The sequence below is a fragment of the Rousettus aegyptiacus genome, unplaced genomic scaffold, assembly GCF_014176215.1.
Source record: "Rousettus aegyptiacus isolate mRouAeg1 unplaced genomic scaffold, mRouAeg1.p scaffold_m13_p_2, whole genome shotgun sequence".
Taxonomy (NCBI): domain Eukaryota; kingdom Metazoa; phylum Chordata; class Mammalia; order Chiroptera; family Pteropodidae; genus Rousettus; species Rousettus aegyptiacus.
In genome coordinates this window covers 163,688,992-163,833,170 of record NW_023416295.1, presented here as the reverse complement: position 1 = coordinate 163,833,170, position 144,179 = coordinate 163,688,992, and the positions used below count along the sequence as shown (strand labels likewise).

General features: G+C 41.8%; 4 protein-coding genes and 1 pseudogene across 7 annotated transcripts; all 5 read right to left on the bottom strand.

Moving 5' to 3' along the window:
• Positions 1-33,561: 33,561 nt before the first annotated feature.
• LOC107501156 (thioredoxin reductase 1, cytoplasmic) lies at positions 33,562-90,859 on the bottom strand. 4 transcript variants are annotated; one of them, XM_036237379.1, is made up of 16 exons: positions 90,730-90,859; positions 89,090-89,199; positions 73,563-73,897; positions 71,905-72,027; positions 70,420-70,492; positions 68,209-68,328; positions 61,450-61,592; positions 60,913-61,028; positions 59,279-59,504; positions 56,796-56,888; positions 56,110-56,186; positions 54,721-54,877; positions 49,325-49,432; positions 47,057-47,152; positions 45,106-45,240; positions 33,562-35,469 (listed from the first exon to the last, which is right to left on the bottom strand). In XM_036237379.1, exons 3-16 carry the CDS (start codon positions 73,863-73,865, stop codon positions 35,407-35,409), a joined length of 1,833 nt encoding a protein of 610 aa, XP_036093272.1. In that variant the 5' UTR covers positions 73,866-73,897; positions 89,090-89,199; positions 90,730-90,859; the 3' UTR covers positions 33,562-35,406. The 4 variants fall into 4 exon arrangements, with proteins under 4 accessions (XP_036093272.1, XP_036093273.1, XP_036093274.1 ...); XM_036237380.1 differs by having other exon boundaries at positions 90,646-90,829; XM_036237381.1 differs by lacking the exon at positions 90,730-90,859 and adding an exon at positions 90,577-90,593.
• On the bottom strand, positions 72,132-73,394 carry LOC107501132 (10 kDa heat shock protein, mitochondrial-like). Its single transcript, XM_036237236.1, has 2 exons — positions 73,373-73,394; positions 72,132-72,638 (listed from the first exon to the last, which is right to left on the bottom strand). Exons 1-2 carry the CDS (start codon positions 73,392-73,394, stop codon positions 72,301-72,303), a joined length of 360 nt encoding a protein of 119 aa, XP_036093129.1. The 3' UTR covers positions 72,132-72,300.
• On the bottom strand, positions 78,720-80,268 carry EID3 (EP300 interacting inhibitor of differentiation 3). The gene has a single exon (XM_016127035.2). The coding sequence runs from the start codon at positions 80,114-80,116 to the stop codon at positions 78,995-78,997; it is 1,122 nt and encodes a 373-aa protein (XP_015982521.1). The 5' UTR covers positions 80,117-80,268; the 3' UTR covers positions 78,720-78,994.
• Positions 90,860-103,849: 12,990 nt separating the features above from the next.
• Positions 103,850-130,376, bottom strand: LOC107501138 (thioredoxin reductase 1, cytoplasmic-like). Its single transcript, XM_036235878.1, has 4 exons — positions 130,274-130,376; positions 112,135-112,307; positions 107,516-107,576; positions 103,850-104,004 (listed from the first exon to the last, which is right to left on the bottom strand). The coding sequence occupies exons 1-4, from the start codon at positions 130,362-130,364 to the stop codon at positions 103,850-103,852; spliced, it is 480 nt and encodes a 159-aa protein (XP_036091771.1). The 5' UTR covers positions 130,365-130,376.
• A 9,449-nt stretch (positions 130,377-139,825) lies between these two features.
• Positions 139,826-141,817, bottom strand: LOC107501137 (annotated as a pseudogene).
• Positions 141,818-144,179: the final 2,362 nt, after the last annotated feature.

Sequence of the window (144,179 nt, the reverse complement as noted above, 5' to 3'; positions counted from 1 at the left end):
GCTCAGAGGCCTTTGACAATGGGCCTTCCCCCTCCTGTCCCCTAAACCTGCTTTTTGTAAAGTACTGGTGGTGGTATAGATGATTTTAGTTGGATAATTAAACTGCCCTGGTTGCAAACTGACCTAAGCCAATATTGTCATCACAATGTCTTGGGCTCTTTTTGATAGGTATAAGAATTTTCCAGAACGTTTGAGGTGGACAAGGACTACCTACTTCTAGGCAACCTCACTCACTACTGGTTATACTAAAAGTGAGCATCAGACCGAAATTGACCACATTTTACATATATTTATTTATTAACAAGCATGCAGTTAACAAATGGTTTATACCACATGATTAAACTTGGTGAAGTTTCCAGCTCTCCAACTTTTTAGCTGATCTGCTCATGCGTTACAGGTTACATTTTCTTGAGGGTTAGACAACCACATTTCAGAGGCAGGATCCTGTGCCCCCTGAGCTGCTGTTAGGCAATGAGCTGGCCTCCGGCCACTGGCTGCACAGAGGCCCCATGCCTCGGGGTGTGTGACAAGCCCTGTTGGACGTGTACGCCCCGTTCACCCGAGCACAGAGAGGGTCTGAAAAGATTTCAGCCAATTTGCTAAACCCAAATATCACCTATTTTACAAAGAAAGCCCATTTCTAACTTAGGTTAGGTTGTTACCCACAAATTCCACCAGTAAAAACCCACTTTTGCTATTCTCTGTGCTAATGAATAAGACTCCTGGTGTTTACCAAAGATAAGGAAAACAAATTCTGAGGTGTAGCCCTCAGACCTAGCCCTGGAGTGTGGAGTCCTAACTGCCTTAGAGGGTCACGAACACACACATTTATATCACACCATATAGAACTAAGAATCTTAAAGTAGTAACAGACGTTATGATACTAAGGTGTTTCTTTTTTTATAACCTGAGGTCCATGCATGGAATTCAGGGGGCCCATGGTTTTGGGTGGGAAAAAATTACATCTTCATTTTCATTGACCTGGGTATTTGCAAACCTTGTAATGTTGTCACCAACAGAAGTCAGATACTTTCCTATCACATTACAGCTGCTAAAGACATCTCGAAATATCATTAATGCTCATTGCTTCTTCTAGATTATTAGATCCCCTGATCGTTAACTATATTATGGTATCACAATAATTTCTATATCACTGTTTCAAATATTAATATGTCATAAGTGTATTTTGTAATAGTCTGATAACTGTGTTCCAACAAAATTGGTTTCGTTTGTTATCCTATGTATTTTGTGTTATGCATTTATAGACATCAATCTAAGAAGGGGTCCATAGCACAAAAAAGAATTTCTGACATGTCTGAGAAGGCTTTTGGCCCACAGGCCAGGTCTTCAGAACATTGTTTTCCTCCTTAGCTTCTGGACTCAAAATTTGCAGTATGGTGTCTAAGATTCTGGTAACAAGCCACACCTGATATTCTAGTGGCTTAAAGTCATTCTGCCAAAATCATACCATCTGTTGTAGGTTGGGTTCCCTGGGAAGCAGACTCAGATGGAGATGTGCATGCAGGAAGTTTGCTGGCGAGTACCCTTGGGAGCAGGAACCTGCCCTGAAAGGGGAGGGGAGGAAGCAGGACTGGGCAGAGGGAACAGTCACCACAAAGGACTTAGACCCTTCCGGGGGGGAACTCTGCAGCTAGGCAGACTTGCCCCAACTTGGCGGGAGAGCTGAGCCTTTGTACCCCCACGTCTAACAGTCACTGGATGTAGCTGACCCCAGGGAAGGAGGCATGTCCCTGGGTGAGGCAGGGCTCTGCAGGGACCCAGTGATCAGCCATCAGCTACCCACACAACTGACGACTAGGGGAATAAACGCTTCGGTCCTGGAGGGGTTCCAGCCGGCGCAGCACGCGACATTCACCACGCCTACACCTACCAGTCACTCACCGACATGCGCTATCTCAAAACCTCGCGGCAGTTCTGCAAGGTCTGCTTAGCGCCCCCGCTCTAGGTCTCTCCCTGCTACGGCCATCGGCATCTCAGGGTGACCGCTCCCTTAATGTGAGACTTCAGGTTACATATCAGCTCTCCCAACTAGAAACAGCGAACCAAAGAGTTCCTCTATTTTCATTCAGGTTTCCCCTCAGAGCCTGCTCTTCTCTTTACCTTCCCTGTGTCTGATCAGAGCACAACCCTCGTTGGGTCCACACCCCTGGTCCCTTACTGTCACTCACTCACCCAGTCTGTGCCTCCCATCATCCTCCCCGTTCCCAAGGATTGCTCAGGAGCCTCTGGCAGGTACCAGGGCCCCATTCCCAACCCATCTTCCTCCTCTCCCCATCCCCACCAGCCGGAATGATACTCCTCGAGCTGAGCTGTGATCCCACCTGATTGTAGCACCCCATCACCGACCAGTCAGGCACCCATTCCCATCAGGAGCCCCCTACAGAACAGTCCCAATCTTCCTTACCAACCACCGTCTCCTGTACATACTCTACTCAGCTTCCAGCTAAACCGGGTGACTCATTTTATTCCCCACTTTTGCTCACGATCTTCCCTTTGCCAGAAATATTTTTCCTGCTGCTTGTCTCGCTCCATCTCTCATCCATGCATTCATTCAATTCAGTCAGGGACTATTTGCCAAGCACTTGTCATGTGCATAACACCACCGAGAACAGAGCAATGAGCAGGATGAACTGGGTTCTGCCTTTCAGGCCTTTACCTTCTACTGCAAAAGGAATAATGGGAGCAAATCCATCAACGTGGTAGTTGCAGATTCTGGCGAAACAGGTTGGTGCAGTTCTGCTGGCTTCCTGGCTATGTGCCCAGGACGAATTACAAATGTGCAAGATATGGAGCCCCTCGAGGTTTTGCTCATCCATTTGGTCCCGTGAGCCCTGAAAGCGTTGCTTTCTGCCTCCGGTGTGATGTGAAGAAAGCTTGAAAGGAAAAAGTGCTGGGAAAGTGCCATGTGGGACGGGAGGGGGTGCCAGCGGCCTGCCAGAAGTGTGGATGTCTGAGCAGAGGCTGGGGAGAAGCCTTATGTGTGTGTGTGGCGGGGGGGGGGGGGGGGGGGAGGCGCAGGAAAGAGCAATCCAAGTGGAGGGTCCAGTGGGCTGCAGGCCTTGGGGCAGGCCAGAACTGAGTGTGCTTAGAGGACACCAGGGAACTTTCAAGGCTGAGAAGAGCCAGGTAGAGGCCTGGTGTGAGGTGAGGCTGGAGGGAATGGTCAGGGTCCAGGCCTTCCTTACTCAAACTTCCTGAAAGTTCGGCCTGTGGATCAGCAGTGCCCCCTCGCCTGGCCCCACCCCAGGTCTACCGAACGAGAGTTTGCATTTTCATAAGATCCCCAGGTGATTCATCTGTACATTAAAGCTGTGTTTCTGGACTAGGTCACGTAGGTCCTCTTAGTCCCCGAAAAGGAATTTGAAATCCTTTCCCCCCCCCCCTCTCTTTCGGGTCAATGTTAAGTGCTTATGCTTCTGGGAAGCTTGTCCTGATCCCTGTAAGCTGATGGGAATCCCCATAAGGATGATGGATTTTACATCTTTTATAGATGACTAAAAGGTACTTGGCCCAGTTACTGAATCATAGGCTCCTTGAGATCAGGGAGTATGTCTTAGTCATTTTGTCATCTCCAAATCCTCTTGCAACATTCTTCTCATAGTGGGTAAATCATCAGGAAAATAAATAAATAAATAAAATGGGGAAAAAAAAACAACAACAGTACAATCATGCACTGGTTCACATCAGGCGAAGTGATGCCATATTAGACAGGACTCTGAATACTTTTAGGGTAAAGTAATGAAATCTAACTCTGCTGGCTTTAGCAAAAGTAAAAAAGAGATAGATTTATGATTTTCCATAGCTGAAAAGCACTGCAGAGAAGCTTCAGGCATGGCTGGATCCAAGCATTCAAACAATGTCATAAGGAGTCTGGTTCCCTCCATTGCTCTACTTTGCTTTCCATTACACTGGCTTCATTTTTAGGATCAAATCCAAATGTTGACAAATATGGTCTCCAGCAGTCCTAGACCTAAGAGTCTACCAGCAGCCTAGCAACCTAGAGGGAAGAAAATCCTCTTTCTTGATATTTACAGCTTTGGCCCTAAGCCTATCCTCTGGGTCAAGAAGTAAGACTTAATACCTCCTGGACCAAATAGACTGGAAGTCAGGGGGAGGTCTCTCACAGAAAGTCAAGGTGCTATTATCAGAAAAAAAAAGAAAAGAAAAGATATTGAGCAGGAGGAAAAGACATTTACTACAGCCATTATGAGACAGACCTGCTGTGCTATTGTTAAAAATCCGGATGTGCAAGAACATTTATTAACCTGGGGAAAAATTCATAGAGCCTTGCTAAATGAAAAAAGTAGGCTGCAAAACATTACAGTGAAAGAATACCATTCAGGGGTATGAAAATATATTCTTTATAGTGTCTATATGTCTAGAATTAAGGTAGTAAGGTAGTAAGGAATAGAAAGTAGTAAGGAATTTCGACCCTGGAGGATTGAATTTTTTTTCCTTTTTATATTTTTACAATTAGCAAATTTCTAGATTGAAAATGTACTGTGCTTGCTGTCATTACAAAATGTATTTAAAAATAAATGTATGTGTGATGGCTAATACGACGTGTCAGCGTGGCTGGGCCACAGTGCCCAAATACTTGGTCAGACATGATTCTCGATGTTTGTTTGGATGAAGTTAATATTTAAATTGTGGGCTTTGCGTAAAGCAGATTGCTCATCTTAATGAGAGTGAGCCTCATCCAACCAGTTGAAGGCCTTACCAGAACCAAACTTGACCTCCCCCAACCAGGAGGCAATTCTGCCAGCAGACCGACTGCCTTTGAACTCCAGCTGCATCTCTTCCCTGAGTCTCCAGCCTGCTGGCCCACCTGCAGATTCTGAACTTGCCAAACTTCCACAATCCTGTGAGCCAATTACTTGGAATAAAATCTCTCTCTAGGTAGGTGTGTATACACATCCTGTTGGTTCTGTTTCTCTGGAGAACACTGACGAACACAGTATGGTTCTTGCCTTCTATTCTTAACTCCCCATCAAAGAAAACAGCTGTCTTAGGATCAGGAAGCCTGTGTTTGAGCCCCAGGCTGCCTCTGCCCAGAGGTATGGTCTCAGGCAAATCCATTCACCTTCCCAAGCCTGGCATCCTCATCTCTAACATGGAGATGACCATTCTGGCCTTGATCTCAGGGTGTAGGGGAAAGAGCCAATGATATTACTAAGGTGATATTATTACCTTAGTATCCTTTCCTCAACACTCAGCTGCCAGTCCCTTACTTCTGAAGATTAAAACCTGCTGTGAATTTCTTTACCTTTGAAGTCGGCGCAAAAAAAACATAAAACAACACAATCTCCTGAGTGGGGAGACTTGCCTAGTCACTAATGAACAGATGAAAAGAAACGTCTGTTCTGTCTTCACACTTTTAACACCTTCAATGTCAATATGTTTGCCAATCTCATTACTAGCGTAGAGCAGGCTGATTGATTCGTATTTAAACCCAACCAGACTTTGGACCCCCCCCCCCCCCGCCTCTCGGCTCACCTCTCAGACTTTGTACTTCTCTGTGCACTGAACGTCAAATATGGCATCAAGCGAGAAACGCGCTTCAAACCCACGCTTTCTGAACTGCTGAACGGGACGCGCGAGTGCTGGAGATGAAATGGCCCTCTCCCCTGATTCCAGCTTGAGCTCATTGCAGACGCCCAGAAAAGAAGGGCTGTTTTTGTCCCAGACGCATGTCTCACTGAAGACACCAGCGGAGTTTCCCAAGGTCCCCAGAGCTGCCCTCAGCCTGCTCAAGTTCTTGCAGCATCAGAGATGCTCAAGGTGCGCCCCCCCCCCCCCCAGGGCGTGTCAGCACTGGGAAGTGACTGAGAATCAGTCTCTCTAACCCGGTAGCTCTCACACCTGTCAGACCTAGCAGCCCTTTCATAAAACAAAAGATTTGAATGTTTCCTTCACTGTGTCGCAATGATGCTTACCGATAGTTTTACTTCCCTGAACACATGATTTTGATTTTTTTTTTAAATCAATAGAATGTCCTATCCATAATATGAAGGAGGAATAAAAGAAAAGTGATCTAGAATAAAAATTAAAGTCATTTAGGATAAGATAACATCCAGGCTTTTAATTATTCAACAAATATTTACACGTGCCTCGCTCCAGGTGGTTCTGTAGGTGTTCAGTGGTGGACAAAACCGGCAGGAAGAGAGATATGAAATGTTGACGATGTGGGTTCGTGGGTTCATGGGTTCGGAGCTCAGGCAAGACCCCACTGGAAGTGCTAACGACCTGATCAGACACTTGCATCTCCTCGTGTTAATTAATTCAATAGGTACTGAATGTCGACCGTGGGGCAGGCACTGTTCTGGGAGATGGGAGAGCAGCAGTGAACAAACCCTGCCCCGGGGAAGTGCCCTTCCAGGCAGGGGCATAAGTTTGAATGAAAGAGAAATAAGGTCCTCGGGAGCCAGTCGGTATGGGAGCAGCGAAGGAGCTGGAGGGACGGTAGAGACACGAGGACAAAAGCGAGGCTCCCGATTTCCCGCAGAAAGTCTTTGCGCTTGGGCGGGAGGTAGAGAGAGAGTCGTGGGTCATTCCCAGGCCCGACCCTGGCCTAACTGGAGGACGAGAACGCTTCACTGGAGATGGCCAGAAATACATCCGCGTCCCAGAAGACAGCCCCAGGCTTCCCCCGCCTCCGGATCGTCAGAAACAGAGACGAAGCCCGGCTCCCCGGCATCTTCCCACCTCTCACCTCATTGATTTTGAGCTTGTGCTTCCCTGTCCTAGAAGGTTCTTTTTCCAGGCAGCCTCATGGACTCACTCCCTCACGTCACTGAATGTGTGCTCAGGACAGTCCTCAGAGGGGCCGACCCTGTCCACGGGGCCCAGGGCAGTCCCGCTGCACCTGCGCCAACCTCCCTGGCTCGCTGCTTCCCACCGGTCGCTCCTTGATGTAATGTCACATGTTTACAATGAGCCTGATTGTTTATTGACTGTCTCTCCTATTCGATCTGCATCCCATTAAGGCAGGGGCTGCATCCGTTTGATTCGCTGCAATGACTTCGGCAGCTAGGACAGTGCCTGGCACAGCGTGGCCCTCGATCAACGCGTTTCACTCATAATGTACAGCTAGAGAAGTGCCGGCCCAGCTCATACCGGCTTGTGAAAGTCTGTTGCCCGCATCTCGTCCCCAACGCATATTCCATGACATGGTGTTGGCATCTGCCATGATGGGAACATTTACACCATGGATTGGCCAGTGCTTATAGACCAGGACTTTCGCTGCCTGGAAAGTTGGCTGTTAAACATGAACCAGCACCTCCCTAAGCATAAATGAACATGTGCTTATGGAATACGTCTCTTTCGTTAAGAGAGGTGGTTCTCATACAATGCCAAGAAAAAGTATCTCATTTCAGGAACCCAGAGACAGACTGTTTCAATCCCAAGTTGTCTTCCTGTCACAGGCCTAACATCTGGGTGGGACCGTGCAAAGCCCAAATAGCTTTTATGTATTCCCTGTACACTACATTATTGATATTAATATGTAATTGCATTCTTAATGACACTTGAGCCATCTCTTCTAAGGGGAAACATTTTCTTTTTGTCCTAGTAATTAAAAAATGGCAAATTCTAGTCATCAAAATAGGAAAGTAGGGAAATAGTTGTGATAATTATGGCATTCTTCTCTTCAGAGAAAACGGCAATACTGCACGCAGTCGTTTTCAATAAATATAGAAAAATAAGTAATTATTGCTTGAGCTGTTCATTATGAATCTCTATTCCCAGTCTCACTCCTGTGAACACCACTCATTGTTTAAAATAATCATTTTGAAAGGGTAAGGGAACTCCTCATTTGATGGGCACCCCCTCCGACGGGGAGGCAACAAGCACATCGCTCAGCCTAGATAGTTAGTTGGTTGTTTCAGTGCGCGCCGTGAAAAACAAGTTTGAAAAGATTATCTTTTCCAACATGGAAAAAGCCAAAAAGAGCAAGAAAATGCGAGCGTGTCTGTGTACCAGCCAGGGTCAGAGTACCAGGCAGGCTCGGAGATCTAATTAGGAAATGTGCAGTGGGTGAACATCCCGGGAGGTTGACTTTGGGTCTGCTCAGCCCACAAGCGCTTCTTTCATGTCTAACCTTGACTGAACCATGTTTCTCAGAAAGCCCAGCCCTGATGGAAAACAAATTCCGCTGCATTCGAATGGAGCCATTAACGTCTCCCTTCTCAGGCCCTGAAACATTTATTTGCTTTAAAATACACACACTCATCTCAGTTTTACAGGGAGGCAGAGCCAGGGTTTAGCTCTGAGCGAGATTTATCTCTGCCACACTCTCCCCACTCCTGCAGGGACAATCTCCTCCTCCTGCAGGGCTGAGCTGCTGGGAGAGGAGAGAGGGGACAGGGGACAGGGTGCGAGGAGTCCCATGGGCCCCCCACTCCCCTTTAGCTTGTGGGAGGAACCTTGGCACCACCTTGGGGTGCTAACTCATGAGCAACCCCAAATCCTTGCTCCCTCCCAGGGCTCACTTTCTGATCTGAACAAGTCACGCTATCAGTGATTGGAGAAAGACTATCGGTGCAATGTTAGAGCTTTGTGTCCGGATCCTGGTTCCGGTATTTATGCAGGTCTCTCCCTCCCTAGGTCTTAGCTTCTTCTCCATTTGGGAGGGTAAGTTGGGCCCATAGTGCCCAACGGGGACACTCTTCCCTGTGGGATGTTTTCGGAGACCTGTGAAAGTATATTTGATGATCACAATGCCCAGGGTCACCACTGATATAAGTGGGCATTGGCAGGGACACTAGATGTCCTACTGTGCTCGGGACAGTCTTGCACAGTGAAGAATGTTGCCACATCCCATGTGACATTAAAGGCCCCCTGCCCATCCTGAACCTCTGTGATCTTTCTGGGTAACTTTGCTTCTCCAGACTTTCCTTATCTTTACCTGAGAAGTACTGTCCTCTGGGCTCAGGCCCATTTGGACAGTACAGGAGTCTATGAGAGTGATTAAAATAAAAACGTTCATTCCCAACAAATATTTCTTGAGTACCAACTATGTGACAGGTACAGGGCTGGGACCCAACACTGAGTCAGACATAGGTCTTATCTACATGGGATCCACTGTCCAGTGGACTCAGATCTGTAATCCTAGAAAGGACATTATGCCACCCAGATGATCAAGACCCAACCCCTATTTCCTAATTTCCCATTAGATGCCAGGCATGGAGCCACACTGGAAATTCCAGGAGGAATAAGACAGCTCCCCGTCCTTCGAGCTCAGAGTTAGCGAGGGTGATAAGCTAGTAAGCTAGTAAACAGTAAACCGGTCCTACGATGCTGCGTGATAAATCCTGTAAAGCAAGTTTGCTCACTGAGAGAGCTACCACTTATCACATACTTACTATGTGCCAGGCCTCGAGAGGTACTTTCCATACAATATGTCGTTTTAGCTTCACAACAACCTCATGAAGTAGGCCGGCACTTGTGTGTCACCATTGCGATTTTTGTCATTTCCGCCTCATACTTGTTTTAGTTGCTTGATATTTTTCTTTAATCAACTCACATGATAAAACCAACCCTTGTCCTAAGTAATAATAGCTCTGAAATCATAAAAGTAATGAGTTTCTTTTAGGTATATATGTATTTTTTTTTTCTAATACCTATAAAACAAATGTATAGCCAATCAAAATTTACAACTATTTGGATATCATCTAAATCATTTTTCCCAGCCACTTGGAAAAACTGGGGATGTGAGTCAGGGTAAGGAATGCTAGCTGCTACAGAAGCAACATGATCGGGGGCGATTTTTTTTTTTTTGCTCATGTCACAGTCGTGATGTAAGTGAGTAGGATGGACGACAGGAGTTCTCCACAGAGTCACTCAGGGACCCAGGCTTCTTGCATCTAAAGGTTCCATCATGCCCTGGAGTTTCAGGGCCTCCCCTGGATTCTCTGCATCCAGCTGGCAGGTGATGAAGGGAGAGCATCACATTCTATTGGTCAGAATTCATCCATGTGATCCCATCTAACAGAAGGGGATGCTGGGACATGTGGTTTTCCTATGGCCCAGGGAAAGGGAAAAACAGATTTAGTGAAGATCTAGCATTGTCCCTGCCACGCTGAGGTAGAATTGCCACTCTGGAAACACAGAGGTGAGCGGTTCCACTTTACAAATGAGGAAATGGTGACACAGAAAGTGCCCTGCCCCAGGTTACGGAAGTATTAAGAGGTAGAGTTTGGACTCAAGCCCAAGCCAGAGGCTGTGTTGTGCGCTCAGTGGTATTTGATCATTCCACTTAATACCATGACCACCACACACACACACACACACACGCACACACACACACACACACGCACACACACGCACACACACACACACGCACACACACACGCCGTTTCTCTTATTTTTCCTCATAGATCATCATCAAGTATTCTAGATTTTTTTCAGTTTTTAAAATCTTCTCTCTCCCTACCTTGGTATATAAACTCCATGAGGGCAGGGATTTTTTTTTAACCTGTTTTGTTTGCTGCTGCATTCTCCCTGCCTAGAGCAGCTCAAAAATATCATCGAATGAATGAGTATTAAAACACACAGAGATGTGTTCTCCTCTTTTAAAAGCCCAATACAATAGAAAACGCTTTATTCAAAAATGTGCAAAGATTCCAACTTCTATATACACACAGGTGTGGAGTCTGTAGGTTTTTCAAAGTGTTCTCGTTGTTTCCCTCGGCTCCCGAATGGGGCCAGTCACAGCTCTGACTCCCCGCTACACCCAAACCAGATGGGACTGAGAGAGGAAAAGGCCATTTCAGTCTCGAGATTCTAGGGTGGTCTCTAATTTTGCCTTGAAAACCACACTACTCGGGCCTCCTGGGCTAAAACTACAGGGAACATTCTGCCAAGGGAGCCCTCAGCTCTGAAGACCCTGCCGCCAACAGGCGCGCCATGGTCACAGGTGGACAGCAATGAAAGGCAGCCCAGGACAGAAGGAACCGGGTGTATTTTTCTGCTTAATGACCAATGGCCATGAGGCTCAAGGGACTCTTTGTAAAGTGGAGCTCCTCAAACTTTTCCACATTAGTATCCCTTAGGGCAAAAGAAAATGAACCCTCAACCTTGGGGGTTTGAGGGTCTAGTGTGTAAAGCTGGCCAGGTCAGCTTCATCTTCCTAAACTTCCTCTGGCTCAGCGAGCAAGAGGCCTGGGTCAGACAGTGAGCTTTGAGGGTCTCTGGTCTCAGTCTCTTTTTTGTCGTTGTTGTTGCCTCGGAAAAATACTTTTCAAAGGAAATTTTCCATGAACGACGATGACTGATTCTTTTGTTCCTGTTTTATCACATTTTGTCACCTGTAAATGAATTAAACCTCCAAAGATTCAGTCTCCACGATCAACTCTAGTCACTCATATCTCACATTTCATTGTCATTATATCAATCTTGTCATGTGCAGTAAAAGCACTAAAATAAAAAAAAAAAATTCACACAAATTCAGACTTAAAAAAAAATCTGCTCAATAAAGTAAACATGGGAGGTAGGTTTTACCATTAGGTCAAACACTGAATTCACATTTTTACCCTTTGTTTTAATGTCTTCTTAATCCTTCGTGAAGAAGATTAATTTAACCCTAATTCAATTCCTAAAAACTGGGACTGCCTTTTCCCCTGACAAAGCCAGCAAACACCTGTGTAAAAATCATCACTGAAAGTTACCCCCCATTTCAACGTAAAGCTATAGAAAAAGACGAGTAGCCAAACACCTTTCGTTTCTACTCTTTTCAACACTCCATAGAACACAGTAAGAAGCCATGATAAATTTTAATGTGAGGTGCTCCCATTAAAATGAGGGGGTGCCTGCTGGGGAGTTTGGGATGAGAAATAACCTTTAGATAAGCTACCTCTGCAGCCCTTTGCCCGTCACAGCGTTGACCTCATCTTTGCAATATATTTCCACATTTTCTTCCTAATCCATACTATGTTTGCTAAAACACAAATCTGGTTGAAAATTCTTCACCCATTATCATCTGACACATTGCAAATGTACATGCTTCAAAGTAAGATTCTTAGTACAGTGTGGAGGCTGGATGCTAGGGCTGACTGCTTGCAGCGGAACCCCACCTGGCCCCACTAATCTCTGGCTGTGCGACCTTATCTCCTAAGGGCCTCAGATTCTTTATATGTAAAATGGAGCTAACAGTAGTGAGGATCCGAATGTGTTCATGTGTATGAAGTTTTACTGCCTGGCAGGTAGGAGGTGATACACGCGTGAGCTGTTAACCGCATTTCATTGTATCTAAGACACCATCAATTGTAAGATGCACCATTACTTTATGTACCACTGGGAAAGGAAATAAAATCTTGCCAATTAAACTATCCAATGCTTTCTTATCTCTTAAAAATTTTATTGTAGACCTAACATAGTTACTTATTTAGTGATTTATTTGGACATATCACTTATCTCCCATGGGCATGCCTAAAGAAGAAAATATAAGTGAAAAAAAAAATAGTTGTTATTCTCAAACCTTCTTCACAGAGTCCAAATGTTCTTAGTGATTTTCAAGGGAATGTTGTCAGTGTTCATCTTTTTCAACATAAAGTCACCCTCTGGGCAATTAATGGCATTGTTGAGGAGGCATTTTATTTCCGAGTGCTGCACTTTGGATGTGACAGGTAATGCCAGCCATGTCATGACCTTGTGGCAATGACAATAAGACACATCCCAATTACGCAGCTGCTAAAAGTGTGTGTGTAGGGGGTGGGGGGGTGCATCTTAGAATCAATGAAATATGTTAATACCACTAGTCTCGTTATAAATAGAACAGACACCGCTTACTAAGATGGTTGAATCATTCAAGCCCATGCCTCTGTCTAATTGTAAAGAGCTATTAACCTTGGTGGGATTGCAACCAGTTGTTCAAGAGCATCTTTTGAACAAGATCAAGTTGTCGTTTCACAAAGGGCAGGGCTTTTCAGCCTGGCTGTTTAATTTTGACCCCAATCGTGTGCATCTAAGTCTTTACCAAGGTTTCTCCTGGGATGTGCAGGTCACTCTCCAAGGAGTTCTATAAGGAAAGACCAAGTCCCTTTTTATTCCTTCATTTGATTATGCATTTGAAAGAGAAAGAAGCAAGCACCATGCTGATTCTCTTCAGATGGGCTCTTCGCTTTATCCCCTCTGGGCGCTGCCCGTGAGCCCAGGGGCACATGCCTAAGTGTAGTCAAACAATGGTTCCCCGCTCAAACCTGGCTGCAGTGCACTCACCTGGAGAGCTGGGAGAAAATGCGGACAAAGGGCCGCACTCCAGAACTGGACTAAAGCAGACCCTGAAAGTGAGACCCAAGAATCTGTATCATAAAGAACTGGCCTCTCCCTGTACCTCAGAGGTAACCAAAGTTTAAGGGTCGCGCCTCCAGAAAAAAAAAAAAGATGGCAGGAAAAATGGGCAAAAGATGGGACGAGGGACACGGGGAAAGCGGAGCATGATAAAAGGCCATGTCTACAGAACACATTTTCCAAAAGTGGCTCTTTTTCAACAGCTTTTTAAAGGTAGTGCATTGGCTTTACGGTGCTGCTACAATGGGATGAAAGATGAGGAGAAAGCCTTAGAAAAGGCTGGGCTGACGAAGCTTTCTGCCTCTATTAAAAGCACTGACCCTACTGTGTGAAACAATCAAGAAATGCGTTGGCCCATCCAGGAGGAGGTCAGAAGTGCGGGCCAGCATCTCGCTGAGATCATGAGGGACCATGTCCCTCATTCTGCCACGTACAGCATCCATCTCGAGGCTGGAACCCTCAAGTTCAGAGGGTGACTGCCAGGAAAATTGGGGTAATGTGCTCAGCAGGCAGACCCTGGAAAATGGCAACCAACTGGTTCACTTGTTCAGAAATTACTTCAGGCGCTCTTTAGAAGAAATAAAATATCGTGTTCACTGTAGAACAGTTTAGAGGGTATTTTTAACTACTCATAATCCCAGCAGTTTTACAAAGTAATTATTTCCATTCATTAAAAGTAGTCTTCTAATTTTAATTCTTATAAGCCCACATAATGTTTATATATAGTCACAGAATATATATATATATATACACACAGTTTTGTGTATATATACAGTTTTATATGCAGTTATACACACACGTATACATACGGATTTGTGCATAATTTTTTTCCCCTTAATATTATCCCATAAACCTTTATTCGTGATTCATAGCCGCCACTGCATGGCATTGCTTTTTTTACTTATTTAACCAAATTTGACGATTTCTTCTCATCGTTCACTGCTACAGGCAACACTGCGGTGACAGTCTTTTGCACATGGCATTTGTACACCCCTAGTGCTTAAACTGATTTTCATTTTCACTCCTGTCCCGTGGAAGAGAGAAGAGCTGTCCCTGGAGCCTCGCAAACCACCCCTCAGCAAATTGGGTCACATTATTAAGGTAAGGAGCTTCAGATGGGGACATTATCCTGGATTATCTGGATGGGTCCAAGTAAAAAAGGATCCTTAAAAGAGGGCGTCAAGAGGGTCTGAGTTCGTAGGAGGAGAGGTGACACCGGGAGCGAGAGATTAGCGGGTCACCTCTGGAAGCTAGTAAGGAAAGGAAACGGAAGTATCCAGCAAGAATGCAACTCTACCAACACCTCGATTATGGACTGGCCTCTAGACCTGTAAGAGGATAAATTTGCACTGTTTTAAGCCATTACGTTTGTAGTACTCGTTACAATAGTGGTAGGGAACAAATATACCTTGTCTTAGGGCACAAAAATTAATAATAGGAGTAATGATAAAAATAACTCCTAACATCCATTGAGTGTTTACTCTGTGCTGCATATCTACCTAGATTCAAGCTTCACAACACTGCGAGTGCCATTATTATCCCCAAACGACAGACGTGAACCTTAAATAACTTTCCCAAGGTGGCAGCCTGTGAATGGTTGAGTCAGGATTGGGACTTAGCCCAGAATCCAGGAAAGATGCTGCAGATGACTTCCCCAAGGCACACAGTGACTGGCAGAGGCAGGACCAGCCTTGAGCCTTCCTGAGGACTCTAGAGGACTCTTTCCTCGAAGTGTATTAAACGAGGAGAAGGGATCGCTATGCTTCTCCAAAAGACTGAGTCTGGTGGGGGAGCCAGGCCCGGAAGGGAACCAGGGTAGGTTCTTCAAGATCCTGCTCCAGGCCTGGCGGGGGTTGCCACTGCTTCCTAACCAGACAGAGGCTCCATGTGGGCATTCTTGTCTCAGTGTGGATGTTCTTGTCTCAGCAGCTGCTCTTTGGTGATTGTGATATATCCCAAGAACCTCCAGCCAACCCCACCCTCTCAAGCCTTAGCATCTTTGTCTGCAGGGAAGTCTGAGAAAGTATTGCAAACTCCACCAGCCCAGAGCTCCTGGGGTCCTTGCAGGCTCTAGACTCTAGGGTTCCTCTCACTGAAAGAGCACAATGCCCCACAGACCTGTCTTCCTGAGTTTAGCTTCTTGGATCCACTGTTGCCCATCGCTAGTAACTGTGCATCCTGAGCGCCACCTAGTGGTGCCCAGGACCCTGAGAGTTTCTTCTCAAACCTTGTCTAGAGGAAGGGGCTGGCACCTTCCTTCCTCTGAGGTCTCTCCAGGGAAGCTTAGGTGATTTAGAGGGTCTTCAGCCTTCTTGGGTTTCAGGGCACTTTAGAGAAGGCCCAAACCAGTTGGTTCCATGAAACTCTGTGAGTCTACCTTGGGACTGCCCTATCCTGGATTCTGCCTGAGGGTCCAGGATGCTGGCTCTGGGATAGGAAATAGAATAGTGCTTTTTGTCATTTATCATCTGTGACCTGAATGAGGGTGTGGAAGGTGTGTGGGGGAAATCAGCATCTCATTTCAATGTGAGAGGAACTAACAGAAGAAAGTGAATTTTAAAAAGCTACTGAGAACACACTAGATAAAAAGGACCGATTCCTTGAAAAACACAAACAACCACAGCTCTCTCAATATGAAGTAGGCAATTTGAATATACCTACAACTGTTAAGGAAAATAAATTTGTAATGTAAAAACTCCCCAATAAAGAAGTCTCCAGACCCAGATGGTTTTAATGGAGAATACTACCAAACGCTTAAAGAAAAATTAACACTATTGCTATACATTCTCTATCAGAAAATATGAGCAGGGAACACTTGCCAATTCACTTTGTGAAGCCAATATGACCCTGATATCAAAACCAGACAAAAACAGTACCAAAAAAAACCCTACAAATTAATATTCTTCATGAATATAGACACAAAAAAAATCCTTAATGAAATAATAGCAAATAGAATTCAGCAATATATAAAAAGAATTGTACGCCATAACCAAGTGGGATTTATCCCAGAATGCAAGGCTGATTCCGTGTTTGAAAATCAATCTGTGGAGTCCACCATAATAACAGGCTAAAGAAGAAAAATTACATGATCATAAAAATTGACACAAAAAAGCATTTTCAATGCCTCCATATTCTATGCTCATTCTTGTTAAAAACTCTCAGAAAAATGAGAACAGAAGAACACTCTCTTAATTTAATAAAGAACATCTACCCAGAAAACCATATAGCTCACATACTTAATGGTGGAAGACTGAATGTTTTTGCCTTAAAAAAAGGCAAAGATGTCTACTCTCACCACTCTTATTCACATGGTACTATAAGTTCTAGCCAGTGAAGTAAATCATGAAAAGGAAAGAAAAAGGCATGTACCAGAAAGGAAGATGTGTTTGCAGATGATATGAATGCCCATGTGAAAAATCACCAAGGAATCTACAAATATACCTTCAAACTAATAAGTGGGTTTAGCAAAGACACAAGATAAAAGCTAACTATACAAAAACCGGCTGTATTTTTATATGCTAGCAATGAACACATGGACATCAAAATTTTAAAAAAATATATCAATTACAATTGTTCACAAAAAAATGAAATACTTAGGTGTAAATCTAACAAAACATGTATAGGACTTGAATGCTAAAAACCACAAACTATTTATGAAAAAAATCAAAGAAGATTGAAATATATGAAGAGACATAGTGTGTTCATGGATTGGCAGACTCAATATAGTAAAGACGTCAATTCTCCCCAAATTGATACACAGGTTTAATCCAATTCTTATCAAACTCCCAGCAAGATTTGTGTAGATACAGACAAGATTGCCCTAAATTTTATACAGGAAGGCAAAGGAATTAGAATAGCTAAAAAAAAAAAATTGAAAGAGAAGAATAAAGTAGGAAGGCAGGGGATCAGAAAATGAAACATTATTCAGCGCTAAAAAGAAATGAGCTATTGAGCCATGAAAATACATGGAGGGACCTTCAATGCACATTACTAAAGGGAAAAAAAGCCCATTTTCAGTGAAATGGCTACATACTATATGATTCCAATTATATGACATACTGGACAAGGTAAAACTACGGGGACAGTAAAAAATAAGAAAAAAGATCAGAGTTGTCAGGGGCTGGGGGAGGGGCGGGGAATGAGCGGCGCACGGGGCATTTTTAAGGCAGTGAACCTAAAAAATAAAATGGCTCTGCCCATGAACCCTTCAGGACTCCGCCTCTCCGCACGCCCGCCTTGACTTGAGAGCCAGCAAAAGGAAGGAGAACACACTGGATCAATAGCTAGAAGCCTAAGTCGCCTTCTTTGTCCCATCCTGTATTAGGGACATAATCCGAGAGCCCTTCCTTGCCTGCCTCCACAGTGCCACTGGCATTCACTGGGTGACTGCTCTGAGGCACTAAGAAAGCTTGTCCTCTGTCTTTGTAATGGAGTTAACCTGGAAGTTGGGCGTGATGAGATCATCCATCCAGAAGAACACTCTTGTGAAACTAATAAAGGCTGAATTTAGTCTTCCCTTCACCCTGCCCCCCAGCAGGAATCATCCTTCCTGTGAGTCCCCACTGGGACATGCCACCAACACTTTATCAAGCTTATTTCCTTATCTGTTTCTCTTTCCAAGACTAGGATAGAAACCCCACTCATTCATCATTCATTTAGTGAGCCCCCACCTACGAGGTAGCAGGTACCATAGATGAGAAACATGGAAGACAGAGATGAGTAAGCCGCCACTGCTGGGGAGAGTACAGTTTGGGTGTCTCGGGTCTTGTTCATTTTCACATCCTTGGCATTTAGCACAGCGCCTGGCAAATAAAGGACGTGTTTGTTGAAGGAATGGATGAAAATCCCTAAGTGACCTCGCCTCTGGATGTAGAAAGTGCTGTCACTAAAATCTGTTCTAGGGCTTCAGCCATCTAGGCCTGCCTAGCCCTTGCCCCCTGCACTAGGGTCTTCTAGTCACATCAGCAAGGAGGCGCCCTTTACCAGATCCATAGCCAGGCCAGCAGGCTCAGTGCTGAGGGCCCAGTACTGCCCTCTGCGTGTGACAGCTGCAAACCGAGAACCCTGTGCAGGGACAGAAATGATGGGCAGTGTTCTTTCTTGTCATTTTTTTTTTTCTTTTAACAAAAATAGGACTCTATAGCATTTACTATTTTAACTTTAAGGTGTTCGCTGCCCACTTAACAGCACTTAATGAACATTTTTCCATATTACTAAATTTACAAGTCAAGCACGGATTTTAATGGTTGCATCGTGTTCCATTATGTGAATGTATCAGCCTTTATTTAAGCCATTTCCCTAGTTTGTTTCGTTCAGGCTGTTTCCAGTTTCACGTGATGAATATCCTTATCCCTAAATCCTTAGAAGAAATTTCTAGATGAGGAATCGCCAAGTCAGAGAGCGCGTACCTGTCTGGCCTTTATTACCGAGCTGCCTACAGGGACTGGAGGAGCAGGTGAGCCCCTGTGAGCAGGCGCGGCCGATTTTGCGCGGATCCACTGCGCTTAGCTGCATCCCTTGGGACCGGATATAGTTCAAAATTCAGAATTTTCTGGGTTCTAGAGGAGCACTGCAGCGTACATGCCACACACCACGTCCCAGCCCCCCGTGGGTTCTGGGGGGGACCCGCAAACCAACACGACGTTAATGTCTCCTCGGTAAACAGATGAACGTTCACAGCTAGGGAGATAAATAATGACTGCAGAGAGCGGCATGGCCACTCGTGGTACTCTAGAGTTTTGGCGCTAGAAGTCTGTTTAAACAACAACTCTCAGAGTTCGGGATCTTTGCGGTTTGGGTTTAGGGGTTCATTCTGCTGCTTTGTGAGGGGAATCGGCTTGGCGGGGTCGTCTGGGGTAAGGATGACGTCATCAGGTTTAGGAGGGAAATCCAGCTGTGTTGGGATCCCGGCTTCACCAGCTACGAGCTGGGCGCCCTAGGCCAGTAACTCACTCTTTCTGGGCCTCACCTCTGAAGAGTACACATGCCCCAGAGCGGTGCACGGGATGACAAAGGACGAAGCATATAAAACGCTTAGCATATACCTAACCGGCACTGAATAGATGAGAGCTGTTATTAAATTTGCTTTATTAAATGACAGAGCCGGGAGGTGAACATGGAGGGAGGCCCCTGTTTTCCCTGTAATGTCAGGCGGGGCCAGCTAAACACTGAGACCCTTCTAGACTGTCAGGCCCAAAGCGGACCCTCTGAGTTCTCCTCTAACGTCTCTCAGCGGAAGGCCCAGGAATCTGGGTAGAAGGAAGGGCCCAGCACGAGCAGCAGTGGAATTTCCCTCGGTGGCCCCGAATGGCTTTTGCCTGCCCAGGTGGCATTGGGGCGTTCCGTCTCCCTGGCGCCCCAGCTGGGTGGGGCTGAGCCCAGGCCAGCTCTACCTGGACCTCCGCAGAGACCTATTTCAGTGTCCCAGAGTGTGGTTGTTGCAAATAAAGGCCTGGATAGTTCAAAGCTGCAGCTCCAGGAGCAAGTCAACCCAACACCTGGGCAGGACACCAGCAGGTCCCACAAAGAGTCAAACTGTCTCCTTAAGGACACGGGTGGTCCAGCGGGAAGAGGAGCGAGGATGAGCAAAGGTTTGCCTTCTGCACGTGCTAGGGTCCTCTGTCGGACGGCAGGTGGGTGCTGGGGTGGGAGAGGAGATGAAGGCAGCTGGAGTGGCTGGGGGGACAGGGGTCTGGGCTTGGCTGTCAGGACAGAGCGGAGGGGGAGGGAAGGATCAGGGCCAGGCTTCCTCCAACGCGTTCCAACCACGCAGACCTGGGGGAGTGAAAAACTAAACCCCTGTGTCGTTAACTAAGATCGAAAGAGCAAGCAAGCAAGAAAAAGCCCGCTGTCAAAAATCCACTGTTGACCAGCACGAATTATGGCACCTCGGTCACCGGAGCCTCTTGGCACTGAGAACTCCGAGACTGCTTGCTTCTGCCAGGAATAACTGTCAGGCCCCAACCGCTTAGCTCCAGGGGGTGGGGAGATGGAAATTTTCAGAAGCCCCCTATCTAATGAGGCTTTCACAGCTCATCAAACAGACCCCGGAAAAGAGCAAACTGGCTCATCTCTGCAGGGATGTCTTCGAAAAAATATTCTAGAATTCACTATAAAACATTATCAAAAGCGGTTCTTAATTGCTCATAAGCCCACTAATTTTACACAATAACTTTCTTTTTAAATGTGCCTTCCGACCTTAATCTGTATAGATTTACATATTTATATTGTTTTAATCATGGTATTAAATTTCATCTGTTCCTTTTTCCTGTATATTCCACAAACACTTTTTCATGTTTTTATACTCATGTTAATTCTAATACTAGCTTCCATTTCATTACATTCAATACCACAGATTTCTTAATCAGACTATAAAAACTTTTTCGCTAACGAATAATGCTGCAGCAAACGTCTTTGTGCATATGGCATTTTCACATACCAACGAGTTAAATTCATTTTCAGTCATTTATTTAACATATGTTTATTGTGTACCTATTATGTGAAGCCCTGAGGATAAGCGAACAAAATAGATAACGGTCCCTGCCCAGAAGGCTAAACATTCTATATTTTGAGTTTCTGATCCCCCTGAGTGGATCTCAAATATAAAAACAATCCTCCGAATTAAAAACTATAGCATTAGCAGCCAAGAAAGCATATATTGGGGGCTTCCCAGCCTCAGGTGCACACGTGACTCAGAGAGAGAGTAATCAATGACACCCCTCTTTCCCTCCCCCGGAGCATGTAGGAGTTGCAGATGGGGAGCAAAGAGCAGCTAGTTTCCACAAGAGCTACGCTGGAGGTCAGAGGCTGGGGACCATGAGCAATGGGGCGAGGACCCCAATGCAGCATGACCTTGCCCACCACATCTCGAGTGGCAGGGCTGGCCTCTCCCTGGCCCCCACTCATCCCGTGGGGCCTGCCCCTGTAAAGTGCTGGGATTTGGGGTGCCAGGTGGGCAGAACATGCGCTTCCTGTGGACAGTCTGGCTCTGAAAGGGGAAAAGGATGTGCCGAGCAGGCTCACTCCTTTTTCTGAGCCCCCAAATCACATAGCTATCTCCTCTCCTGAGAGTCCGGAATGCTATTTCATTTGGACCCCCATCCCCTCGCCCCCGCCCCGCCGCTTGGGAACAGAGGAAAGGGGACCGCAGGGGCAATGGGTGGGTGTCCAACAACACCAGGACCTGACACCCACCTCCTCTCAAAACCCGGCTGCTGGGACGGGCCCTCCAGGATTCCAGGACCTTGTCAGCAGTCATAGTCACTGCTCGTGCGACACCCACAGGCTGAGATGACCGGAAGTGGCCCAAGTGGGAAAATGGCAGCATTCCCCCCAAAGCTCGGACTGCTTCCACCCTGCGCTCTGTCTGGGTCTGCCGTTTGGTGAGATGATGGGTTGTGGGGCAGAGTCAGGAGGCAAATCCCTCTGCCTCAGCCACAGGCTGCTTTTGATTGAGTTATCGTTGCTGAATTAACTTATTTGAACGCTTATTGTGTGCCGGGCTCAGTGCCAACCTTTTCATATCAATGTCCTATTGCATCTTCTGCGAAGCCCACTGACCGGGGGCATTGACATCTCTCCTTTATGCACGAAGGCAGATCACTTCTCCAGGATCACAGCTAGTAAAGAGCTGTGATAGGATTCATACCAAAACGTGCCATCAGGCAAAGTCTGGATTCCTAGCCTTCGTGCTACACTGTTTATATAGCACCTGGTCATCTCCATCCCTTATCTTCTTGAAAATGCATTGGATTGCTTTCAAAATTACTGCTCAGGTTACCAAAAAGAAAGTAAAGAGAAAACGAGTCTTTCGACAGACCACACAAGCCATTTATGGGTATAGGCGGGAAAAGCCAGCATCTTCTGATAGCCAGTTCTGCTGCCCGCAGGTGGTTTAAATAGAACAATCACTAAAGGTGACGAAGCTCTTTCTATGCGCCAGCTCCGCTGCCGGTACCTTACTGACCTAAGTTAACTTATTTAGTCCTCGTAAAACCACACAAGGGAGATTCCGGTGTCATCATCCCCATTTGCTAGCTGAGGAACTTGAGGCACAGAGAGGTTACACATGTCCAAAGTCACATGGTGAGTGGTTAAGCTAGGACTTGAACCGCTCACCCTTCTCTAATTCCTTTTGACTGAAGAGCAAAGCAGCCAATGGTCAGAACACAGGACGCTGTGGTGAGTGGTAGCAGTGGTTCCCCGCTCGGGCCTTTCGATATAAGCACCTCTAGATTTTTCCACGAAACAGTCCCTGGGAACTGTCCGTTATTGCCTAAAATGGGGAGGCGGGTTGGCAGAGGTGGGGAGGGGGTAGGTTATGGAAGTCTTGTTTACTCCTTAACCAGCAGACTCATCTGTGCCTTATTCTCATACACACATTCTTAACCCTTTTTAGCCTCTTTATTGACCTTCCCGGATTCTAAAATGTCTCTCCGCATAAAACATTCCATTTCCATAATGTGGCCTTTCTAACGCGTGGAGACTTCTCTTCCCTGCAAATATTGACAGAGTGTCCCCCCGCCCCTCAGTTCATGAATTAACACACACGCCCAGCCCAGGCGACATTCACTGTGCCCATGTACGCCTTGAGGTGTACTTGGAGGTTTTTCACTGATTTTATTTGCAGAGGGAACTGACCGGCCCCTGTTGCGCTGAGAACAAAGAATGAACAGACAAGGAGGGATCACAAGAGGTGAGGTTGTAACGCTTGTGCTTAGAATGCTTAATGGCGACTAAACGCAGAGCCAACCCTTCTAACAAATAAACAGAGAGGAAGCAAATTGCTTTAGAATGGTTCACTCCGCTTTCCCTTTTGGCAGATCTGATATCCTACATGACGGCTATAACTTGTCGTGTGGCACACTACTGCCATCGTGTACACAACCTTCTCGGAGCCCTGCAACTGTGGGGGAGTGGCGGGGCCCGTCGGAGGAGGTCAGACATGAAACGAAGGTTCCTTTTGTCTCTGATTCCCTCCACTGCTTAGTGCTGTCTCTGCTTGACACGCTGAGACAGGCTCTGTACACGGGCTGATCCACGCAACAGACTGGAAAAGCGAAAAGGAACTCACTTTCCCAGCCTCCCTTGCAGCTAGAAGCAGCCACGGGACACAGGTCTGGCTGAGGAGGTAACAACAAAAGGCTTCTGGGCAATGTTGAGACGGCTGCATAAAAAATAAAGAGGCAGTTTCACTCCTTTTCTGACTGCCTTGAATATGGACTTGATGCCTGGAGCTGCAGCAGCCATCTTGCGGCCATGAGAGAAAGGACAAGAGCATTCTAAAGAAGCAGTCCCCAAACTCCGACTCCTGCTTTCAGTCTGACTTCCTGGAGCCTGACCAGTTTCTGGAGCAATGCCGGCCTGGGAGGGGAAACCGTACGTCAAGAGTAGGACGTGGAGATGTGGGAAAGAGGATGACTAAGGGTGGAAAGGAAGACAGCAAGAATAAGAGAAAGACAGTCTCTTAGTACCTTTCTGTTCTCTGATCACGTCGGAGAGAACATTTCGGCTGGATGATACAGTTCCCTCGCCATCTCCCGCTGCTCGCTAACCCTCTCTAAGAGAGAGGCCTCAGGCTTGGCATCTTCAGCAGGCAGCAGTATCCAGGCCAAATCTAATGCCAGTGTTTTGTTTCCAGCACATTCTCTCAAACTATTTGTTTTATTCAATTCCAAAAGGAAAAAGTATAAATGGGAATGCCCAGGGACAGTCACCAAAGATTGTCCCTCCCACCTCCACAGCCACCGGCTTCCTCGACATAGGTGATCGTTATGCACTTGCTATGCATCCTTCTAGAAACACTCTATGTGTGTGCAAGCATACGCAAACGTGCGTTTGTGCTAATTTTAAAAATTAATCTTAATTTAGAGCAAATGAGGTAGATCTCCATTTGCGATTCTGATATATGGTTTTCTTTGCAAATAAATGTGTCCACATTTAAAAGCAAGGGGACCACTTTGAAGTAATCCTCTCGGTGTTAGATGAATACGCAGAGATGAGAAAAGGTGTGGCTGAGGTAGGAGGCGACTCACAGGTAAAGCTGGCAAGGCTGAGGGGCTCTGCTCCCCGCTCTGCTCTCTGCAGAAACGGTCTCTACTCGCCCTCCACCAGGCTGGAAGGGGCTTCGTAGAGATTCAGGCCTCCCATTCAAATTCACCCCTCCTCCCCTGGGAAGGAAGAGGAGCCAGGTGGGGGACACAGACCCTCACCACAAAGGCTCCCAGCCACAGAGGGAATCTATCCCCTGAGTCCCACAGAAGGGTGTGGGGCCTATTTCTTTTCTCACGTCCGCATCACAGAGGTTCCATTAGATCGTGTCTGACATGTATTTGCTTCCAGAAAGAATACGTCACCTCAACGCTGTTGCTGTTCTTGAGAAGGGGCCTGAGCCCAGGTGACGCACATGCCTGAGCGAGTGCCTGTGGGTCCCCGTGTGTGTCTGAGGAAAGGAGCAGAGAAAATGCAGGGGCGGAGCAGTGCTCAAAACTGCCCCCAGCACAGCGCTGGCCTGCCTACCGGCACTGAAGAGCAATGAATGAAATAATGCATCTTATTTACGCACTAATAAATCTCACATACACAATTAGTGCTCTCATTCTCCTCAGATACGGCACGTCGCGAACCTGATGAACAAAGCTGAGAGAGCCCGCATACTGTCATTAACCATAACTGAATTCGGATTTCTGAAGATATACGCAGACTCTCAAGATCAGCCTTTATAACTCGAAGCATATATAATTCTTACAGTTTTAGCAGAATTCCAGCACAGTTTGTGTTGAATTCCAAACAGGTGGGGCATGTTTACCATTGCGCAGAACAATTCTAAGATTAATTTCAAAAGGATTAGATGGAAGCATGCTCGGAAATGCCTGCAATTGTCATAAATAGTCACTCTGTGATGCCGCATGAGTCACTTCCACAGTAACAGGTTTGATTTTCCTGTGACTAGATTCTTGCTCATTCATTGGTTGGAGGGATCCTCAGACCCTCAGTCTCAGCTAACCCTTGGGGAACCTACCTGAGCACCTTACATAGAATTATTCACCAGGACACCAGAACGTGGGCCTCTCAGGCAGGCGTGAGACCACGCCGACAGAAAAACTGTGTGAGTCTTCCATATTTGGTGTACAACTGTTTAGCTGTTTTTTTTTTAATAGACTATTTTTTAGAGCAGTTATAGGTTCACAGTGCACGTGTACACACACACACACACACACACACACACACACACACACACACACTCACGGATCCTCCCCCGCTACAAGCACCCCGCTCAGAGTGGTACGCTGGTTGCAATCCATGAACCTACAATGACGCATCATCATCACCCAAAGTCCAGAGCTTACGATGGGGTTCATGCCTGGTGTTGTACATTCTATGGGGTTTGGACGAATGAATGACGGCACTACCCATCATCATAGTATAACACACAGTAGTTTCACCGCCCTAAAAAAAAAAATCTCATTCTTACACTCTGATTTCTTTTCACTGAGTTTATAAACTATAAGCTTTTTTTTCATATTATTAAATATTTTCTGGGAAAAAGAAAAGACTTAAATGTCTGTATTATTAGGAGTATAGGCTAAGCTGCTATCTCAGAGCCTCCAAAATGTTGTACCTTCAAAAGAGTAGCCCGGAGGAGACACACCTGCTTCTCTCTCTTCCAGCAGACGGAGGTGGGCAGGTGCTCGGGGCTGGCCATCCAGGTGCCCTGGTTTTTTCCATCTTCTTGATCTTCCTTTGCACTTTATTGGCTGAAGGAAGCAGGTTGCTCACACTCTGTGCATGTGCCACCACCCAGAGGTTCTTCTGGAAAATGGGGTGATGTGCCCAGCTCTCTGGTCCATCGGGGAGCTGAATGAGCTTATGCATGAAGAAGCCTTGGATGGCGTGTGGCGCAGTGGGTGCTTTGACCAGAGTGGCCTTATTTCGGAGGCTCAGGGGAGAGCAGAGTTTATGATGGTGACGGCAAGCTAGGCCCTTAGGAGCGAAGCACAGCTCTTGAAACTCTGCACGTGGCGGTGGGGAGCCCCTCACCCCAGTCTCCCGGAGCTGCCTGACTCCACACCCACCCGCGACGAGGCTAGCCCTGATCAGCTGATTTTCTTCTCTTCCTTTGCTTAACAGTCCTGTGAACCCCGACAGAGTGCCACCAGGATTATAAAAAGGGACGTATAACAGGGCAGTCATACAGCTGTGTGCGCCACACAGGAGGCAAGGCATTCGCATTCCCGGTCATTTTCCTGTCACCTCACTTCACCATGAGAAATTCGTTTCAGCAACTTGTAGGCTCAAATTCCCTACAGCAGGAAGGAGGCCAGGGAAGGAAGATGTGTGTGATGGAGCCAGTCACCACCCCAGTCCCCTGGAGGGGGGTCTCATTCCCCGAAATACACTTCCCACGGCCCACACCAGTAACGGAGGTGCAGGAGAGGAAGGTATTAGTTTCCCGTAGTACCCGCCGCAATGTCATCTCACAGGATTCCTAAGCGGAAAGGCACGTCACAAGGCCGGTTTTTAATCTTGTAATTACTCTCTTTGGAGGAGGCCCGTGTGGGTCCTGGGTGGGCCTTTGGGGGCCAGAGAGTGGAGAGGATTTTCCATCCAGGTCTCTGTACTTGTCCCGTTCGCAGAGACAGGCCTTTCCTCCTGGATCCTCCTCCAGCCGGCCCAGTGCTCCCCCTAAGGTCACGGTCACATCCTTGAGCAGCAGCACCTGGGGCTCCAAGTCACACTTCCAGTCAGCTGGGCTCGCAGTCACCAGGGAGGTATTTAAAAGTGCAGTGCCCCCTTCCTCCTCCCCAGACCAACAAACTCCCCGGGCACAGGGCCCAGGATCAGCATTGGGAGGCTGCTGCCCGGGCGGGAGGGAGGGGGCTGGGGCAGGAAGACAGATCGCCCTCCTGGGCTTGCACCCCAGCAATGCTCCTTTACTTTTTTGGACCCCTTATGCTGAGAGCTGAGTTCTTCCTCCTCCTCCTCCTTCTCCTCATAATAATAATAATAATAATAATAATAATAATAATAATAATGGCACCCAGTCCCCTAGCACCTCCTTTGTGCCGGCCACTTTTCCAAGTACTTTCCCACGTATAACTAACATGACCCTCACAGCAGCTCTGGGAGGTGAGCTCTATCGTCGTCTCCACTTTATGGGGAAGAGCAGAGAGGCACTGAGAGGCGAAGCCGCACCGGCTGGGCGTCCCTGGTCCCAGCGCTGCCCGCAGGGAAGCCGGCAATGGTGCCGTGCCCTCTTTTTCTCCGCTTTCCTTTATTTGCATTTGCTTCTTCCCACTTTGCTCTGCACAGTCAGCCGCTCGAATGTGCTGGCCGTGTGCTCCTCCGTTTGTAGGGGGTTCTTGTGAAATGTGTGTTATTTCAGAAGATTTTAAAATAATTTTTAATGTTTCGGTTACAGCTGACGTACAATATTTTATTAGTCTCAGGTGTAGTGATGAGACATTTATACAACTTACAAAGTGATCATCCAATAACCCTATACCCATCTGGCACCATATGTAATTATTACCATATTATTGACTATCTTCTGTATCCTGTACCCATGACTATTTTGTAACTGCCAGATCGTATTTCTTGATCCCTTCACCTCTTTCCCCCAGCCCCCCACCAATCTGGCGACCATCAAAACATCCTCTGTATCGATGAGTTTGTTTCTGTTTTGTTTGTATGTTTGTTTTGTTCTTTAGATTCTACATATAAGTGACATCATAAGGCATTTGTCTTTCTCTCTCTTACTCCACTCAGCACAACACCCTCTAGCTTCATCCTGGTGCAGATGGCAAGATTTCATTCTTTTTTATGGCTGAGTAATATTCCACTGTATATGTAGACCACCTCTTCTTTATCCATTCATCTATTGACACCTGGGTTGCCTCCACATCTTGGCCATTGTAAATAATGCTGCAATCAACTATGGATGCACATGTCCCTTTGAAGCAGGGCTTTGCGTTTCTTCGGATAAATACTCAGGAGTGGGATTCCTGGGTCTCTTTGTCTCTTATTATAGCCTTTGTTTTAAAGTCTATTTTGTCTGTACGAGTATTGCTACTCCAGCTTTTTTTTTTTTCATTTCCCTTTTCATGAAATCCCTTTTTCCATCGCTTTACGTTCGGTCTGTGTGTCTGACGTGAGTCTCTTGCAGGCGGCGTATGTAAGGGTCTTGTTTTCTTATCCATTTCATCACCCTACATCTTTTGATTGGAGCACTCCATCCATTTACATGTGAAGTACTTGTTGGTGGGTATGTAGTACTGCGTGTCCTTCATCCACTCTGGCCCACTTGTCCACCCCTCAGAGAGAGGCACCGGGATTGGGTCCAACCTCCTAACATTGCAAACGACGTTAACGACAGACGTCTTTATGCACATCCTCTATGGACGAGTGTGAGAATTTCTCCAGGTCGACTGCTGGGTCATAGGGTACGTTGGTGCTTGATGTATCTAAACACGGAGCAGCGAACAGTCTATTCTCACAGCAGCAGATCCCGGGAGTCTCCTCGTTAGGCATTAATCAGATTTTGATGTCTGAAGATCTTGGAGTATAAAGTAATCTCTCATTATCCTAATTCGCCCCTCTTAATTCCCCGTGAGTTTGTGCACCCCTCCTACCTTGTTAGACTGTGGGGTTTCCTCTTCGAGGAATAACCAATGCAGTGTCCTTTGCCCGTTTTCTTTTGGGGTTCCTGTCTTTTTCTTGTTGATTGGGCAGAATTCCTTGTTGCCACCTGAGTCCCTTGTCAGTGTTAGACCATGAAAAGTGTCTTCTCCCGATTCCGTTGTCTATTAACTCTTTCCAGGGCAGTCTCTGAGGTCAGAGCTTGAGATGCGTCAGCCCCTTCAGGGTTTCTGCCTGATGGCTCAAGCTTTGAGGCCGTGGCTTAAAAAGTCTTTCCCCACCACTAGGTCACAGAGCTATTTTCCTGTATTTACCACATAAACTTTATGGTTGCCCCATATACACTTGGGTCTTTAAATCTGTTTCTACCTTGGTCGTATGGTGCTAGGTGAGGCTCCAGGGTGATACTTACACATCGAGCTGTTGGTCCTTCCCTTTGGATTTGAAGGCCCTGTAACTTTTGAGGTCTGCGGCCTTATGCGTTCAAGTGTACAGTTTGTGTTCCAATGAAAGTACTGGAATTATGGCTGCTGGATGGGAGCCGCCTCCTGCTGTTCACAGAAATGGACAGTAGGGGACACCCCTTCTCCTTGTGAACTTATATACCACGTGAGTTTGGACAAATGACTGGCTGATTCCGACTGAAAAATGGGTACAACTGTCCTGGGTGTTCTTGCCAAGATCAATGGAACTGCTGAATGTAAAGTGCTTTGGATACGCAGGTCTTTTCCTCCTGCTTGCCCGCAGCTCCCGTCAATATTGCCTCTTCCCTTTACAGTTCCTCTAAGGACCATTTTAAGGCCTTCGTTATTCTACTCTGCACTATACTTGCAGGGATACCGCCCCGACATCATTCTAAATACCATGAAATGCATCCTCTTCCCATGTTAAATAACGTTTGCAAATATATGGGATTCGGATGCAGTTGTACTTGATGGGTTGAAATAGTATCATGTAGATATTTAAAGGTTTGTCTGTTGCAATTTTGCCATGTTGGGTTTTTTCCCTTCATATCACGAAGCATTTTTTTAAAGGTCTAAAATGTTTTCACAAACACTAGGTGTTTGGCTCATGGCATTTAGTAGCTAAAGCAGCTCAGCCTTCTCTACCTCAGCAACACTAATCTCATGGCCACCATTAGCCCTTCTATGTAGATACTGACTCAGAACCCGGCCTCTCCTCCCCGCTGAGCCTGAGTCCCATCTTCCCATCAGTGGACCCCACTAAGCACTGTGAAATTCTTCTAGTGCGGTTGCCAAGAACACAGCCCCGAACCAGGCCAGCTGCGTTCAAATTCTTGTTCCGGCGTTTACCAGTTGTGATCTTGGGTAAGTTTGCTAACTAAACTTCTCTATGCCCATCTCCTAATTTGTAAAATAGAACACAAATGATACCAACCTCAGAAGGGCTGGTTTCAGGATGTATAAAAGGAGTCCTATGTGCAAAGTGTCTGGATAAATACTAAATTTCCAATTGTTATTATTACAGTTCTGTTCAGAGAAGTAGTCTTCTCCACAGGATGCACCTCAGTGTTTCCAAAACTGGCTTGCTCATAAAAATCACCTGGAGTACTTGACACAAATAGATTCCCCAGGCCAGTTTCTTGAGGAATCTGGGTTGGTCTGGGGTTGGGCCCTATAATCTCTATTTTGAGAAGCACTCAAAACCTAGATTCAACCTCGATTTTGTATTCTAGAAATCATGTCATGTTAGGCAAATTATGGAATCTCTCTGACCAGTTTCCTCCTATGTAAAACAGGGATAAAACCTATCTAGGTTGTGAGAATTTAAAATAATAATATATATAACACCCTGCATACCACCTGGGGCATAGCTCTCTTTTTCTTTTCTATTGGCTTAGTCACTCTGGCATAAAAACCTTGGGTTGATTTTGTCTTTTTCCAGTTTCTTGAAGCGAATTCTTATTTTCTTTTTTTTGTAATTTCTTTTTATCAATTTTTTTTTTAAAGGCTCTAAACTTTCCTGGGTGCAACTTCATCTGTACCGCATATTCTTTTGTTTTTTAAATCAGTATTATAGTTTTAGTTATGTTTTTAAAAGAATGTTTCTCGCAGTTATAGTTGCACTTTTATTCAATCAGATATTATAGTTATTATAACATCTCTCTGAAGTGTACTAAGTTTTCTTTTGTGGTGTCTAGGAAAGTATAATGGATGAAAAGAAAAATGTGTATTTTCTATTTATAGGGATAGAATTATACAAGCTCATTGCCCATGTCAAATATTCTGTATCCTCACTTATTTTGGTCTTTTTCAGTGTTTTCTTAACTGGAGTCATTAAAAAACTCACCTTTGTGATTTTTTTCCCCCATATCCCCATATCAGCTATACTACTATTTAATAAATTTACTTTTTAAAAGGAAACCAGTATCATTTGTCCTTTTAGCTCAACACGAATATGGGTCAAGCACAGGGCATGGAAGGCCCTAAAATATTTGAGAACATGTCATGAGCTGAACTGTGTGTCCCCCCAAATTCATATGTTGAAGCCTTAACCTCGGGAGGTGACTGCATTTGGAGATGGGGACTTTACAGAGGTGATTGGGAGTAAATGACAGCATATGGGTGGGCCCTGATCCAACAGAACTGAAGTCCTTATCAGGAGAGGGAGGAGCACATTGAAAAGGCCACAGCAAGAAGAGAGCCCTCTACACACCACGGGGGCCTCGGAAGAAAATAAACTTGCCATTACTTTGATCTTGGCCTTCCAGCCTCTAGAACTATGAGAAAATGTTTGTTGTGGTTTTGCTGGTATTTTGATATGGTGGCCTTAGCGAACTAACACAATGAATGACTGAGTCGTTCCCTTCTCAGCGGAGACCCCACCCAGAAACTAGGAGTGCTCTCTGTGACCCGACTCCACTTCAGACTGCCTACTGGAGATATGGGGTCTTGCTTGGGACTCATAAGGCAAGACTCCCCTGGAAGCTCCCGGAGCTCAGACCTCACTCTTTGTTGAGGGATTTCTGGGTCGAGTCACCTTGGACAGCAGAGGTCTATCTGCCCCAGGCCCTGCTAGAGAGACAAACCTTCCTCCTCTTTCTAGATCCTCTCTGGCTCTGACATTTACCTCTGTCCTGAACTTCCTTCTGCAACTCCAGACTCCTGCGTCCAACTGCCTACTCAGCACTTCTGCTCAGATGTCTAACAGGCATCTCAGACGTGGCACCCAAAACTCGAGCTCCTGATATTCCCTTCAAACCAGCGCCTCCTCCCAGTTTCCCCATCTCAGTGAAATGGCACCTCCAGCCTCACCCCCTCCAGTGGTTGAAGCCTGAAATGCTGGGGTCATCCTTGACTTCTCTCTCCCACCTCACTTGCTACCCAATGCTAAATCCTATTGGTTCTATTCTCGACTTGTCAGAATAGGACTTACTTATCGCATCTACTGCCACCTTCTTGGACTGAGAAATCATCCTTTCTCCCCTAGAACACTGCAGTAGCCTCCATCCTGCTCAAAGCCTCCAGCTGCCCTCAGCCCAGCCACCAGAGTGCTCCTGACACTCTGAGTGGGACCATTCACTCCCCTCCTCTGCTCAGAGCCCCCCACTGGCTCCCAATAGCACTGGTTCATAATGACCTGGGTACTTACCATCATCTAGCATTCTATAAATCGACTTATGATTTCTGCCGGTTTCCCTCAAAGGTAACGTAAACCCCTTGAGGGCAAGGATTATTGATGCTTGTTCGCTGCTGAACTCACTGGCCTAGAATAGTACCTGGAACACAGTATTTACTGAAGAAATGAAGGAGTGACTGTGTACATTCACCCACCCCACCTAACCACACACACTTTCAGAGCCGGTTTCGGTCATATATATATATATATAAAAAGATCTGTTGTAAGAAACTGATTGATTCATGCAGTTACGGAGGCTGGGAATCCCACGATCTGCTGTCTGCAGGCTGGAGCCTAGGAAAACAGTGGTGTCGTTCGGTCCGAGTCCAAAGGCCTGAGAACCGGGGGGCACCGAGGGCAAAAGATGGATGTCCCAGCTCAGGCAACCAGACAGGAGGAGCCGAATTCTGTCTTCTTTCTATTAAGGGCATCGGTGGGATGAATGGTGGCCATCCACAACCAGGGAGAGCGAACCGCTTTACTGAGTCCACTGATTCAAAATGCTCATTTCATTCAGAAACACCCTCACGAACCCACCTGAAATAATGTTAAGCCAAACATCTGCGCATCCCATGATCCAGTCAGGCTGACACATAATTAACCATCACAGTGTTTAGGCAGTTGGTATCCACTGTGCCTTGGACATAAGGGGCACCCCCTAATTTTGTTTCTTGTCTCTTCAAGCAATGACAGTGACAGGCGGCCATGGGCTTTACAAAGTGCTGGGACCCAGAGTGAGCTGGAGTGGGGTGGGGCGGTTCTGCCACCCCAAAGACCAAGACTGACAGGTTAAATCAGGAGAAGCTGAAAGCTGGACTTTGAAGAGCCAACGTCACTAACATGTGACGTCGGCACGCTGACCAGGACTGAGGGCCCGGTGTCGCCACCCCTCACCCGGCAGCGAGTTCTCGCGATCCTCACCACAAAAGCTTGGACAAAGAATCCCAAGACCACCAGTCAGTAAGAAGGCACACAGGGTGGATAGCAATACCTTTTAATGGTTCACATTGTGGTGTTTTTTTTTTTCCCCTTAAGATTTATAACAAAAACACGTAGAACTTCATAGGAATTTCAATACATTGGGCGATTACAGAATCTAAACAAGACAAGTCCGTAAAGAATGGTCCTCCTCGTGGGGGCAGAAGGCTCCGTTCCACTAAGCCGAGAGAACCGCGACATGATTGGAACTGACCATCTCATGCTGCCTGGTGCTCTGATTTCGGAGACTGGCAGACTTGAGACAAAACAAATTAAAAAAATAAAATGCAACACAGTCAATGGCCTCGATCTCCTTGTCCTCTTTTCTTTGTCTCGTTTTTGTCACAGAACCAGATGGGATGAGGACGTGAGGCAGAGCCCTGGGGGACGGGGTGAGGCGCTCTGCTGACCGAAGGCCAGCCGATGCAGGAGTTCCCTGAGGTGACTGAGAAATGGACTTTGACTCAACCACTGGAGCTACGGGAACTGTTGGTGGGAGGCCTGGTGTCCACTGCACATGTTTAAAATCCAACTGCTACAGTGAGAAAACCTCAATACAGCCCTCAGTACATTTACACAGAAATCGGTAACTGCAGAGTTCATACCCGTTCATCATGACACAAGTTGGAATGCTAACAAGGCGTGAACGCTTCTGCCAAAGGCCCACCGGGCACAGTCATTCACTCAACAGAAGAAATCAAAACCATTTGGTTTTTAAACAAAAATCCTTCACATCCACCTGTATTCAATAATAATAATAAGTTATGACATTAATGGCTTCCTTAAAAACAAGCAATTACCACAAAGGAGTTAAATCGTAAGTGTGGAAAGACCTATTTTCCTATAAATGTAGTTCTGAGAAAGGGACAGATACGTAACACACATGAGAAATAAAGCCGTGATATTTTGTTTTTAGCTTAAAGCTAATGTTACAAAAAAAATTTTTTTTTTTTTAGAAAAGTGAGTGTTTCACTTAGACCAGCACACAATAATTTAAAGAAAGACATTTCCCAGTTTAAGTCGTACATCTGCTTCTATGATAAATAATGGTGTAAATTATACTAGATTACCAAGTTCCATGCAGTGGACTATTGCTTCAAATAGGCTGGCCAAGTAGCCATTTCCTTTCCTAAACAGAAAAATAATAATTAGTGATGTAGCACACGGGGGCAAATCTGGCCAGACTCAGTGATAACGGCGCTTGTTTTGAACATACAACTGAGGAGGGGAGGCACTGCTAGACAAGCCAGCCGAGCAGCACAGCACATTCGAGTGTTCCGGGGCGGTTCACTGTCAGGGGACAGGCTGGCGGCCACGCAGCCCCCAAGTGAGCCAAATCATGCCTTCCGAGCAAGAAGGCACCTTATTTGCATACTAGGGCCACGACTTGCTTTTGGAGAAAAATCGAGTGCTAACATTTTTCATCTCTAGTACCATTAACATTTTGGGGGGGAAAAAATTTAAAAAATGATCAACATCAGAAAGCTTGACAACGAGAATGAGAAAAACCGCACAAGAAAAGTCACGCTGAAACTGCTTCGACGGCTCTTCCATCACTGCCCACCACCGGGGCTTGCGGCCAGTGACTTCATGGACGCATCCCTTCGATGCACCGCCGAGGGTCAGCTTCAAGTCCACTGTGGCGACCCCAGTGCGATGCTGCCTGCCTTCCACTCACCAGCTCCTCCTCCCCACGAGATCCGAGGGGGCCCGGCGTGGTGCGAGCACAGGACACACGGGTGTCAAGGCCCGAGGACCTTCCGGAAAGCTCCACCTTGGATTCGGGCGGGGAGGCACAGCAGTGTCTGGAAATCGTGGCGGCAGCATCCACACTGGGACTTAACCTCAGCAGCCGGTCTGCAGGATGCTTCCCCCAGAACGCTTGGTCACTGACAGGGTCGTGAACACCTGCGGGAGGGAGGACAGAGCACGAGAGTCTCAGACACCGAGCCAACGAGCCCACGGGGGGCAGTGCAGGTCACACCATTTGGGTCAAGAACGAGTTAAGCAACTACTTAAAATGAATGAATGAAACGGAGAGGTAATATGACCAAGGAAAGCCTCCGTTTCTCCAGAGGATAAATGGGGGGAAAAAAACATTTCAAAATCAAGGTGAATGAGAGAGAAAAAAAAAAACAACTGAGGTTATAGCTAACGACATTTATTGGCACAAGGATGATGAAAACAAATCAGTCGCCCTAGTTGCTTGTCTATTCTCTAAAAGAAACGCATTGTGACATATTTTGGATCCGTAGAAAGGGACAGTGTATTATTACAAACGCCCACGTGCCCACCCAGCTCAGGGAGCTTTATGAACACGGTTAGAGCCCAAGTGAGCCCCTCCCCGGGCACCCGCTCCCCTCCCCCTCATCGGTGCTCACCATTCCCAGGCATTCTTCCTGCTTTCTTTTGTAGCTTTCTAAAGCCTTTACGTGAAAGTGGGAAGATGATGTACGTACTCGATTGCTGCCTGCTTCTTGGCGCGACTCTATTTCTGTGATTCACCCGTGTGAACAGAAATAGCTCTAATTCTTCCATTTTTCACTGAACAGTATTCAATTACTACGACACACCGTATATGCTGTACGCTACAATACTCGATTATTCAAGTAGTGAATCTATTACGATGACATATCCAGGTTCCTCTGGCTGGCCTTCCAAGCTATTGCCAACATGCTCTGTGACATTCCAGTAGTCTCCTCGCACCCAGAGCTAGGGTTGGAGGCAAGGGGCAACTTCGACATGACGGGACTTGCGAGGCGCCTGACCAACTGACCCTCTCACCTGCCGTGACTACGAGTTCTGGTTTCGCATCCTTGCAAACATCTGGCGTGTGTGGACTAAGAGTCTTACCATCTGTAGGCAGCTTTTACTTGCTACTGCTGAAGATCAACTCATACACAAAAAGAACGGTTCTCAAACGTCAGTGAGCAAAGCCTGGTCGCATACGGATTAAACACACAGAAGTTACATGGACTTTAATTTGGCAGACCTAGGAAGGGCCCCGGAATCTCGTTTTTAGGTGATTCGTGGTAATGCGGGCTGTCTGTGAACCACACGCCAGACTTTCTCGTGGACCACCGGTGTCAGCAACGCACTGGGAATTCCTGGCAAGACCCAAGGCCTGGAAGTCGACTGCACGGAACACTAACCATCAGTTGCAGTTTCACCAAATAGGAAATCTACAGTTGAGATTGTACAAAACATACTGCCTCTACATCTAGAAACAGGTTTTCATTCTTGACCTAAGGGAGTCATTGGTGCCAAACCAGCTCTCCCCACTGAAACGACCAGAAAACTGAACAAAAGATATGAAACCACCATTCTAGAAACCGAACAACAGGCAGTGATCCCCCTCAGAGGATCAAATGAGCCTTCGCCGGGCCTGGCTGTCCACCTAGGAGCGTCTGCGAGACCCTGGTGCTGCAGGAGGAGTCCGAGGACCCCAGACGTCTCGGCGACATGAAGAGACAGAGGGGACACTGGGCAGGCAGAGGCAGCTAGGATTTGTGGGGCGGAATTCCCCAGAGCGGGGAGCTACCCAGGGAAAGAGCTCAAGAAGTCTGCATGCTGGTCCCCGCGTCTCTGGCTGAACAACCGAGCTGGGCAGAAACCCCCGAGGCCAGGGAAGAAAGCACAGCCAGGGAGCTGTGAGCCGAACAACCGGCAGCGCCCATTTGGGAGTCCAGAGGCCTCGCCGAGGCAAAGTAGAGACCCCAGAAAGCCACGCTAAGCATTACCAGCCTAGAGTAAAAGCAACTCTAGAGCACCCAAATGAAGCTTAAAACCAGCCTCCAAAGCATCGAATGAGCCATGAAGACGTTAATGGTCCAGCACAAGAAAATGCTGTCTTCTTTAAAGGAGGATGACGAAGCCCAGGTACCTGGCACAGATTCAAAGTGCTGAAGGGAAAAAACAAACGAAATGAAACAAAACCCTGTCAACCTAGAATTCTACAGTCACCAAAAATGTACTTCCAGGAAGAAAGCAAAATAAAGACATTTCCAGACAAACAAAAGCTGAGTGATTTTATCACTAACAGACCAACACTACCAAAATGTTAAGGAAAGTACTTGCAGCTGAGGGAAATGGTACCTAGGGAACGACACCTTTTCCTACAAAGGGGAAACGGCGTCGCCGTCACTGTCACCTGCCTGGCACTTGGCAGCCACGGCCTGCTGCTCATACGAACCCTCCCGCCCGCCCTCCCTCCCTCCCTCCCTCCTCCCTTCCTCCCGCCCTCCCTCCCTCTCTTTCTTCATGACTCAGGGCAAAATGCTCCCTCCCTCCCTCCCGCCAGGCCGTGCTTGGAGCCCGTCCCCTCACGTTCTTATTTACTGCATCACCCGCCGCTGCCCCCTGGTATCCTCAACCTTGCTTCCCCGGTGGCTCTTTCTCAGGCTGCATCTATCGCGAAAAAATTCTCCCTCGACCTTACGATCACCTCTAACACCACCTCTCGTCCTCTTTACAGCCCAAATCTTAGGCTGTTGGTATTGACGGTCTATTTTTATTCCTCGTTTCCCTGAAACCTGGCGTCCGTCCGCACCATTCCACGCGCGCACCCCTCCTGCGGTTCCTCGGTAATTCTACCTGCCAAACCCAGAGGGCACCTTGCAGTTTTCCTTTTACAGTCTCTCCGCAGTATTTCTCGTTGTTGAGCTCACCTACCTGTCAACAATTCTTTCCTCTTCTTGTTTCCTATTTCTTTCTTTTGTGGCTATTCCTCAGCCACAGCATAGGTGTCCTGAGACCCCGACCCCAATTGCCCTCAGCTCTTGGGGTGGCCAGAGCCCCTGGGCTGGCTGGCTCCAGGCCTCAGCCACCTACTGTACTCACTTCAATGTGCTGTGCAAATACTGCCACTGACCCCGTATGTGGGACGTGACCAGGCCGAAGTGCATTGCCCCAGGGTTCCATCCTAAGTTCTCTCCCCTTTAGATACTGTCCATTCACGGTGGTCTCATTTGGTCCATTTTAGGAAGATGAATTAGCCAGCTCTCCAGTCACTGGGTCTCTCCTGAGCCGAACACCAGTAAGACCTAACGAACATATTGGATGACACCTCCAACCCAACAAGCCCAGCACTGACCCCTGTTCGTCCTGCGATCCGGTTCCCCTCCGGGGACGGCATCGCCACTACTTGTGTGGCCAGGCCACACGCTCGGTATTTATTCTTAACTTCTTCTGTCTTCATTACTGTGACAGGTAATCAATTATTAAGTTACATATTTTGCTTATCTGTCAAATCGAATCTCTCTTTGTTATGACTAACACTTAGTTCGGGTCTTCAGAATTCCGACTGAACAACTAACTATGAGATATTCGTTAGCTTCCAAAACATACAGTGCCTCACGCCCCCGTGATGACCTTCTGTATGGACCAGGCTTTCTACGTTTCCAGACTGTTGGGACGCAGACTTGGGGACAGGGGCCTGCTCTGGCCAAGGACGCGTGTGTGACAGTGAACACCAGGTGAGCCTTCCTCTCTGCCCCAGGGAGAGGCTGCGCCATCGGCCTGGGCCCGGAGTGAGGATGGCATGGAAGCTGACGGCAGCTGATCCGTGATGACAGCAAGGCACCAGCGAGGAACGAGCCTTTCCTTTTACAGGCAAAACAAACCAAAACAAAAACACCACCCGAACTGTCCATCTCTGCTGCCCAGGTCTGAAAACATAAAAAGGCTTTGTGTTCGATCAGTTAACTTTGGAAGCAATTAAAACTTCAATCCAAACCATTGTGGTGAGGATCTCTAGCGTCCATCTGTCCTGCTCGACCGAACAGAGCTTCTCAAGCCGTTAAGCGTCTTACTGAGACCGGGGGCCCTGGCTTGTTTCGGAGTCTCGCGTGGGCTCAGTGTGTGCCCGCATCCTTGTCGGCACACCTGGGCACCCGGACAATATTTTTAGTCAGCTGCCTTTTTGGTTCCTGAGAAACAACTGGTTTGTAATCAAAAAAGGAAAGAGCACCAAAAAAATCAAGGCCACTTTGCCCTACACAGATCAAAGCAACGGGAATCAGCATCAAAACTACTTCTGAGTAAAAGGGGGAAATGCTCTTGCGTAAAGAAAGAACAATACTGAGAAAAGCCCTTGGTCTGCTTTGGACTTAAAGCAAGGGCAAAGCCTTTTTTACTTCCTTATATACCAATACTTCATCAGCACCTCCAAAAATTCGGACCCAAATAATAATGGCCAGTATCCGAAAACATTTAAAATATTAAGCAAGAAGAAACTATAAATAATTCATATCCAAAAAAATAACACAAGAAGAGCGGTTCATCCCTGCTAGCAAAGATATGTAAAAAAAATCCTTGAAATAGTTACCCCTTTGATACTTACCGTAGAAAAATTTACACTGAATTTTGCAACACTTTCATTAGCAAATTCAAAGCTGATGACACTGTAAGCTAGGACAACGTTTCTGAAAAGCAATAAAATTCCTTTGTTTAAAAAAACGTGTGACCGTGGATGAGTATGGACAGACAATACGCGATAATGAAAACAGCTGCTAGGACGATGATATCATGGGCAATTTAAAATGCCTCCACACACGCTCTCTTTTCAATTTTTACAAAGCAAGAACAACAAAGAGCCAAGGAATGCATTAAAACAAATTTCTGGCGTGAATCTGCCACCTTAAGTTTTCTTCCTAGGAATTAATTTAGAAATAGAACATGTAGGAGATTTGGATCAAAAACTAAACCCATCAAAAATGAAAGCGGGAAAAAAAGAGCTTTTATCTATTTTCCTTATACTGATAACACGCTTATCTTAAAAAGATGGAGGAAGCCCATATATTGCCATTGTTGAATCATCTACGTGAAAAAACTGATTGGGGTGAATTTTTATAAAAATTTCATTTGCATGTAGCTGCTTTAGAATTTTCATGAAAACATAGTTTTTAAAAATGAGCACCAAGGCAGCCCCTTTATGTTTTTTCCATCCTGACACAAAGGAGACTTACGAAGGGTCAAATGTGGCTACAGGTATTCACCTTGCATTCACACCTGGTCCCAAGACACCTCAGTCCCACAAGACCCCGTCACTCTAGGCTGTGATTACGCTGACTAATAAAACAAAACTTTTGATGTTTGGCACTAAAATTCATTTTAAGACATTTCATGGGGGTCTTTTCTAAGGTTTTTTTTTTTTTTCCTCTTGAGCTATTATATTTCCCCTACAAATAAACTTGATTAGTTGAAATTACTACTCCAAATGATGTACAATCCATTTCCCATTCAGTAACTGCTGCTCAGATGTCCAGAGTAAATTATCTCCACACTGAATAATAACGCTCATGAGTCACTGACGCTTCCGGCCCCAGAGTCCCTCTCGTATCAACACCAAGGGGCTTCCAGTTAAAACGAGAGCAGTTCCCACCTCCTCTGAGAGCAATTCTAGACAGAAACCCTTTTGGAATGATTCTGCTCCAAAAAGCAGTCTCCACTGAGGAATCTGTCAATTTTTTTAAGTAATCACTCCTCAAGAGCCAAAAGTTGCTGAATTGCCCGGGTTATTTTATCGAAATGGTATGAATGCTTCATTTGATGCTTCTTTCTGTCAACCACCCACAGCTGGCCGGGAGCTGTGGCTTGTTCTAGACACTTTAAAGCAGTGCTCAGGGCCAGTTTTTAAATTATTTATTTCTAATCCATCCAATGGACTGGCATTTGTGAAATCCAACAAAAATGTATTAGGAAAATGGACTTTTAAAGCCATGTAAAAATAAAACCCAGTATCTTATTATATTGGATATTGTCAAATTACTCTTAAAGTTTCTAAACCTTTCTTCTTCATTTCCATGTCACTGTGGACTAGTGACAAATGGTGTGGTCAGCATTTTGAGCAGCACCCTTGAACAGTATACAGCTAGCCATGAAAAAACAGTGGGTCCAATAGCAAATCCAATTACTGTCCAAGTCAGAACCCAGCAGAGTTGCTAAAAATCCCCTCCCAAACAAACTTCACCTTCCCTTGATCAAGCAACTTTAAAAAAGATAAATGCAGTCAGGGGTCAGAAGCCTTTGGTTTTGCAAAATCCAGGTTCTAAGTAGTTCATGACCGGGGTTTTTTATACATCCTTCCCCACCCCCTAATCTCTTTAAAAACACTGTAATGATGACGTTTCAGTGAAGCGACGTGATCTGTAATGAAATACCCTAGGGAAAACCAGCTAACAGACGGAGTCGCTGAGTGTCTACCAAACGCCAGGAACTCTCCAAGGTGCTTTCCACATAGCTCTGCTCATCACCCCTAGGAGTTAGACATTACCTGTATTTTATTGAGTGTATAAATAAACTACGCTTCTGAAGAGCTGGGTGACACAGCCAGGTTCGGTGAGAAGAATCTGCTGAGAGATCACAACTCAGGTCTGTGTGTCTCCAGCACGCTCACGTCGCCACCAACAAATCATTTCCATTTTTGAAATTCTACATCAAACATCGCCGGAAGGTCTGTACCAATGGAGTACCATCGTACAGAGAGGTGCCTTGAACGCTTGGCTCTACCGCTTCCGAGCTGGATAAGTGGACTCGACCCCTCCGTCCTCGTGTGCCAGGTGGAGACGCCACTGCCACCGACCTCACGGAGTTGTCCCCGGACTGGACGAGGTCACTCGCGCAGCGCAGGGTGCAAACGGGAACCATTCTCAGTAACTCCCACTTCCCATTTCCACTCGGCTGGCCGGTACTGCCAACTCCGCTTCCTATCTCAATGTCTCAAGGGCTCTCACTTTCCACTGCCACCACCACGGCGCCAGCTACCAATTCCTCCTCCCCCGCGGCTAGACGTGCCTCCTCCCAGCCACTTTCCACGCTGTGGCCAGAGCGATCTCTCTCAACAACATATCTGATCATATCTGCTTTAAGCTTCTCGCCGCTGAATCCCAACGCCCCCGGACGAAGTGAAAAAACCTGCGCCTTGCTTTACGAGGCCACGGCCTTCCACTCACTTCTCCTGCGTGTGTGTGCGTAAACATATTTTTTAAAACCTCCCTCAAAGCTCTTCAAGCTACAGCAGTATTGAGGGTCTTTTAGCTCCCTGAATGAGCCGCACTCTCTGCCGCAGGGGGCTTTAATCTGGTGTTCCTTCTCACTGGCCAACACCAACGTTCTTCTAGTCTGAGGCAAGAACTCCCTCCTTAACCACCCTGCCCGAAATCCCTGCTCCAAACAGCCCTTTATACTATTTACCCCGATCCTAGAACTCGTCACACTGAACTGTAACTGTCACTTCGGTCATCTGCCTCTCCGCTCCCAAGCGAGTCTTAAATCCTGCTGTATCCCTGAGGGCCCGGCATAGTGCTACGTACGTGACTGCACACCGAGTGTGCTCACAGGGTGCCAGAGCAGCTGACTTTTTATCTCATTGATCAGCTTACAGCTTGGAACCCACCCCCCCACACACACCAAAAATAAATAAATTAGTAAAAAGCCCTACGAAAGCAGTGGAGCATTAGCTTCTGGGCTTCGAAGTCATAAGAGAACCAACAGACGGTGATGCCCAGGGCTAGTGTTTAAAAAAGGTTCCCAAGTGTGCCAGGTACACCAAGGAGAACAGGCCTCTGGCTGGCCTCCCTGGGGGCGGAGGCTTTAGGAAGACGTCCTGCCCCTTCGCCGCATCCCTCTGCCCAGCTGGCAGTCACTCTGCCAGCGGCTGCCAGGCTCACCACTGTGGCCAGATAATAGTTGCAATCGAATGGGGCAGTGGGGATCGAGCCCACGGCGGTCTTCCAACCAGCCCATGACAGCTGAGTTCAGATTAAAAAATCCGACACAGATATGTAAGTTGAGAAGTTATCTTTTCATTCACATTGGAGATGACTGTGGTAGCTTTAACGCATCTTGCACCAGCATCAACATTTTAAAATGTACTCACTGTTGTGGGTTGAATTAAGTCCCCCAGACAGTTGTGTTCAAGGAGTCCTAAGCCCCAGTACCTGTGGCTGTGACTGCATCTGGAAATAGGGTCTTTGCAGATGTAGCCAAGATGGATGAGAGTGGGACCTAATCCAGTGACCAATGTCCTTACAATGAGAGAAACTTGGATACAGGCACACGGGAGATAAGGCCACGTGAACCAGAGGCAGAAATCAGAGTGGTGCATCTCTAAGTAACGGCACATGAGGACTGCCAGCAACCACGAAGAGCTAGAAGGGGCAAGGAAAGCTTCTCCTCTAGAGCGTCTGGGGGAGCATGGCCCTGCCGACACCTTGTTTTCAGACTTCTAGCCTCCAGAGCTAGGAGAGAGATATTTGATGTTTTAAGCCACCCAGGTTGTGCAGTTTGTGCTACCTTGTTACAGCAGCCCTAGGAAACTAACATACTCACTAAAAGTGTTTTTTTTGGGGGGAGGTGGGGGGCGGGCGTGGAGTTAACTGGCTCCTTCTCTAGGCAGACAGCGATAGTCTGAGACATAACACTGAATAAAAGATAAATTGCACATTCTTTAAGAGCATTAATCTAGACTCTTTTCAATTTTTATGTTATGTTTTTGAAGCTTAGTTTTAGTTCACCAGACAGGAATTTTCTATAAATAATGCCCTCATCACTGAACACGTTAATATTTTATATGCTATCATCCCAGCCAGGTACATACTAATTTAGAGGAGGATGCTACGCCTAATTGCAGAAACAGCAAAGCAAAAGGGAACTAAAATATTCTTCCAGGACTTGAAGCTGAAATTTCACACTCAGCAGAGTTCAGTTGTGCAAAGACAATCAAGAACAGAAACCAACCAATTAGCAAGATGCTGAATGAAACCTGGCAGGGGTGTGCACACATGTGTGTGCATCTATGTATGTGTGTGTATCTGTGTTTACAAGCACAATGTACACCATGGAAACCATGGTCACTATGGTGGCCAGATAATAGCTGCAATTTTTAACTCCATACTTAAGCTGGAATCCTATGAGATGCCTCTTCCCAACCTTCACCACGTTTTCCAACACAGACACATTTTGAGTTTACAGTCAATACTTAATAATAAGCATCACGATATTCAACTCCTGGGTAGCCACTGACAAACATGAAGAAACACTGACACCCGGAGGTCCAGAGTGGTCAATTTCCAGTTCTACTGTCATTGGTTTGATCTTTCAAAAGCATCACTTTTGAATTTCATTCTTGGTTCCAAAAGCTAAGAGGCAGACATGTCATGTAGCCTCAAGGTGTTTCTAAGTACTGAAGCTCTTTCTTCACTATGAATGTCATTCTTAACTAACTACCAAGAAAATATAGGAGAAATAATAAAAAGATTTAAGGCACATCTCTATAAATCACTCTCATCGTTTTTACCACTCAATAGCCGACAGACAGTACCACCAGGAACGAAAAACAATTCCAAAGAGGAAATGTGCGCTCTAGAGACAACACCTTCCTTTGGGGTGTTCTCTCTCGGTCATTAAATTAGAGCTGTAAAGAGGTAGAGAAGTAGCTCAAGTCCCACAGAAAGAACACTAGCTTCAGAGTCCTAGGTCTGCTGCTTCTAAGCCAGATGATGACGTGCACTTTTAAAGAGAGCTAAGGAAGTGCAGGTGACCCACCTCTGCGCAGACGGGGTGGATTCCGATGGTGCTGTCCAGTTGCTTTTTGGTTAGGCCACACTTGAGCGCGGCTGCAAAGCCCTGTGTGACTTCTCCGGCATTTGGACCCAGTACGTGGAAGCCCACGACACGTTCCTAAGATATTAAAAAATCATTTTAACTAAGGTTTTAAGGATAGATAGCACAATTAGACTTAAGACCCTTGCAACCTGAAAACATTTTTGAAAGTAACAGGAAAATGTTTGGCAACAGTGTGGGAATTATTTTGGATCAATTCTAAAGCCCGAACTCAGGTTAATCTCTGATCTGATGCATCCTACTGTTTAGACTTCCAGCGCCAACTGTGACTGAGCTGGCTATCCACGCCAACACCCAACCTCCTCCTAAGAGATGCAGCAGCTACTGCTGCAAGGTGCAGAGCCTTATCCAAGATTCAACACTCTGTAGAAACCAACCAGAAAGGAGGTCGTTCTGTTGCCAAAGTAATGTAATATTTTCCACGTTGGACTTACATTATTCATCTTGACAATCACAGGTTGAGTATATGGATAAGTAAAACACAAAATACACTAGGTCTTAAAATATACTAGATGTACATGTAATAATATGGATAGATCTCGAAAAAATGAGGTTAGAAAAAGCTGCAACCTTCTGTTTAGCTGAGGACACCACTCCGCTTAAATCACAATGTAGAATGTTTACGGATACACCATAGGTGGCAAACATACAACAATACGACACACTCCAACCTCAAAACAGTGTTGCTTCTGGGATAGGGAAGGAGTGAGGGGTACAGGATCAAGAAGGAATACAAAAGACGACACAGGCAAAGGATAACGGTTCATAGTGTGAAATCTACACTGCCTGGGATTGAGTTCCGGCTCTGTCATTAACTAGCAAGTGCCCTGGCACAAGTACTTAAACTTCCTATTACTATAGATGCACACAAACAAACTTTTAATAAAACGTACGGCTAAAAAGAAAAAAACTGCGTAAAATCGTTCTTCATGTCAACTCTGGATAGCTCATTATGGGTTATCCTAATATATTCATTTATTAAATCTATCTAGGATGACCGATTTTGCAGAAGATCCAGGTTTTCCTAAAACCCTGGGTTCTGCAAAAAGCAATTTGCAATTGTGCTATCTAGAGCAGTAATTTCTAAACAGTAAACACAGCTTAATATTAAAATCCCTACTTAGGAAAATTATGAGTTTATTAAGTTTTCAACATGTGGATTCTTATAGCATCGATTATATTTTTACTAAGGACATTTTTCTCTTAAAATAAGATCCCAGCTAAAAATCCCAGTTCTCCTAAGATTTAATTCGCACCACTTACAGAGCGTGTGTGCGGCCACACGTGTGACCTGGGTTACAACACGAAATGGGGGCAGTAGTTGGAAAAGTCAGAAAACCAGTGGTTTATTCGGTCGCTTTGTAAGTACGGAAACGAGTTCTGTGAGGTCCGGGCATTTGTCCACAGGCCTTCACTTCCAACTGCGACATGCGGCAGCAAGCGAAGAAGCTGCGAATCAGAACCCAGTTAAGAGCTCTTCCCATCACGGCTTTCTCACCTGAGCCCGCTGCTTAGGATATGAACTTGCACTACTCCTGCTCTTTTTCATTTTGCCCTTATTTTCAGATAATCGATGACTTAATCGGTTCCCTTTCATACACACAAACACAAAGAGTTCTCAAGTTGTCTCTCTGGTTCTTACACTCAGCAAGTTCTGACTACCTGCCTACTATGCGTGTGGCTCTGTGCCAGTGAAGCTGAGGGGACATCAAGCCGTGTCACCAGGGTCCTTGCCCTTGGATGTCTGCGCAGTTGGGGAGACCAACAGGCAGAAAAGTAAAGGCATGCAGTGGGTGTCACATGATCAAAACAGAGTTGCATATTAAAAGCAAAAGGAAATTAGTCGAAAGGATTAAATGGGAATTACACTTACATTATCTTTCATATTACAGACTACTTTTGCGTAGCATTTGTTGTTATCTCTTGATGGAATCGTCCATTCCAACGGCCAAAAGTAACTATGGTAAACCTAAGGAGATATAAGCACAATTAGACCCATCGCCTTAGGATGTCTGTTTGTCAAACACTAGCTGTGGTATGAAGACAGCTTCAGTAGTTAGACTTTCATTAAATAATAAAATTTAGGAACTACATAGGAATCTGGTCAGAAAGTAAATGACTTTAAACTCCTTGTTGTCAGACCTTTTTGCTAGAAGCTCATCCTTTAATTACATCTCAACCTCAAAAGAGTAAACCTTAAGTAATAACAACAATAAAGCAAGCAAATGAGAAAAAGAAGCCACATAATTACTTGCTGCCTTGCCTTAAAAGTGGGGGTTGGGGGGAGGAAGAGAAAAGAAACTCCAAACTCTCTTGTTACCTTATTGGAATGACAACCTTGAGCAAGAAACAAGGTGCCAGGAACGATTAAAGCCATTACCTAGTTCTCTTGCTAATGTTTCCAAAGACATCTCTTTCTTTGGCATTTTTCACCAAAAGTATTAAAAGAAAGAAAAAAGGAGGGAGGGAAGATGGGCAAATGGAAGGACACACAAACTTCCTTACTGATGTTCCAAAAACTCAAGTCCTGACAGTAGAGATTTATTTTCTCCTCACACTGTAAGCCTCAATTCAAAACACATATGGTTGGCTACCTTTTGAACACATACTGATTATGTAGAAATTGTAATATGCGTTCTTTTATATTATAAAATGATGTGCACTTTTTAAAATTGTTACAAAACTGAATGTGCAGTATCATAGAATCACAACAATCACACAGAGAACAGATGATTAAAGAAATTAACCTCAATTGTTATATTACAGGTATAAACTCTGAGTAATTGCTTCTCATTTCCCTTATATTTTTCAAAATTTCAACTCAAATTCAAATCCACTGCTCTTATAATAAAAAATGAAAACTCTAATAAAAGAAAATCCAAAGATTGTCTGTCAAGAAATATGAGATATTTTAAATATCTTTGCTAGAACTCTGTTCTCAGAAAATAATCACAGAAACAGATAATGAATAATGAAGAGGTTCATCATTCTAGTAATAATTGTGAAAAACTGTGATCTAATAAAAGAATGGAATAAAAAAATTATTGTATAGCATCCCTAAAAAAAATGTTACAAGTCATTTAAAAAATGGTGTTTTAAGAGGGAAATGCTCATGGACCTAATATTAATTATAAACTAGGACAGAAAATAGCATGTAACACATTTTAAAAAGTGTAAGACATCTATAGCTACACAAAATTACACACGATATATAAACACCTATAAATACTTGAGACTAAAATATGCCAAAATATTAATAGCAGTTATCTCTTCATGAATTAGCATTTCCTCTTTTAGTTTTCTCATTTTTCAAACTCCTTATAATGAAGATATATATTTTTAGAATCAGAAAAAAAATGTTAATAGTTTTTACAAATAAATCAAAATCTTACATGCTACTCCTAATGCATATAATAAAGAAAAAGATTATTAAGAGAGTTAAAATAGACTCTAATCATAAAATTTATTCTGATTCACAAAATCTGGTCTTTTAGAAGGTTTTACCAAGGACTTTTTCCTAAATGATTTTAAACAACATTCTTTTTGTGTGCCCTATTTGTGTACATGAAAATAGCATATTTCATGTGTATTTTCCTTGACTATATATGATAAAAGATGAGTGGCAAAGTTAGTATATATTAGAATACAATGGTGGGGGGAAAATACTATTAGAACAGCAGAAATATAGTTAACTTCTAATTTTCTTCTTTGTATTTTTCTGTATTTTTCATATTTCCAACAATATTTTTTTAATAATAAAGAGAAACTAGTAAAAGTGGCTTTAAAATGTAGAAGTAAGTATTATTAGTGGGTCAACTGACAAAACTGAAAAATAGAAGGTAGGTCAGATAAAAGTATTCTATCAACATTAAGTTTCCTAAAGATTATAACTATCCCATGCTTATGTAAGAAAACATCCTTGGTCACAGAAAATATATACTAAAGTATTTAGGAGTAAAGGGGCATTCAACTTACTCTCAAATGGAAATATGAAAAGCAAAATGTTAATAACACACGATTCTGGGTTATGAGTACAAGAAAGTTCTTCGTACGATTTTCAACCTCTCAGTATGCTGGAAATTATTTTAAATTGGGGGGAGGGGGAGGGAGTAACAACATAGGAATGAAGAGTAGAACTTACCTCAACATTTTCTTCCCCGAATTTCTCCACAGCTTTCTCTTCAGAAAGGCCACAGGCACCATATTCCAAAGGAGTAAACACAGTTGTTGGAACATTTTCATAGTCACACTGTTTCAAAACGGAGAAGAATTATGACGGGAGAAATAATAGCTCAAAACAGCATATACTTCAAAGAGGTTCAAAATTAGGGGACGAAAGCAGACTACTAAATTTCTACAAAAAGTACGGGAAGGTACAATCCCAGATATAAACCTGCAATGCTGAGAAACACTAACTGACGTGGTGAAGCTTTAGCGGAGGTTCGAAGTCTGGCAGGACCAGTCGCGAAAAAACGATTCACGTGGCTTCTCCCTCCACCTATCAACTGCTGTTAACAACAAGGACATAACTTTTCTTCTCCTTTTAATAAAGCAGCCGAGAAAACATTAGTGTACCCAATGTTGACAGTCTTATTATCGGTGACAGAAACTAATAGACTTCTCTGGAAAATTAATTAGGTGATATGCATTAAGAGTCATAAAAATAGTTTATACCTTTTGGCCCAGTAACTCCACTCTTAGAAATCTATAACGATTTACAGAAAAAGCCACATACACTGACTGAGCAGTGCTGCAGCGGACATCGACAGCGGCAAGACTGGAGCTGCTTTAGAATGCAAATAAGGAAGCGGTTCCATAATCCGTACTCTCAGGGCTATGTCATGCAGGCATTAAAGTGAAATAAAAATGTAATGAAAACCACAGAAACATAAAGCTAATGGTTATGACGGTATTTTTTGTTAATAGGCAATAGATGACAAAAGGGTTCCGAAGTCAAAGAAGTTGTAAAATGCTGTATTAAGCAAATAAATAGGTTTCTCAACTAGCAGATTTCTCAGAGCCTTTATTAAGCTGATGTGAACTGTAAAAAAATGTTATCATGTAAATGCCAAATATGTTTGTAAATGCTATTTGGTAAAAACCTTCCCAGTCGCATTTGTACATAGAGGTGAGCCTTTCTGCTTCGAGAATAGGAGAAATTGAATTCTCTAAAACAGGAGGGTGAAACCTTTAAAATGTGCCTCCCTCTAGAAACAATAAATAGAATCCTTTTCCTCTAAGAACAACATAAACCTCTGGAATTTCGATTTAAAAGCAAAGACAGACATCCATATACATCCATGATGGTGTGTTAGGGACCTTCCTGCTGTAAACAACTAGAAAACCGGACAGATATGAAACAACACTTTTTAGACATTAAACAACAGCTACCAGGCAGAACCCCGAAGAGGGTGGAGCTGCACAAAGAGAACTCTTGAGATCTGCAGAGAGGTCCTCCTGAGGTTTAGGCTGAGCACAGATCTAGAAAGAGCCAGAGGAGAGGACTCAAGGGTGAGGAAAGAGCCACTGGAAAGCAGGAGGCCCCAACATGACCAGGGCTCTTAGAGGACTGAAGACAGTTCCTGTTCCTGCAGCCAGAGTAGAATTCACCATGTATGAGGAACAGGGTAGCATCCTCCAAAGGGCATCAATTGAGTAGTGAAACTAACTCAGTCCTAGGTGAAAGGTTGCTGTTGACAGATCCTAAGAAAGCTTAAACGCAAGTTACAGAGGATAAAACTAATTCTATGCAACTTAATGGGTTGCTGGAGCAAAGTCCAACCCTGTATAAAGGAACTCGACAAAATCCAGTATTGAACAATGTAATATGTACAATATTCACACCAATATGAAGCATCCAGATGTGCAAAGAAGGAACATGTGAACCAATACCAAGAGAAAAACTGACCAACAGAGACACTGAAAAGAGATGATGAACTTAGCTGAGGACATTAAACGAGCTATTATAAATGTTTTGTATATTCGAGAAGGTAGAAAAGGAAATTTATTTTAAATAAAACTTAGAGATAAAAAAGAACTATTTGAAGCACAAACTACACAGAGTGGTAAGATTAACAGCCTAAGACAGTGCAGAAGAAGAGATCCGTGAACTTGAAAGCATCATAGTAGTTTCTCTAAGGAAATGAAATACAGAAAACAGGAGTGAAAAACTCATGAATAGAGCATCTGAGACCCATGGGATCATACTGAGTGAATCAACATTCATTCCCTGGAGGCTGAGGGGGATAAAAAGGAGGAGAAGACAAAAAAAAAATTGAATGGCTAAAATTTTTTATAAAAATTATAAAGAGATAAGCTTAAGAACCTTGGACAAGTAGATTATAAAGAAAAGAATGTCAAGGCATACAATAACCAAATTGCTAAAAAACAATAAGAAGAAAATCTTAAGAGGAACAAAGATAATGAGAGAGTACTTTTCTTTAGAATCTATGTAATCACAAGATAATGGGCAAATCATTAAAATATTTAAAGAAACACTGTAAATCTAGAACTGTATATTCAGCAGAAATATCTTCCAAAAAAAATGAAGGAAAAATAAACTTTTTTTTTAAAGAAAAACAAAAGCCAAGGAAATCACCATGAGCAGAAATGCAATCGATAACTGTTTAAGGAAGTTCTTCAGACAAAAAAAAAAAAAATGGTACATTTAATGGAAATATAGATCTTCATAAAAAGTGTTTATCCTGGGTCCCAAAACTCAGTTTCCAATTGACTTAAAAGGACTATCATGGCTTAGTCCAAGAAATGTAATACTTGTTTTTAATGCTTTTATTTGTAGAGAACACTTTGCAGTTTTCACAACGATCAACTTGATGAACTTTCAGAATACAACATGCTCAGAGGTTGAAGATCTATGTTCTGTGGTTCTCTATAGTTTCCACATAAAACAGTTTATATTTACTATAAAATTAGGTTAACCTATAAAGCACCACTCTACGTAATAATAAAGATGCTTATGTTTACTACTGGTAAAGCACAAGTATTTCAAGTGTTTGAGAGCAATTCTAAAAAGATCCAACAGATGACAACTGGGCATTCTGCTCAAGTGGCCAGCATACTGCCTGTGCCGTAAAGCTGAGCCGTGCATCTTACCATTTGGCTTTTTCAAGAGCTTAGTGGAATATCCATCATCTACAAGCTGACTTAGCTTTATGGTCTGTTCTCTATCAGTTTCTGAAGTGATAAAAACTTTTTTTTTCGTTCCTTCATGTTCCCCAAATAATGGAATATTTAGTTTATTAAGTGGCAAATATTTTTAGCAACTTTGAAAATGTCTTTAGTCATTACTAAGGGTTCAAAAGTTTCGTTAAGGTTTTCCCACTATATTTTCCACTTCATTTTATTTAGGAAAATTATAGCTTATAGAGGCATTTGCAAATTGGTGGATTCTTTTAAAGTTTGGAGAGATCTATTCTCATTCTCATCACCTATTCTTTTATAGGCAATGAACTGTCATGGTTAAGAGCAGTGCCTACAATCAGATCTGGACTTGCTTTATGCCTTGGCTGCCACTAGCATTGTGACCTTGAACGGTTACCTAATTTTCCTGTAGTATGTCATCAGTCTCCACAGCTGTCATAGGCTGAATGAGATAATGGTTACAAAGCACTTAGCACAGAACCAGGCACCTCAGAAGCACTGGAATGTAACTGGTCTTTGTCTCCTTTTCTCTGAACACTCTTGTAAAGCAACAAAGAATATATGATACCAACTTTTTGTTTTTGGAAGAAGGCACAAATACCCATGATTTAATGTGGCTCTCCTATAATCTCGTTACAGATATTAACTTAGCCAGGTGTTTACATTAAGCTGAATTTTTCCATAGACAGCTGCTCCTATGGATTCTCTTACCTTCTCAGATACATGAGAAGATTCTCATTAATGTATATTGGACAAAATTAAAGGGATTATGCAGTTGCCTTAAAAAAAATTTGTGTAATTTCCCCAATGACAATTAACCGAGTCATCTACTGGCATGTCAGCTTTATTTACTATATTGAAGGACAGATCTGTGAGGTTTCAAACCCAGGAACTTGAGCAGTACCTGTTTAATTACCTGTTCAATTAAGCACCTGTCATATTAGAATAAAAATAAGAGACAAAAAAAAAAAAAGAGTCCTTCAATTTACATTAAATTCCATTGCTGATAAAAGCTTCAAGTACTTAAGAAAGAATCTGCTCTACCTGGAAGTAATATACCCACACATGGAAAGATATGTTCAAAGTAGGTGAGCAGACCCATTAAAAATTTTTAGGAATTTTGTGCTACAATTATTTCAAATTTAATTAGGAGCAAATTTTTCCACATGTGTCCCTTAGTTATTGTTGCTATATAATAGTATCTCTTCCATTTTAGGAAGCCACAAAGACAGCAGGTTAAATGCATCTCAAGCTATATTTCTAGATACTTCTTCTTGGTTTACCAGATACTAAAGAACTCCAACAATGAACACAAGATCTAACTCGCTCAAGGTGGTAAATTTACTCCAGACAGTAATATGAACCAACCAATTGCTATTCCCTGGATGATCAGACAATCTGGGATTCAAATCTCTTTTTACCCTTAATCATGTTAATTTCAAAATATACCACTTTATCATGTTACAACCCAAATAAACCCCAGGTACATTCAAAATGCTTGTTACAATTTTAACAACAACATTCTTTGAAAATGTTTTTCCTTAGTCTAAATAACCTAATTCACCTCATGATCATTTATGCACAAAGAAAATGGGTAGTGACTATAAATTCTTTACAATCTGTATTTCCAGACTCCTTTAAAGAAATACTTAGGGAGGGAACGTTGATAACAGGGAAGACTCTGCATGTGTAGAGGCAAGCGATATATGGGGAATCTCTAATCTCTGTACCTTCCCCTCAGTTTTGCTGTGAACCTAAAACTTCTCTTAAGAAAAAAAATAGTCCTAAAAAAATAGAGCATATTGATTTTCTTGCCATCTAGAAACGTATGTTTCTTGCCATGAAACATATCTAAGAGTTTCCATTTCCTACGCTGACTTTTAAAAACCACTTTAAAATATTAATACAACACATTCAACATTCCAAGAGAGAAAGAAAGATATTTCAGGAAGGACAGGGAAAGAAAGTCTGAATGTTGGTTTAAAGAGCTCTGCACATCGACATTATTGTCTAGATCCCCAAATCCTATACAGCCTAGATAGATGCCATAAAAAGACTACTTATTTTGGTAATAGTGAAATTGACGTAAAATGCAACTATTTTGAGTACATAAAACATAATCATAGTACTGAAACTTGATTAATCAAGCTCATTGAGTATGATTCCAACAGAGACAATTTTCATCATAAAGTCACAAAGGTCTAGTAGTCTTAATAATGTCTTGTTTGGAACACAGCTAATAAAGCACATCTAGGGTGCCATCACCAGAATAACTCAATTATTCAAGACCTGGAAAACTTCCCCACTATCTCTAAATAGAAAACTGGGAACATTATTAAAAACAGCATCTCAGTGGGTGACACCTGTGACACTCACCTTGACAGAGGAGCCGCCATAAAGCCTCTGGGCCAGCAACCTTCCCGCCTGGATCGCTACTGGCGTGAGCTCCAGCTTCCCCTCCAGAATATCGCCAATGGCGTAGATGTAAGGCACATTGGTCTGTTCTTCATCCGTGACAGGTATTTTTCCAGTCCTGCAAATTTATTCCGGTAAGAAATCATCATTAATTACCACTCTTAAGTAGAACAAAATTCCCTTTCTCCCAAAGAAGCCCAAACTGTGACTCTAGCTGAGGACAATGTACTAATATATGACTAAAACAAAACAACTCAGAGGAAAGAAGGGCTTACAGACAATTCTGGTGGCTATTTTAAAAATTATAGGAATAAGGAAACTACAAGAAACCCTGGAATGGGAAACTAGAATATAGTGGTTAAGAATAAGAACTCTAAATTACAATAACCAGATCTGTTAGTTATTACCTCCGGGATTTAGGGAGAGCTATTTACCATCTCTAAGCCTCATTTTCCCTCTGCAAATGGGAATAATAATGAAAATATTAGTAAGAAGAAAAAGAACACCATCATCTACCTTGAGGGGCTGTGAGGACTGAATGAGACGGCATACAAAACATTCGGCATGATAGTCCATGGCTCACAGGAAGTACGGAATAAATGCTAGCTGCTCACACTACACAAAATCTGAACCTTGGATCAAATTGGAAATCAGCTAGGAGGTTATGGAAAAAACGAAGGAAAAAAATCCTAATAGGATTAAAAGGCTCTTCTGAAGAAATGTGATTCCTCCAAAGAACAGCAGCTCGCCATTACTCCCAAGAATAAGAGCCTGCCACTCACAGCACATTTTTTTCTTTTTTATCTTTTTTACTTGCATGTAAGAAAGGCAATGTTGGGAAATAGCTCATGACACCCCTATAAGCAGATTCCAGAGTCTCGGCTCCCGGTGCAGGGGTACAGGCCAAAGGATTTTAACTTTTAAAATCCTTAAGGAAATAAAAGTTTTCATATTTGGCAGCTGTCACTAGAAATGTAGTGACCACTCTAGTGATGCTAAAACTTGGTTATCTTTAAACATGGCTCGAAGTTACATATTTTACTGAAGCTAAAGCACATATCTGCAATTGACTGGGGGGGGGGGGTGCGGCAGGGAGGTTGGATCTTTTTCTGTATACATATAAAGAAACAAGCCAGTATATCTCTCATTTAGATTTTGAAAAGGGGGAAAAAAAAAAAAAAACATGAAATATTTTGAGTGGCAATTAAAGAAGACATTTTCTGAGGTTAAAAAGAGAATTCCTCAACAATGGTAAAAATTAACTTTAAAAATATAGAACTCCAGTATTAATAAATATTATAAATACCCAAAATAGTATTCAATGAGATACAATAAAGATTTTTTCCTTACTTTTCATTTATCTTTACCCCTACGGTTTCTAAGCCAATTTTTCTTGTGCAAGCATCTCTTCCTATTGCCAGCAATACCTGAAAAATAATTAATATATTGTGACATAACAAAAAGGCTTTGCATGCAATATTTATTCCTATTTTTCTCTGCTTATTAAGCCAATCTCATCCACCCAGACTTGAAAAGAAATACTTCATTAATGAAATAATACAAGAGGTTAAACAAATTACAATCTTAAAAAAAAAAAAAAAACTTTGGACATGATACAGAAATCCTATTCCATTTCTTGTTAAGAAAAAAGGAAGTTAACAATTCCTTAATAAACCTAGGCAATTTTAAAGACAAAGACAGCATGGCCTATGACTGAATCCAGTTATCACAAATACTAAAAGTGGTAGGGGGGAATGACAGAATAGAACATGAGACAGAGAAATTTGAGTTCATTTAAAAATTCTGATGCTTTGTTACAGCCATTTGCCAAACGATATTTTAAGTTACAGTGGAGAAAATTTGAAGCCACCCCTGTACCAAAACAAATTACAACTATCACAAGTAATAAAAATGTGTTAGAATGGGAATGAATAGAACCAGGGGTCTTAGAAACATAGATTTTAAGCAAGCAGCAAATACCCAATAAGCCTATTATTTGCTTTCTAATGAATCACTGACCTGGGTCCATTCCTTACCGTATTATACTCTTCTTTGATGATTTCGTCACTATTGGTGGACTTAGCTACCACCCTGAGACGGCCTGGTGCCCCTGCTTCTATTTGTTCAACCTATAAAAGTGAAAAAGTTTTACACCACAATAAAGACATGTGTCAAGGTGGATAACTACGTCCTCCCTTTCTATCTGGTCAACGCCAAGTTAAAACACAAAATATGTCCCATCGCCCTCACCTTAACGGCATTAGGACGATATGATTCTTTTATTAATCCCTTTCTTTCTCGCTCCTAATGTTTGCGAGAAGGGCTTTCCTTCAAACAGTTCTAAAAGAATAAAATTCAGCGAGAAAAGGGAAAGGAAAAGCCAGAGAAAGCACACTACGATCGCTAAAATCAAACCAATGACTTACTGCTTTTCCCAGGCTCCTACCTTGTAACTCACCCAGAACCACTCACTCATCCCCTGAAGAGCCACTGCTGCCCAAATTCAGAGATTCTCTTTGACTACAGATGTTCAGCTTGTCCCCAAAGGACAGACATGGGGACAGGTCAATCATGACACAAACGACAGCTAGAAAAGCCCTAAAACCCACACAGGTGTGTGGGTTTATCTTGACGAGGGGCTGTCGTCAGGTGTGAAGGATGCAGGGAGAAATGAGCAAACACTGGCGCTTGTGCTAGGCCAGATGAGGTCCAACCTAGCAGCCCACTACACACAGATGTCAGTGACGGCCTACAGGCTGGGGGACAATGACTGAGAAACTCTATCCCTAGGAGGCTTCCGCAAGTGTGTAGCTGCCTTTGATGTCTGAATGATGGTCAAATCGTGGTTTCTGTAAAATATTTACCAGGAGAAATCCATAAAATTGCCTGCAGTTTCTACTCTACCTTTAAAATACAACAACTCTGCATAGAAAAACTGTCAAGGCTAATTTTTTTTTTTTTTTACAGTATCACTAAATAGTAAAGATTTCCTTTGTGAACTCCCTTCCTTTCTTATATTGTTAAGTCCCTTTGAACATCCTGGAAATGTCTTTCCTGTTTAACTTGGGCAAAATCTTTGGAGAAGAGCTGATTTGGTCCACAGCTTAGATTTGCTTAAAAATGATAAGGGCCTCATCCCACCTCTAATTCTTTCCTGCCTTACTCACTTTTTGGTTCCCGTCTGGCCTTTTCCGTATCCAAAAACAATTTCTGCACTTAGAACAATTTTAATCCCCAGAGCCTTTTTGCTTGTACTATGTTCTCTGTCCAAAATGTGCTCTCTCCCTCCTCTCTGCATGAAGCTCTTCCACTCGGCCACTTTCTACCACGTCGAGTGTTTACTACCAGCCTCCGGGGACTGGAGACGCCCTGGTAACCCAAGCAAAATGTTATGTGCACAGACACGGGTTTATTTCACTTGGGACAGTCCACCGAGTCCTCGGAGGGGCCCACGACTCCCCAGATGTTAAGATGTTATAAGGGAAGATGTTACTTTTCTATCAGTAAAGCATGTACATACAGCTGTTGTTTCTAATCACAGCCCCAATAACTTCCAGCTAATTTGCTACTTAATCTTCACAACAATATTATGAGATAGACTCATTTCAGACTTACTCTGGACCAGGTACTGTCTTTCTAAGTGTAAGGTAATGCCGTCTACACAAGCACTGAGACAGGTGCTATTATCACCCCAATTTTATGAAAGAAACTGAAGCTCAGAGAGGTTAAGTAATTCCCCCAAAGTAGTAGAGCAAGAAACTGGCAGAACAGTACTGAGTCCAGGTCATTCAGATCCCAACACTCACACCTTATCAACACTAAGAGATCTCACAGTTATGGAATAAAACTAAGTTAACCCACTGGGCAATTTTTAAAATGACCACTAAAATTCCCTAACTGTAACAAACAGTCCCCTCCTTACCTGCACTAAAGAAAACTATTAATGTGAGATACCAAAGTGTTTGATTCTATCACTCTCATGTATCAAAACATTTGTGGTCATGTTAACGAATCCCAGTATGACCTGGCATATCATTCGGCCTTTTCAAAAGAAGATTAAATTAGCAAAAAAGGGCCAGCCCACATAACAAAATTAGATAATGGTCTTCAGGGAAGCCAGGATAATACAGTGCATCTATTGACTTAAGTGTACACCAAAGAGAAATGTCTTATGGAAAGTTTTAAAATCAGTCTAGTCTTAAACACTTATTTAAATCACTGGTATGAATGAAGCATCACAGTATAACAGACAAGAGAAAATAAAGGAACGCATAAAGAGAAGCATTAAACAGAAGAGAATCAAAGGTAAGAAAATTACGACAGAACTGAAGAAATTATTAATCTGCAAATAAGAACAGAGCTATTCGAGTGGCAGGCAGACACAAGCTTATACCCCAGTATGGCACGACTGAGGAATTACAGCAACCCTACTGGCTCATGATGCTGAAAGGATGCCTCCACCATCCACCCAACTCTCTCCTGACTTTTAACACGAGTATTTAACAGACAATCCACTTACTTTTATTGGCACGAACTGTTTTATAAACTTGACACCGTGTTCTTCCATATGTTCACCAATTTTGTTGGCCATGTCCTGGTCAAACCCTCGAAGGAGAATGGACCGCACCATAACGGTGACATCTAAACCAATGCCAGCAAGAAATCCAGCACATTCCAAAGCAACGTAGGATGCTCCAACCACCAGGGTCTTCCCCGGGCAGTAAGGTAAGGAGAAAAGATCATCGCTGAAAAGAAATTTTTTTGAAAAAAGAAAGAAAATGTTCATATGTGAATAATGACCAAATCAAAGTAAGTATTTTTACTCTCTGATGAAAAAGACACTTTGAAGATTGAAAACATTCAACTAGCTGCACACAGAACACACGAGACGTTTTCACTATGTCTTAGACACTCCCTCTCTCTCTTCCCACCCAGTTGCTCGGGGAATAGTGCAGGCTCCCGTGGCCACACGCGCAGACCCTGCAACTCCTGACAGCAGTCCAGCTCACAGGCAAACAGAAGGGCTCGGAACCATTTAGAACGATTCCCCACCAGTGTGTTTAATATCGTACCTTCGCAAACCCAAACCCCTGCCCTCACCCTTCCCACCACTCCGCACTCTACAAGGTGGAAAGTCTGTTCCTTCTTCTTCTCTGGAACACCAATTATCAAGAGTGGGAAGAAGAATGGGAAGAAACTTTCAACACACTGTTTTTGTAATATAAAAGCCAACTATAAAAAGTAAAACCTGACAGAATCTTCTAGTCAAGTGAAGAACATACAAGATGTGCTAGATATCACAAAAGCACTGTTAGGAAATGAACTTTTTTAAATACGAGAAGGGAACCTATTCAAAATAACAAAGAACACAACAGCCGTCTGAGCTGCCCCTATATGTGGCACAAAGGGAAAAAATCATATTCCTACCCTTCACGCATACAAAAAGGGCCTAAAAGAGTAATTTATAACACAATCAGAAACTCCTGGGAAAAAAGTATCCAAGAGGGACATATTTATCAACAATCTGTCTTAATGTCTTCATGATTAAAAATACCTCCACAACAATGTTACCAGTATTATCACTTGATGGGCAAACATAAATCACGTAACAAAACCTTCCTGCTAGACTCAGTTATTTCAGAAGGTCCATATGCATGGACATTAACCGGTTGAATGACAATGAATAGTGACTACTTTGATAAATCTAATGGTCTGCATTAGTGTCCGCATTGCAAGTGTTTAAGAGTAAGGTAATAGATGACCTTAGTTTTGGGGGGAAAAAAAAAATGTGTGTGTGTGTGTGTATCATTTTATAAAATGTTTGTGAACATCCATCTGGTTTTCTGTTATACATTTATACTATATACTCACATACATTTCAAATACAAATATAAATTTAAACATACATCTATATGTTAGCAGTAAGGTTGACTCTGGGTGGTGACATGACTAATGTTTATAGTTTTGAATTTCTACAATGTTCTTGTCTAAAATAATTTTTCCTTTCTCTTTTTCCCAAGCCTGCCACTTTTAGCAAAAAAGAAAAAGAAAAAAGCAGAGTTCCAGGAAATGGACTAAATGGGTTTGAAGAAAAAAGCAAAAGCATTAAATCCACAATGGGTTTCTCTTTTCTCCCTGCAATGTTGCCCTTACCTGCTGATGCAGTACTCTTTGTCACCAGGGATGCCCAAGTAACGCGGCCTTTCGCCAGTAGCAATGAGAAATCTCTCGGCTGAATAAATTTTTTCTCTGCCCTTGTTATTTGTTGCCTACAAAGAAACCAATATGACAGTGTTGAGTAAGTTGTTATCCCACAGAATTGTAAACTCCACAGTTAACAAAAGGCCATTCACCACACTGTCCGATTCAATCCTCATAAAAATTTGGTAAATGCAAGAGATATTAAGACTTTGAGTAAGGACTTGCCCAAGGTCACAATGCTAGTTAAGAGGCAGAGCCAAGACTCAAATCCAAGTAATCCGGCTCCAAACCCAGTACTCTTACCCTTTACCACACCACAAAAGCAAGCCCCATAAGATGTGACGGCAAAGATCGCCACACTGGACACTCTGGGTCACAGGGGCTGTTACTTTTATTAGGATAATCACTTTCTCTTTTCCTCCCCAACCTCCAAACCACAGCTTTACACAAACAAACCAAAAAAAGCTCCTCAGGCTGTCACACCATTACCTTAATCCTATGCGGACCAACGAACTGCCCATACGCATTCTCATAGGTGACTTTTTTCTCCCGCAGAGCCACCCGGTAGCCCCAGTTCAGAGAGCCGATGTGATTCTGTACAGCTTCTGTCATTTTATCCCAGTCATGTTTAACTGCACAAGAAAAGAAGACATAATGTTGAGCTTTTCAACGGCCTGGCAAAGATGGTTTCTCGGTAACTATTCACAGGAAATACAAAGGGCAAGAGTTTTTAGTTAAAAAGGGCAAGTCCTTCATTTCAAGCACAAAAACCACTTTTCACCTTCAAATAGTCTTTCCTTTTTAGAAAACCACCATAATACTAAAGAATGCAAGGCTTCCTGGCAATTTTTAAGACAAAAATAACCATTCACGACTTCTTTTCTTCTTTATCTGGAAATGAACAGGAATTTTACTTTGGATTATAAATAATGATTGCTGGGTTGACAAGGTATGGTCAGGCCTAGGACTCTGTATTTGTAATAATCCCCGAGGGACTCTGATGTAGACAGGTTTGTCATTACCAACCTGATAACAGGGGCTGCAAACTGAGGCCCCTCGAGCTAGATCCAGCCCATCACCATTTTTATAAATAAAGTCTTATTGAAATACACCCACAATCATTTATTTACTTATTATCTAGAGCTGCTTTCATGCTACGATGGCAGAGTTGAATAGTGGTGACAGAGACCATATGGCTCATGAAGCCTAAAATATTTACTCTCTGGCGCTTCACACAGTTTACTGATCCCTGGTCTAGACTGAAAATTTAAGAGTCTGTCTCATTGCCCCACAAATCCTCATCTCACCAAAGACAGGGAGGTTTTTTAAAATTCTATGAAAATTAATCTTCTGAATCGAGGTACTAATATGGTATTAAATTTCAATGCATATTAAAATATTAATTAATGTCATTCATTAATAACTTATCAATGACTAAGAAAAAACAGGATAGAGATATAATATACGTTGGTGGTAGGAAGAAGGCAGGTTCTGGGGAAGCTGCGCTTTGAAAAGAAGGACAAGAGAATCAACATATACTGAAAGCCTCTGTCACAGAAACGAGGAGTCTGAGTTCTCAGGTTCAGGGTTAAGGAGCTCTGCAACACTAAGTGGTGAAATCAAGTCTTTGAAAGCCAAACGGCCGGCCTCTGGAGGTGGGAACGACGGCACGACAACTGCTCTGTGGCGTCCTAGAGAACAGATCACAGGTATTCGATTCATAGAATTGTAACATGTTAGGACTGGAGCAAACCTGGAGAGGTCGGTTCCAGCTCTGTTTTCAGTGCCTGCAGAAGCCACTGTGGTGGGGGACGCCAGGAGGACTAGGTGCTGGGGGGTGGGGGAGTAGGGGATGCTGCCCGGACCAGACCACGGGTCTGGTATCCACCTGCCACCACTATAAAAAGAAGAGGCAGAACTCACTGTTTCTCCACCAGGAATGGAAAGAGAATTCCACTGGCACATGTAACTCACCCCCACATGCCAATCATCTAGCTACAGCAATTACCAACACTTTACCTATCTCGCTTCATATGCCTCTTTTTTTAAAACTAGAATATTTAAAGCAAATCCCAGACATCATCTTATTGGTGGTGATGTTGGTTTGACATAGTGACAGGAGGCCAAGGGCCAGTGACGTTAAATATCCTTCGTAACAGTTCCTTATAACTAGGAGCTGTCCAGCCAAACGTGCCGATGACGCCCCCACAGAGAAACAAGGAACTAGATCACAGGGAGGCTTCACTTCTGAAATCTTATAGTTGTAGAACTACTAAGTGAATTATCTTCTGCTAATCATACAGGAGAAACCACGTTCTAAAAGACAGAGTTGAGATTAAATAATAGCACCGATAAATTCAGTTCTTTCACTGATTAAACCTCCTGCAAATCTGAATACGGTTAAAGCCTGTCAGACCTCACCTGATTTCCAAACTCCTCAAACCCCATTTCCACCAAAGTCCCTTCATCCTCTGGTACAGTTGGCAGCCAACCCCAGCCACCCCCAACCTCTGGTGTGATTACGCTCAGGCAGAAGGAATTTAAAGGTTCCACCCATCAGTGTGGGATTCAACATCAAGCCATTCCAGCTGCTCCGATGGCCCTGACCTTGCATTCCGTTCTGAGGATTGAGTTTCTGGTCTTGTAAAATCCAAATTCCTACTTTATATACTACTGGTGGTAGCTGCTAGGAGTAGTGATATACCTGGAACCCCAGTTCTCTAGGGCTGCCCCGCCTTCTGGTAATGCCCAAATCTTCCCCCTTCCTGCATTCCCAAATATTTCCTGAGAGTCCACATCCCCACACGCAGCCCATCTGCTGGCATAGCCGCAGCACTTCTCCAAGGCCTCCTGAGTCCCCTGGTCTGGTCTACCATTGGTAATCCAATGCTAAGCCTCTGGAAACTAGACTCTAGATGGCCAGGCAGGATTTGTGTTCCACCTGGGTGTGCCTCTCTGCCCACCACAGCATCTGGATCACAAGCGCCATCTCTCTGTTGCCCCTCAGCCCACAACAGAGAGCCAGGCCACGGTCATCAGACTAGCAGAACCACCTAGGATCTTTAATGTCTTCAGTGCACCTTCTCATATGAACTTCAAAACACCTGCAGGGGCACGAATTACTTCCACTATACACACAGAAAACGAAGGATGGATGACTGGCCCGGGGCCTCGCGCTAACTCGCAGACACAGGCACACTGGATGTGAAATGTCAGGTGCGACAGGAGTACGCACCCCAAACTGCGAGCCCCCCACTGCGCACCAATGATCCTGCTTCCTCTGGAATGAAAACGGGATCCAAAAACGTCCCGAATGCTTAATATTTTAAAGGCACAATTAATTGAGCATAGGAGAACTCAAGTAGAGAAATCTGAAAAATATAAATCCTATAAAGCTTTCAGCAAGGACCGATTCATCCAGTTTACAAGCCTGAGCTCAAGTAATTTTATTATTTTTTAAGGCTTGAGACTTTCTCTGCACATTCTTCATCTGGAACTTGGAGCCTGGGGCCAATCGCAGGTGGAGTGCCTGACCTGTCGCTCCCCCGTCACCAGGCAGAGCCAGCTGTGCTGCCTGGTCCAGGTCCCTTTCCTCCCTCATCACACTTGGAGCTCTTTGCAGCGTCAGAGAAGACAGCCTTCCCCGAAAAACTGGAACATGGTTCTTTGGTGAAGGACATGAGATTAGATGTGCCTTACTAGAAAAATGCAAAATAAGCCTTAGGCTTTATCTGTTGGGAACATGGAGCAGCCTCTAGGGGTTTCACATTTGAAAAATACACCTCCAAGTTTCTTTCCTCTTCTAAGATCTAATACATAAACTCCGCTTAAGTTTCACCACAATCATTTTAGCATTAAAAGGAGGGAGGTAGTCACTGCTCCCTCAGGGGTGGGTCCTGGCAGTCGAGGCGGGCCACGCCCACGATGCCGGCCACGCCCACGAAGCCCAGGTCTGGTTCTCACAGCCAGGCCACAGCTTGCTTCAGAAGGCCCAAGGCTGAATGAGAAAAATCAATGATCACAAAAAACAAACCATGAGGCTTTTTTTGGGTGGGAGGAGTGAAGGGATGTAACTAGAAGGCACAGCTCTTCAACAGCTCTCGTCAAAGTCTTGGGACTACTGCTAACCAGTACCCGAGGTGGAAGGTATAATAAAAAAAGAAAACTATGTATTTCTACCTTAAAATCTGGAAAACGGGGAGAAACACACAAAAAAGGTAAAGGTAAATAAAATTAGTTGGATAAATAATTTCTGTCAGGATAGACACATGAGACAACTGTGATTTGGTCCGAGTTTCAAAATCCGATGAAATTCAAGAATCTTCTGCGGGTTTTAAAGTGAAGATGTGACTGTGCAAGTAGTGGCTCTTTGTCACCTCAGGTCACTGTATGTTTATTCATTCCCTAGTACATAATTTAGAAATAAATAAGCGTAACCAGTGCTTATTATTATTACATAGCAGCTACAGAGATGTTCTTTTACTGGAAAGAATATTTGTTAATTCACTAAGTTATATTTCGTCACCCACCCGATTACTGAATTTATTAAAATTATACCTAGTTGGCCTGCTAATAAAATTCACATTTGGCAGAGGCCTGTACTTACGTCTTACTTTTCTAAGATTCTAAAGACCCACTATTCCTACATTTCTAACCAAATTAAGCAATTCTGTCCCACTGACTTCGCTGTGCATACGAGTGGTAGTTTAAAGCTAACATCGACTAGTACGACACAATTTTTGTACTAGACCCTACATGAATGAATAAAAATTTTATGATGCCAAGTTATACCTCCCCAGCAATATTAACTTACCGAGACTTACGGGCCAGTGGCATTCACTATAAATAAGACGGGCAATGGAAATTATAAAGCTGCATTAATCAAAATCTGCTTGGAACAACCTTACTTTTTCCAACTAATCCTAGACTTCTTCAGATTAATATTCTTATTGAATGTCCTTCTTTGTAAGAGGGAACAAACTTGTTTCAAATATAAACTTCCTATAACATCTATAAATGTTTTTCTACAACGCATTAAACAAAGAACCAAGAAAAGTGCTTGGCTGAAGCTACTCCAATTTACTGAAACCCTGATGAAAGAATTAAAAAGAGGAAAGGACAAAAACTAACATTTGTCAAGTGGCAGGTATTTTATTGTATTTAATCCTCATCGCACAGGCGGTAAACAACAAAGTCAGAATCTGTGTCCCGGTCCATGTTCTGCACTAACCCACACTTTAATGGTTCAGGAAGACTACGGTGAGAAGTTAACCCTATATAACTGGGAAAAAAGTCCCACTGTGAACTGTGGTAAAGAGTATGTGTGAAATCATTTGGGGGAGGAGGGAAAATAAAATGGGTAGTTTTATGTTTTCCTCCCAAAGGCACAGAAGAGAAATGGAACGTGGCCGATGGATTACATATATAACTTGCCCCTTTTGTGGAGAGCATAGTAAGGAAAGGCACACACTCATAACCATGGCGAAAACTCTCTGTGTGTGCCTGCTCCTAGAACAGCTCCTGAAGCTCTGGTCCTACAAAGGAATGGCCACTGAAGCCAGCATGGCTTGGAGACGGCCCGTGGTAGAAACCCCATGTGCTTCAAAGTCAAAAATGCTTTAGTTTAAATCCTAGTGCCACTGATTTCTTGGCTACAAAATGGGTGAACTACTTCACCTCCTAGAGCTTGTTTCCTTGTCTGACAAATGGGAGGAACAGGATCTCCCTCCAGGAACAGCAGAGTTACACAGGCACTGGAACAGAGATGGGATGGAGAATAAAGGATAATAGAAGATGATCAATCCTAACCTGCAGTACCTAAATGAATCCACATGATGCTGGCGGGAGGTTGGAATGAGGAGCGGGGGAAGATGGTAGCTTCCTGTCTGCTGTAGCTCTGGTCTTGACCCTCTCTCCCCATTTTCTTCCTGCTACTATACCCAGAGCCATGAAAGGAAGTATTTACAAGCATCTGTTCCAACCTGCCCTCAGTAAAACTGTGCAGCTGGGTAGTTAGTCTACACGTCCCTCCTACTACCATTCTCTCACACCGCCCGGGGTGCTCGGCCCACAGCGCCAGTCCTCACACCCACTCCTCATACATGTTCCTCACACACGCAGGCTCCAGACACACCAGAATATTTGCTATTCTTCAAGTATGTATCTTACTCATTCTCTTTTCACTGCCTAAATGAAGTGGCCTTTCTCTCCTCTGCTGATTGTCAAGGACACAACACCTTTTAAACCACATGTTCCAATTCCACCTCCAGGCTCCCACGCTACTTGGTATGTACATCAATGAATCACTATATCAACAATAAGAGAATCTGTGTACCTACATGAATTATATTATTTATCTCTATATTGTCCCAACACAGACTCAAGTGCAAATAGTAGGCACACGAATAGTAATATTCTATAACTTCATCGCAGAATTTCTAAAATGTCCACTAAGAAGTCTAATAAATTAATAGAAGGGAGACTCTATTGTCAGCAGGTACAACCGCAGGCTTCCAGGAAGGGAAAGAGTATGCTCATGGCAGACGTGGTTGGTAGGCATTCAGATACGGGAGTAAATAATAAGTTTGGAGGTGGCCTGTCAGTAGTTTACATGTTAAGATTTTCCCTCAAATGTCGCATACCCCATAGATCTCAAAACTAAAATCAGACAGGGGCTGGAGTGTCGCCCTTCAAGGACATAGTGACCTAGGTTACTAATTAGCCAAGAAGCTATGCCAGGCCTATTATTCTTCTAGCAGGTAACACAATCTAGTTTCTAAAGTCAACAAATTCCTCTTCAACTTTTCTAGGGCTTCTAAGGCACATTAAATATTTTTAATACAACAAATAATCCTCTTTTCAACGAACAAACAAACCATCCCTCCAACCCCAAAAATAGCAGCTCATGAAACAGATTTCTTTGGAGCAAGAGAAAAATGCAATGACTTCAAAGAAAAGCAAATGTAAGTTGTACTCCCATATGAAACTCTATAGTTATGAGAATTTATTTGTAAAAATTCTAGATCTCTATTAAATAAAGATACTCCAAGTGCGATGCCTGTTCTATCTATGATAGCTACATAGCTAGCTGACACAGGGTAACTGAAGTCATTTTTATCCATTAAAAATGTAAACAATAAAAACAACTTCCAGGTTATTGCTAGTCTCGTAAAAATGAATGGTGTATTGCAATATCACAGCTCGAACCCCCAAAAGCACAAACGGAAACACAGCGCCCCCCACCCATACCTGTCTCCTCGACGGTCCAGCCGTAGTTTCGGGAATCTCGCAGGGCCTGTCCTAACAAAGCTGCCTGGTGCATCAGTTTTTTTGGTATGCAACCCACATTCACGCATGTTCCTCCGAGACCTGTAACGACATTGACAAATCAGTTTACAGCCTGCTTTATGATCCTTCAAAGGGAAAGGTCCGTGACTGTTACTATTCTATGAACCATCATAATTTACTTGCCTAATGTAGCCAATACCATTTACACAAATTTATATCTAAGTCCTGTGACATTTCTAAGGTCAGAGAGTCTTACATACCAAACACAGTGACTAAAACAAAACAAAAATGAGATTGCCACAATTTCCACATACTTCTAAGATTCAACATTAGCTGACTGCTGATGAAGATGCCAGAAACTGAAATTCCGCTTCGTGCACGGCCCTAGACCTGGCACTCAGTCTACGATGAGAACTACCTGACAAAGGGGTTGTGAAGCGGGGCATATCTGGACTGCGCTGGGTCTGGAACTTCATATAAAATGCGGTGTATGTGAACGTTTTTTAAACTGCATTATTAAGGAGACCACATCTCTGACTGTCGCAGTTAATAGTGACAAGTTCTGGAGGTGACTACGCCCCACTCTAGACTCTCTGGTTATAACCACTGTCTCCTCTCTCCACTTTAACCGAAAACCCAGACTCATGAGGCCCCGACCTCTGCCCCCTTATTCCTGGCAGATGCCAAAGCCAACCCTGTAAGAGGCTTTTTCAGAGAAGAAGACAACTTTGTCTTCCCAGAAGACAAATCCTCTATTTTGCTTTATGAGGCAGATAGCAACCCCAAACCACAGACAGGTTGGGACCTGCGCAGGCCTCAATACATGAACGGCTTTCAGCTTTCGCTGATTCTCACAAAAGGATTCATGACAAAAAAAGAAAAAAAAAAGGTTTAGCATGACTGACTTTAAAGAGCATAGTGACAGCTGTCTCTATAAGAACTAAATTTAGGCAGGTGGGGAGGTGAATAAAATGGCATGAGTATAATGAATGCAAGATGGTAGTGGACTTCACAGCTCAGGAAACATAAGCCCTCTGAGGAGAATGCTACCAGTGTCACTGTGGAGTGTAAGCGCCACAGGCCAGACGGGCTATGCGCATCACAAAAACAGTGCCAGACACAAAACTGACACCTCATAAATATCTGCTGAATGGATGAATTGGAAATTGTGATACTGTCTTATCTAGACTTCCTGCTTCTTGCCTTCTAATTCCTCTACCACCTAAGGCATCTTGATAAAATTTACAGATCACATTACTCCCATCCTCAAAGCCTCCCCATTAAGCTTTGATTAGATCTAAATTCCTCATCCAGGGACCCACCTGTTCACTCTGACACCTGCCTTCCTCTCCAATCTTGCCTCCAGCTTCTGCTACCCCACACCATAACCACGAAGGGCTCTTGCCTACCTCAGGGCCTTTGTATGTGCTGTTCTGTGAGAAAGCCAGAGAAATGATGCCTATAAGCTTCTTCAGCTTTTAGCATAGCTGGTCCATTCTTACTCCTTTGGCCTCATCTAAATGCCAATTCTTCAGAGACCTTCCTTCAAATCTCCTCGAAGCTGAACTCTTCACCCAGTTTCTCTCTATTACACCACATAATGTTTTTAGTACCACTTGGCACAATTTGTAAAGTTCTTGCTTCTTTTTGGTCTTCCTACTAGAACATGAATAAACTCCACAAGGGCAGGAAATCCATGTCTACTGTGTTGGCTGCTATATTCCCACAGCCCAGGTTCATAATTAGTGTTCAGTAAATACTCATTAAATAAATGAGAAATGAACACACAATTCACCAAGACTCAAAAGAAGCAAGAGCTACCCATTAAGGTATGTGATTCCAGTTCCTGCTGAATGTAGAAGGTAGATTTAAAACAGATATTCACAAATAAAGAGTTTAAACTTTTCATTATTAAATCCCTAAGTATACTAGGTTATAGAAATATTTAGCCAGTAACAGCTGTAGAGGTTTTGTATTATCTTGACTCTGTGCCAAAGAACCTAATTTTTCAATTTAACTGGAGTCCCTCTTTTAACAATCAGCACGAGTAAAAGAGGTACATGGGTTTTTTTATTTGTTTGTTTTTAATTTGGGTCTTAGGAGCCACTTAAATCAATAGCAGAGAAAAATCTGCTCCTACAAATTCACTTCTAAAATATTTTAAAAGCTTACCCCATCTAGTTCCGAGAGGGGTTGGAGTAACAAAATCCAGTACCATCACCTTCTTGTTAAATTTGGCTGCCTCCTAGAAAATAAAATTATTAAAATGAGTTGGAAGGGTTATCATGATAGACTGCATTATTAAGCTATAATGCCTAAAGCATAGCCAGTTATTAATACCTGGGCTTTTTCATATGCCAGGACAATTAGTGCAAATTTGAGATAAAAATTAAGTGATAGTCATAAGGGCAGCTTTAAAAAAATTGCAGATTACAGTTGTAGAATTGTCCATCAGCTGGAAATCCTAGAATCTTCTTATACAATTCCACTCCAACAGTAAGTAAGAAATTAAGCAATAATAAGAAAAATACATGCCATTTCTAAGCAAGTGGTAAGCAGCCAGCAAAACAGATTTACTGACAGTCAATGACCCTTGATTCAGCCTGTGTCCTATAAGGTAATATTTTTAAAGTACTTTTAAGTTTTATTTCAGTTTCAACACAGAATATTAAAGCAGTTTTTCTTCTGAAACTGTCAAATTTCTTTAAATTTGCAAGTGTGGTGCCAATGACAAGGCTGTTAGTGTCTATAAGGTTTTCAAATCTATTCTAGGAGAGCGATAACAACGGTCAGAAGTTCACTGTGCAGAGGACCCCTCATCATTCTCAGAGAATACGCTTTGTGTGCCGGCGACTAGACCTTGAAAGGTTATCTGAAAGGAATGAGGCTCTGTGTCCTCAAAACCACCATCGTGACAGTAAAATACATGTATTTGGTATTAGTCCTGAGTCCTTTACGGCAAAGCACTGCTTGACAGCAGACATTGTCCTGCTCCTCATTTGAGCAGGTTCATTTGAATCTACATTTACTGATTCACCATAAGCTACACCTTAGGGGAGTATAAGCACCTCATCTTTTATAAGAAACTCCTCAGGAAGAGTTCCAGGGTCCCCTTCACACATGGAAAATGCATCCCAGTTCCTGGCCAGGGGCCTCACTCCTAAGCTCCCATTTATATATTCTCTACCCATCACCCCCAGGACACAGAGTTAGTGGTTCTTCTCTTAGCTCACTTCATACGCACAGGAGGGAAATGATCTTTACCAAGCTTAAGAAATCCAACTGCTCTCCATATTTCTATTGAGGAGGAGGAGTTGTGAATAGGGGAAATTAGCACGCTGGGGAAAAAACACAAATATTAATATTTATAAAAAATTTAAAATATATTTATTTAATTTCAAACCATTTCCTTACAACTTCATTATCTTTGAAAAAGCGAACAAACCTAAATGAATGAAAATGTGTCCCAAAACACTGCACCCAGTACTTTCATCCAAAGAACATATAGGTTCGACCTGGAAATATGGTATATGTAGTGGTGGTCCCTTAACGTCTCCTATCCAAGTTAATGCGCAAAAAGGCACAAGAGTGGCTCAAACAAATCCCGCAGAGAACCTGGAGGACTGTCACAAGCCAGAAACACACGAGGACCCTTGCCTTAGCAGCTGCCAGTCCTCCTGAGCCCCCTCCAATGATGATGAGGTCATAATCATAGGACTTGGGATGATCCTCAGAGCCATTCATTGTCAGTAGCTTTTGCAGTCTGCCCTCTTGATAAGCCTAAAAAAGAAAAATAATGAGAGGGAAAGAATTTAACTTAAAAGCAGCAATGTCTGAAGAGCTTTTTTTTTTTTTTTTTCATTTACACATTTTTTTATTTGGAAATGTTTATATCAGTACAGTGAAAATAAATTTTAAGAGACATTGACTGTCATTAGTTTTGGAAATAATTTATTATAAAAGAGACATGGAAATTATTCATAGGATGAGATTTCAGAACTTTAGTGGAATGGGCAGCAGCTTCACAGGGTGCGATTTCAATAGTGATTTATGTCAGTCTACATACTTTCCGAGGATGTTGCCATCTCTAAATAAGAAAAGGTCCTTGTCATCTAGAACTACTTTGGTGCCTCCATATCCTGGAAGAATTTTGCCTCCAACATTCACACTAACTGGTTGAATCTCTCTACTACCTCTTCCTTCAGAGCCCCATCCAACAGCTGCTACTGTTGCTTGCAATACTTTTCCTTGAGAATTTTCTGGAAGCATAATGCCTCCTTTGGTTAAAGTTTCCCCAGCACTCCTTTCAACTAAAACTCGGTCAAAGAGGGAAAGAAACTTTCTAAATGCCCATCCTGCCTGGGCCCTGGGGGCCTCTGGCACACACGGGACTCACTGTGACTTTTCCAGAAGAGGTTTTTAAGAAAACCTTTCCTTAAAGAAAATCAAAAGGAATTTTCCAAAAAAAAAAAAAAAAGTGGTTTGATTTCTACCACAGTACACAAAGGGAAATGGGCAACTTTATCGCATTGCAGATTGCTACTCTGAAGTGTTCAGACAGACAGTACTTTCACATAAGTAAGGTCTTGATGGCCCAACAAAGTCAACTTCGGCCTAAATTAAGTTTGATCAGCCCTTTCTTTCTGGACTTTTAAACCAGGTTCTAAATTACGTTTTTAAAACATCTGTACCATATGTTTTTAACAGAGCTATCAATACAACTTGGCAATCATCTTTACTTTCTAGTAAAGGTAGAGAATTATGAGTGGACTAAGGTTTCAGATTAAGGTAGGGGCCTGGTAAATAGCAATTGAAAGAGATTAGCCAAATATTTAAGATTTTTCTGCACTGTTGAGGTAAGGCATAAAATCGAATAATTCAAAACAAAATCATTAACTGACATACACCTGCTTGAAAAGTTAAATGTAAAAGTCTCTGTTTTTGCAGTACATTTTAAATAAGCAAGAAAAAAGGAAAGTGGGCACTCTGTAAAACTCATTTTTTAAATCTACCTATGCACAAAGTGTCCTATTATATTTAGTAGTTTCCTTGTACTTGGTATGTGACAGGCTTTATAAGTGTTAGACTTCTCAGTTTAAAATCATTTTGTTCCCCTAGTTTTTACACCCATAAGATACACATTTCATATTAGCTTTGAACACCGTTTTTGGTGATATACTTAACATTACCTTTTATTAAAACAACAATCTGTGCTAAGATGAGACAATGACTAGAAAAGTTAACAATCACCAAAAAAAAAATGTTTTCTAAAAATCAGGTTTTAACCTTAATATAAAAAAAGCCTCCAAACTTACCCGCCTAGACTGTACATTTTTCTCCTGACTACCACCAGATGTGGGGGATGAAAGGCAGAGCTTAGGGTCAGCAGGACAGGATGTTTGGGGTGTGGAAGGGGGCGCGGTGGAGGGTGGAGGAGGAGGCGCGGCACTGTGGCTGCCCCGTGGCAGCACGGCGGGTACACACGATGGCTCAGGGACGGAAGGGAGAACACCTGGAAGCCAGCAACAATGGGGACGCGACTGCGTCACCCTGACCGTCTGTACAAAAGGTCTAACGTGAGAGGCTGGTAAACACAGCCAGTATTCATCGACTGGCATTATGGCAAAGGCTCCTCCTCCAATACAAGGCACTGTGGGGGGAAAAACAATTTGGTGATAATAGCCATTTGGATCAAGGAATCAATATAAGCTTCAAATAACAAGTTACTCTCTATTTGGCCTCGAAGAGCATAAGGCTGACTTGCTGGTTTGAGAGAATTAACTAATAAATATAGCTAGCTGCTGTTCTATAAAATAACCATTTTTAATCTCGGCCGCATTTTATCTGCATGTACTTAACCCAGATGGTGCCACGATCACCGATCACCGGCTGCCTAAAAGAAAACCACCCATTCTTATAATCCCCTCCCCCAACATATCTACTAGAACAAAGAAAGAAAATGCATTGTCATGCTGAAAAGCCACATACTTCTCCCCAACTATGTTTATAATCTGCTCTGTACTGAAATTCAGTATCAGACCTGGGTTTTTATGGTTCAAGGTTAAAGTCGAATTACATCAATCAGCGCCCAGATTTTACAAAGAAAGCTCTGAGTGAGCCTGAACATTTTCAACTGTAAAATCAGTAAGAAGCATCCGGCTGACCCTCAGAACTAAACATGATGCCTTCGCATTTTAATCAAACTTAAAACTGAAATTGCTGTCATTCGGCTCCAGGTAAGTGGTTTCCCACCTGAAATATAAATAAGACAGCAGAAGGCAGCTCCCCAGGCAGTGTAAGGAAGGAGCACACAGATGGGGTAAGGAGAGACAAGAGAAAAATGCTCCCCACTTTCTCCTCCAATTCCAACTGCTAGAAATAGTGGCTGCTGCTCACAGTCGCTGATATAGGAGTTCTCAAACTTTTTCGTCTCAGGATTCCTTTACAACCTTAATTTACTTAGGACCCCAAAGAGTTTTGGTTCATGTGGTTTATTTATTAACATTTAGTATATCAGAAATTAAAACTAAGAAAAAGTTTAATATTTTAAACTATTAAATATCTTGCAAGAGAGTGAGAGTGAAAAAGGCAAACAGCAACTTAGTATTATGAAGATAATTTTGACCTCAAGGACTTCCTGAAGGGGCCTCAGGGGCCCCCAGAGGAATCCAGACCACACTCTGAGGACCACTGCTATAGGACATAAGTTATAAAACACACAACACCTCACCTGCAGGTGTTTGCTGGGCTTACTACATGTTGGCTATTCTTTCCTTTCTCCCACCCACAACCCCAGTAAAACTGCTCCAGACTCCCCAGCCTGACCCCGCAAAGGGCCCAAAACAATCAGTGTGTAAAAACAATGCTGAAAGCAATTCAAGTGTGCCTATTTCTTTAAAATTAGAATAAGTAATCTTTATTTTCCCTCGAAGCATGATTAATATCCTTGGGCACAGATTTATACCGGTTTCCTCACCACTATTCGCGAGTTCCCGCGTTGACCTGACCTGCACTCTCCTGTCCTCCCCACCTCCCTCAACTACTTGAAATGCCTTCTTCCTATCAAATCCTGACCCAGTACATAGACAGACTGAAGGATGTTATCTTGTTTTTACTCAATGTGTGCAAACACAGTACCCTTTCTAAAGCATTCCTTTAGGGTTTAAAGGATTCTTGTATCAAGTTCTAAGACTCCACCATAAGTCCCATTTCCTCCACTGCCTCCCTAAAGTTCCCAAACAACATTCTCCTTTTCTTTCTTTCAACTCCATTCACACATGTTAGTTATCAGGGAGCACTTATTAGCACAGGCTGCTCTACCCCAGCCCCTTCACGTCCTTCAAGATTTAGCTGGGAGCCTTTACTTGACAGTGCCCAAGCTGGGTCCTCCTCTGAGATCCCCACTGGCATCATCGCACAGTCCCATCGACTCTGCAAGGACAGGCATCTTGTCTTTCATCTCTGCATCACGAATGCCAACTTTGCACGTATGTGAAGTTCAAAAACATTTCAGAACAAAAGACTTGGGTGCTAGTGCCTAATCTCTTATGTATCCTGAGAGGCTGGGTTTCAGTTTTTCATCCACAAAAATAAAAGTGTGGAAAAAACACTGAAGTACGAGAGGGAACAGCACAGTAGGTTAGAAGTCTGGATCTGGTTGAAACCTGGACCTGACTTTGCCACTTACGTGTGACTCGGGCAAGTTCCTTAAATTCTCTTGCCTAGGTCCTTGTTTGCAGAGATAAATAACCTTCAGCAGGTCCCAACTTCCTGTTTCCTTTGAAATCTGACTGCACTGTTGCTGACATGGGGTTGTACCTCAAGCTCAAGCCCCTTCGTACTTTGGAGGATTGTGGGTCAGCAAAGAAATAACACTAAATGGTGGTTTGAATGCTACACACCTTCTACAAGATACTGGGCCCTAGGCCTATGACAGGAGTTGTCAAACTACAGCCTATGAGGCAAATCCAGCAGGCCTATTTTATAGCCCCTGAGCCGATAATGGTTATTAACATTTTTAAATGATGAGGAAAAAATTTAGAGTAATAGTTCATAATACATAAAAATGATATGAAATTCAAATAAAATTTTACTGGAAAACAGCCATGCCCATTTGCTTCAATACAGTCTATAACTGCTGTTTTGGCAACAACAGCACAGTTGATTAGTTTCAGCAGAGGTCATATGGCCCACAAAGCTTAAAATATTTACTATCTGGCTTTTTGCAGAAAAGAAGCTGCCAACTCCTAGCCTAAGGAAATTGAGTCAATGTCGATGTGTAATGCTAGGTGGGAAGTACCAAACAGTAATACTGAGGTGAGTACAAATCAAAGAATCATCTTCCTGCCCGGGAAAGTAGAGATGCTTGTTTCACTCTTTCCCTAGGGAGGAGCAGGAAAGCTGACTCTCCATGAACAATTAATCATCTAGATCTCTGGCTATTATGCATCTAAAGTATCTAGAGCAAAGGTAATATTTAACATTTACTCTGAATCAAGTATTCTGGCAAATTATAACAGATTCCGTTCAAATGCCTCCTTCCAGGGGTCTTCCCTTACCTCCCTGAGGTGGCATCTCAACCACTATCTGAGCAGTTTTTCCTCAGAGGAACCATCATGAACAGCGATGCTGTTGTCTCCCTCTCCGTGATAGGCTGAACAGTGGTCCCCAACACTGAGGTCCGAATCCCTCGAACCTGTGAATTCACCACTTGTAAAAGGGACTTTAGAGATGTGATTTAAAGACCGAGGGTTTTCCAGAATCATCCCAGCGGGCCCAACTTCATCACAAGTATCCTGATATGAGAGCAGCAGAGGGAGACTTCTTTACAGTAGTAAATGTAAAGACAGAAGAGGCTCCACAGTCAGCTCTGAAAAACGGAGGAAGAGACTGTGAATCAAGGAACGCAGGCAGCCTCCAAAGACTGAAAAGAAAACAGATTCTCCCCTCAGAGCCTTAGCAGGAATGAGCTCTGTGAACATCTTAATTTTAGCCCAGAGAAAAGATTTTGGCCATCCGAACTGAAGAACTGTAAAAGGTAATAAATTTGTGTTGTTTTATGCCATTAAATGGTAATTTGTTACGGCAGCAATAGGAAAGTAATACGCCCTTCAAAATATAAATTTCATGAGAGTTGGGTCGTTTTCTACCCTTTTTCCCCAGGGCCTAGAGCAGCGCCTGGCACAGTAGGCATAGTTGCTGAGTAAATTAACATGGCCACCACTGAGTCTCACATACTCCTAGTTAAGACACTAGGCATCGAACAAGGCATGTCTGGTGAGGAGTAAAGAACTAAGGCAAAATCTTTTTGCTCTCACTAAGAGTATTTTTTCCTTGAACAGCAAATCTCTGGAAAACCCAAGGAACTCATGTGAGAATCAGTGAGGCCAAAAGATGCTTTCACAGTTGCTAAATCAAAGGGTGGTAGACACAAGAATCAGCATTCCTTCAAATGAAAAAGGGAAAGGAATGGCTACTTTAGAAAATAATTGGCAGAGTTTCATGAGAAATTTCTATTTTTTGCTAAAAACATCCACTATTACTGAAGAACCTTTCCCCCACCAAATACATGCAGGATATGACTCCACTCAAATTGATGTCATTCATTCAGTCTGGATTTCCTTTCCCCACTTCACACTAGACTTAGGAAAGTTTATCGTTACTGCTATGCAAAACATTTATACACCTGCCAAATGATGCTTAATGGCAAAATCCACCACTACCAAAGATTAAATTCCTATAGGTATCAGGAAGCTTATAGGCTTCTTCGCTGCACATTCAAAAACTGTTTTTTCAAAACTCAAATTTTCAGTAATAACACCAATAAGCCTATTACTTTTTAAAACAATTGCAGGTAATTTTTAAAAAAGCATTTATAGCTTTATCTGAAGTAAAGGACTTTTGAATAAATTAATCTTACATTTCAGTTTAAACAGGGACAGTTTGCAGGCATTTCAAAACCTATTAAGAAATGCAGAATGGAACTGGAAACAAATACTCAAGGTTGTTACATAATGAAACATCACTGATTCTGAAAGATACCCTGTACTGGCAGAAATTACCATGAGAAACAAGAGAATTAACCAACTAAAAACTATAACTGGCTTTTGATTTTGTGTTTGAAATAATCTGGCAAAAATATCTTCTGCCTCTGAGGATACTGACAAGGTAATTCAATTTTTTGCCCAGTTTAACATTCAAATGAAATAGTTTGTGATGCCTGACTAACATAGTAGAGAAACTCTACTTTTGTTGAGTCTAAGGAGAAACTCAGAATATGAATATCCACTCATTCATCTGAGTCCTCTTCACAATGAAGAAAAGCATCCAAATTCTTTTATAGTATTAATGCTGCATATTCATTGCCCTAGGGATAGCCTTTCTTTACCATTTTTTTCATCTACTCTTTCCCCAACCTGGTTAGGAGCCCCATATGGAATTCCCTTGGTTCCCTGTAACACAGGAACACAGTATCACAGAGCATCATAACTGATTTTTATTAATAAAGTATCTTAAAGGACATTCGAAAAAATTTCCCCATGAATATACCATAGTTTTTAATAACAGTATATCATTACAAACTTGTCAACTACCAAGAAAATGACATTGCACAGTAAAACATTTTCTGATGTTCCTGAAAATACTTTTTCAGTTCGTAAGAAATACAGTATGTGCTTCTGTTTGGATTTTACTCTCCATTGAGATACTTTAGAAAAGCCACAAAATGCATCCTATACTAAGAAAATGTTTAGTATGAGTTTGTGATCATAGCCTCTGAGATTTCAAAAGTCGCCACAATATTTCTCCAGTCCTGTAAACTCAAAGATATAACTCCTTGTCTCCTGCCATAGGAACTGGGATCATTTCCCTCACCCATTTGGTTAATATTAATTGGCTCTAATATTGGCAGCCTGTCTTGGTCAAGCCTTATTCTTGCAAAACCATCCCTTATAATGAAAGAAACATAAAATATATTCTCCACAGTACGAGAAAAAGAATTTGGATCAATTACAAACTCAAAATAGGAGACGGGAGTATCAGGATACTTTAGAAAGTACGTTTGCAACAATCCCAAGATTCTTTCTACTTCTTTTTCTGTCGCTTCTTGATTACTATTCAGGTCCAACTTCCTCAGCTTTAGAGGCATATCTCGATTTTCTTCCATTTTGTTTGCTTTTTTCTGGCCACGTCGGGGCTTTCGTGCAGAAGACTCTGACTTGAATGAACCAAAAACAAAGTGGAATGTCTCGGCTTGCAATATCCAGGATGTTGCTTCCTTCTGTACTGTCCCCCAGAAGGAAAGGGCTATATTATCATCAAAAGCACTCAACTCATTATGTTCATCACCTTCCATCCAGTTTAGACCAACAAATATACATAGAAAGTCACAAAATGCTACCTGATTAAAATAGCTCATATCACAGTTTAGCTGCTTAGCTTTTTCTTTACCCAAATCAGAAGCCAAAACAAGAAACTGGGCATCGAGGGCTGCTTCTCTTGTTCGGCTCACTTCGTCGAACAGGACATTGGCTTCTTCAAGAGCCTCGCTTAACGAGTCGCTTGCTGTGTTCACTATGTCTTCACGGTTCTGCTGGACGTTACTGATGAGCTGCCGGTACTGCCTGCGGATGCTCCGGCACTTCTCCTCGTCCGCCTCCAGCCCTAGGAGACTCAGATCGAAATCGGCGTCCCCACAGTGGAGGTCATCAGAGCAGCAGTCGGCGCAGCCTTCGGCCCCCTCCGCCGCTTCCACCTTCATCGGTCCCGCCTCCTCCGCCTGCTTCGCGGAGTATGCACGACTGGTGATGGCAACCGTCGGCTCTTCTCCTTTCCCCACGCCCCCCCTCAGAGAATCTTTTTCATCGGACATGTCGGTTACTGGAGGAGCTCAGGTATCGTTCGGCTAACGGCTTTCGCAACGATTCGGACAACGGCGGAAACTGAAGGGGTCAGTCGGGGCGGAGGAAGACGTCCGCCCATGCGCACTGGCAGCAGGGCGCGGAGGCCCCGCCCCCAGCACGCCCCGCGGCCCCGCCCCCAGCTCGCTCCGCCTCGCGGTGGTCCCGCCCCTCGCGTTCGCGAGCCGCGGCACACAAAACGCACGCAATAATGGGCCCCAGCCCCACACTGAGACAGTGCCCGTTTAAGTGAGGCTGTTGTTTTAGCATTTACTGACAGTATCGCCTAGCTTTCAATGAAACATGTGCACCATCTATGACAAAATTGTGAACTAAAGGTCCTGCACTTTAAAAACATTTGCTGTCACATACTGCAGTTAGGTCGACCTTCATTTTTCTTTCTTACTATGACGAAAAGATGGGGCCTTTTTTTTTGAAGGGGGAGGGACTAGATCTGGCTAGATTATAAACTGCCAGTAGGGCCAAGGATCTTGACAAACACAACTTCTATTACAAATAGGCAGTGAACAATAAGAGTTCATTTGCTAGGTAGTTGTTTGGAACTCAATTCTTCATTTTACAAATGTAAATTACTTCAATTACCTTCTCAGGCCTTCAAAAATCCAATCCCTTCCAACCTACTGAAATGAGGGAGGGGGCAGCCACTCATCTGAGTGTCAGTGCTAGAGCAAACTCAAAAGTTGGGGGGACGTATTACTCAGGCGAACTTTGGTTCTCCACCCAACCAAGGGTGAAAGAATAAAGTGGGTACGGTCTCTACAAAAGAGCTGTTTATTTGTAAGCTTGCCAAAGGCTAAAGGACATAAACTGAACAGATAATAAATATGAACCCTAAAAGGTGAGCAAAGGCTATTAAGATTTTAAACATAATCTCTTACAAGGCTATGGAAAGTGTATGCTGTAAATCAGGTGACTAAATTGCAAAATTCACCCACTAGTCCATGGGAATTCTTGTACAGTTGGAGAGAAGGCTCAGTTCAACAGTGACATAAGCAGCAAAGTGTAGGTATCACTGGAAAGGAATACAGTTTTTAAAGAGAATATGCATTCTCAACCCACACAACCAAAAGCTTTTAACCACTGCAACAGGTAGATAGGAACAAACCGGGTTTGAGTCCCACACTCTAACAGGTGGCTTACCCTGCTGTCAGCTAACTCCCCAAACTTCTTTGTGCCTCCTTTTAAAGTCCAGAGGGGCGGGGCAAAAGGAATGGGGAAAAGTGGAAAGGAAATAGGAGAGAACACACCGTACTTCACCTGTCAACAACTGTGGTTTCAAGGCATCATTAAGTAAATTAGCCCTACCTTCCTTCCTATGCATCTAGTCTGATTCACTTTTCTTTGACATTAACAAAGTTTCTTGCAAATACATGAACAGGAAAACCTATTCAGTTACTCCAAAACATTTATATTACTATTGTCCGCCATTATTTAAGTAGGGGTAATTCAGGAAGAAACGTGCATTTTTTAAAAACACCACACATTACAGTTATTTGCCCACATATATTATCCTGCCATATTAGACTGTTAGCTTCTCTAAAGCAAAAATCTTGGTTTTAAATCTTTAAAGCAAAGCTGTTTTCACATGGATGCATTTGAGTACACACACTGGAATGTATAATTGAACACATTAGAAAAAGTCAGGACTCAGTGTCAACAAAGGGGCATATCAGGGCCCCCCCCCAACACACACACACCCAGGTCTGGCCAATTACAATCTAATATTCATACCTGTTTTAAATTTTAGATGAAAACACAGTTAATCCCAAGTCCCAAATTCAAAAGAGTTTGCTTTTATAGTTAACCCTTTCTTAGTAGCTTCTGATATTCACTTCAAATTCAATAAAAGCTCTTTATAAAAGAACTCCGAAGGATAAGCCGACCATCCCGCCCTGAAGGTGCCTGTTTTCTCCTGGCTCAGAAGGGAACACAGGCTGATACCAATTTGCTCCATAAGGAGCCTTTCATCTAAGAATTTCAAAATGCTTTAGAGAGAAATTAATTCTCCTAACCTACTCAGGAAGGATTACTAATACTATTTACAAGAATTTCTCAGGAGATAACAGCCCACACAACTTGCCTGAAGCAACAGAACACATCAGGACATGCGTCACATCACATGATTTCCAGTGCTGTGTTCGTTCTAGGCTAGATCCTTGACCCTTAGAACCACAGTAACGTGTAACTCAGACTATCCTCAGACAGCCGTACATGAATATTCTGCCTTCTTAAATCTGCCTTTAGAGCATAAGGTTCAGATGTCACCTCAAAATAAAAATCTCACCTAATGATTTTTCCCTAATCATTTAAAGAATGGGATTTCTACACTGTGAATCCTTAAGTCACTAAACAGTAACTTTCTATCCTAAGGTCGAATTACTAGTAATAATTATATAAATGCAGCTTAAAAAGAAGCAACAGCAATTCACAATTTCAGTTACACTGATAAACTTCTCTATGACTTGCAATAGAAAGCAAGAGTATGCTATTATTTCAAAGAGATTACCTAAGTCTACCTTCATTCAGTTAAGACTAGTTCAGGCAACAAAAGACACACACAGCTTGGCCTTCAAGATAATTTAGCTCCTCTCCTTCCTTGGTCCTCTTTCAGGAGTTGCTGCCGGGGGCTGACATCCGGCCCCTTCATTTCCTTTCTTCTTTTCTCCAGTTTTCCCTCCAGTATTATTTTTCAGTCCCTTTGCTCAGAGTTCAGAATCATTCATCTCAAGCATTCTTAAACTCTTTGCTACAACCTCCAGCATTCAACCCAAACATAATGGGATGGATGTCACAGATTAGAGGTCTCTCTCCAGCCAAATAAAGAGAGAACTCGCCTAGGTCCACTCTTTTCCAGTGGGATTTTTATTTCAGGATTAATCAACAAATAGATGTTCAAGAGACTCCTGAGCCGAAGCCAGGAACAAGCCGGGTTTGAGCCCCACACTCTAAGCGGACTTATCCTGGGGTCGGCTACCTCCCCAACTGCTCCGTGCCTCCTTTTGCAGCAGTATTTTCTCCCCTCGTCCTGCCACGGTATCGATTTAATGCTGAGCCGTGAGACGCAGTAAAAGTCCTGCTCCGATTTGTCAGAACAGCAGGACATTAGGTGTATTTTCTTTTTCATCTTAACTTCCTGTAAGATTATGTGTATGTGTGTATATTTTCACTCTGGTTTTTCACAGTATTAAAGGTAAACTTTGCTATGATTAAGACAGATATCTGTGTTTTTCAAATGAGTTTCTAAAAGACATGGCCAGTAGAAGGAGGCAAACCTGGGTTCCAATCTCGACCAATTAGCTTAATATTGGTGTTACCTTAGGCACGTTGCTAAACCTCCTAGCCTCCAGTTTCCTCATTGGTAAGATGAGAATACTACTACTTACATCATAAAGTTACTGTAAGTGTTGAATTAGAATTATGTGACGGATTTGACAATAGTTTCTTCAACTGTGGGGTAGATACTTCATAAGTCTTAAATTATCCCCAAAATAGCAAATGTTTAATAAACATATACAAACCAGTAGCTTCCCTCCTGGATGTTGTTTTAGGAACAGAAAAACATTTTAAAGGTTAAATCCCTAAAAAGGAATACAGGAATATATCCCACTATAACAAATATCAGTAAAAAGAAAAATGCCATATAATACAATTTTAAAACCTAAGGCTTCAACTAATGGCAGTGACTATATACTCAGAAGGGTAAACCTCTCTACTAGGTATTCTGAAGCAAGGTCTACAAAGAGTCCGAGACCAAGCAAAACTATTTATGTATATTTTTCTCATGAATGGCTACTTGGACTTCAGATTCTTTAAAAAACCCAGTATCCAAAAGAGACTCTGAATAACTATTCTATTCAAATAAGATTGCTTTATTGTTCATGAAATAAAAGATAAAATGACAGTCAAGTCCCACAAAATAACTTGCAGCCATTTGATGAAATATTTCAGAGTATATAATAGCTCTACTCTTGCTCTGTGGTCAAAAGTGACACGCTTAACACACAATGTAAACATATATATATGCCTTGCTATTAAAGTGTACAGCTGAAACTTACTGGATTTTGTTAACCAATGTTACCATAAAAATAGAAAAAGAAAGAAAGAAAAAGGGGGAGGGGAGAGAAAGAAAAAGAAAGAAAAAGAAAAGAAAAAAGAAAGAAAAGAAAAAGAAAGACAGAAAGAAAAAAAAGAAAAGAAAGAAAAGAAAAGAAAAGAAAAAAGAAAAGAAAAGAGAAAAGAAAAACAGAGAGAAAAAAAGAAAGGTCACACTCTTAACTGACACTTGGGAGAGCCCAGTGCTGACTGACTTTGCCAAGCCTCAAGAACTAAGGTAAACAAGGGTGTGAGATGGAACTGGAACCTTTCAGGTTGTAAGAGCTATTATCACTTGTCTTGGGACATCTCAGAAGTCAGCAATGACCCAGAGAGTTGTTTTGACAGACGAGGTGTAGGAAAGCACTGGTTACGTCCCCTTTAGAGGTAGCCTGGAAAGAACTCAGATCTGGAGGTCTGGGTGCAAATCAAAAATTGTGCTTTATTAGTTTCCTCTTATTTCCTTCAGAGTTGGAGTTTCCTCATTTGTAAAATGAGTCTACTGGATGTCTTCTCTGCCATATAGAGTGGCTGTGCGTCTTTGTAAAAAAAATCATATACGAATATTTGTTGAAAAATATTTTAAAGTACATACACTGCCCTATACACTTGTGTTAGAGATAACAAAAAGCGTGCCTAGCTCAATGTCAGGGACACAGGTGCTCAATAAATAGTCGCTAAACAGACATACTGTGACTTTCTTCTCAACTGACATGGGCACATCTACATAGAAAGCCCGAGGTGGACGACACTGCTACCACACAGCTCTTTAAAACTCTGAAATGCTTTATACGCTGCCTGGACTCTCTTCTGAACAATTTAGGGCTCGGTCTCTGACACAGTCCACCTTCAAAAAATCAGACACCTTGTAGCTAAACATCCCACTTAAGTGAGCCTCCTCCTCTAGCCCTACTATCATCCATTCAACAAATATTAACTGAATGCATACTAGCTGTTAAAAAAGATATAAAAATAAATCATTTTCATCCCAAAAGAACATACAATTTAGTAGGCACAGAGGAATGCACCAAGCATCTAATGAATGAATTCTAATTTGCTAGAGCTACGCTAGGAATACCGAGATTTGCATGAGCTCAGCCTTGAATCATGAGCACAACGTCACACCAAGGAGATCAGGCATGTATCCTAACAGCAGTAACACAAAGCCAAGTGCCAGAAGTGTGAGTACACCAGAGTGAACTTTATACACAGAGCCTGGGTTCCATTCCTGGCTCTGCCACTTAACTAGCTACGTAACCTGGGCACCCTCCTGAAATTCTCAGGGCCTCTATTTTCTCATCTGTCAAACTGAATAATACCACCTCCTTCACAGGACTATTGTGAGGATTTGATCGACTAGTTTCCCAGCATTTAGAGTCTAGCAGTCAACAGACAGTCAGTCACTAGATAGTCAATAAATGGTAGCTGCAATCACTAATAGGCATGTCTTAAATATTTACTGAACTCTAATACAGACCTGGGATCACAGGCATGAAGAATAAGACTAATTCTCCACTTTTGATATGTAAACCAAAAAAAATTCATTGGCAGGATTACTTCTTTTCCAGATATGATTTACGTGAGTGCTGTGGAAGCACAGAGAAGAGAAAGAATAGAAAAATCTGGCCTTGAACTCTAAAACAGGGGTCCCCAAACCCCTGGCCTGTTAGGACCCAGGCCGCACAGGAGTTGCAGTGCTAGCATGACCGCCTCAGCTCCACCTCAGATCATCAGGCATTAGTTTCTCACGGGAGCATCAGTTATCCTGTCCCTGGTGCCAAAAAGGTTGGGGACCACTGCTCTAAAACAGGAAGTTGGAAAAGTGGGTTTGAGCAGAAAGAGAAGTCGGGAATTGAAATAAAGAACAAAACAAAGAAGGAAAACTTTAGAGACTATAGCTGTGAACAGTATTCCCCAGAAGCTTCCTATAGGTAAGGGAGCAGACAACCAGAAAAGTAGGTGGGGCCCAGATCTTTGAAGACATAGGATACCAAACTAAGCAATGTACACATTGCCATGGATGCAGATCTGGGGATAGCAAAGAAGCAATTAGGAAAATGCTCTGACAGCAGACAGACTACAAGGGAAGGAAGATCTAAACTGAAAGGCCAGTTAGAGACTGCCGGAATGGCCTAGGCAAGAGGAAACGAGTACTTGAAATAGGCTGGGCAAAATGGGGGCAGTAGGTACATACGTGGGACACAGTCTGATCCTGGGAAGTGAATATTATTGCCTTAAAGAAATTAAGTCCCGTATTGCCAGTTTTAGTCTCATTTCCCAATACTATTATCTCAAACTACTAAAAGTCTTAACTATGTCCAGCACTTAGTATTCCAATAAGCACTTTTTTGCTCACTTTGCTTTTCCTCTCAGAGATACCACCAACAGGTATTTTACACAAGTGGTTTCAAAACTCTGCAGGCACTGATTTACATACAAAGAAGTTTCCCTGTAAAAATACTTGCAATCTTGCCTTTAAGAACTAAAATGTTCTTGAAAGCCAGAACTCTTTGAGCAAAAAGAACTTTATTCATAGTTCTCAGAATTTAGTGGCTTCCTCGTTCAAATTTTACACATGGACATACAAGTTCTAGCCACAGTTAGCACATGTCCCTATTTTCCTATTCAGGTATGAAGTGTAACTTTCCTATTGAGTTACCGTTTGCGGTTTCCTAACTATTCTATTTTGGATATTAAAGAATAGTCTTTTGTTTTCTCCACTACTAATTATTCAGCAATTGATCTTGACCAAAACTACCTTATAGGTTAAATTAAGTCTCAAACTTGATATTTATCACAAATACCTGAGGGGGCTTATTTAAAAATATATATAAAGGCAAATCCTAGCTCCTTCTAGAGGTTTACTTAACAAGAACGCAGGTAAAGCCTAGGCACACGTATTCAACAAGCATTCCAGAGAATTCTGGGCAGGTCGTCCCTAGACTAGGTTTTTACAACTTTCCTATAGGCAGTCATTTAAGCTCATCGGTTCTCTCCGGAAGGCTTCTCACTCCCTGGTCTTCTACAGTAAGTACACTAAAAGCCAGGGAAGTTCTGCTATTGCTGCTGTTATTTACCGGGAAGGAGACAATGGAAGAAGCAACATTTAGAAGAGAAAGGTAGAAGCAGACATTTTAAAAAGCTCTCTCTCCATATTTTATGTTGCAATTAAAGTATGAAATCTTAACCTTATGTTTTAAGGTGTTGACTTTAGGATTATAACACTAATCCTATAAGCACTCAATTCTCCACTAAATGCCTTTCTCCACTCAAACCAAATGTTCCCTAAAGCATTTCAGAACCCACCATTTAGCCCCAAATGTGGGCAACGTTTCAAACTAGCAGTCCTTAACTTTGTGTCTCTTCTTCCATTTTTTAATACTCTTTAAAAAAACAAAAATAAATCAAATGATATAAAGTAGACTGGTAAGTTTACTTAAAAGAGCTGTACTAACTGATTTAATTATGAATCAGTGGCGTGCTTTCTTTCACCCATGGCACTGCACCTCCCTAAATGTCTGAAATTAGCTATGATCACATGGAATGGAAAACATCAGATCGAATCAATAAAATGTGTCCAAAAGCTTATAAAACCAGATTCCTTTTATTCCCACTGATGCTAAGACCAGGATCACCTGTTGAATTTATACAAAGATTAAATGCCTACATAACTTTTTAAGTGCAAATTTATGTCACAGGTGGAGCAAACGGAACAATCATACAGGAAGGAAAATTAATAGACCTTGCAAACTAAAGGTCTCGGTAACACAATATAGTCTAAATCAAGCCAAAGGCCTTTTTCTCTCTTCAATTATTTTCCATTAAGTTGCTATTTGTCTTTGAAATCTATCTCCATTTCATATACCCATTTTTCAAAACCACAAATTCTTTTAGAAAAGGTAATAAATAAAATGCAAATTAACTGTTAACATCTTTCCTAGGGGCACACACAGCTAAACAGATTTTACACTGAACTGAAGCCTCAGGTTTACTTTATCAGAAGGCAATGTTTAAGCATGTTCCATTTCTTAAAAATTATACAGATACAAAGACAAAAAGATAATCAGCAAAAATTAGAGCAGATATATCAAGGTGATAAGCGTTATGAGGCTTTTTAACCTGGTAACCAACCACACCTGGTATAGAGCATTACCCATGTTGCATATCCCTTTAAACATGCACCTAGCCTCCAAGCATTTTGCCAGTATGGTAGGCCATGACCCCTCCCTCAGTGGACTGTCCCAAGGTAGCAGTGCCACCACACCCGCCACCAGGCAAAGGAAAGATTTCTTTCTCCCTTTTCCCTACATCCAATTATTAAATCTGAGCTAGAAAAAAGACACCTGAAGAGAACCTCACTCAGAGGAGGTTCCTGGTTGCTCTTCCCTGAGCCAAGGGTTTCTGGGTTTCCCTCCCAGAAAATTAAAGACTATGACAGGGACGACGAAAGTAAGCATTTCCTGATCCCCTTTTCTGAGTACTTCCCTAAACAGCTCACTTACAGCAGTTTGCACTACTGCTAAAAATGATTAAATGATTTAGATTTACTCTGAAACAGGGACAAGAGTAGATCTTTTACAAACGTATTTTAAAAGATGAGAGTAGTTACGTATGCCCTTCCTCAGTTCTGAAGTTTACCCCACGTCTCATCGACCGCTGTTAGCACGTGAGCTAGCCCCAGCGTGCTTCTTTGTCATTTTACCAGGATGGGCTCCATGTGGAGGTTCCTTCGCATCCACCTGGCTCTGAAAGGACGGCTGCGACCCCGAAGGGCTCCAGGGGCTCGCTGCCCGCACACGCGGGCGAAACACACATTACAGTCTCCTACCTACCTTCAGGGTTGGACCATAGCCGCCTATCTTCCTCCTTTTCACAAACACAACGGGCACGCCGGTTTCCGAGGTCAGTTCGGACAGTGCTCCCTCGAGGCCCCGCCCGTCCTCTGTGGCACAGAAGCAGAGAAGGGAGCGGGTCAGGCTTCCCGGCCGCGGCGGGAAGTGCGCGGCGGAGGCGGGGCTTGCGCGGCGCCAACCGCGCGCCCGCAGGCCACCCGCAGTCCGCCCGCCCTCCGGCGGGACAGCGCCACCTGCCTCAGCCCAGGCAGTGACCTAGGCCCGCGCGCGCGACCAGCCTCGGATCCTGGACCCGGTAGAAGGGCACAGAAGCTGGAAACATGGCCTCGAGGCTGGCTCCTAAGGCCAGAGTTCCGGTCAGACTCAGACTCAAATCATCACCAAGTCACTCTAAACTTAAACGACCTACTTTCTCAGTACTTTCCCAGTAAATCTGGAATTCAGGAAAGCCTCAAAAGGGAGACTTAAGGCCCATTTATCTCAGCTTTTATAAAGCACCACCCAACTTAATCCTCCTTTTAAGTCTGCATCCACACAGAATGCCAAAATCTAGCTTCCAATGTTTTTTTTGAAATTTGAACCCCTGGGGCAAGATAAACACTGCCCACTTAAGTTGATTTATTTAGGAACCTTGAAACAATACACAGCAACACCCTATATGACATGTCATAGGAGCTAATGGTCCAACTTACAGCCGGGTGAATTCAGAATGAGTCAGTGAGAGCATTAAAAATAGACTACAGTTACACTTACGTCAGGCCCATTCAGGAGACAAAAGCCAACCCAACACTCAAAAGTATAATTGTCTGGTAATAATAGTAATAACAATAGTAGCTAACACTTCTGTAGTGTTTTGTATATGTGAACACTTAAATTTTCACAACTACTTTTTGAAGTAGGGCCTAGCAGGTCCATTTCACAGATAGGGAAAGTGAGGCACAAAAAAAGCTAACCTGCCCAACTTCAAGCAGCTAGTCAGTCAACAGCAGAGCCAGGATTCACACCCAGGCAGTGTGGTGTAGGCTATTATCATCCGCTACCCAGGTACTGCCTGATATAGTGAGATATATAGCATTGGTTCCACTCTTAGCTGTCCTGTTTAATTGCCTGGGGCAAGTCATATGATCCTGAGCCTTGGTTTCCCCACTTACAGACATGGAAATACATTATGACTTGCCAACGGCTCAGGATTTCTGAGGATTCAATGGTGTAAAATTCCTTGAAAGGCAACCTCAAATTGTTTTACTCTCTTAAGGCTGTCGACGGCCTGTCAATCCATCACATTATCTACAGTTCAAGACTTTATGCACTAATAAATGATGCAAACCCCATTTTCTCAGATATTCCGCAAACTGTTTCTACAAAGAACTAGAGGAAGGCAACAAGGGAGCCAGTGTCGCTTTCCACAGGCCAAGATTTCACTGACCCGTGTGAAAAAATGAACGCCTCCCAAGAAGCTCGCTTACCTTAGAAAAACCTCACCCCTACTCAGACCCGCCTTAAAACATCTCCCTTCTCCTGCATTGCTCACGCACCGGCAGGCGAATGCTTAAGTTCCCAGCATGCCGACAGCCTGAACACCCGGAGCTTTGTCCGCTGTCAGCTAACCCGAAGCTTACATGAACACGAGCTCTAGGACATCAGGCTCTTCAGACGTCCCACCACCTTCCGCTCCGATGCAATGCAGGACAGAAGCAAACAGGGGAACCGGTTTGCAGGTTCCTAGCGATTCCAAGAAGCCACGCCCTTCCCTGAGTGGGCGGGCCAACAGCTAGAGTCAGAATGACAAAGCAAAAATCCACTCCTCGTGCAGCCCTGGCAACCTACGCTAAAGGTTTAGCAAACCAGGAGCCCCTAATTGGGTGATACCATATCCTCTTCCTGCTTATAGCGCCACCCTCCTCCCTCAAGACAGGAGAAAGAAAAAAAAAATTAAGGAATGTTTGGAACCAAAACAAGAGTGTGTTTTTAAATGAACAAAACCGGACTATGCCCTAAAGCAGTGACTCTAGAACTTATCTGTGCACTGCAATCACGGGATGATCTTTAAAAATGCTTACGCCCCACTCCCACTCCCAGACATTGTGATGTCATCGGTATGGGGAGCAACCTGGGCCTCTGAGTTTTAACTCTCTGGGCAATAGCAAAGTTGGGGACCCAATGCCCTCAGGTAATAGATTAGTCAGCCTGGCAATTCCCGAAAGTAAGTTATCAGGCTTTTAAAAGAAACTTCTAGTCCACCCTGAGTAATTCTGAAAAGAAGTGACAAATTCTCACTAACACATAACTTCCCCTTATAGTTCTTCCTCATCACACTCAGGTTTGGGTTTGTCATGTTTTCAAGAAAACTGAGCACATCTTTAAGTCCTGCGATGGCCGGCCACTCGCAGCTGCCCTAGTGAGCCATACTCTCAGACTTCCTTGCTCTTACTCATATTCCTACTCAGCACCTTGCACGAGTAGGTAGCTATGACTATTTGCTAAACAAATTAAATAAAGAAATAAAGAAACGTATATCTTCCCCACTTCTTTGTCTGGATACTGCCCAACTAAAGCGCACTTGGGTGAAAGGGTTGCTGGTTTCTTAATCTGAATCTTTGAGTCTCTTCCAAGCCTCTCACCCACTAAACTGACACTGTCCCTGTATGATAAACCACCACTAGTTTACTCCTTCTGGGGTCCCTAGAACACACGACAGGGCTAGCACAGTTCCATCACCTGAGGGCATTGGGTCCCCAACTTTGCTATTCAGGAGACAATGTGATTTAAAGAGCAAAGAATGTAAAATGTGACAGAAAGAAAGCTGGAACCAATGGAGAAAACAAACTCTGTATTAACCATTTGATAGGCCTTAGCTCATTTCATCTGTACAATAACAGCCCACGAGCCAAGGTCATAAACTCCTCATTCTTAAAAAAAATATATAGAACTATAGCTGATTTCGAAAGTATGTCTTAGGTGAGAGACTTTAAAATAAATTTAACTTGAAATAATGTACTAAAAGCAAGTGATAAGGACTTGTTTTGAAGTGCCTTGTATGACAGACAGGTCAGTTACTATAGTGAATATTTGATAACAGCAAAAGAGGAAAAGGTTAGATAAGGCATTTAACTTCACACTATTCTTAAATGAGCAAATTGTAGCACAAATTCCTAGAGTAGCTCCACATAGTTATTTTTTTTTTTTAAGTAAAAAAAATCACCATTTTTAAAAACCTTTGCTTTTCTTTTAAACCCTTCTTGCTGCTGTTAAGGGCCCAGATGCCTTACCCTTGTCACAAAGTAAGAGAACTCCTTAGTTCTACTTAGATGTTGGTTAATGGAAAAAGTGCCCCATCTCCCAGCACTTCCCATCATGCAGCATCTGTTCTAGCCATATATCTTATACCTCTTGGCTGAGCTCATGTTATTCCCTCTGCCCGAAATTGTTTTCCCTAAAGACTACTTTCAAACCTCATCTGAAATGTCACTTTCTCTGGGAAGTGTTTATCATTCCTCCCTTCCTCTGTCCCCCCGAAAATATCTAAAAATAATTACAAATCATCTAAATCCAAGAGAGCTTTGGGAAGGCAAAACCCTTATTTATCTTGTCTTCCCAGAATCTGCTATATATAGTAAGTACTCAGAAAATGCTTGAAAACACCCTCTGTGTTCCTGAGCTAACATCTAAGCACATTATAAACAGATTTATATAGGTGTCTGATCAAGGATCCTACTGCATTGTACTGTTCCTCCTATAAATAAACCTTTCTCACACATGTATACACCACACTGAACTAGAAACCTTTCTGACACTCGAATTTTTCCATTCAAACCTTTAGTAGCTCTCTAGGACCCTCCAGATTCAGTCCAAACTCCTCAATTGTACTGACCTAGCAAGGTCCACCTTTATCAAACCTAGCTATCCACAAAGTCTGCCCCCTACCTAAGTAGCAAAACACTACTGGAGAAAAACAGGAATTGAAAGAGTGATTTCACTTTAAAGTCAAGACCACAAACCTTAATGTGCCCCCAAAGCTGCCCAGCAAGGCTTTACATCTCTGGTATTTCTGTTTTACCAGTTTCCAAAGTGAATACTTCACACTTATTCCTCTTTTCTCAAATCTCTAATACACCTACACCTTGCCATTGGCTCGGGACCTACTTTCTACTTTAAGAAAGAACTTCCTCCTATTTCCCTCTCAACCACCAAGCTGCCATATTACTTGCCTTCACTCCTGTTTTAAGAAGCCCAACTTCTCCACTTGTGTACGGATTCTCATCTTTTGCTGCCTTCTCAATCTTCAATAACTTCACTCCTGGAATTAGCTTCCATTTCTGGCATCATCAGTTTCTGGTTCTCTACCTGATCATTTCCATCACCATACAAACACACTATAGCTTTCCCATTTTCAAACTGCCTCCTATGATCCCGTGTGCCCTAACCCCCCGTAGTTAGCACCCATTTCTTTTCTTTCCTTCGCAAAAGAAAATGAGGAGAAGAATTTTTTGTACCCTGAAGAAGAATAAAGTAGAGTAGGGAGGTGATGGGAAGCAGGATTTTGACACCCCAAAATATGTCTCTTTGGCATAAAATTTATTTTAGACTGATTATTTTTGAGAAACAAAAAACTCGGGAAGAGCTTTTTATCTCCCCCTTAATTGCCTAAAAGAATTTAGGTAGAGGGCCTATTCCAGAAAGAAGAGCTGTCACCAGAGATAACTACAAAGAATATAAAGAAAATGTGGTGGGCTTGGGGGAACTTAGCAAGGCCTGCCCATTCAAAGTCCTTTCCGTGTCCTTGCCATGTCCCACTGTCGTTGCATGGTATAGCAAACATTTGTTTACCAAACATTTGTTTTTCCATCTCCATGTGAATTGCCTTCCTCCCCTTTGAAGTCCCAGACTCCTCCTACCCATTCTCCTTAGCTCTGGTTAGCATTTAAGCCTCAATTGCCTGATTCTCTTTGGGCCTCATTTTTCATGGAGCCCCGTACATATGAAATTAAACTTTATTTTCTCCCATTAATATGTCTCATCTTAACTGAATTCTTAAACCAGCTAGAAGAACCTACGTGAGTAAAGGAGAAATTTTTCTCCCTAACAGAGGTCAAGAAAGATCTAAGATTATGGTGATTAAGCAGAAACCAGAGTGAAATGAAGGAGCAAGCCATAAGAGTATTAGGGAGGGGGCAGGGGATCTTTCTCAGCAGAGGAAACAAGAATTACTAAAGCCCTGAGCTGGGTAGAAATCTATTTAACTTGTCCCAGGATCTGCAACAGAACCAATGTGTCTAAAGCTCAGTGAGCAAGAAAAAACGTGGTAGGTAGTGAGGTCAGAGGAGTAGCCGGGGCCCCAAGGCCATAGTTAAGATTTTGGATTTCTAAATGCGATAACAAGCCAAAGTTTCATGAGAGGATAGGGAAATGATCTAGTTTCTATCTTAGGAGTGTTGCTTTGCTGTGTGGGGAACAGACTAGGGGGTGGGGGGCAGGGAAGTAAGGACTTAGAGTGGACGAACATGGACCAGTTAGGAAGTTACAATGGTGGTCCAAGCTTGGATGCTTGGATTGGTTAAGTGAGAAGATATATGATTTGAAAATAAAGCTACTAAGTTTTGCAAATGGGTGGAATGATGGATGTAAAAGAAAGAGAAGAATTAATTATGACTGCAGAGTTTTGGCATTGGCAACTGGGTAAATGGGGGCACTCTTTAATGAAAAGGGAGAACATTCAGGTAGGAGAAGGAAAGATGGGATTGGAAGAGATGGAAAACAATAGTTTAGGACAAATGGAGATGCTGAGTAGGCAGTGGTATCTGGAGTTCAAGGGAGAAGTCAGAGCTAGAAATAATGCAAAAGATTTTTAATGCCATGTATACTAGTCGGGGTTATCCATTAAAACAGAACCAATAGGATAGATGGATGGATAGATAGATAGATAGATAGATAGAGATTTATTTTTTAAAACTGGCTCACAATATTATGAGTCTGGCAAGTCTAAAACCTGCAGGATAAGCCAGCAGCCTGGAATTAAGTCAGTTTTAAGTCTGAAGGCAGTCTGGAGGTATAATTCCTTCCTCTTCAGGAAACCTCAATCTTTTCTCTTAAGGCCTTCAAATAATTGGAAGAAGCCCACTCACATTATGGAGGGTAATCTGCCTTACTCGAAGTCTACTGATTTCAATGTTAATCACATCAGAAAATATCTTCATAACAACATCTAGACGGGTGTTTGTCCAAACAACTGGGCACCAACTTGACACAAAATTAACTATCACGTCATAGAACTAGATGAAATTACCCAGAGAATTAATATATTTAGAGAAATAAAGACAGTCCAGGACTGAGCCCTGGCAAGATGCAAAGGAGGAGAGGGGTCCAGCAAAGGAGCCTGAGAAGGAGCTGAAGGGAGGAAGGCAAAAAAAAAAAGAGAGAGAGAAAGAATGTGGTGTCTCAGAAGCTAATGAAGAAATGCTCCAAAAAGGAGGAAGATCAACTCTACTGCATGCTGCCAAGAAATCCGGCAAGGTAAGGACTAAGCCATAGAAGCCATTGCTGATTTTTATAAAAATGATGGGGAGAAAAAGACTAAATAGAGGAGGTTCAACAAGAAACAGAAATAAGGATGTAGAGGTCTTATGTATACCTAATGTTTTCAAGAAATTTTGCTATGAAAACAAAAAAGTGGGAAAGGAGCTAAAAAGGGACGAAGGATCAAGGAAGCCTTTTTGTTTTATTGTTTTGTCCAAGAAGGGAATTATTAAGGCATATTTTGAGGCTGAAGGAATAATCCAGTACAATCTCCAACGAGGAAAGGCATGAAAGATTGTTACAGAAGCGAAGTCCTTTGAATAGACATCTACTCTGAAGTCAAATCTAGATTCTATCTCTGATTAGAGAATCATGTTTCTCAATCGCTCAGCTTCCTCATCCTCTTTCTAGGCTCTCTGTGGACCTTCTATCTCTTTCTCATCCAAATGTCTTCTGATTCTCTATGCCCCAGCCCTTCGCCCTTTTTGGGTCTCTTTAATGACCATATTACAGGGCTTTGCTAACTCTCAATCATTCATTAAACCTTAGTTCAAATATGCCTTCCTTGAGGAAGCCATTACAAAGGCCACCCCCCCTTACGAAATGCTCCCGTGTTACTATGTATTCTCTCTGCTTAATATATCAGCACTGTCCAACCCAATAGCCATTTACTGCATGTGATTACTGAGCGGTTAAAATATGGCTAATGCAAGCACAGATATGAACATTTCATTTTATTTAAATAATTTAAATGTAAATAGCCACATGTGGCCAGGGACCAGGATTATTTATGCTCGCTATAGTGTTTCCAGAATTTAATATAGGGTCCACACCTGGTAATTGATCAATAAATTTTTTAAAAATTCAATCTGTAAAATGGGATATTACTAGTTAATTTGTGGATTCCATCATTTTCCAAAGAGGAGAGGTAAAAAAAAAAAAAAAGCCTTTATATAGTAACTGTCGAAAGTTCTCCAATCTCCTATAAAGGTGAATTTGATCTTTAAGAATTTGATCTATCCCAGACGGTAGCTGGAATACTAAATAAGAATATACTGGGTGGTCTGAACAAAATAGCATCTGTAATATGCCTAGCAGCATGCCTGGAACACAGTAGGTGCTCAAAATATGGCGACCCATACTTCACAGAGAAGCAAATAATGGTGTGGGAAAATTGGTGAAGGCTTCGAAAAGCAAGTGATACCTATAAATGAACCATATCTTGAGGAATAATGAAGGTAGTAGTGGTGGGGGCGGAAGTAATGCCTAAGACTGTTTCACTGTTTATTATGTGCCGGGCATAAAATCTGGCACATAACTAATTTAATCCTCCCAACAATCCAATGAGTGAGAGACTATTATTTTTCCCATTTTAGGGCTGACAAAAACTGAGGGATAAAGAGGATAATTATCTTAGCCATGGCAACCTAGGTGATAACTGAGAGAGCTGAGACTGATACCCAGCCCTTGGCTCTTACCACTTGAACAGAATTTTTCTGGGGAGCAATATGTACAAAGACGCAGCACCAGGAAAGGTGCTGAGTTATTGCATGGAATACAGACGCATAAGAGGAAATAAAACTATAAATATATGTTAGGTTTGGTTTGGGGTTCCCGAAGCAGTTAGGGACCTGGCTCTTTTCCCTGTATTCTCAGTTAACTCTCAGAATTATCCAAGAGTTAACATCCATACTACAAAATTAGAAACTAATTTTGCAAGAAGTAAAGAATCTTGCCAAAAGTTACAGAGCAGGTGTGTTGGAGTTGGGATATAAGTCCAGGTATGTCGACCTCCAGATCTATTGTTTGTCTTACAATTCAAAAATGTACACAGTGAGGTACAGGCTAAAAAAGAGGTAAACAATGACATACTGTAAGGACAGAGAGAAAAAAAAGCATTAACCTCCCAACAAGGGCCAGGAAAGATTTCGTCCAGGAAACATCCACCCTGAAAATTCCTGCTTGGGTGACCACGATCTCTGTGAAGCCTTCTCTGACCAAACGTAAAACTAGATGCCCCTCTATTTCTTACATTGAGCTCCATTAAAACCACCTGCCTACATGTCTGCCAACCTTAGAACTGTCACTTATTGCGCACCTGTGTGTCAGGAGCGTTACATGTTCTCATTTACCGCCTCGATGACCCTTTGGGATATGTATTACCATCTCCATTCGCAGATGAGTGAGCCCAAGGTCTGATAGCTAGTTTGTGATTTACGCCCTCATACTCTTCTCTCTCCACCACTTCTTGAGGAGCTGGTCTTTATATCCCCAGTACCTGGCACAGTGCCTTCCCCATCATAGATACTCACTTGAGGTTTCAATTCAATGAGCACTTCGGCAGGCTTTCGAATGTTAATAGAGCAAAGAAGAGAATCTAAGGTGTTCTGGTAAACCAGCTTTAGGTGGTAGTGGGGCGATATCTACTTGGTAGCATTTGCCAGTTTGGAGTAGGGTGGGGTATAAATACTCCCATTTGGCTAATTTCACGCTATCAACCTGCTTACAAATTTCTGAATGTTTAACAATGGCTCTCTTGAGTTGGTAGGAGCCAGCTCCAGCACACCACCCAAAAGCTCAAGGTCATCAGGTATAGCTACTTTACCCCCTACCTCTCCCCTTCAGGGCTGTCCTTTATGATTGGACTTCACTCCCACCTCCAAAGACAAGACTAAGGATTGCTCTACCTCTGCTAAAGCTCACCTTTTCCAGAGCCCCACAACCTATTCTAAGCCATCTGAGAGATCCCCACGTTCCTTAAACATGCTCTCCCTATCTTATATCCAGGACTAGTCAAACCCTTCTGCCTTCAAATGTGCTCAGGTCGCCTCTTTTATAAATACTTGAGCTGATCCCACAGCCTCATCTAGCTTTCTCCTAACAAGGATGGCCCAATAGTTATGGGAGCCTCCTCTGAAGTTACATAACCTGGCCTTTCTGTTGACATGTCCTCACACAAGTTCGGTTGACTCTCTGAACCTCAGTTTACTCATCTGTAACATGGTGATAAATATAGCACCTACACTTCATGTGGTGGATGTGGAAGTCAGCTGAGTAGGTAGATGTAAAGGGGTCAGAATGAGGTAGGTAGGTATTCAATACCTGAGTTATCATCATTATGTCCTTATGCATGCCATAAATCCAAGAAGACCTCTGTGTGCTTAAGAGTCTGGATTTTCCCCTTTTACAGGTTAGTTACTCACAGTACCTGCCAACAATGTGTTACACTAGACGCTGTTCAAAACTTAATTCAAGGAGGTAACCCATTCATCTTTCTTTTAATTAGCACCCTATGGCCAAGCTTGCCATTTTCGACAACGCATCCATTCTCATTACTCTGAGTTTGTTCTTTCCCTGACAGAAAAAAAAACAAAAATGTAATTTTTAAAAGTTAAGTTTCTTAAACAACTTGCTAAAAGGAATGGAGGGGACATGAGGAACTTGTTTTAAAAAGTGGTACATGCATTTTGCATTTTGTGTACATACACCCATCATGTAGATACACTAGAAAATGCAGAAATAGTCCCCTCCTGCACTCCATTTGTTTGAGGTTGCTCAGTGTTCCATTTTAATTCTAGAGGAAAGAAAACATTTTTAATCTAGAAAACCACTGGCCAGCAGAGCTTCAGGAGGTAAACTCTATTGCAGTAAACTCTCAGACATCTTATCTTATAAAATGAGATCAGCCACCTCACCACCAGGCCAAGTGGCTGGGTGAATATTAATTAATAGTGGCTAACAGCTTTTAGTTCTTACAGATGAAAGACATGCCACATACCTTATTATTATCACAATTAACCCCTAAATTCTCAAACTCTATTAGTTAATATTCAAAGGAACATGCCTCTCTAATTACTCCAAGAGCTGAAATTACAGAATCCCAAGACAGTTGACAACTACGAGTCATTGGAAGGGGGCTATTGTCCTCTCACAGAGCTGAGCCTAAAGTGGCCTTCAATCTTCCTGGTTGGCAACTAATACTCCAGACCCTGATTTGAAAGAAGAGTGACTTACATAATCTTTCAATAATCTCAGGAACTCTTTTGAGGCTGTGTTGTAATGAAGGAGGCTGAACTATCTCCTACTCCCCTTGATAGGGTTCAATATGACCATTAAGTGAGTTTACTAAACCTGTCATTGGCCTGAATGCAAACTATTTTCCATCTCACTATCATCATATAAAGACCATATTATGGTGCCTCTATATTTATGATTTAAATAGGAGACAAATGTATGGTTTATATGGAAATTATTGTACTAATTCCTTTAGACAAACCAACCTCAGCTGTTCCACAGGCAAAACCAAGATGTTATTAGCGTCACTATCTGAACTCTTATTTTTAGTATGCACATAACTTCTCGAAATAAAGATTTCATTTCCCAGTCTCTTTTCGGCATATAATGTTTAAATGACTGGATTCTGGTCAACAGGATGTAAATGAACTGTCATGGTCAACTTCTGGAAGATGTTCTTAAATGGAAAGGACATGCTCTCCCTCAACAATTCTCCTAACTCATGGCTGGATTTGGCTACCAATCTTGGAACATAAGATGGAAGACAAATGCTGAGAACTATAGATCATGAGACTAGGAGGACTCACCATTGGGTCCAACACTTAGACTATGGTAAAAGCCCTGGACAGACTACCTCTCTCTAGACTTCTTTTAGGTGAGAGAGAAATAATTCTACATCTAGTTTAAGCCACTGTTGTTTGGGGTTTGCTGTCACATGTGGCCAAACCTCATTCTCACTAAAACACTTTACATTACATTAGAGTAACACATATTTCCATTATAGGAAATTATAAATAAAGAAATAAAATAAAGGAAGGAAAAGAGTCATTCAGAAGCTCACTATCTGGATGCAGTACAGATCTAAGGCTCTTGTTTTACTCCACAGACTTTTCCTGAGTGCTCATATTCATTCAAACCTCACCTGTAGAGTAAACCTGCCACTCGGCCGGACCAATGTATCCAATAGACTACGTGTCCACACTGGAAAATCACAGCGTGTCCAAGGTCAAAGCCTTCATCTCCCCTAGTCTAAATCCTGTCTCTTCTCTCATGAATGATACCACCATCCTCCCTTCTTCGTGGCAGGAATCGAAGCAGCATGCTTGACTTCTTCCTCTGCTTAACCTTGCACGGGATTGTGATCATTTGTCTGCCATATCAAAATTTTCCCCTAAGAAAGAACCGGATCTTAGTCATCTGTGTTTCCTTGGGGCTCATTGTACTGGCAACATAGATACACAAATATTTGAGTAATTATTCATATTTTGTGTATTTCTTTCCAGTCCTTTACCTATGTTTTTAAAATGAAATGTGACGTATCTACAAAAACTATTTTAAACTCTTTATCTTCTCCATTTAACATTATAGTATTAAAAATTTTCCCATGCTATTAAAATCTCTGTGTGAATCATTTTTAATGGATGTATCATATTACACAAGTTAGCAGCTACTACTGAGTCCTGACCCTATGTCAGGAATAGAACTAGGCATTTTACATACATCCTCAGTAGATCCCCACTTCACAGATGAGGAAAAAAGGCTCAAAGGTGCAAAGAGCTCTCTACTTACGTCTACGAGTAATGACCTGTGATAGATAATGAGTCCATGAAAGGCAGAACTCATATAATTAATGTATAAGAGGAGCACCTCCAATATTCATTAATAGAATAAAAAGAATCGACAATTTATTAGAATGCATACCTGTCAATTAAAAAGAGATTTATCTTGCCTTATATAAAGCTTAATCTAAATCTATCCTTTTCATATTTAAGTACACTGGGAAGAGGACATTAATTGAACATTATGTTAGGTGCATTACAAACATTATCTTATTTAATCTCACAGAACTCTATGATTAAATTTGTTAACACTTGAAGTGCTTAGAGCAGTGGCTCACAGAAACTGTCATATTAGCACTTCTTGCTATTATTATTATTCCATAAGAACATGAACAGATAATTCCGATAATGAAATACAGTTAATGAAATACAATTTAGATAACGTACCACAGCACATAGAAAAAAATTTTGCTTCATTAATAGTCGAAGAAATACACATTAAAATAAAGACTTTTTTTACCTCTCATATTAGCAAATAGTAACTTTGAAAACCTATTATTATTTCTTAAAACTTCATTGAGCTTGTAGGGTTATCAATTAGTACACATCATTTAAAAGGCTCTAGAACTTTAGAAATGTTCATACTCTGACCCAGAAATCCATTCCAGTGGTCTATCCTATGAAAATAATTCTAAATACAGCAAAAACTTCATGTACAAAGGAAAATATTTCTAACCTGTTATTCCATAATAACGAAAAATTGGCAACACGCTATTTGTCCAACCTTAGCGTAATGGCTAAGTAAATATATGGAACATTTAATAGCAACTGAGAAAATTATTAAGAACTTTAATAACATGCAAAATATTTATTAAATAACAAATCAAAACACAGGCTACAATAAAAGATACACAAAAATATTAATAGTGGTTGCCTCTGAATGTAACCATATGTGGTTTTTGTATTTTACTATACTTCGGTCTCCAAATTTTCTAAAATGTACATTTTTACAGACAAAAGCAAAATGCTTGAAGAATATTTTAAGCTTCATTCATAAAATAAACTGAGCAACCTCCCATGGATCCCTACCTCCTATAGGAAAATCTTTACTTCCTTACTTTTATCTCTCATCATTCTGATTCACTCTAAATGAACAAGCCATGTTTTCTAACATGTTTTTGTTTACGGCTATGAATTCCTTACTTACCACGTTCTTCCACCAGGAAAACGTTTATATAAAATCCTATCACAGCTACTCTGTGATCCTACAGCCTTTCCAGACACCTGATTACATTGAAATGAGAAGGGAGGCAGATACGAACATGTAGAATAACCTTAAAGAATGAGACTGCGCCTTATTCATCCTTTTTCTCTTGCCAAGCCTTGGCACATAACTAGGTGTCCAAAACACATCTGTGGAATGAATAAGCATCATTGCCAAAGTGGTGAAATCTGAGCTAGCCTAGGGTACCTCTGCCTGTAAGGGGCTTTTATTTATTTAAAGAAAGGGTACTGGGGAATCAGACAGGCCTGAGCTTGACACAGCAACACTGAGCAAGTTGATAAAATTCTGAGCATCTGCTTCCTTACTTGTAAAATAGAATTAAATCCAGCAACTTCGCAAGGTCATCGTGAGGATTCAATGAAAGATGTGAATGAAACACTGGCATAAAAATGGAATTCAAATGTTAGTTCCTATCCCTCTTGCTGGGGACATTAAGCCATGCTCTCCATAAGCAGCCAGGGGACAAAGATGATATACATCAGAACCTCCAAGCTAGTGGCATATGGCATCCAGATATACGATTCTGGCAAACTGTCATGCAAGTCCTCCCAAACCTTGTATCTGTTTTCCACACCGAGAGCTGAAGAACGGCAGCAGCTTCCAGACCAAATTAAGGTGATTACACTGAAGTCTGTTCTTCAGATCAAAGTCACTGGGCAGACTCCCAATGCCAAGATATCAGGCTTCATACATCAATAAGCCCTATGGGTGGCAGCTCATCCACAGGGATAGCCAAGGCACATGATCGGCATGGTGACAGGTTGCACAAGCTCTGGTTACAACAGCTGCCATCACATCCGGGAACACCTATCATGGTATCAATACCATGAGCATCATACACAAGGCAGGCAGGGTGAGGCATGAAAGGCTCTGAGAAGGTAGTCGGAGGAGGCAGAGGGGAGGGACCGGGAATTACCGATGAGTTCACTGGCGAGCCAACTATCTTCTGTATTAATAATTTTTTACACTTTGTTTCCTCATCATGAGAAGGTGAAATCACTACCTACCTCACTGATGGTATTCTGTAAAATGAGTCGGACAACATGCACAAGCCTCTGGCCCTGAGAGGACTGCACTGGTGACTATTAGCACTGCCCACGCACAGATACTAACGCCATGTCTTCCAGTGCTAAGCTCCCCTCTCTAATACCGACCTCGGTAGATCTGAGTCAATCTTGATGGCTGTTCTCAAGTGACACCGTAATTTACAGACTAGTCGAAAATACGGTCCAAAAGAGGGAAGAAGATTATGTCAGGGGGGTGGGGGAAGGTAGCTGGCAGCACGCCTTCCCTTCTCGATTTTCTTTGAGAAGTGATACCACTGCGACCGCAGGAACTCACTGCACGGTAACTCCACTATTGATCCATTTAGGTGGCACACTGCACCGGCTGCCACAGGCCCTCAACTCTAAAGGGGATTATATGGGGTGGAGGTGGGGAGGTAAGCAAGCCCAGCTGACTCTGTAAGAGCAGGAAGCACACCTGCTGGTTCCCTGCTATATTTCTAGCACTTAGTACAGAACCTGCCACACAGCAAGCACTCAGTAAACATGCTGGATGAAAAAATGCACCCACCCGATTCTATGCCAGCTGACCCTCTGGTTCTCTGAGAACCTACTATGATCTAGGCACTGAGGAGATTAGGTAGCCAAGGCTGGTGTGAAAACCATGCCTATGGAAGGTTCTTCCTAGAACCCAGCAGAAACAGACAAGCTGTTCATTCATGAAACCAGCAGTTCCAGCCCCGAAATTACAAACTTCTTGAGGAGACGAACCAGACCACACGTCTGTCTTGCGTGGCTGGTTGTGAGGCCCAGCACGCACTGGACAGTGTTCCTCCCATGCTGGGGACACGTAAATCTCACAGAATCCAAAGTTCTGAGATCAACATGCGCACTTCCTACTTGCCTTGGAACTCGGGACGTCAAACTTTTGGTGTCGGTACCCTTTACACTTGTAGATAACTCTTGCGGACCCCAAAGAACTTGTGTTTATATGGAGTATAGCTATCATTATTTATCTCGGAAATTAAAACAGACACATTTAAAAAAATATTTATTCTCTTAAATTAATAATAAACCCATTACGTATCAACGTAACATAATTTAATTAAAATAACTATATTTTCCAAAAGAAATATATAGTGAGAAGGTTGGCATTATTTTTCATTTTTTAAGTTTTTCATGTCTGGTTTAATAAAAGACAGCTAGCTTCTCATATTTGTTTCTTCATTCAGTTTATTTTGATATATGCTGTTTTGGTAGAAATATGTAAGAAACCCTATCTCACAAAGACAAATTGTAAAAAAAGAAAGAAGAAATATTTAATAGGTTTTTTCAGATATCCTTCTCTGATACAATGCCAAAATTCAACAAGCAGTAGTTGATTAAAAGTTAACTGCAACATGGATTCTGAAACCATGTGGATGAGCTTTTCATATTCTATCACATTAAAATCCACTGGTCTATCTTACACTTCGAATGGATCTTTTACCTATGAATGACTTTGTAGGATCATATATTGATCATTCAAAAAATATTTATTCACTAAGTTATACAGATATTCCAAATGTTGACACATTTCAGTACACAATATCAAAAAAATTACATTCATAAATATTACTTTGAAATGACAGGCTCACTTTGTACATTTTGGAGGAAATGTCTGCCAAATACCCCCAGTCTGAATAACTAGAGTTTGACTATCAATCATTCATTCAGGTAGATATGGTGTTCCATTAAAAAAAAAAAAAAAAGCAGCTAGTGCAGTTTGCAACTCGAACTATTAATTCCACAAGTGCTTTTCCTTGAGACAAACATTACACTGCATGCAGCAAAAACACTTCATGCATACTTCCCTCATTACATAGAATATTAAATATATGTATGCTCAAAGGGATGAGATTGAACAACGTTAATCATTTTTACTATTTCATCAACAATAGTTCTAAGTAAAATTGACATTTCCTTATGTTGTGATTGTGCGGCGGTGAAGACTACATATGAACTAGTCTAGTGTGATGCCCTGCCTTGCTTGATTCATGCGAAGACACGAGCAGTTTTACCCACCATTGCTTCTGCACCATCAGTGAAAATGTCAGAACAGTAAAATGGTAAATAACATCTTAACATGATCATGAAAATAGTTTTGACCTTGAGGATCCCCAAAGGTCACAGGTGCCCTCAGAGGTCTGCAGACCACACTTTGAGAATTGCTGCCTTCCTCTATAAATCCTGGTCCGTCTCTGCAAGCTGCCCCAGTCCCGGACTGTAAGTGGGCATGAGAAAGAAGACAGCTTCTTACGTGTGAGGAAGCAACAAGTGAGGACGCAGAGGAGCATTGGCTCCCTCACCTAGCAAGAGGCTCCCATCCTTCAACTACGGGAGCTGGTTCTAGTCAATCCTCTCCCAACTCCCATACTTTAGGTTTTCTTAGGCAGGACTTTAGCAGGGCGTGAGGGGGAGCTCCCAGCATGATTTATAAGACATATGGCCACTTTCACAGTAAAGGGAAGGAGCGTCCTGTTGGATTAGTGTTACCAGAATTAAAATTTCGAAGTAGGTGATGTTTGCCTTCACTGACCTCCCATCCGCCTCTGGTACCCTTGTCAAACTCCGTGCCTTCTGACTCATGCCCCTGGAGCTCCATCTTGCCCACCCTCTCTCAGTGTTACCTCCCTTATTTTCCCATCCTTAACAAACATGTTCATCTGTTTTATATTATTCATTTAATCAGTTTATTATGTGTGTGTGTTTTTCTAATTCACACCAAGCTACAGGTGATTTAACTCTCTCAGGAAAAGTTATATTTGTAAAAGGCTACCTTTTGGCCCTTATGAAATTTTAGCGATTGGGATTTCCTTCCATAGACTATGGAGAGTTTAGGGGCAAAAGCCTTCCTTGATGGAGGATTAGCAAGGTCATGCTAGGGAAGACAGACAACATGGTATTATGGAAAAAACATAGACTTTGGGATTAGACAGGCCTGTGTCTAAATTATAGAGCCACTACTTAATAAAACTTTAGGGAAGTTATTTGACTTCTCTGGGGCTCAATTTCCTCGTCTGTAAAATGTGGATAATATCTTCCTTGTAGGTTCTTATAAGGATTAATGACTTTATATAAACTCAGCATCATCCCTATGAAACAGTTGATAAGTGGCCACTACTACCTGATTCTCTCTGTATTAGGGAATCTGTCTTTAGAAGCATGAAATAACAGTTTCCTGTCCCTCAATTACCAAATGTCTCCTGACCCTACAAATGAGCTTTCTGTCGCAATTACCATGTCTCTCTCTGAGTCTCTTCCCTGTTGCTTTATCCTTTTGGAGACCAGGCTGAGACTATAAATACCCAGGACTCTGCTTCCCCAAGCTACTAGGCATGAAGGTAACCTAAGCTTCCTGGTCTGGAAATGATGATGCTGGGTACTTGACCAGATTCCTAATAATGTTTGACCAATGAGTCTAATGAGTCTTTGGGCTTTCCGACCCATGAACAAAACACATGCTCACCTTGGTCCTAGGAAGAGGCTTTCTGTTTAACTCCACCAATCCTTCTCTGGGATTTCTAGCCACATGCAACTATTTCCCAATGGCCCCTTTTGTGGCTCTTTATTCCTACTGGTCTTTATATGTTCTTGCCACAATTTCTTAATGCATTTCAATTTATATTTAATTCAAGTAGTTTTTGGTATGGCTTGCCAGAAAGTGAGACAAATTTGCAAAAAATAATAAAGTTACTATAAAACCAGCAACTACTGTATCTATAGCTAGACTCAAAGTTAATAAGAAGAATGATTTCAACAACAGGAAACTCAGAGTAATAATACCAAGGCTATTAACTAGGTAAAAACTAAAAGTAAATAAAACTCACCCTAGGGGAATGCCCCATCTAAATGGTCAAACAAGGACTCAACTGATGAGAACTCACTAAACAATAGAAACCTCAAGGAAGAAAAAATAAAAGCCAGAAAGAATAGATTACATAAAGTGTATAGTCAATAGATATAATTTACATATTAAACAGAATCTTACCTGCCTGATCAAGTTCGAGCAAAAAATAAGGAACACGCATTGACTTAAATAACTTCTTTACCTGGAAGAAGTTGAAAAACAAGAGGAGAATGTCAGAAAACAATGGTATTAACCAAAAGAAGAGTCTTTTATCCAGCTTTCTTAGTTTCCTCCTCAATCCACTTCTCCTTTGGAAATTTTCCAGTTCATTTTTACGTAACCCACGAGATTCTCCCTGTTCACAGTAATGCTATTTAAAAGAGTATTTGAAGTCTCTTGATTCTATTCTATTTTCAATGATTCACCTGTATGGATGGCTTCATAAAATATATTTTGCATGTTTTAGTGACTCAGTGGACTCCACCATAAAATGGGCTTAATGCTAACCATGTTTTAAAAGCCATTGGAATACTTAATGTTTCTAAAAACATTACATGGCAACCCTGAGGAAAAACCATATCCTACAATAGTCAAAGTATTATTTATTTTTTGGCCCAGTAACCTTTAACCAACAAATCAGTTACAAAATCAATATGCTCAAGATTATACAAATTATACTGATAAAAAAAAATTTACTTGAAGGATAAGAGTTACTTTTGTCAAATTTATACCATTAAAAAAATAACATTTGTTACTGATAAAAGACTTTAAAGTGACATTTACATACCATTCACAAACAGCCTGTCATTAATTCTTCAGGGAAGTTTAAAACCACCTTCCTTTGGCTTATACAATAAAATGAAAAGGCCAGAGTAGCTTGTAGTTCACAGCAATCACCAATCAAAGGAATGCATTCCTGAACCATTCTGATTTCAGGACTAAAACAGTAGGCTTCCCACTGTACAGAGGAACCTTGGGAGATTTCTATCATTGGTGCAGGACCAAATACAACATTTCTACACTCCTTTGGACAGTTCATTCACACAAGTTCCTTCCTCTCACACTCCTTTGGACAGTATCCATGCCCAAGTGTGAATTCCATTCCCCCTGGCAACACACATTTAAAAAGATAAGAAATCTCTTGAAACCTGATGGGATAAGTACAGAGGACAGGGCAGGAAAGCTACAGCTGGGAGACCCCCCTGCGTAAAAGTCAATCCATGTTCCAACGCTCATTTTCTAAGACTAAAAATAAAATGTTCATACACATATCAAATCATGGGCTCATTCCCTGACCTCTTCATTTTATAAATAAACCATTTGAAGTTTGTTACCAAAACAAACAAACAAAAAAATGAGTTTTCCAGATTTAGAGAGTAAATCCCAAAAGCAGCCCCTAAAAGTAAATATCAAACTTTGATAATACGTGAATGTAAGAAACCTACTCTCTAGATTCCAAAGTACACATGATTCCACTTCAAGAACCTATTTTGTAGGTAATTTTAGCTCTGATTAAACGTTAGCATTGTTCCACAGGACAAGATTAAAGATCTGTATTGAACAGCAGAAGTGCCAGTTTCTAGAGTATCCTTATTGAGAAAAGTAGAGATGGTAAACTTTGCCTGTAAAACAGACACATTATTGAGAAACAGCAGTGGATCTGGATATCAACCAATAAATAAGCCATAATGAGACATTGATGGCTAATTCCAAACTGCCCACTGACAGATCTACAAAGAACAAATACCACATTTTCCGAAAAGGTTGAGAGATTTTATCTTTGCACTTTAAATCCACTTTTCATAGTAAGATGCATTCGAAGTACACATGGTAATGAGTTACGCAACAAGCAAAAAACTAATGTAGAAGTTAATTTTTTTGTGGCTATCTCTCAACTTGCATTAATTGAAATTACATTACTCATCCCAGAGAGAAATATGAATTAATCAGACCAAGTACAAATGAGTTTCTCCATTCTCATTTACTCACATCACAACTGTTAAACGAGATGATAAAATCAAAACTAAAGGAAATAACCTGGGTAAATTCACTTAACGGTAATTTTAAAAAAACTAACGTAAATAGCCAAGTATATACGTTACACCTCCACAGAAGAAAATAGTTTTTACTAGGAGAAGCACCTAACCATCCTTCATGACCAAAAATATTAAAAAATTAATTTCCATGTCAATTGGTACAAATCCAAAAATAGCTTTTAGGTTATATATTTGGAAAAGCTAAGGCACTGATATTTATCAAGGTAAAACCAGAGGATGTTTGTCTAGAAGACTTGGCATATCCAGGAGGTATTCAGATAAAGACATTAAATAAGGTTGCCGGGATAACTATACATTTTAATAAAATAATTATGCAAATACCTGACACGAGTTTTATAGGAAAAGTCGATCATTCCAAGAGTACATTTAATTTAAAAAAAAAAAAAAGGCCAGGCTTTGCTTTTTCAGAGATAAGGAGGAGAGCTGGGAAATGAAGTGACTAGAATTCAGGGATAAGATAGTAGGGATGAGAGTAATTACAGGTCAACTAGATCTGTGAGATCTGGGATTGCAGGGAAGAGGAAAGCGAACTGCCTGTCATTAGCAGCAATCCTGACCACACTGGCCCAACCCTTCATTGCAAAATGAGCGCAGGGTCAAAACTGGAGCAGTCCAATTCTTTTGAGTGTTTTAAAATATAAGTTAAAGTGACCGTATCGTGCCTGGCACATAGTGGGCACTCAGATGGTAGCTATCGTTAATATAAGTGTTTACTATCGGCTTCCAAAAGCTTTCACATAGATCTGAAATCATTTGGGCCTCATAATAAAGCCGTGCATTTAACAAGTATAGTAGATGAGGTGGCACTGTCAACCTTACTTTGTTGTTGGGGAAACTGAGAGTTACAGAATGAGAACTGAGATCCTTTAACTCCATGTGTTCCTTCTACCAAACCATACCACCATGAGCACGGAGCTTTGAAAAAAAGAGGCTAGACTGTGAAAAGGAACCACTCTTGAACAGGATTAATTGTACTTGGAACAGAGTCAGATATTTGTTGAGCCTCTTTATTGATGGAAGCAAGATTACCATCTAAGGTTTTAAATCCTGATAAGAAAACTGTAAAATCAAGTACTTCTATTATTTTATTTTTTTTGGTAGTCCTATTTGACGAACACTTATATAGCATTTACTATGTGCCAGGCACATTCTATGGCTTTCATAAATATTAATGAATTTAATCCTCACCACAAATTTATGAGATAGGTACAATTATTATGCATCTTTTATAAGTGAGGAAACTGAGGCACAGCAGGTAAATAACTTAACCAAGATCACATGCCTAATAAGTCACAGGGCCAAGATCCAAACTCTGACTTCAGAGTCTTGGCTCTTAACCATTTTTGGTAACAGATAAGTCAAACCGGTAGTTTCAAAGCTAAAAGGAATCTCAATAATCAACTAGTCTAAGCCATTCATTTTACAGCTGAAACAAACAAACATGTCCTCAGAAGTGGACAAGATCACCAGAGCTATATAATTAGCCCCCAAAGCCAAGAATTACATAGCAGATTTCTAATACTCAGCCCTCTTCTAAATGCTCTAACATTTACTGCCTACGCTAACCTTTTAGAATTTAGCAGAGGTTCTCTTAGATCCTTTTTCTTTTTAAGCCTCTATTTTGCCTTCTCAATTCGACTAAATCCCTAGGGATGGCACTTGTGTCTCCTGTCTCTTTGCAACCCTATACCCAATAGAATGTCCTATAGAAAAGGCACCCCAGTGGCATTAGTAGGGAAGGAGCCCCAGGTGGCAAAGACGCACACTGTGTTCAGCGAGAAACAAAGATGAAAAGTTCTGCCTGCTTAAGTGTTTCCATTGCTTGCCTGCCTTTCCTTTTTCTGACTTGGAACAATAGAGAAAACACACACACACACACACACACACACACACACACACACACACTCACACTCACACACTCACTCACTCTAAAAAAACCTCTCTCTTCATAAGGCTTCCAGAGTAAAAAGGCTTCTGAATTAACCCTCCCTGAGAGATGGAAAGTAAAAGATAGACAAGCTGAGATAAAATCACACTTAATAAATTACTCTACATGTGAACCTGGACAAGATGGCCACTTATGTTTACTTAAGAGTCCCCTGTGTCTAGTCCCAGAGCTATGATTTAAAGCTAAAATTCCGTGACATTTGAATGCCCTCAATCCTCCCACAAAGCACTAGAACAGGTTTGTCTTTCTTTTCTCACTTCTAATCTTGGTTAAATCAGGGCGGATTAAACCAATCTTCCCAGTGGCTATGATCACTAAGCTCTTCTCTCTGCCTATCCAAGACTAAGAACCAAGTTAGAAAGCACAGTTTATTTTTTGTGAAGCCATTTTCCCCATAACAAACCAGAGCATAAAGAGATACTTATCAAACTTTAGGACTACCCTAAATAAGGGCCCTTTAGGAAATATTCCCTATAGACAAGCCTAAAAGAGCAGCAAATCACCTGGTTTGGCAAATCCCCCACCCTAACTTTTCCCTGACCCTGACCTTGGCTGCCTGCAAACATCTGGTACTTTGCAAAAGCTCAGAAAAAGATGACTCGAGCAATATTTTGTTCTCAAGTCAATACTCCCCAAGTTACACCATACATTCCCCTTACTAAGGGAAAATCAGGTTATTTACATCTGACCTCAAAAGTCATTCAAATTTCTATAATTCCACAACTTTTCACCATCCATTGAGGTTCAAGCCTTACCTCAGTGCAGTATGTGCATGAAGACTTACTGAAGATGACCACAGGGTGGCTGTCTATATAGGCCCGCAGCTGGGCTCTGGGGTCTATGAAGGTGGTGCCGGTGGATCCTGAGGGGCCACTCACACCAGTGGCTGGGTTTTTTGGTAAAGTTTGGCAAGGGAGATGATGCTGAGCTAGAAGTAATGGAAGCAAAGACAGTAATTACCAGAAAGAAAAACAAGATGATGAATTTTCTAATATTAGGCTCACTCCAAAAGCCTTACAATTTTAGCCCCAAGGGCCAAAAGGAGGAACCTGAGGAAGGACTCTAACGTGGATGATACATTTAGTTCTGTCATCTGACTGGAGACTTTGGGCAACTCACTCAATATTCCCAACTTATTTGGTCATAAAGATTTGTTCTCAGGGAATCCCGACAAATGATATAGCAAGAGTCTGAACCATCCCTGGAGGCAGGAGAATAAATAACAGGTTCTGGACATCAAGAGCCACATTTTACCCCACCCTCGCTCTCCACTGTGGTTTAAAGGCAGAGAGGCCAAAATTCAGACATTATGTCCCCTGCTCAGAGTCTTAGGAGTAGACAACTCAAACCAAGGTTCACTTTTTTTTCTCCAATGAACTCCTGGTTAAGCAGACATGGGATCTTCGGGCCACAGACACAGCAAGATTAAAACAAACAAACAAACAAACATAAACCTTCTTCAAACTCTGTTTCCTCCCCAGGATTTTGCTGCAGCCCAATCAGGCACCATGACAAACATGGCCCACCTTCATGGCATGCTACCCCACATGACAGCACTGTTATCTTGGGCATGATCACCAGCCAAAACCACTGAGAGATTGCTGCCTCCGACTTGTAAATGTTTTAAACTAGCTATCTTCTTCAGGGCCTAGACACAAACCAAACTCAATCTTACCCTCATTACTTGCCCCATAAGTGACTTCCTCTCATTTCTGCTTATCTAAGACCTACCTAGTCTTAAGACTTCAATCTCATCCTCTTCATTGTTGATATTCATGTCTACCCAGAACTAGACAGGGAATTAACGTTTGTGTGCATCATCTCATTTAATCCTTACAAGGATACCATTAAGTTGGTAGTGCTACCATCACCCCCATTTTACAAATGAGGAAACAGACTCAGAGAGGTTAAGCAGCTCCCCTCAAGGTTACACAGCCTGCAGTAAGTGATGGAGCCAGGATTCAAATCTAGGTTAGAATTCTCTAGAACCCACACTTTTAAAAAATGACTTTGTTGACATGTAATTCACATACCATAGAATTTAGCAACTGAAAGTGTACAAATTCAATGGTATTAGCATATTCACAGTTGTGCGACCATCAGCAGCACAACGAACTTTAGAACATTTTTATTACCCCCAAAAAGAAACCCTGTCCTAGTTAGAAGTCACTCCCTTTTCCCCGCTACAAGCCCCGCCTCTCCCACTTCTAGCAACTACTAATCTATTTTTTGAAATCGTATAATATGTACTCTTTTGCGCTTGGCTTCTTTCACTTCATATAATATTTCAGAGTTCAACCATGCTACAGCATGTCTCAGTGCTTCATTTTTTTTATCACTAAATAATAGTCCATTGTATAGGGTCATCATATTTTCCTTATCTATTCATCAGTCAATGGACATTTGGGTCGTTTCCACTTTTCGGCTCTTGTGACTAGAACTGCTATGAACAGTCACATACAGGTTTTTGCTTGAACATCTGTTTTCAGTTCTATGGAGTAAATAACAACTGGGAGTGGGTTTGTTGGGTCAAGTTAAATCTTTTAATGAACCACCGCCCCTTTATAAGGCTGTGACACCATTTTACGTTACCACCAGCAATGTGTGAGGGGTCCCAATTTCTCCAAATCCTCGCCAACACTTATTATCTGTCTTTTTTATTCTAGCCATCCTAGTTTCATGAGCACACACGTGTGCGTATATTTTAAATGTTTACTGGTGATTCTAATGCACACTCCTAATTAAGATCTGTTGGACTAAAGCAACACGACACATGACTACAACCCATGACACTTCAAAAAATTTTAATTAAACTCTGGTTTTCATTCTCTCTTTTCCATTTTGCTTATTTTAGAAGGCAACATGGAAATAAGGATTCTTAGGGGTAATAGTTCATGGAAAGAGAATCACAGAATGTCAGCATGGGAAAGATATTTGGGGTCACTAGGCCAACCTATTCATTCTCCTGATGAGGAAACTGAGGTCCAGATAGCTAATTAATTGGTGTTGGAGTCAAGGTTGCCACACAAACCTCCTAATTTCATTATGCTTACCGACTCCTTTGACTTCATAGGATGACTAACTCTTAAAGAAGGTTACAGTTCATTACATAACATCTATGCTGAGGGAACCACCCACCTATTAAGCTCCATATGTGCCAATACACAAAACACAATATTCAGGGCCATTATAGGGAAAGGATTATCTTCTGTAATCAGAAAGAGTTGCAATCTGACTGAAAAGAGGCTGTTCACCAAAAAAATAAACAAATAGATGGATAGATATACAAATAGATAGACAGATACGGATAGATAAAGAATAAAAGATTACCCAACTAACACAAAAGGCAAATAAAATTTAATTTATAAATTTATCATTTGTTTTTAAATTTCCCCTGTAAATTCTGAAATAAAACTTGAAGCAGCATTCAAAGAAATATATTAAGTAAATGTCGCAAGAATAGCACAGAACCAGGTGAACAGAAAAACTCAAATAAAATTGTAATGATAAGTTTCTTCTATTTTGCCCCAACTCTTCTGCCTCAGATCAATTTCTAATATTTAGATCCATGAAGTACCTACTGTTCACTGGTAAAAACTCAAACTAACGGGTAAAAATAAAATATGCTCCATAGTTACATTTACAAAAATAAACATAGACATCAATAAGAGATTGAATAGCTCCAAAATAGACAACTACAGAATAATTTATGATAAAAAGGTATCATAAAGCAATAAACAGAGAATATATTTTTTAAAAAGAGTATGGTAATATGGCTTGATAATATGGGGGAAAAAAGTTTTTTCACTTATCTCTTACTAGATAACAAAGTATGTCAAATGGAATCTTTTCCAGCCCTCTAATGAGGCAATAACTTCCTAAGCGTAGAAGAAAATACAAAAGAAAAGAGCAACGAGTTGTACTGCAAAATAATTATAGTAGTAGTAGTAGTAGTAGTAGTAGTAGTAGTAGTAGTAGTAGTAGCAGCAGCAGCAGCAGCAGGAGGAGCAGTAGTAGCAGTAGTAGCAGTAGCTGTAATATTTTTTAAGGCAAAAGAGCAGCCTAGGGAAAGTTTTTACATAAAAAAAAAAGAACAAAACAAAAGAACTCAAGCAAATTGGTTAGAGAACAGCGGGACCACAAATGATAAAATGAATAAAGGACAGGAACAGCTAAATCAGTAAGAAAATAGCAAACCTAGAATAAAAAGGCTGGTTTATTTTACTTTTATTTCATGATCAGAAGTGCAGGTTAAAGCAATGAAGTGTGATTTCTTACATATTAAAAACAAAAACCTCGAGTGCTGGCAAGCGTACACTGAGGTGAGTCCGTGGACGTAGCGGGTGTAATATGAACTAATGTTATTCTTTTAGAAAACTATTTGACAGTGTGGAGCAAAAACCACTGACACGGCCGTACCTTTTAACCTGGTACTCTTACTTGTGCAACCTCTAAAAAAAAAAAATAGAAAATAATGAAAATGTTATATTGACAAAAATGACCCCCACCTCCTAGTCTTCTCATAGAAAAAGCTTTCTGTAGTTCTTATTACTATAACCAGCATCACCTAGGTAAAGGGGAAATTTCCAAGTCCCTTTTCAATGAGAGTTTTAGAGCTTTGGGATTAATCGTGTTAACGTCCCATAAAGCCCAACTGAACGAAAGAGGCCGCTGGCCTAACTAGCAATGGAATATGTCCGTCACCTTTGTAGGGACAGAAACAAAGTCATATCTAGTCTCAGCTGCCTTTCTCCCTCCAAAGACTAAGTTGCAAACAGATCCTATCCCTGCTCTTCAGCCTGCTTCAGCCCTACTTCCAATCGTTGATCTCTTTTTATCTAATTATTACCAACAGTTTCATTACAATAACATTGGTTATAGTAAATAAATAAGTAAACAATCAAATAAATAAATAAATATAAATAAATAAAAGGAAGCAGTAGATGTCCAACATTAGGGGAATGGCTAAATTATAGTAGCTCTCTTATTTTTCAGTAATTTAAATGGCTGCATTCTATTCAAGATCTCAATGATATGACAATGGCAAATCCTATGTACCCTAGTCATTTAAGTTATAATGGCATGATAGGATTATATATGGTTTTTCCTTTCTTGTATTTCTCAAACTTAAAGAAAAAATTATTTTGGCAAAACATCATAACCACAAATCGCAGCATATGATCCTTACTTAGATCTTGGATACAAAAAATTTGGGGAGATAATTCAGTAAATTTTAATACAGACCTATATTGGATGATATTATTTTATCAATCATAAGTCCACTGAGTTTATGTAGACAAATATTTGTTTTTAGGAGACAGGTTGAAATGTTTATAGGTGACGATCATGATGTCTGCAACTTATTTCAAATGGTTCAGTAAAAATGAGTTGGGGTTGGGAAGAGAGATTGGGACGGGGGAGATGTAAGGAAGGAAAATAAAACAAATGTAGCAAAATATGAGCCTTGTCAAGGGATTATTCATCATGTTATTCTTTCAGTTTTTCTGTTGACTCGGTGAATTGCTGGATTGCTGAGGTAGTAACTTTCAGAACTTTTCTGTAGAGACCATTTGTGGGGAAAGGTTGGCTCACTCATCTCACTCCATCTCTGTCAGCCATGTTTCTGCACGGAGGCTGGTTTGAGTTTGAAAAACTCCGGAAGTTGTAAGTCAGTCAAACCTGTGTACTTGAATCTGTAGCTAATAAGGAATCTCTGGGACTGATTTCTTGCTTTCTTTTGTTCAGGCACAACCCCAAGACTTTTCTGATGCAACATAAACATCTCTAAACATAGTTTCCTAGATCAGTGACCCTCAAAATGTGGTAGGCACACCTTTGGGGGGTCCCTGAGGTTAAAACTATTTTTATAGTAATAGGATGTTCTTTGCTTTTTTCACCGTTGGGTCCTTAGTAACAGTTATGAGTAAAGGGGTCCTGAGATAAACATTTGAAAACCACCAACACTGACATTTTGAAAAGTTTAAAAGAAAGAATATGTGAAAAGTAGGGTTTCCATAGCAGCTAAAATATTACATAGGATTTCCAAATACATATATATATTCTTTTGTAACCAAAGTAAGTAAACACACATTGGCTTCTCTTCCAAAGCACCCAAGACTAACTGGAACAGGGTGGTCCTTCAGTCTAGGCCTCTCTTTAAAAGAAAATTGGTTTTTTTGTTGTTGCGCGTTCTAATTCCATGCCACTTAAAACAAAATACAACAAAAAGAAAAAAAGAAAAAAAAGATGTAGCTTGATTCCTACTAAGGAATAGTGTCATCAATGTCCCTTCTTTTTTTGATCCTTACACACGTCAGGAGGCTACAAAGGCCCGTGTTTCTATATTGCAGTCACGAGAACAAGAAAACAGCCGAAGATCATTATTAGAGTTGACTGATTAGACTTTTGAAAGGACCAGGTCAAGGTTCTCAAAAGATGAAAGAAGTGACCTTCAAATGAAGTGAACTTCAAAGCTGGGAAAATGGGGAGGGGGGAGCGGCAAAGCGGACCCCAGCAAAAGAAAGCGAAATGGCTAGGTTCAACACACATTAAAACTGCCACTTGTTAGTGCATGAATTTTTGCCTTTAATAAGCAACATGATCACTTCAAATGTGATGATAAAAATTTTATAACACTCCACTCTGCCTGCTGTCATCACTTTCTGGTTTGTCGGTCTGGCACATGCATGTTTTTACTGTTGCCTGGAGTTAAAAGCATCTGGACTGCAAGAGGTCAGAAGAAATCAAGGATTTCTGCAGATCCCAGCTCTTAATGACACTTTTTATTCAGCTCAGGGGCAAAGAGTTTGCAAACACACTGCCACATCAGATATCTTTTTAACAAATTGATAATTTTAATAGTATTTTATTCAACACGCAAGATATGTGGAATATTATTATTCGGGTCTAACGAGACTCCATCTAATAAGAAGTTATTCCATAAAAAACCTAAGAGTGGGGAAGCTTAAATGGGGAAGCATGACATGATCTATAAAGCAAAGAAGACAAGATAATTTTATGTGCTTTGTAAAGTCTGCAGAGCATGAGACACGCTGAAAAATAGAACAGAAGTATTTATGGAAACACAAAGAAGAAAGACTAAAGATTCCTTAAAGGATATGGCGATGACTCTCTGATGCTGAATATAATAAATGCATCTTAGATTTAGTACTATTAATTTACCAAATTGAAATAAAACACTGGAATGGCTTTTTAGCCTTAAATGAGGTTTTTAATTCTTACAAAGAACTTGTCATACGAAGTACTCAGGTTCAAAGCAAGTTGCTACAAAAAGGCCTACGACATCCTAATTATAGCTCTTCTTGCATCTCTTTCAAAGGAGCCTCATTAGAAGGTTAAAATTAAACCTAGATTGTGTTGCAGGCCCTAGCCTAAAAGGAATTTCCCATTTGCCTCACTCCACAGTTGTATCCTAATATGAATTTTTTTTTTTTTTTTTTTTTGCCACGTACAGGATTCAATGGTTATATGAGTCTGAGAACACACATTTGAAAGGAAATATCTCTTCCCCCCAAGGACTGGTATATGGAATGATTTATGCTGGGGGAAACTATGCCAGAAGTTCAAGTGTACTGTTGTCACTGGAAGCTGACTCTGTGTAGGGGCAGGGTGGGGTTAGTCTTGGTTTACAAGACTACTCAGCCCAAAGATTATTCTGTTACCTTTAGAATTTACCACAGGGACTTTGGAAGCATTACTGAAGGACCAATTAGTAAGAAAAAAATACCCAATTTCTTTCCGCCAAGCTGTTAAATTTCATATTAATACTGCTAATAAGAAAATAATTTTAAAGGTATACTAAAAAGCTTTTTAAAAATCAGAAACATAAAAAGTATAACAAATGTTACATGAAAGAATAAAATTTAAAAGATTTCCTTAGTTTATCACCTTTTAAAAATGACTTAAGAAATGAGATTTTTCTTATCCTTGGCTTATTAATGCCCTCTAAACTTCAACTGTGATGTGAGATTTGGTCTAGATACATTCAAAATTTCTACAAATAACTTTTCTGGACATAAGGCATATACATGAAAAAAATGGAGGTGCCACTTTATTTAAAATACCCACTATAAAACCTAAATTATAGTCATTTAAATATAACAGGAATCTGAGGAAATTGACTAAACTGATCTCTCATATACATAACCCTACTAAATAACAATTAAGAACTAACTAAAAACCTCTCACCAACACTAGACCATTAATTCTCAGAATTTCACTAAACATGCTTTGAACATATATACAAAAATATTTTGTCTTTTGTATTCTTTGTTACCTAGAGTGTTAAGACTAGTCAATAAACGGAATAATCAGAGTACATTAAAACATCCAGCCAACATGATCAACATTGGGGTTTTAAAGCAACTGTCTCAGTCTTCATTAGTGAATTCCAGCTCTTTTATAAAAGGTTTAGAAATAAAAGATAAGGTTATACTGTATTTGAACAGATTTTCTTTAACCCCAGAGTTTAAGAAAAAACTATGGCAGCAGGGGTATTTAGAAGTCCCTTTGATTCAGCAACATTTACACACACACACACACACACACACACACACACACAAAGGGAAAAAAAACGTATTAAAAGATACTCTACCAATTTGCACAATCTTGTTCAGAAAATACAAGGAGAGGGACCATTCTCCACCTCATTTTATAAGGCCAGTATAACCCCAATAGACTAAAAAAAAAAAAAAAAGGTACAAGATAACTATAGACCAATATCCCTCATAAACAAAGATGTGAAATTTCTCAACAAAATAATGGCAAATTGAATCTATCAATATATTAAAAGAATAATACACTATAAACTAGTGGGGTCTATCCTGAGAATGCAAGGCTGGTTCAATAGTCAAGAATCAATCAATGTGATCTACAATATTAACAGTCTAAAAAGAAAAACCACATGATCAATTGTATGCCAACAAATTAGATACCCTACACGAAACAGACGAATTCCTAGAAAGATGTGACCACCCAATCTAGCTCAAGAAGAAATAAAAATCGGCATAGACCTACAACAAGTAAAGAGATGGAACAAGTAATCCAAAAACTTCCCTTAAAGAAAAGCTCAGACTCAAATGCCTTCATTAGTGCTTTCTACCAGACATTTAAAGCAGTATTAACACCAATTCTTCACAAACTCTCCCAAAAAATAGAAGAGGAGAGAACACTTCCCAACTATTTTATGAGACTACTATTACCCTGACACTGAAACCAGACAAAGACGTCACATGGAAAGAAAAACACAGACCAATATCCCCTATAAACACAGACACAAAAATCCTCTGCAAAGTATTAGCAAACCAAATCCAGCGACATATAGAAATGAGTATATACCATAACCAAGTGGAATTTATCCAAGGGTAAACTTTGCATAGGTTGATTTAACAAGAAAAATCAATTGATGCAATATCTTATATTAATAGGACAAAAAGTAATGATCATCTCAATAGATGCACAAAAAACATTTGACAAAATTCAATACCCTTTCATGATAAATATACTCAACAAACTATGAATAGAAGGGAACTTTCTCAACCTATGAAAAGACTATCTATGAAAAACTCCAGCAAACATCATACTTATTGGTCAAAAAATTGAATGCTTTCCCCTAAGATCAGGAATAAGATAAAGTTATCTGCTCTTGCCGCTTCTGTTCAACATTATACTGGAGATTTTAGCCAGAGCAATTAGGAAAAGAAATAAAATTAAAGGTGTCCAAGTTGGAAAGGAAGAAAACTATCAATATTCATAGATAACACAATTCTGTATGTAGAAAATCCACAAAAATATACACACACCTCTTAGAATGAATAAGCAAGTTTGTATGATACAAGATTAAAATTCAAAAATCAATTCTTTTTCCTTATATTAGCAATGAGCAACCTGAAAATAAAATTAGGCAAGCATTTCAATTTATAATAGCCTCAAAAAGAATAAAGTACTTATGAAAAAGTTTAACAAAAAAAAGTGTAAGATATGTACATTGGAAACTACAAAACATAGTTAAAAGAAATTAAAGAACTAAATAAATGGAAACACATTTCAAAGTCACTTACTGGAAGACTTAATATTGTTAAAACGGCAGTATTTCTCAAGTTAATGTATAGATTCAACGCAATCTGTACCAAAATCCCAGCCATCATTTTTGTAGAAATTGACAAGCTGATCCTAAAATTTACAGGGAAATGCAAGGATTGTCATGTGAATTGTCAAAACAACCTTGAAAAAGAGAAACAAAGTAGGAAGACTCACACTTCTTAATTCCAAAAGTCATTACAAATCAATAGTAATCAAAGTAGTGCAATACTAGCATATGGATAGGCATATGGATCAATACAATAAAATTAAGACTCCAGAAATAAACTATTATATTGATTTCTGACAAAGGTGTCAAGACAATTCAATGGGGAAAAACTCTCTTTTCAACAAATGATGCTGAGACAACTAGATATCCAACTAAATACCCATGAAGGTGGACACTTTCCTTAGAGCATATAAAAAAAAATAACTCAAGATATATCGTAGAACTAAACATAAGAACTAAAACTATAAAACTTAGAAAAAAACATACTAGTAAATCTTTGTGACACTGGATGGTTTCCAAGATACAACACCAAAAGCACAAGCAACAAAAGGAAACGATAGATTAATTGGACTTCATCAGAATTAAAAAGTTTTGTGCATCACAGGACACCATCAAGTGACATTAAAAATCAACACACAGAGTGGGAAAAAATATCTGCAAATCATATATCTGACAAAGAACCCGTATCTAGAATATATAAAAAACACAACTCACAATAAAAAGACAAATAGCCTAATTATAAAATGAGGAAAAGATTTGGCCATTTTTCCAAAGAAGATACACAAAATACTCAATAAGCACGTGAAAAGATAAAAAATGTACTTGAATTTATGCAAATTCCTCTACTCAAAATCTTTTTCAAATGTGGTGAAGACATTATTTTGGATCTTAATATATTTATTATTTTAAAGCAAGTTTTTTCCTGCTATCTCAGAAGTTTCTGACTTGCCCATATAAAATGACATGAATCAGTTAAAATTTTAGTAGTTATTCAGGTATGCATTCCAGCAGCCAAGACCGGAAAAAAGACATGTCTTAGATAATACATATGAAATTATCTTGTATATTGTGGAACCCTATTAAAATGCTAGGTATTTTTATTTGGAAATTATCATATTTCCTATGCATGTAAGGACTCGATGTTAAATTTTTCTGGAAGACAGATCTCTAGAATTTTAGAGCTGAAAAGGACTTAATGTTTATCCATTCACTTTATTTTGCAAATGAGAAAAACAAGGCCCAGCAGTGCAATGGCTTATTTAAGATCACAAAGCTAGTTGTTGGTACAACAAGCTAGAATTCTATTCCCTTGATTCTAATTCTCTTTCCACTCTATCTCAAGTGACTTGTAGAGCTGTAATCTGAGCAAGTAGCTCTCGGATATAATAGGAACTACCTATAACGAAGGTCCATTATTGGGGACCAACCTTAGAAGCTAAGTTGTTTTATATTAGGCTCTTCCAATTTAAGGTTATGTCTCAGGGACATGATTGAACTGTGGACATGAGTGAGAAAGGGATTTCACTCTGCTTTTCAGGCAGGCTCACTGAACCCCCAGCATTCAGTATTCATCACCAAGGTTGGGCATTTTTTGCTGCATTCGAGATTTCTATGACTCATTTTCAGTCTACTTGTCCCTAAATATAAGGTTAAACTATGCTGAATATGCTTCGTTTCCCATTGTTTCCAGGTACTAGCATTCCTTCAAGATCCTTTAATTCAATTGCTTGTTTTCGTGGGAACACAATGCTTTACTTTCACGTCTTATGAGGGGGTGGAGGGATACAGATTCCCATTAGTCTGGAAATGGCTAATTAATCTATTAAATGAGGCAGTATGCACAGTGGTTAAGACCATCAGCTCTCTGGGTGAGAATCTGAGCACCACTACTTACTAGTTATATGCCCCTTACATCTCGGTGCCCCGTTTTCCCCATTTGGTTGTTGCAGTGATTAAATGAGGTAATACAATGTCAAGTACTCCGCACAGCGCCTAGATCATAATGAGCACGTGATAAATATTACTGTTTTTTATAAAAAGCCTTAGAAGTTACACGTTATTCTAGAAAACAACTCAGAAGGGCATGTTCACTCAGCTCCCCAACACTTACACCACCACCTAACTCGTAGATGATGCTAAGTGTTGAATGTGCAAATGTAACCTAATTTACAAGACTACATTAGGAGTTAACTCCTCTTTCAAAAAATTGCATTACTGGGAACTACAACATGCCATATGGGATGTTGGAAATACCGTTTCTTCTCCCTCTTGACAAGGGCATTTCCACCTGCTTGTGACGCCCCATTGCTAGGATTCCCAAAGAGTCAGAGGCAAGAGAATTAGAGAAAAGAAGTTATCAAAGGGAAACACGGGCTCCTCGATTGATGACCAGTAGGAGAGAAAAGCCAACAGAAGAGGATAACTTGACTCACTTCCTTTAGTGTGCCATGCAGTGTCCCGAACAGGAAATTCAATTCTCAACAAGGCATCCATGCCCTGGGAACTCACTCAGTCTAGTAGAATACATGACACAATACACTATATGTCATAACAGAAGTGGGAAGGGCCACCGCTGTCCACGAAGGATGACATTCGCTCTACTCGGAGAATCACAAAACTCTCATCTGGACGAGGTCTTTGATGGGTAAGGAGAACTTTCCAGCAAAGAGGAGAGACGAGAGGATTCCAGGTCCAAGAAACCAAACATTCAGGAACAAGAAGTGACAACACCTGGCAAGGTCAGGAAACTACTGCACCAAATGCAAGAGGGGAGGGCTTAAGCAGAGGCCTGAACCTGCCAAAGGCAGTTTGTGCGTGAAAGAAGGTTCACCTGCAGTTACAGCATTAATCTGCTCTATTAAGAATGATTAGTAATCTGTGTCTGTGCAAAAAGAAAACATCTCAGATACAATTCTCTTTAAATCGACCTTCTCCTCTGCCCGTACCCAGAGTCACATAAGCTGATTTAGCTTTGTTATTGTTGTTGTTTTAGTAAATACAATCGATACTCCTTAGCGAGCCGGCTCCTCCACTAAAATCAGCTGCCAGACACACACACTGCCTCGGGCTTCCCTCCTCTCCAGTCCCTACCTTTAGCTGCCTCTTGGTGATACGAGAGCTTTCACTGATTGTTCCCTGTGCTTGGACTGAGGGGCAAACCCCAGTTCAGCTTTCCTTCCATTCTGCTCTGGCCTGGTCACCCCTCTTGCCCAACCAGGTCGGCCTGACCAAATCCTGAGGACTGTATTCCCAGTTTGGTAGGTCCTATCACATCTAGAAAGATACCACGGAACCCTGTTGCAAATGGGTACAAGGAAACCATGCTTCCTGCTCTCCCAACACAAGAATCGTTTAGCTCAGTATTATATTTCTGAAGAATCTCATTCTGGGGCAGGTCGCTCGCTGCCTTTTGAGCTATAGTTCCTTCCACCTCACCTTCTCCTTTGATCTCATGGCACACATAAAAGAAAAAAAAAAATCTAGCTCTCACTCCAATAGGTAAGATTACTTCCATAAACCTAAAACAAACATGATAACCAAGAGTACTGTGCCCACTTCAAAATAAATCTTTGCAATAAAGCAGTCAATGAAACAATTATTAACTGGATACAGAGAGGAACAAACCGTCAATGTGCTCACAGGACACTGTGCTCACTACTTGAAAAAGTAGTCAAATTTGGGTGGTACATTTTAAGGAAGAACCAGCTTACAATGCCACTAAAGAAGTGACCAATAATTCCAAGATAATCATAATTATTGTGGAATATCCACGATTTTAAGAAAAGGTATCCAAAACCTAGAAATAAAAGGATGACAATTTCCTTTCAAGGTCATACTGGGGCATTAACAAGCCCACTCAAGGATCATTTGATTCTCTAAGAAAATGTACCTGCACCTGACTTTGTTAGAGTCCAGACACAGAAGTTTCATGTTAACTTGCACATTTCTGCACATTTCAAAGGTTACAGTTTTATTGCCCTGTAGGACATTAATTAGTTTTGTAACTATCAGCAAATTCAATTCAGCATTTCTTTGACTGATTAAGTCTCTACGCCTTGAATTCTCCTTTAAATCAGCTTTACCACTTTACTGATTCCTTCATTTATTAATGAGTTTAATAAATTTTCATACATGTCCATGTTGTACAAAATTCATGTTGTCAACTTTTTGAAAACCATATTTGACAACAGTCATTACATTGCTCACTCAGTCACTTCTCTGCTCGTATTGCTTTCTAAGAAAAAAATGTTTTCTGCCCTGGCCTGGCCACTTCTATACATTCAAAAGGCAACATTTTTTTTTTTTTTAATGTACACCAACTTGACATTATTCTACACATTTACAGGCCATAATTATCTGCAATCATATCTTGTTTGGCCCTTACTGTTTTAATTGAATTATTACTGACATTCGCAAACTGGAAGACGTCACGAAAATAATAAATATGAATTTCTAGTTTCTCTCGAAAAATGAGAAAGTCTGGCAACACGAGATTCATCCTCCCAGTCCATGGAAGCGAAACTAAGTGCACTTACCCCTTCCAGAGCATTCTTTCCTCATTTCGTCCCAGTCTCCACCAGTTCCTATTGTTTACCACCCGCCTGTCCCTGTAGATATTTGAGTATTCAACTCCTCAACCATGGCCCCTCCAATTCTTCTCCTAACAAGTGGTTGCTCAGTCTATTTCACTTCCCATCACCTGCTCAGCTCAGTTTATCTTCTAGCAGACACTGACATCTGAAGTGTGTTTGTGTGTGTGTGTATACACAGCTCAGAGATGTACACGCACACTCAATTGTGGCCCCCCCCCCAAAAAAAACCTTTTACGTATTAATTGAAAGTTGGTAACACACATATAAGGCATTCTTGACACACTTGAACATTGAGAGCTGAAAACCCCTGCACTATCACTTAATGTTATAGGTAACATTGTTTTTAACATCAAACAGTGATTTACATCCATGTACATGTAGACTGGTTTCTGCCAGCAAAATAGAGCTCTGAGCTAAAGACGATATAAAGAACATTTATGAAACATTCAATGACATTCTATAAAAGTTTTTTTTAAAAAAACATGCAGATTAATCCCTTCTTTCACAGACTTAATCCAACTGTAAAGCTAAAATACACTTTAAAAAAAAGACTAAATAATTTAAAAGCTTTAAATACTCAGTACACATTAATACCAAGAAGTGAAGTATGAAGTATGATGATCCCAAATAATGAGCAGACTTTTATTTGAATTATCTGGTTACCACAGGCTAAAAACAAGTTTTCTCTTGAATCATCTAATAAAGCATGTAATATTAAATTCTAGTTGCAGATTCCAGAATGACCTTCGGTTGTACACTACAGTGTTCCATTTCCTTTACTTCTGATTCACCTTATCAGCCTCAGAGATCTGCAGGCTACCTCCACCCAAGCCTCACCCCATTACTGAGGACAGAAGCCTGGCTAGGAAAAGGTGGATTGACTCTGATCCAAACATCTCACTGCCAAGCTCTCAAACCCTGGTTGCAACAGAATCACCTGGAGCACCAAAAGTGCTGATTCCTGACCCAATACCCTAAGCCTGATGTAGTAGGTCTGGGGTGGAGACCAGAAAAATGAGCTTTTAACCTACACACCCCCGCCTCTTATGTAATTAATTCTCTTGCAGGTGGACTTAGGCCCACACTTTGAGAAACATCGTCATCTCACCTCACTGGAGAACCTGGTCATCGTTAATAACATCAGCTTTTGGAAAATTCCTCATATATAAGAAATTGCCCTTTGCTATGTGGACCATATGGATACATTCGTTGAATCCCAACTCTCTCTAAGGCAGTGTGCCCTGGACTGTGGGAGATAAAATAATGAACACATTCCTGAGCCTCAAAAATCCTGCAGGAAAAAAATAAGTGTTTGCAAGTTAATTAAAATAGAATGGAATCTGTTTCAGGGCAGAAATGCACATTAAAACTCTAAGCACCAGAAGTTAATTCCTTCCGCTGTTCTTCCCCAGTATCTTGTACCCATTTGCCTTTATGATTACACATGATGACACTACATTTTCCATGTCAATCCTCTCCACTGGACTGTATGTTCCAGGCCTGAGATCGTGCTTTGTTTGCTCTTGAGTCCCCAGTGTCTAATAAGTAATAAATGCTTGCTCGAAGAGTCATTCGATCAATGCATTCTTCACATTACAACTTGGGCCAAAGGGTGAGAAACCTCACATACGATTCTTGCTGCTCATTTAAGAAATCAGTTTCTTGACACCAACCCACATAATTTTATATTGAGAAGGAGCACAGAATACAGATTAGGTGGTCCAGCATTTCACTAAATTTGATGTGCGGATCATTGGTGGTGCTGAAGGAAGATAGCTTCTAGAATGTTTATAGGTGATACATGAAAGAACATTTTAAATTTCAATAGGATCTATATATGTATGTGCACAGAAAAGTGGGACAAAGCAGTGCTTTCACGGATGAATGCTTAAAACAATGCTAAGTTTACTTCAAAAATTAAATGCAGAACAGGTGAAACTTTTATGCTATTACAAATCAAGAGTAGTGGTGACCCTTGGGAGTAAGAGATGTCAGGGGAACTTCTGGGTACTGAAAATGTTTCTTCACCTGGCTGCACAGGGATGTTCAGTTCGTAAAAATTTAGTAATCTGTATTATGATAATTGTGCTTTTCTAGACATACAGTATACTCCAATTAAAAAGTATTTTTAAAGGTGGATGTAAAAATAGTAAATAAATGGTAGAACATGGATATTGGAAAACGCCTGAAGACAATACGTGAAAGGCAAATTTGGGACACATCAACTCAAACTCCGTGTTATAGATGACACATGTTAAAAAAAAAATTTAACTGAGTAAATTTGAAGATCTAATTGGCTTTAATTAAGTCATTCGGGAAGCATTTCATCTAGCGACTAGAAGGTCACTCCATGAAGTTGTACAAAATGTAAGGTTTTTATACTCAGAAAGAGGGCGGAACTAAGAAGTTAAAAGAGTGGATTATTTCGAGGCAAGGTCACTTCCCCTTAGGGGAAGGCAGAGGGTTTTATCAAGAAGGTTTTACAGGAAGAGAAGTGGAGCAAGGGAGTTATTACTGAAAAAAAAAAAAAAAAGAAAGGATTATTTTTAAGCAGAGACACCTTTTCTTTGGGGGAAAAGAAAGAGAAAGGTTTTTATCATGCAGATTGCCTGTTTCTAAGGTGTGGGAGCGGAAGATGGAGAGGACCCATGTGACAGATTACCTTACTGGTCCTTGGCTAGAAAATTCCAGACTAGTTGATTATGTTTCTGGAAGAGGCTGAAACTGGAATTAGAACAGGTATTAAATCTAGGTTTGGTATCATGGGCTTTCCACATGAGTGATGCCATTTGGGGCCTGTGGTTTCACAGAAGAAATTTAGGTAATGGCCACAAATTAGCGGCTTGACTTGGAGCAGGAGCTGCCCCCAAACTTCTCTCCCATTCTTCCCTTGCCCCAACTGGAGGCCTCAACTCCAGCAGAAGATGAACCCTCGCTCTCTCCAGGATGATCTTACCAGCTGCTCTCCCAGCAAGAATGATCTTCCCCTTCAGGCATCCCTGCCAAATCCTCTCTTCGAGGGGGCTGCCTTCCCCTTAGCTGTTTCTACCGTTGCTCTTAGCTCTTCACTGCATGCTGCCTTGTAACTGAACTGTAAGCCTCTGAGAGACAGATCCTACAGCATCTAACAATTCCATCAATTGGCCGAGTTATTTTTCTGGGTTCCACTTTACACGCCTGTCAAAACCAGTTGAGCGGGACAGTAGAATGGTTACAATCTGCGCTTTGGAGTCAAATCACCTCAGCTTGTCTCCTAGTTCTACCACTGACTGTTTGTGGGCCTTTGGTCAAGTTTCATGACCTCTTTCTGCCTGTTTTCTCTCATCTGTAAAACGGGGGTTATGATAAACCTCTCAAAGTGTCGTTGGTAAAATGAAACGAGATTATCTACGTAAAGTGCTTAAAAGTGTCTAGTAACTGTTAGCTATTATTATCCTTTCTGCAAAGTGGACAAAATATAAGCACCTTTTTCATTTCCAAGAGTCATTGAAGGAATAAAGTAGGATAGTAGTGTGGGAAACGTGCCTAAGATTCAAAGGGAAGAAGGGAAGATTGGTCTAAGCTTCCCGATGGCGGAGGAGGGTGTGTGGGAGGGAGTACGTGGGCCCCACCTGGGACCTACGCCGCCGTCAGGATCTCCAGCGGACCAGGCCCAAAGTGCCCTTTGGCCCTTCACCTTCTTTGATTTGGGGTTGTCACCCTCCGCCCAATTTTTGAATTTCTGAAATGTCCCTCCCTGGCCAAGTTAGAAGTGTGGCCCCTTCCCTTCTAATATTCCTTGTGAAACGTGGTGCTTGTAATAAGATACATCGTCACTAAACCGTGGGCAAAAAAAACCCGAATGGTCATTCCCTCTGGTTTTGTATCGGAACCGTCTTGGGGCAGGTGCGGCAGGCACATTCCTCCCTCAACCTCCTACCTCTCTGAGGGCCACCTGGCCGGGCCGGCCCCTTGTCCGGCCTCCAGCCTCCATTTCTTTGAGTAAACGCGGGGAGGTCGCGTGTCTCCTCCACCAGAGCCTGCCCAGGGCAGGGACCCCCCGGCTCGGTGCACGTCGGGCCCGCGACCACGGCGAACTGCGGAGCAACGTGGCGCTGTCGCCCCCCGTCGTGGGTCGGCGCGGGCGGTCCAGAGGGCGCTCGAGGCCCGATCGCAGCCCGCGCCGTCGGGCCGCGCCTTCCTTCTCGGTCGTACCTGGAGAACCGCAGCCCTGGCCGCTCTGGCCTCCGGCCTGCAGCTCAGGCTGTTCGGCCGCCCGCACCGCCTTGCTCTTCCCGCAGCCCATGGCGTGCGAGGTCCGGTGAGGCCTCGCGGGGTGAGAGGCCCCGCGCGGGCGCCGCGCGCCCCCTGCTGGCCGGGGGCGGCGCGGGCGGCGCTACCGGATTTCCACCCTCTCTGCAGCTTGTGGATTTTTTTTAACGTTAAAACGTACTCCCTAAAGATAAGCAGGAAAATGCACTGTGGAAAGAGAAAATAAAAAGTATCATCCACAATCTTATCCTGCAAACTGCTATTGCTGTGTTTACTACTTTTTCCAGTTTTTTCCCCCAGTGCAGTTTCACACCCAACTTTTCGAAAGTTCATGTTAAGCCACTTCATTCTTACGAAAGACCTACCTTAGTACCTGTTTTCACTAACGGAAAGAAATCCAAAGAGGATTTTCACTTTTACCAAAAGCAAAAAAAAAAAAAAAAAAAAGCGCTCAGCGTGGTGTTTAGCAGTCAGTTTTACAGAGGCAGTGTGAGTCCCCAGCACGGAGACAGGTTCTGCCAAGCTCTGTCCTTGGGAACTGACATTTAGCACCTCGGCAGTGTGGCTTTGAACTCTGTGAGCATATGTGCTTTCTCTCGCTGTATTCTGTGCATTCCTGCTTGTATTATCATGTTAGTGTTGTTTTAGGTTTTGTGTGTTAGTTGCGATGATCTGGTAGGGTACGGGGGCGGGGGTCTGGGAATGCTCATAATCTTTTCCCTGTCAGTTAATGGTAATTGCTTCTTTGCTTTATGCCATTTCAGCTGACAAAAAGTTTCCTAGGAGCGCTCTACTTTCAGACGGGGAGGTGGCATTGTCCATACTATCACATAGTCTTGTAAGCCACCTGGCTTCCACCCTCACGGCAGGCTTTGCCAATGAATGAGACTTATGCTGAATGAGACATACCTATTTTAAACAGAAGCCTGCTCACCCCATCCTCACCTCAACCCCCATCTCTTACCTTACTCTGGTTTTACATAGCACTGACGGCCTTCTAGCTTGCCTGGGACATTGTAGGAATTGAATATTGAAGGAAAAAAAGGAAGAAGGGAAGAAACATTATCTTTAATAACTATCAGCATAATAAATAGTCCTGCCAATAGAGCTTTATACTGTGCTTACCTAGTCCTCCTTGTTAGACACTTAGTTTGTTTCTGGTTTTAAAATATGAATAGGTTGCAGGGAACACCTTTGTGTTTAGAGCTTTAGGGCTCTCTTTACCCATTACTAAACGGCTTTTCTAGAATGGTAGTCCCCATCTGTACTCCCAGTAGTAATGAATGAAAGTTCCATACTACCTGAGAGTGTTTTTTTAACACCAAGACCACATTGCGCCGCATCAGGTAGGGTCACTGTTCTCCACCCAGGCAGTGCTTTGTTTTTCTTTCTTTCAATGATTTAACATATGTGAAGCATCCAACCCAGATCCGGCTTCGTTCTAGGGTTACAGGGTGTCGAACACACATTTCCTGCTCGGGAGGAACTTCCACCCCAGCTGAGATTTAGCGAAGTTGTCTGGTCACCAGATGTGTGGCAGCGGTGCGGGCCCTTTGTTTTTATCTGGGTTTGTGGGCAAGCTTATTTCCTGCTTTTATTGGGAGCAACCCAGAGTCAAAATGCTCTTGGAAAACACCAGGTATTTATTTGCTTAAATACAGAAAACAAATAAAAGCTGAACCAAAGCCTTTTAAAACCAGAAAATGCACAAAGCTAAAGTGAATCTTAATAACAATCTTCATCCAGGTGTTTGTAGTCTATTAGAGTAACTAATATAACTAAGCCGGGACCTTTTAAAAAAAAGACAAAAAAAAAAAGTTCCCTCCCTCTGTGAGCCAGGCCTGCATTTGCTTTGTTCAGTTGGAAGGATTGTTTCAGGGTTGTTTTTTAATACTATTCAAATCATGAAAAAATTACTATTTTGTCAGCAAAATTCCAGTTGGGGTTGTCTTCTTTTTTCTCTATTTAAAGTACACATTTAACTAAAATGATGGCTTTTCCTTTTTTTTTTTTAATACCTAAGCAAATAGCTGAGAGTCACTTGCTTACCTGAGTTATCCAATCATATTATATATCAGCAGTTTGGGGGAGCATCTAAGCTGAACCAGGCAACCTGCCGAATACTTTACTCACCTCATTTCACATTATGGCACAAGAGCCCTGTGTGGTAGGGACCATTATTCCTGATGCTCCGGGTTAATTGCGTAGATTTACGCAGCCTAATACCCAAATCCCACCACCCCCAGTTATGGCTCTAAGCTCTAGTCTCTCCTCCACCCTCAATCTTGTTCCCCTCACATCCTGCCTCTGTGCGACAGCCAAGGAGGTCTGTGACATCTCGGCCTTGTGTGGCTCCCCAATACCTGCCTCCATACAGCACACATATTTGGCACCGGCTACAGGCCAACCAGTCACTGTGACGGGAGCTAGGATTCCAGAGGAGAATAAAACGAAATTTCCTGCCATTGCTGAAATCCACAGGGAGTGGGAAGAGAGGAGACAAAGTCCTCGACACACCTTTTGCTAATCTGGGTGTCTCACTGCTCCGCCCAGAGCCAAGTACAGTGAAGCCAGGTCACTCACCTTGAAGGTGAGTTGCTTTATAATGGCGGATCCAAGGCGAGTTTCAAGGCAGTTTGCACCAGCTTATCAGCGTTGTTTGTTGGTAACTGTGACTCGGGGTTAGCTGAACACATGGTTAGTACTTATTCTTGCTTTAAGTGTTTTTATTTTTAAAGTAAAACATGCACAACATAAATTTTCTCCTCCAAAAAAAATACAAGAGAGTTTAGACTAAATCTCAAACCCCAAAGCTCCCTGCCTAGAAGTAACCACTGTTAGCTTCTTGTGGAACCTTCCAGAAAGAATCTTTGCATGTATAATGAGGCCACAGCTGTAAGGTGGAAATTGTGTCCTTTTTCTGTATCGGGCAAATGAGGAATTAGTGTCAATGATATTGCAAATCGGTCAACTTCTGAGGGAGAAATATCAGATTAGCCTGAAAGAATACAGAGGATTAAGGATGATCAAAGGCCAACCAATTTGGGAACAGATTGGATTTTTATTTCATTAAAATGCACTTTCAGCTCTGAGCTTCTGGACCCAAGTGCTCCGTGGAAGGATGCTGCTGTCACTAGATTCTGTATAAAAACAGTATTGTGTGCTATCTGAAAATATTGTCCCAAGGAATCTGCATGTTCAGAGAAATAAAAGGAGAAAGATGGAGCCTTATAGTTATCACAATTTAATGATGTTCTCACAAGGGAGACTTAAACCATGAATCAAATATACCAAGGGGTTCTAGAATTCATTTATTCAGCAGATATTTATCGAGCACTTATGATGTTTCAGGCCTCCCTCATGCCAGCAACTGGGAAAAAGAGTTAAGCAACTATGTGATTGTTTTTTCTGCTCCCTTCTATCTTTACAGCCATTACATTTTTATTGTTTTATTTGAGTCTCCCAGACCCCTCTGACAGGACTACGGTCCTGTCATTTGAGCAAACAGAAGCTTAGAAAAATTAAGTCGTTTTTATTAGAATTTGTCCCTACGTCAGTTCAGAGAGATAAAGAGATTCACTCAAGGGCATGTAGGTGATGTCTGACAGTGAGGAACACGGCCTGCGTCTTCTGCCTGCATGCCCGGTGCCCTTTCTCCCCAATAAGCCTGCAACTCCTAGAACCCAGGATCTAAATTCTGTAACAGAGTCCTCAATTGCTGCAAGTGAACTACTGATAAAATGCTGAGATTCTCCACCCGTGTTCGTGGCAGCATTATTAGCGATAGCCAAAAGGTGGAAGCAACCCAAGTGTGCATCAAGGGAGGAATGGATAAATAAAATGTGGTACATACATGCAATGGATTATTATTCAGCCTTCAAAAGGAAGGAAATTCTAACACATGTTGCAACATGGATGGAAGTTGAAGGCACTCTGCTGAGTGAAGTAAGCCAGTCTCTTCACTTATATGAAGTATCTAAAGAAGATAAATTTGTAGAGACATACAGTAGAATAGTGGTTACCAGGGGCTTCAGGGAGGGAAAACTAAGGAGTTATCTTTCAACAGGCACAGCATTTCAGTTCGAGGCTGGACGATGTGATGGTTGCCCAGCAAGGTGAGTGTACGTCATGCCACTGCATTGTGCACTTAAAATGGTTTATCTGGTAACGTTTATGTTGTGTGTATTTTATCACCACTTTTAAAAAATAAAAAAATTAAAAAGAAAGTACTAACTCGGACCGGACAAAGGAAGAGAGAGAAGGACTGCCTCTGTTGGAATATGCTCATGGTGGCACGTGCTGAAACCAAAGTGACAGTGGACATCTGGACCTATTCGACTGCCCAACATCCCCTTCCTCTTCCTTCTGGAAACAGAATCCTAATTTTTGGTGGGAGAACCATACTCTGCAGTTCAAGGAAACCCGGACCAGGCCGGCCACATATCCATCACTACGGTCCTGTCATTTGAGCAAATAGAAACTTAGAAAAATTAAGTTGTTTTTATTAGAATTTGTCCCTACGTCAGTTCAAATGCTAGCGTGGTTTTAAAATACGGATAAAAATTCTTTCACACTAGTTCCTTCAACAGGCGGAGCCTAATATCTCTGTTCATGAGTGCGAGCCAAACTCAGTGACTCACTTCTAACGAAGAATGTTGCATAAATGAAGATTGTGTGTCATCCAAGGCTACATCCTACATAACACGTGGCTTCTCTCTCGGATGACTTGGCCTGCTCTGGTGAATGTCAATTGCCACTTATGAGAACACTAAGCAAACCCCTGGAGAGGTCCATGTGGTGAGAAATGAAGGCTCCCTGCCAACAACCAGTGCAGAACTGAGGCCTCCAGCCAGCAGCCATGTGAGTAGCCATCTTGGAAGCTGTCCTTCAGCCCCAGGTAAGCCTTTAGATGGACTTTGGACTCAGATGACTGAGGCTCCAGCCAACATCTCACCATAACTTTGAGCCAAAACCAGGCAGGTTAGCTGCTCCTAATTTCTGACCTGCACAAATAGAGATAATAAAATGTTAGCTTTTCTTTTTTTAATTTGTTTATTTTTAATTATAGTAAAATACACATAAAATTTGCCATCTTAATCATTTTTAGCTATCACAGTTCAGTGACATTAAGTCCATTCCCATCGTTGTGCAACCACCACCGCCATCCATCTCCAGGACTTTTTTCGTTTTGCAAAACCTTGAGACTTCAGCCGCACCATTGGCTCCCCTGGGTCTCAAGCCTGCTGGCCCACACTGCTAATTTTGGACATGGCGGCACCCATAACCACATGAGCCAATTTCTTATAAATTCCTTAAATCTATACATTTGTATACAAACACACACACACACACACACACACACACACACACACACACACACCCTACTTGGTTTCATTCCTCTGGAGACCCCTAATACAACAGTACATATGAATATGTGTTCAAAACCAGTCTAGAAATGTCCAACTCTTAAAAATGCTCAGTATGCACCCCTCATATGTCACACTTATCTATGAGTCCTGTGAGCTGATTCATCCCAGCCCCTTAGTGATACTTTACCACGGATGGCTGAAATAGCAGCGTGATATGTTACTTCATTTGCTCAAGGCTATAAGGAGGAAACAATCTAAACACAAGTTCTTGATGTATCCCCATGGGCATATTAAATGTTCACACATCGTCAAGTTTCTGGAGAATGCAATTTTGAAACCATTCAATTCCTTCTTAATCATCCTATATTGCTGAGTTAAAAAAAAATATGTACAATGGTGTGTTCATATAAATATGGTTTAATATTTGCATTAAAAAGATGGGATATATATATATATATATATATATATATATATATTTACAAAAGAAACAGATAACATTGGTTGTCTCCAAGGAGGGAAACAATAAGATGATGAGGGAAATCGGGTGGAGAGTTCATTTTTCACAGTCCAACCGTATATAACTTTTGAATTTTGAACCATTCAAGTATATTACTTTAAAAAATTCCAAAGGCAAATAATTTTTGTGTCTATTTTCTCCAAATTTTTGTTTAGGGCTAAAATTTTTAAGTTAAGATAAAGCAAATAAGTCCTTGGGAAAAAATATTCAAGATGTATTTACTGAGGGCTGCTTGTGCTGGGGGACACAGCAATGAACAAAATGATAATAAAAAAAAAAGTCTCTGCCATATGAAACAATCCTAGCAGGGAAGATAAATAGGTCACAGGTCAAGCACACAATAAGTTAGATTAAATAGGTAAAACATACAATAAGATAGAAGGTGATAAAATCTATAAATGAAAATAACTCTGAGGAAGATCAAGGAGGTTTGAGAGTAATGAGGGGGCTGTGGGAGAGATAAAGGGGTACAATTTTAAATAGAGTATTGAGGCAAGCTTTATGATATTTGAGCAAACATTCCACATTGTGAAATTGGGGAAATTTTCTTCTGTGATACTATTTCAGCATTCTGCTGGATCATTTGAAATAATCTGATCCCACTTTGCATTATTTTTCCAATAAAAATTATTACTAGAAATACTAAGACTATAAAATATGTTGTAAAAGAGTTTATGGGTAATAGTTGGGTTCATTGTTCATTGTTCTCAAGTTAAGAGTAGCAAGGACATTTTTTAGAATCGTATCGATTTCTCTATGGTAGGCGTAGAGAGAAGACAAAATGTGAAAAATTTCTCTGGAATTTACTTTGGTTTTAAGAGAGTGGTTCTGATGTTAAATTGTTTGAGGTCAGCTTCACCCTTTTTAGCTATGTCATTTGTGACGTGTTCGGAATAGCAGGTGGGTGTGGCCTGGAGTTAGGGACAGAAAGTGACGCCTCAGTATTCAAGACATCACGGGGAACATGGAATTTTCAGAGGACTTTAGGTTGTGGACGAGATCGTGGTAAATAGGCTTCATGGCCCAGGTGGAAGAAGGGTTAATTTCTGAGAGGACGTCTGTGAAAGGGTTGGAGTCAGGAGTAGAGAGGGAAAATAAGTCAAGGAAAGAACTAGAAGAAAGAAAATAAAAACTATAGAAAACCTAGTCTGGGCCAGGCACTGTGCTTGCAGGATAATCTGTCGGTTTCACGACCATCTAGGCACCCTTTCTTCTGGTAAGCGTCCCCTTTGTTAGTCTGTATCAAGGTTTCTCAGCTGTTGACATTTGGGCCTGGGAATCCTTTGTAGTGGGGCTGCCCTGTGCATTGCAGGATGTTTAGCAGAATCCCTAGCTTCCACCCATGAGATGTCAGTAGCATCCTTGTCCTCCAGTTATGACAACCAAAAATTACTCTAGATATTGTCAAATATCCCGTAGCAGGGGGCAAAGTCATCCCCCCTCCTTACTGCGAATGACCGTTGTGAACGGCCTGTAAGGCCACTTGGCGAGGAGCTGTGGATGGTCTCTAGGAGGGGCGCAGCTGGAAAGGAATGGGGTCCTCGACTTGCTGAATTTGCCAACAATAAGAATGAGTTTGGAAGCAGATTTTTCCACGAAAGCTCCAGATAAGAACTCAGCCCGGCTGATAACCGGGATCTCAGTACGGAACTGGGAGGTGACAAATGGGTGTTGCTGTAAGCTGTTAAGTTTGTGGTAATTTGTTATGCAGCAATAGAAATTTCAAGTTCCATGGGATATACCTACATTTTTATAATAATTTTCTCCTCTTAAGCCACTTCAAATAGGTTTCCATAATTTACAACTAAAAACGTCCTAAGTAAAACATTACCTCATACGTACGCCTATTGAATTGAACAATTGTATTGATCTGTACGTTTCACTGTATATAAATTTTACCTCGATTAAAAATAAAACAGGAAAAAAATTACCTCACAGGGTTGCAATGAGACATAAATGAGATCATGTACATATGGTTCTCTGTTGTCAGGAATCTTTTGGAGACAAGCGACTGTAACTCAAACTGGGTTAAGTTAAAAAAGGAATTTATAGGCTCACAGAAAAATCTAGGGGCAGTCTGCATATTAGTTCTCTGTTGCTGTATTTATTTTATTCTTTTATTTTTAAAGCTGAATAATATTCTGTTATGCGTATATAACATATTTTGTTTATCTATTTATCTGTCAGGGGACATTTGGATTGCTTCCACCTCTTAACTATTGTGAATAATGTTGCCAATATCTCTTCAAGACCCTGCTTTCCATTATTTCTGATAATACACCAGAAGTGTGATTGCTGATCATAAGGGAGTTCTATTTTCAATTTTTTGAGGAACCTTCATACTGTTTTTCATAGTGGTTGCCCCATTTTACATTCCCACCAACAGTGCACAAGGGTTTCTCCACATGCTCACCAACACTTATTTTCTGTTTTTTCCTCACTGTTTTGTTTTATTTAAAAAAATAAATAACTCACTGGATGCAGTATGGTGAATGGTTTGGAGCAGTTCAGAGTTAACTCCTGTGGGCCTAGAACTGGCCCACGATGAATCGCTAAAATGAAAAACGTACCTGCACACCACCAGACGGTGGTCAAGACAGTAAATGTGTGACTAATCCTGCTGCTTTGTAATGGCGGGTACAAGGCAAGTTTCAAGGCAGTTTGTACCAGCTTATCAGCATTGTTTGTTGGTAGCTGTGAGATCCATGATTCACATCTGGTCTCAGTGATGCCCCTGGGGCGCTCTGCCTGTCGGTGGGTTATATGGCAAGAAGATCTCGTGTAACCAGCAGGCTGTAAGAACCCTGGCCTAGGCTCCATTTTGGACACTCTGATTCCAAAGTGTTCATTGCACAAGTTGGTGGTTCCCGATCTAAAAGCAAAAGCTATTCAGCTCTGCAGAAAGAGGACAACTGGTGCCCACCCTGGCCTCTCGAGACCATTTGTTGTGACGCAGACTTTAGCCGCTTCCCGTGCATAACCTTACTTCAATGCTCTTGCTCTATCTCAGCCTTTTCTGCAACATTGTCATTTTGGGTCCTATTAGACTTCTTTAGGAATCAAAGCCTGTCTATCTCCCACCATTACTGCCAGGGGGAATGACTAGTTCTGCAGTATCCTAGTGCCTAATACAGTGTCAGGCACAAAACATGCTTTTATTATAAATATTTGTTGAATATTCCAGGTTAGAGCTGGTCAGGAGTGGAGAGTGGGGACAGGAGTCCTACAATCCAGCTCCTTCTGCTTTCTCCTGAGTCACACAGGCTGCTCATCAGTGCCTGGCCCATAATAGCTGCTCAGTAAACATTTCTCAGGTGAATACATAAATGAAAGAAAAAAAAAATGTTCCATTTAGTTGGACTTGGCAATGACCTCAAGATGCTGCAGAGTAAAGAGAAAGGAAGGTCATTAAGTAGGCATCGTGAAGCTTCTTTCTCTAGGTCTCCTGGACACACCTTTCGAATGACAGCTTCTCATGGACCATTTTATTTTATTTTATTTTATTTTATTTTATTTTATTTTATTTTATTATTGAAACTATTTTATAAACAAATCCTTATACAAAGAAGAAACACGTATACGAAGCACCCAGTGAGGTGGACCCTTAGCCCTTCTTTTCCACACTTGGAAACAGATCAGAAGAGAAAAAAAATGATTCCATCTTGTTCATTGTTTCCATTTATGTGAATAACTTTTCAAGTAGTGTTTCTATTCCTCTGCTGGTGTGTGTGTGTGTGTGTGTGTGTTTTTTTTCCAATGCAGAATCAGCCTTTTTAGTCTGGCTTTGACTTTGTTTGCAACTTCTTGATCAGAGCTCTGGAGAAGGCGAGACAGAATAATAGCGCCTCGAGTTACACTCACCCAGGACTTCATACCAACCAGCAACATGAGTGCTTTTGCAAAACAACCTTGTCTTCTGTTTTCGTTGATCTTTTTATCTTGCTCTATCAACCACTTTAGAACACGATGTCCTACAGGATGTTTTGCGATGTGAAGGCCTCCATCTTTGCCACCGCGATGCAGATCTGCAGCTGGAGATGGCTTTCATAACAGGTAGAATGTCTCCAGTGGCAGCTCCCAGAATGTCAGAAACCAATACACAGGCAAACTTATCCAGTTCCACTCCTTGGGCGTGTCCTTGCAGGGTGTGTCCTTAACAAAGCCGGGGAGATGGATTCTAAGAGCACCCTGTGACAGATCTCTACCTTTCTTACTGTATGCATTTCCATCTCCTTTCTGCAGAACTTCAACGATTTCTCGTACCGAGTGTGCAGGATCTCCGGAGCTTAGTAGGGACAACAGGACCTTCTTTCCATATTTGTCATTTAATTTCTTAGGCAAGGAACTAATAATTTCTGATACAATTATCTGCTTCACAAGCTTAGTATCATCCATTCAATCAAACGCTGCCAGTAAAACCAAATGGGAGTATTGGCCACGAGCCACCTTTTCAACATAAGTCTTCATTGTTTTCACAATCATTGTCCTGTCCTTGGGCATCCCATGCCACAGGCAGCTCATGGCCACTCTAGTGCCATCACGCATGTGTGCCAAGTATACCATTGCTTCATGGATGCCTTCTATCATTCCGATCTGAGCTTTGGGGTGCATAGGTAAAAAAAAAAAAAAAAAAAAGTCCAAGAATACTTTATGCAGCCATGAGTGCTCAATCACAGCTTCCTTTCAGCCCATTGGAGTTAAAATCTGTTTCATTTCATCCACAATAAGCTCTAGATTTTTCTGGCTGCACCTCTAATACTTTGTCCAGAGTTGGGTGATCTGCTGACTTGCAAAGCTGAAATGTCAACATAGACCCCCTCTGCGAGCATGTTCCTTTGCTCCAAAATGGCTTTGTCATTATATGCGTACTCCACAGTGGCTAATGCTTCTGCAAGCCAGAGCATCTTCCTCACATGGCCTTTAAAACTTCTTATTATCTCTGCAATCTATGGTTTACACCCATACATGAGAAATTTCTTAAACATTTCTGGAATATGTAGCTTTCCGTAATTCAACAAAATTCTCTCTTAGTTCTTCAAAAGCCTATTTTCTCTGTTCTTCATTACCACTCTGAATGTAACCCTGGATCACACGAGTTGAGTCACGTGCAAAGGCAATAGTTTTGATTTTTCTTTGAATCAACTTCTGCGGATCACTCATCTACTTCATTCTTTTTTCTTTGTCACAGTCTTATCTTCTTAAAATCTCCCAAATCTGCTTCACCCAGACAATAATGCCATCGTTAGTTCTATCATTATATTGTCCGTTTTGCTTCAGTTCTTCCTTCTTTTCGAAATCATCCCATTTGGGTTTCTGGGCTGCTGATGCATCGCTTTTACAGTCCGGCTGGAATTTTCTCTTCTTGTCGAGTTTATTTGCCTGCTTGCATTTGTTGTTTGGTATTTTATCCTCTTGCTGCTTATTCTTGAACTGCTTCACGCCTTTTCCCCCTGATTTTGTGGCACTTTTCTCAATGTTCTTAGGTATGATTTTAGTTCCCTCTCCCTTAAAGCTTTTCTTGGGAATGTCTTCGAAGACCTAGAATCATTGTTTTCATGAAATCTGCTGGTTTTTTTTTTCTTGTGATGTCTTTGTATCTTTTTTAGTGACTTTTTGTTTGTTTTATGTTCGCTCCTACTTCTATCTTAGGAACTTGCACATGGATGGCCCAGGCAGGTGCAAGTCCCAGCCTCAAGGGCCCTTTAAGATAACTTGTCCTTAAATGAGAGGGTTCAACTATTCTTGCAGACATTTCTCGCAGGCCCCTTTCTCAGCATCACCCCAGGGGGTTGCTGGCCTTTCCTGAACTGCCAATAATGGTTTAAAAGCAGGGGTTTTTGTACGAGCTGATTCTTGTCAATCTTGCCTCCTTTACCGCTTCTCTTTCCAAAAAAAATGGCTCATAATTTTCCTTTGTTCTAAAAACGTCTAAGTAGAGGAATTCTCTCCACTTTAAAAAAAAAAAAAAACCAGAAAACTTTTTTTGAAGCCCCGTATCCGGCGAGATCTTAAAGTGTCATCATTTCATTGCTCTCTATTTATCTTCCTTAAGCACCGGGGGATCCCCAAATGTACGAGGCCTTTCTCAAGTTCCATACGATTTCTATTCAGCAGCCATGAAACAGCTTTCGTGCTTGAGATGGGCTTTACCAAAGCATCTGTTCAAGGAGGATTCTGAATGGTCTCAGTGAGTTGGGTCATGTGCCCCCTCCTGAATCACTTACATGTCCGACGGCATGGAGTCTCTTGGAAGGTAGACATAATCGGACCCGCTCAAACTCCATGGGGCAGATTTTTCCACAGAAAAGAACACTTTTTTTCAGAAGAGCAAAGGAATGTCAGGAATACAAACCCAGTAACTATTCCCCCTAAAAAGGCCTTTTGGAATAATTTACCCAGTGGCACAGAAGAAGTCAGGGATGAGGTACCAACTGTGAGATACACTTAATTTTTTTTTTTTTTCATTTCTAACTTCTTCCTTTCCACTTTCCTTCATCTCTTCCAACAAATCTCACTTTCTGGGAACAGCAGCAGTAGCAGGAACCGTGACTGTAGACTCACAACACAATGTATGAAGATTTTAATAGCAACATGAGCAAAGGAGGCTGGACAGGCTTCCTAAGAATGCAATGACGAGGGAGTTCTGAGTGATGAGGAGGAGGGAGATTGCCAGGTGAAGGAAGAGAGGTGAAGACAAGCCAGGCGAAAAAAGATAGCTGGCACCAAACGATGGTGCTCTGCAGGGCAGGCACATTTCACTCAACACTGGGACATTCTCTGTGGCTAAGGCAGAGGTTGCATGTGTGGAAGGAGGCTGGTGATGAGAGAGAAGCCAGGAGACAGACCTCAGGGCGGATTGTGAAATGCCTTAAACTTCATGCCAAAACATTTGGACTTTGATCTTATCTCCAGGTTTTGGGGAGCAGGGGAGGTCTTAACCCTAGAATTACTTTTTCAAATAGTTTTCTGATGCTATCTCTGGCAGCTGAGGTGAGATTGGCTAAGACTCCTGGCAAGCAGCCCAGTTTGGAGGCTGAGGTGGGCGTCCTGACAAGCATGACAAAGACCCCCTAAGGCAATAGTAGAAGGAAGGATGGGATTCCAGCGATAGAACTTAGATAAAATCCATAGGATTTAGTTCTGCCATAGTTTGGGGAAGAACTGATTAACAGAGGAGGTATATGGAAGTAAGAGTTTGAAGCAAGGAGCTACTGCCCTCCCCTGGCAAATTATTGATAGAATAAATCATCCATTAAGAGACAGGAAGATTCGCTGTATTCTCAGAACAGAAGATTCTTGATGCTGGGAAACCACATCAGGAGGTACTTGTTGCATAAGTGTAGCTTTTCACTTCATTCACTGCTCAACCAGTATTTATTATGTGCCGAGTCCTGTGCTAGATGCCAGGTACAGACTCGGAGTGAAACAGACATGGTTCCTGTTACCATGGAGCTTTCTGTATATTGTACTGGGGGAGGAGGACAACAAACCAATGTATATGTAATCAAAATTTATGAACTGTTCAGTGTATGAAGACAATTGATTCTCTGTGCAATGAAAAGAAATGAAAGGGTAGGGAGCAGAGAACCTTCCAAGATGGCTGGCCAAGATGGGTTTAGGTTCTGTGTGGGATCACGTTACCTTTCATCCAAGGAGGCCATTTTCTAGCCAAGCAGATGTCAAAATAATGCAAATTTTGATATGGTGATAAACTTCATTTTTGAAAAAAAATTATTATTTTTTCCCCCAAGCATCTTGCAGTTTTAAATACACTCTAACAATACTTCCTTTACTTACCCTCAAGGTTTTGAGATTGTAACTCATTTGGTATTTTTAAATTTATAATATGATTCCTCAAATTTGCTGATTGATTTATGTGGTGTCCAGGTGACAGATTGTTACAAAGGTTCCCACTCAGTCATGCTTTCCAGTATCCAACCTCTTGTGTAGACCCCTCCCACAC

What these genes read in the sequence shown, in the direction of transcription:
- LOC107501132 (XM_036237236.1), bottom strand. Translation starts at nt 73,394, where the DNA reads ATGAAATGTGTATCTTATGGGT. An exon ending in GAAATGTGTATCTTATGGGT is followed by an intron (nt 72,639 to 73,372) that starts GTAAAAACTAGG and finishes AGTCACAGTGAG; the next exon opens with TCCCGTGTGTGCCAGAGGCC.
- LOC107501156 (XM_036237379.1), bottom strand. Translation starts at nt 73,865, where the DNA reads ATGCCAGTCGATGAATACTGGCTGTGTTTACCAGCCTCTCACGTTAGA. An exon ending in CTGGACCGTCGAGGAGACAG is followed by an intron (nt 61,593 to 68,208) that starts GTATGGGTGGGG and finishes TTTCTTGTGCAG; the next exon opens with TTAAACATGACTGGGATAAA. An exon ending in AACAGTTCGTGCCAATAAAA is followed by an intron (nt 56,889 to 59,278) that starts GTAAGTGGATTG and finishes TCACTTTTATAG; the next exon opens with GTTGAACAAATAGAAGCAGG.
- EID3 (XM_016127035.2), bottom strand. Translation starts at nt 80,116, where the DNA reads ATGTCCGATGAAAAAGATTCTCTGAGGGGGGGCGTGGGGAAAGGAGAA.
- LOC107501138 (XM_036235878.1), bottom strand. Translation starts at nt 130,364, where the DNA reads ATGGGCTGCGGGAAGAGCAAGGCGGTGCGGGCGGCCGAACAGCCTGAG. An exon ending in CATGCACATACTGCACTGAG is followed by an intron (nt 107,577 to 112,134) that starts GTAAGGCTTGAA and finishes AACTTCTTCCAG; the next exon opens with GTAAAGAAGTTATTTAAGTC. An exon ending in GCTCGAACTTGATCAGGCAG is followed by an intron (nt 104,005 to 107,515) that starts GTAAGATTCTGT and finishes GCTGTGTGGCAG; the next exon opens with GTTCTGTACTAAGTGCTAGA.